Source organism: Odontesthes bonariensis, chromosome 23, assembly GCF_027942865.1.
Source record: "Odontesthes bonariensis isolate fOdoBon6 chromosome 23, fOdoBon6.hap1, whole genome shotgun sequence".
In the NCBI taxonomy this organism is placed as follows: Eukaryota; Metazoa; Chordata; class Actinopteri; order Atheriniformes; family Atherinopsidae; genus Odontesthes; species Odontesthes bonariensis.
The window spans coordinates 8,318,041-8,460,480 of NC_134528.1; the positions used below are offsets into that span (position 1 = coordinate 8,318,041).

Sequence of the window (142,440 nt, forward strand, 5' to 3'; positions counted from 1 at the left end):
AAAGAAGGAAAAGTGCACAGTTGTGCAAAGAAAGACAATCGTTTTACAGCTTTCAATTATGGTAATATCTGAATTAGCACAACTGAGCATAACATTATACATTTTATCGCTTTTATATCTTTGATGGTTCAGGTAAAATTATGTCATGAAAGCTCTATTTTTGAGTATAGTTTTCCTATTCCCAATGGATAACTTCAACATGTGAAACGCCACCGATGTAAACAAGAGCATCACACATAAACAAATGATAATGTTTGAATTGATGTATGAATATAACATAGCTCTCACTGGTGCTGGAGGGTGTTAAACCAACGGATTTTAAATGGAACAACTAACATGTTGTTGCAGTTTGAACCTTTTTAGCATTAGTTGGCATTTTTAAAACATGTTTTAGTGTGCTTTATGTTGTCGCATGGATGTTATCTGTCTGGCTGCAAAACAAATCTCTTTTTGTTTGTATCTCTATGTTAGAGATGTAATATTTGCTATTTTGAAAATTCAACAGATGCTATGTTGAATATTCAAATTTTTATACAATTGCATCAGCTTATATGCTAAATTCTGTACCAACAAACAGAAATTTGCTGGTTCCCTTCCCAGATTTTAAGCTTTTGTAAAGACATTTTAATTTGTGTCTAATGCATGTACCATGACTACTTCTGTCTATATTTTTCTTTTAATTTTTTCTTTTATTACCACTGTTTTAAGGGTTCTTTTTTTTCTTATGTATTTACAGTTGTTTACATTGCAAATAGATTTTATACATGTTGCCTATACACATGTTATTTTATGTAATGTATTAACTAATTTCTTTATGCGCTACTGTTTTTTTTTAATCCTATATTTATGTATATTATTAATTCCGAGTCTGATGCAGTTTGAGCTGGGAAAATAACATACACATCATAAATAAGCTGCAGGGCCAACATCTTATATCTAGAGAGGATCTTGTATGAGCATCAGCAACACTTTCAGGTGTGAGGAGTCTGCGCTTTCAGACCCTGTGGCAGTCAGCTGGCCCGGGTCCCCTCGGTGTTCTGGATCATACCGGCTTTTGACTTTGAAACAAGAAAGCTGTAAATGCGCTGGACCGATGGAACCCTAACCCCACGAGCGACCAGCTGTGTGGGAACGGAGGGCAATTCCGCTGCCGAAGTGTCAAAGGTCTGCTCTGATCCTACCTGGACCAACTCCTCCAGTTTCAGTGCAGGACGCCGCTCTGCGTCAGCAACAGCTGTCCTGCAGCCCAGCGCCGGCTGCCAGAAGGGCAGTATTACGTTCTCGGTGTTGGACTTAACGGAAGACTTTATTTTTTCCCCAAGTTTCGAGGATTCTTTGGAAATATTTTTGCTATTGTGTAAGGTAACGCGCCACCTGCCTGCCCATGTTGTCATCCATGATGGCTCCTGCATGAACTTGAAAGTAGAAAAGTTTCCTGACCGGCTGCAGAATGACTGGTTTCACTTGCAAGTTCGGAATGGCTTTGATGATTATTTGCGTTTTGTTGCTCTGGTGGTGAGTTTTACGTTTCCCTTTCTTGGAATGAAACCGACTAATTGGGCATCTTCCTGATTTTAAGGTGGCAGGCTATTTTCTGTAGCCAAAGGATTTGAGCCCCCCTCCTCATTTAGTGGAGACGTGACAGATTTCTGTCAAGTCACGAAGCTAATATTTGTCATTTCTCTAAAGCTTTAATTTATGTTTGGGGTAATGTTTGCACTCAAAATAATGTGTTGCTCTGCCAAAGTCAAAGTTATCATAAGAATGGACGTGTAATTGAGCTTAAGTCCCAGTTAAAATGGATATTAACAGCAGTGTTTGGACATGTGTGTATGACCAAGCATGCATTTGTTTGTGTTGTGAAGGTGGCAGATCATTGTGTTACTACACTAAAAAGTCTTAACTTATGACAATGACAACTGTGAATGAACATCAATATGATCATATGTCCCCACCTGCTAAGTCAACACTCATCTCCTTGAGGCCCATGGCGGTAATGTCCAGTGTGGACATTTTGCTATCTTCCCACCCCCCATTATGTCTACTCCCACAGGAGCAAAGTTTTATATTTAGCCCATGTCTTCATGGCAGAAGGGCAAGATACTGCGATACTATGATGCTGTGGATGCTCATGCCCAACCATTTCTCTACCGTTAATCCATGTTGCCCCTCTTAACAAGTTAGGACTATGGAGACAGCCTGGCTCTACACAGGCAAAGCAGATCTTTGGACACGGTGGAGGACGTGAAGAACGCTGTTCATTTTAGATCCTGTCAACAGTGCATCTAAAAGTCTTATTTAAAGGATGGGGGGAATACAGTGGGGCTAGTTCAGATTTTAACAGGGATGGGGACCATACGGCTGCGCTTTTAGGGTGTTGATGTGAGTTGGTTTGCATATTCCATAAATTGTTTTGAACATTCTTTATTGACTTTACAAATTTACAGATCAAGCAGGATCCTTTCTTCGCTGCTTGGTCCACTGACATTCTTAACGGTGTCATCCGCCTTTTAGGTCGACGTTTGAAAATGATATTTTTTAGGTTTAGAACATGCGTGTTGCGTAAAGATGTGGGCCTTTCTGTTGTCTGCCTCTTCCCCTGAGTGTGTCTGTGTCTTACATCTCATGTTCTTGGACACAGAAGGTGTCTGTCTTGAGTTTCTTTCACCAAGTGAGCCCGTGTGACTACTTGGCCACGACTCTGTATTTTCCAGAGTATTTAAAAGGTGAAGTAAGGTTAAAGATGAGAACTTCCTTTCCTCAAATTGTATCTCATTGGTTCATTTACCAGTGTGTGTGTGTGTGTGTATGTATATATACTGGAGACAGAATATATATATATATTCACAGATATCTGTGATTTTAAAGACTCCGCTGGTGTTATTTATATGATAATACCTCCCCTGGTCCCTCAAGAGTTGGATGAAATATTCTCCATATCATTTTCACATGTAATGTACTCAGATTTCTGTGCAGTGGGCACGAAAGCCAAATGGGTCAGTTTGAGACAGCAGAAATCTATCTAGAAAGTTGTAGGCTATATTCAGGAGCATTTATTCTTTACACAGATAACATTACAAATGCTGCTTATTCAAAAACGGCTTATTTTACTTTTTTAGTAATCCAGAAGGTTGTATCCAAAAGTCTGTGGATTACTTTGAATGGAAAGTTTTCTTTCATTTTCTGGTAATGTCATCATGGTATTGTGTTGTTATTATCCAGGAGTCTTAGCTTGTTGAGGTCAAACATTTGTATTGGCTTTGATCAGCTTTGCTCACTAATAAAAGTCTAGATTTATTAATCTGTAGATGTATTTCTCTCTGTAAGCGACCTCTGGCTTCACCAAAGATAACACTATCTTCACAGCTCCTTTGTATGCAGTGATAGAGTTATACTGCGAATGACAGCAGCTGCCCTGTTGGCAGCAACATAATGCATGTAGGGATTAAACGCAACTGACTCCACTGTGCAAGTATTTGATGAACACATCAAAAAAAAAAGAAGAGTCAAAGATTCAAAGGGCTTGACTCTGAGAAATGGCTGAGATGATCATTGTTAGACTGACTGAGCGTGCAGCTATGATTCAGTCAGATTGCAGCTTATAATGACATGGTGGGAATTAGCAACAGGTGGAGAGGCCTGTTTTCATGTGGCTCCCTGTGGGGTTTAAAGTACAGGGTTAACTGATGGGTGACAGGGTGTAGAAGCAAGCTGCGAGAGAGCAAACAGTGTTGGGATTTGACCTCGTAAGAAAACAAGGAACAGGATCACAGCAAATGCCAAAGAACATATGGATAAAAACCCTTGTTTGCTGGTCACAACTTAGAAATGAGGCGACGGAGATGTCTGACATGTGGTCTTGTGGTTTAACTGCAAACATCTTCCGGACACTAGAGTTAAGCCAACAAGTCATTATTAAAATAACTTAAATATTTGTTTAAATCCATGTTAACCAAGGAATGGTGTCAATATTTTCTATACCGGTATGCTGGGATCTCTTTAAATTCCATTCATATGATCGCTGTGGGTGGTTTGAAAGCTTGACTCAAGACAAGAGAACTGTCTCTGAGGACGCAGAATGCTCTCTTTCAGTGTGAACTCGTTCTGCCCTTGTGACAAAAGCCAAAAGTTAGTTGGGCCTGTTTCCAGAGGTGAATATTGGCATTCGCATTCCGCGGTTGGCTAGTGTCACGAAGAGGTGTCTACATTACCCCGTCTATATCCTCAGCTGGAATGTCACAGGTCATATGGCCTCCACTGACATGCAAGCTGATATATATATTACTGTCGGGGAAGGCTTCTGAAATCCAACATTCCCTCCCTCTTCCTCAGTTTGCTACCAATCCACAGCGTGACTGCCTGAACTCAGTCATGTCAGTTGTCATCAGTTTGACTCTGAAAATAAAACCTGTGCTGGACAGACACTAAGCAAGTTGGTGAAAGAAACCTTCAAGAACTTTAGTTAAAATTGGGCATATGTCTGTTTGATGTTAAATCATGCTTTCACAAGCAAGGGAATTACAACACAGGTAATTCAGATGGGTGCTGTACGGTGGTGTGGTGGTTGGTGCCGTTGTCCCACAGTAAGAGGGTTCCAGGTTTCAATCCCTGCAGGGGCCTTTCTGTGCGGAGTTTGAATGTTCTCCGGGTACTCCGGCTTCCTCCCACCATCCAAAAACAGCACCATGTCTTGATTGAGGCCCTTTGTTGCATTTCACATGTCAGTAAATTCCATTAGAGACAATTCCCGCTCCAAATTTCATAGATAAATCAATTCAAATGACTTTTTGGGGCCAGAATAGGTAAATTGTTCCATTATTTCAAAAACGGGCAAAGCTGAAAGAAAAGTCTGAAAGAATATAACAAGTTTTTTGTTGCAAATCTTTTGTACATTTCTTTTATTTTCGATGAATAATATCAAGAGCCTTTGTCTTATCTGGTGACCCAGTCCCAATATAAAGCTTGTAATAGGTTTGTCCATATGTCCAACACGTAGTAGACTCATGCGACAAGGTCGCAAATGGTGAGATGTGTTGGACCTAACCGTGTCAATTTCTGTAACTGTGCATAAGTCCCTGGGCTAACTCCTTCTTCCATCCCTTTTTCAACCATACACATGTTTGTGGCTAGATAAACTGTAAAGAGAAGGATGTCAACACGAGGAAACATGTATGGCGGTGTAACATCTTAACATATTAAGAAATCAAACTTAAGCCGTATGTCTTTAGATAACAAAGTAAGGCCGAGTTCACATTTGATCCTAACATGTGTCCTGGGTCATCTGATCACCTGCAGCCAGGCAGGATTAAATGAATGTATCAAGAATGTTTGTATGCAACGTGGAAGACTTGAGAGATTAGGCATTAGAAAGATTTTGGTTGCTCAGCTCACAGCTGTGTGTCATAGACTGTATGTAGAGATGCAGTCTCAAGTGGTCCCTCAGGATGCATGCCTGGATCTATTTTAACGCCAAGTGTTAGCTTATGTACTTACAGATGTCCACTTATGATCATATCAACGAGATGTATAATGATAGCAAAATGCACATGGAACCTGAGAGAAAAGTATTAATTATACAGTTTTTGAGTCTTTATCATGAAGCTGGAACGTTTCGCACTGTGGGCCAGTGTGATCATGAGATCGGGTTGTGTGGCCCTAAGGAGGCACCTGAACCTTATGTTGATTACCACAGAACTAAACCTTCTCTACTTGTCTTAAATGGCTCTTCAATGAAATGCTGCTCTTACTTTTAGTATTTTTGCATTTTGTACAGATATTTTATTCAAGTACGAGATTTGATCTTACTACTTCTGATACTAAATGAAACACTGGCATGTACTTTAACTTGAACTCAGGTTTATTGAAAAGTTTAAGTGTAAAACCCCTTTTTCCAATACTGAATATCGTAGTCTTGCCTGTATTCTTCGGTCTATAATGTGGAGAAACACGGGCTGATAAATGGTGCAAGAAAACTTACGATGGTGCCAAAACATATCATTTACCCAAGTGACGTGCGAGACAAGGCCACGGCCTACTTAAGGGCCTTTTTTGACATTGGCAGGCTTTCAGTTGAGGGACCAAGCTTCTTTAAAAAGGGATATTTGATGGCTACAGCAGGAACAGCGTGATGTAATGCAATCAGGAAATGTTCCCCAGAAGCCATGGAGAAACACATCCATTCTCAGGATGTGTATTTTAAGGTTGGCTCATGGTCGAGAGCAGTGGGGCCCACAGCTCCCAGAACAGGGGTTTTGAAATGGGATGATGAGAGGGGGGCTTGGAAAGGTCTGTGAAGGGAGAAGTAAAGGTGTAGGGCTGCATACGTTACCTTTGTACGCACAACACGCTGTTATAGTTACAGTAGTTTGTTTATTTTTTTTGGCAGAATGAGAGAAATGCAGGCCAGTGTAGTGGTGTTGAACTAAGAGGCAGCGTCTTATGCATGTTTGAGTAATCAGGAACGGTAGCTTTGATGAATGACGGGGTTCAGATGAAAAGATTGTATGAAAGAGAGACTTAGTCCTTAAGTGTCACTAAGCGGGATGGTAGTGAGCCTGTGAAGTGTGGGTGAGGGTGTAGAGCCGGAAGCTTAGTGTGTTTGGGGCCCCATGTAAAATAGAAGTTAGTAGAGAGAGGAGTCAGTTCAGTAAGATAAGTTGGCATGCCGTCCTGTTTATCGGAGGGATGTGAGGCGCAGAGCGAGGACTCAGCCAGGAAGGAATGAGCAGAGTCATCGGGCTTCTGTAACACGACGCCACGTCTTGATTGCCTGTAGCAGCTGTGCAGCCACCATATCTCTGTGAACGTGTGCGTCTCTTCACAGGCGTATGGATGCAGAATTTTATGTCTAAGTGAGGTGGTTTGAGCAAATATGAGCCAACATTAATGTCTGTGAACAGCAGCGATCACTGTGCATCAGTCTGTCTGATCATGTTGGCTGATAGGTCTACTCTTCTCTTTGGGCCATCTGTTAATGGCTTGTCTTTTTCTTTTTGTGTGATTCATACCATGTTTGTTTTTTTTCTTGGATATTATGAAGATTTTAGATCATGAAAAAGTTTTTCTTTTCACCGATTAAGGATCTCAGAGTTTTTTATACTTAACAGGGCTTTCAAACAACTTTCAAAAAGTCTATTTCCTTCTTATTTAAAGGCCCATCGATGCTAATTTTTACTCCTCAAAATACTCTCAAAGGCTACGTAGAAGCAAATTTCTAAAATGTTTCTTTCATTTTTCCTCTCTAGCTTGTTATTTGCCATTCGCCAACAAATAAAGAATGCAGGTATATAATATTCATGTAGGTTGGGTCTCTTTGCTATTAATGTTAAAGTGCTCTTTTATATTAGATGAAAAAAGAAAAACTGACCTCTAAATAATCTGCATCAGCCACTGACAGACCCATATTGGTCGACCATTATTATATGATGTCCATAATTGCAGTAGCCTAACTTTAGCTGCTCCGGACAACATTTATCTCGTCTGTTAGCCAAACACATCAAATGATGTAAGCAAATGCCACTTGGACCTGAGACGAAGGGTCTGCTAAGGTAACAAGTAATCTGATGTACACAAGTAATGTTACAGTCTCTTAAGACTGGTGGGAAAGTCTAAGTGCTCATCTTAAGTATGTCTCATCGTTTTGTTGCCATCTTGTCACTTTTATGTGCTGAAATGAGGGTCGCCATGCAAGAGATGTAGGGCATGGGGTCGAGGGCAGTAATGCAAAGCAAAGCAACGCAGCCAAGACCTATGATCATAACCAACATCCAGGATCCATGTGCACACATAAACTTTTAGCACAGTTTGCGTGCATGTGGCACACATCATCACTCACATCATCACATCAGTAGATGACAAATTTCCCTCAAATTTGAATGTGTAACTTAGATAATTGAGGAGAGGAGGCAAAACCAGTATTTCACAATAAGCAAAAATACCAGCCCGTTTCTAATAAAAAGCAACGCATGAAAAATGGAAATGCTCAGTTTAAATTCAGTTTGAATGTTCAGTTTCAAATATATACGAGTTGTTCTTTTAATGTGCATAAATGCTGTTTATGAGCTGTTTACTTTATGACAAACCAAACATTTTCATCGGCCCCATCAATGGGTAGTTCTTTCTACTTTGTGTCTGTCCCTCTTTAATGAGCTTGTGCCCAAAGAAAGTGTTTCAGAAGAGTTGTTTTTACATGTTTTGCTTACCATGATAGAGTTTTAACTTGTACTTGTGGATGCAGTGATGAATCACATTCACTGATGAGTGTAGTCATTTCCACCACAGAATCTAAAGCAGTGCTGCCTGTAATCTGAAGATCAGGGCCCTTTATGTTGTTTAAAGCATTTACATCTGTCTGGATTCTTCAAACCTCTTAATGACTTTATGCACCCTAGATCACTAAAACCAAAATGTACAGAGAATTTTGCCTCGAGAAACATTACTATATTGTTAAAACAATTGTCTTTCGCAGACAGGTGAATCCCTCCCACTTCCATCCTTCCATTTTCTTTACCCGCTTTATCCAATTTAGGGTCGCGGCGGGGCTGGAGCCTATCCCAGCTGTCATTGGACGAGAGGCAGGGTACACCCTGGACAGGTCGCCAGTCTATCACAGGGCCACATAGAGACAAATGAGACAAACAACCATGCACACTCTCACTCACTCCTTGGATCAATTTAGAGTGTCCTTCCCACTTTCCACCTCTAAATGTTTCTGCCTCTCTGAGATGACCTTCTTATGCCGGTCATGTTGGTGATCCAACTTTTCTGAGGCATGCTGCTGATGTCTAATTTGGAATGTGAAAGTATTTTTCAAAAAGTTTAATTTTCAACCTCTGATATGTTGCGTTTGTAGTATTTTCAACTGAATATTGGGTTTAAATGAAGAGCAAATCACAGCTTTTTGTTGTTCCTTAACATTTTAAAAGGCATCCAAACTTTAAAAGAAACAAGACTGTGAGTTAAAAGTTGGAAGCTGAGAAGCCAAACCCAGTAAATGTTATTAATTTTGTGAAAAATGGCAATTAATTTTTGATCTGAATTAAATGCATCATATCAACATTAGCTCCTGCCATGTGAACTATATGGGTAACATGATGGTCTTGGTTTGCTGCCTTGTTAGAATACTATGCTTTTAAAACAAGGGGGGCTCTTTTGTTCTTTTAGAAAATTTCTAAAACCAGTTTTCTTTATCACCAGTTTCATCATTTTGGACTTTTTTGTATGGGTCCATCGCATAGAACTAGAACAAAAAAAAAAAAAATAGAATGATGTTGTTTTATGATCTTCGTGTTTACTGATCATTCTTTCCTGCAGCTCCTTCTAGGGAAACCCCGGTGTGGCGGTATCCCTTCGCAATGCAAAGATGGCGACCCTGCTCCCTCCCCCAGGCACCGCAGTCTTCCGCCCGTTCACTCGGGAATCACTGGCGGAGATCCAAAGGCTCGAGGTGGAAAGAAAGAAAACAGGAGTGGTAGAATGCAATGAAGAGGGAGAACCAGCTGTCCCACACGCCGACCTGGAGGCTGGCAAGAGTCTACCCTTAATCTTCGGAGACGCCCCACCAGAGCTGCTCAACACGCCACTGGAAGACCTGGATCGCTTCTACAAATCACAGCATGTCAGCCTAAGTTTAATGAGCGTGACTCTGTCCTCACACAACATCAGCATGTCACAGCATAACTGATCTAATGCACATTTCTGCAATCGCGGTATCCCTTTTGTGAAGTGTATGATTTCTCTTTCTGTTGCGTTCAAATTTTATAGCATCATTTCAAGTTTATCACTGAATATTTGTTGAAATGTTGGACAGTTGCCTACATTTTAAAGATAATCTGTTTGTTTTTCAGACATTCGTTGTGATCAGCAAAGGAAACACAATCTACAGGTTTAATGCTGAACCGGCTTGTTACATTCTGAGTCCCTTTAGTGTGGTCAGGAGAGGAGCCATCAAAATTCTTATACATTCATATCCTTTCAACTTATATCGCCCAAGTTTTTTTAATTATTTTAATGTATTTATTTGTATACTAAGAATATTCATGTTTGTTTCCTTAATCCTGGCTCAAATTATTTAGCATGTTCATCATGTTAACGATTCTGTCAAATTGTGTATTCATGACGATGAGCAACCCACCAGCGTGGAGTAAAACCGTCGAGTGAGTAGATATATATTTGTAATTTTTGTCAGAGTCAATTCTATTTTTTCTAAATTTATGTCTGATCATTTATTCCTAGGTATGTTTTTACTGGTATTTATACTTTCGAGGCGACAGTTAAAGTGTTGGCTCGAGGCTTCTGTGTTGGATCGTTTACATTCCTTCGAGATCCATGGAATTGGCTGGATTTCATGGTGATCAGCATGGCGTAAGTATGAGAGTCCAAACTATGTAGCTGCATCTGTTAAAGGATTCAGATGAGTGAATACATTGAAGAGAAGCCATTATGATGGCTCATACAGATTTAACCAGCATTAGATATTAAGTTGAGTGTGATCTGGTATTTGTTTTTGATTTAATGTTTATTGTATTTCCACAGTTACGTCACTGAGTTTGTTGACCTTGGCAACGTTTCAGCCCTCAGAACATTTCGTGTACTTCGAGCCCTGAAAACAATTACTGTGATCCCTGGTACTCTTTCTGCTTTCTATTATTTGCACTTTGTGTGTGGTTGTGCACCAGTTATTTGCCATTCTATGTAATATAATGTGTATATAAGATGGATGTAGCCACATTAATGTCAACCTTCTGAGTTCTGCACTTACACCTGTTGCCATCTGAGTGTTTTTGGAGCCAGAATGTACCATATTTGGACAAAAGGAAGATACTTGAAACCTGACAGGACAAAAATATGTATATCTGAGGCCTCATATCTAATGGTAATGGAATTTTCAGATTGCTGAGTTTACTAAGAAGAAGCGAGCTAATGACAAAAAAAACACTATGCATTAAATTTGATGTTTTGGCATAAAACTCTCAGGCCTTCCTCAAGATCAGTGCAAGGAGGAAGGCTTGATCAGGTGAGCAGGGGCTAGCATATCTACATCTGCTGAAAGTCAGGGGCCTTGTACACGCCAACATAGGTATTTTGATGACCACAGATTTCACTAGTTTGTGCCAATTGAACATTTTTGGAATAACCTTCCAGGGTGAAGATTTTGGAAAACCAGTGTTTCTGGTCCATGACATCAGACGTTTGACGTCAGAAACGTGTACCAATCTTCCCTTTGTTTACATGTCAGTAGCAGACTGAACCCAGTAACACGGGTAATACCCTTACTAACAGGATTTTTTTTACATGAATGCACATAAATATGCTATTACCAGCCTCTGTTCTGACTATACTAAAGAACAGAGTGTCTGAACATGTAATGGAGTATAGTGCCACACAAAATAACCCTCCAATGAAACAAAACCCGACACCCCCTTTGAGACCAGACCCAGTCAAACGTTGAGTTGAAGGGACAACTTGAGTTGAGAACACGGTGGTATTTACTGTAGAATTACGAGAGGCTTTGAGCTGTCCGAGACTGTTGCATTTGAGTATACTGCTTCACCCCTACATTGAAACTGTTATGAAATCACCAGTCAGTCCTGTCAAAAAAGGTACATAGGGGCACCACATAGGTCAACTAGTTGAGCAGGTGTCCCGTGAACAGAGGCTGTAGCTCCTTGACGCAACCGGCCCTGGTTCAAGCTTTGCTTCATGTCTTCCACCACTCTCTTTGCTCCCTTTCCTGTGTATCTGTAGGCTCAAAAAGCCTCTTTTTTATTATTATTATTTATTTTTTAATGGTGTTGTGTGGAAACAGGTGGTGTTTTTTTGGGAAACATAGGAGGAAAACCCTGTTTTTAAAAAATACCTGTGTTTGTGTGTACATAGCCTGTCACTGGATATCTACGTCCATCTTTTATACATAATCTATAGTAAAAGAACACAACAGAACATTGATTAGTCAAATTTTATTTGTTGTTGTAGCGCTGTTTGCCATTCACTGATACCTCAATTGTATTTTGTCAGGTCTGAAAACAATCGTGGGCGCTTTGATCCAGTCCGTGAAGAAAATGGTGGACGTCATGATTCTGACCGTTTTCGCCCTTGCAGTTTTCGCTCTTGTCGGCCTTCAGCTTTTTATGGGACACCTGCGGCAAAAATGTGTGCGATGGCCCATCCTGACCAACGAGACTGCATTTGAATTTTCTAACACAACCTCTCCGTTTAACAATACATTGTACTTCAACGACACTATTGGCGTCAATAACACAATATATTCCAACAGTACCTTCAATTTTATTGAATATATTGAAAACACAGGTATGTTTGCTACATATTTCCTCTGCTACTTCATGATGTTACATCTCCACAGTGAGGTTGATGTCACCATCTATTCTCTTTTCTGGTTATAGACAATCACTATTATTTGGAAGGCAGCCTAGATGCTCTACTTTGTGGCAACAGCTCTGATGCTGGGTATGTATTATCCATAAAAAGCTATTTGTCATTTGTTTTGTCTTCTTAAACAGCTCAATGTAAAAAAATGCAATGTAAATCACAACAGTATTGCTACAGTCTGAGTGTTTGGAGGAATTTAAAGGCTGTAGTTAGTTGTAGTTGGTTGACTCTTCTGCCCTCTTGATAGAAAATGCCCTGACGGCTTCACATGCATGAGAGCAGGGAGGAACCCTAACTATGGCTACACCAGCTTTGACTCTTTTGGCTGGTCCTTCCTTGCTCTCTTCAGACTCATGACCCAGGACTTCTGGGAGAACCTTTTCCAGCTGGTTGGCTCTTCTTTTTATTTGTTTGATTTTGATTTATTGACTCTGAACACTTTCTATTCAAAAATCAAAGTTATGAGGAGAAATTTGTCCTAAGTTCTTGCAGCTTCTTTTTTGCCTCTAAAACAGATTTTACGGACAGCTGGTAAGACATACATGGTGTTCTTTGTGGTGGTTATCTTTCTGGGCTCCTTCTACCTCATCAACCTCATCCTGGCTGTGGTAGCCATGGCGTATTATGAACAGAATCAACAAACTCAGCGAGAGGCCATTGAAAAAGAGGAGGAGTTTCAGATGCTTCTTGAGCAACTCAAGAATCAAGAACAGGTAATAGTCACGAGTAAGATGCACCAGTCTGGATCAGTATATGTGCCGTTACTGACCTTACACTTATTCAGAGAAAAAAACCTTGTAATGGATACTTAGTTTGCATCAACCCCTTGCTTAATGCAAATTTACAGTTTGTTCCATTTAAATGCTTGAAACAGAGATCACTTCTATCAGATCCCTTGTGTCAGGAGGAAACTATGTATTTACTCTACATATAGTTACTTTTACACAACAACTCATAATGTCTCATAAAGCAGCCTTTATAGGAATCATACCCAACCCAAAATCCAAACAAGTAACAACCAATCTCTCAGCCAAAGCTGATGTTGCCTGTCTTATGTTACAACAGTGTTCTCTCAGCAAATTAGTTGTTGCTTTAGCTTCTTCTGAATGAAGATAAATACATACTTTTTACAATGTAAAGTATGTCAGCATTGATATGGACAAGCGCTGCATAATTTTAGTCTAACTGATTGATTTAGGTTGTATTTCCTACTACTTTACAAGCCGTTGTTATATTTTAAGGGTACGAATAAAAGTTTCAGTTGAATGACTTTTTGGAAATGTGGACTAATCTGACCACAGAACATGTGTCAGCTGTCTTTCTGTCCATCTAAGATGAGCTTTTGTTCAGAGCTGTTTGATAGGCTTTCTCTTTGTCTTAGCGCTGGGCAAGTTAACTCGTTATTATCGCGTTAACGCATTAATTATTTAACGCCGATAAATATTTTATCGCGCATTAACGCATATTTTTTTTTAAAATGATTTTTATTTTTATGTTTTTTAAATTAAAAAAAATAAATTTGAGGGCTATTGTGCCATTATTGGATAGGAAAGTTCAGAGAGACAGGAAGCAGGGGGCCGGGAGAGGGGGAACGACACGCAGTACAGGGGCCGTCCGATGCGGGACTCGAACCGGGGCCAGCTGCAGCGAGGACTGTAGCCTCTGTACATGGGGCACCTGCTCAACCCACTACGCCACAAACCACCCCTGTTTTATTATTTATTTTATTATTGTAAAAGTCTGTTGCTGTCTGCTGCGGAACCGGAAAAGAAAGTAATTGGCGGATCCACCAAACATGGAGAAGGGTACGGAACTTTTACTCTGCCATTTTCATTTTAAAGTTCTTCCAGACGGCGGAGTCGACAGAAAGTCATCTGTAAACTCTGCCAAGTTGAATTGTCTTCTCAGCGTAGTAGTTCCAGTTTAAGATATCACTTAAAGGCAAAACACACAATTGATAGCAGCAAGTCATTCAAGGAAACAGACAGTGGAGCGAGGCTTCCACATAAAAACTACATAAAAATGCTGATGTTAAAATTGTGTTTGCACAACAAATGTTATGGCACTTTCATTCATATGGCAGCACATTTAAAATAAAACTAAATGCTAAAAGCGATACACTACTTTTAAATTTTGCGTACAAATGCGATTAATCAATCATGTGATTAATTAGATTAAAAATTTTAATCGTTGCCCAGCCCTACTTTATCTCATACTTTCAGGTAAAATTTCTGTATGTAGCAGAGGACCGTGTTGAGTGAAAATGGTTTTGCAAGGTTCTCCTGAGCCCATGTTACTATATTGATCATGGTGGCATAACGGTGTCTCATGTAGAGCCTGCTGCCTGAGGATCTGAAGATCACTCAAATCCAACTGTAGTTTCCAGCCTTTGCTTTATGCACTGAGATTTCCCCAGATTTCCTGAATCTTTTCATAATATTATCAACTGTAAATGTCAAAAGACTAAAGTTGTTTGCAATTCTGCATTGAGAAATCTTTACACTCAATCCTCACACCTATACCTGTCACCAATTAATCTCCTTTTTTTTTTTTAAATTTTCCAGAACAATGTTAAGATATTACAGATTAAAATTTTTGTTGCATTTTAGAGCTTCACAACTTTTTTTTTTTTTAAAAGAGGGTTTGTACTACTGAAAACTTGATCTCTTACCAAACAGGCTCTAGCCCTTGGAAGTCAAGCCACTCTGACCAGTAAGAAGTCAATCAGTCATCACACAATATCCGAGGTGGGAGATGAAGACCAGAGACTCAAACAAGATGAGATTGTCAAGGACTGTAATGGGAGACTCATTCCCCGTCTGATGATTAGAGCACCCACCATGGACGAGGTTAGATGATCACGGTTACACTTCATCTAATCTGATAAGGAGAGTTTGTAGAAAGTTACTATGTGCAGATGTTTCTTTTTTCTATCTGTCATTATGTGGTTTTATTCAAATGTATTCAAACAATTTCCAAACACATTCCATAGTCTGCTGCAGATTATGAACTCAGACGGCAGTCGTTAGAGTCTGTGCACAGCATGCTTCATCTGGATCAACCGCGCCTGACGCAGAGATCCACTAGTGCCATGACTGTGGTTACAGCTACTGCTTTGGAAGGTACAGTGACGATGGTGATCTCTATGCATGGGACATACGTAAAAAAGATTTGCTGATACAATAACATGAAGCCTTTTTCAGTTTGGTAGAATGGAGGCATCTAGAAGTGCAAAGTGCCTTCAGATGATAAAGAAATACACGACAGTTGACATTGGATGCTCTAATTGGTTAGATTATCAAGCACTTAACATTAAACACGAATTTATCTGAAGGCCAGTGCAGTAGCATTGTCTTGAGCTTGCCACAGTCTGGCTAATCGCATTTTGTGCTGCAGGGATCCCTGTCAACATTCAGTGTCATGCCCTCATGGTGTTAAGCTAGGGCTATTTCAGCCTAGTAAGACGTGAATTTTATTGTCACTCATTAGCCTCTCTATCAAAAGTGTAAAGATAATCCAAATAATCATGTTATAGATATGACAAATAGTCTGCTAAGGTTAAAAATAACCCTTTCATACTGTTTGATATTACCCTTTCTACTCTTGTCTGTGTTTGTCTAGAGTTGGAGGAGGCACAGAGGCCATGCCCACCTTGCTGGTACAAATTTTCAGACGTGTTCTTAAAGTGGAACTGTTGCATACCCTGGGTTGTCTTTAAAAAGTGGGTACTCTTTGTGGTCATGGACCCCTTTGTTGACCTGGCTATTACCATCTGCATCGTGCTCAACACCCTCTTCATGGCCATGGAGCACTACCCCATGACCCCGGAGTTTGACAACATGCTCTCAGTGGGGAATCTGGTGAATATTTACCATGTCTATGATTTTAGATTACAGCAAAGAAATATTCCCACATCAGTTGGAGTTAAATAAAATATTTACTCTTTTAGGTTTTCACTGGGATCTTCACAGCTGAAATGGTTTTCAAGCTTATTGCCATGGATCCTTACTACTACTTTCAAGTTGGATGGAACATTTTCGACAGCATCATTGTGACTCTCAGTCTGGTGGAATTGGGGCTGGCAAATGTCCAGGGCCTGTCAGTCCTACGATCTTTCCGTCTGGTGAGACACGATGATTAGATTTATTTGTACCTACTTAGAATACAGACAATTGCTTTGTTTTAGTCACTGTCTTTGTTCTCTTCTGTTTTGTGTTGGAGATAGCTTCGCGTCTTCAAGCTGGCAAAATCCTGGCCCACACTCAACATGCTAATCAAGATCATCGGTAACTCAGTCGGAGCTTTGGGAAATCTGACTTTGGTGCTGGCCATCATCGTCTTCATTTTTGCCGTTGTGGGTATGCAGCTCTTTGGAAAGAACTACAAGGATTGTGTGTGCAAGATCTCCACAGAGTGCGAGCTGCCACGTTGGCACATGCACGACTTCTTCCATTCGTTCCTGATTGTGTTCCGCATACTGTGCGGGGAATGGATCGAGACCATGTGGGACTGCATGGAGGTGGCTGGGCCTGCGATGTGTTTAGTTGTCTTCATGATGGTCATGGTCATTGGGAATCTTGTGGTGAGTCCACCAATTATCCATTACTGATTCCTATCTTAAATCTGAAACATGCAAATAAATTTAACAAGATTTTAAGTTAAGTTGTTGAGCTGGAGCACAAGTTTTTCGGAGTTCTGGTAACCATCATATTGCCCTTCATCTGGGCACCTTGCACTCATTGAGGGAACTGTGAATAGTAGATTTATCCCAAACACAGCAACAAACCGTCTGATTGAAATGCTGTGGGTGGTACCTTAAGAGAGATGTGCATCAATGAATGCCTGCAAACATCAACGAACTGAAGCAATGTGGTAAGGAAAGCCCACATTCCTCCACAACGATGTGATAACGTCAAACAGAAAATGATTACTGTTATAAGTTATTGCTGCTAAAGATGGTTCTACAAGCTGTTGAATCATTGTGTGTACTTAGTTTTTCACACACTGCTTCTGTATTCTGGCTTAGTTTTTGGGAAATAATGGCTTAGTGTTCATCTGGAGTCGTATTTACATAGTTTCCAAGACATGGCAAGGACCTAAGAACTCTATCCTGATACATAAAACCTTAGAATTAAAATAGTCTGTTTTCTTTATCACATGGGTGTGATTCATACTCTGCTTTTATATTGGATCGGGGTAAACGGACGTTCTTATCCTGTGGCTTTCTCAACATCATGATGCCTCCATTGGTACAGAAAAACTTTCTTCAGAAGTCCTATTGGCTACATTTGCTGCCACTCAAACACACATTCAAAAACTAAAGTCCTAATAACTGTCGAGACTGTGAAGCTGTAAAGCCTTTTTGAAATCTCTCTAAATCTTCCCTTCAGCTTACTGTAATGCCAGGTGGTTTTGTGGGAAGCACATCTCAGCAGTCTATTGTTAATCCCACCGCAGGGGTATGCCAGGGATTGACAGACACAGCTGGAGGAGAAAAGACGGGAGCTAAACACCATCTTGAGCTTCACATTAGACACAAATGTAAACAAAAATGTGTTGTTTAATATGACAGCTTTTCAACTGATTTTTCAGGTACAGACTTTTCCATATAATTTGCGTGGAAAGGCATTGTACGTCATGGTGCCTTGAGAGGAATTGTGAGTGTCTGTACCATGAAAATATTCTCCCTGACCTTTTATCTTGGCCTCGAACAACAAGGCTACACATATAATCGCTCCCAGGCATCATTTCAGGATCATATTTGATTACTAGAGCCACAACAATATCCTGTTGGGTTATTCATAGAAATAAAAAGGAAATGGCTCATCGTCAAGCATCAACTGAAGCATTGTGTTGACCACACCGTGCCAAAATTATTGTGTTGGGTTTTTTTTTTTGTATCTTGCTATCCTCACCCTCCACAGTTATGCAGCACTATGCTCACCTCAAAGATGCACACTATTTGCCCTCAAATAAAGTCAAATAGTAAACTCGAATACATCACAGGAGGGTTTCTATTTAAATCAAATGACTTGAACCACCGAACAGTGGTTTTGACCTTGAGTATGTGCTAAGATCCGGCTCAAGTAAGCATGCTGCAGCTGAGGGAACAAACACAGACAGCTGAGAGAGCAGAGCTCAGGTGGCAGGGGGCTTGACGGGTGTAAAGGAAAAGACATTTGATAGCAGATTGAGTTAGTAATTGATGTAGAGGTAATCATATTGGCCCGTCAGCACCACAGCATATGGAGCAGAGCGCATGTAGGTTCAGGGATATATAAAATGATGATTATGTGCAATATTTTTGCATTCCACTTCTTTTTCCTGGAGACAAGGTCATCGGTAGGGACATGGATGTCTAAGAGTTGTAAATTGTGCAGCATTTTGGGAGAAAAAGGAGTCGCATGAAATTGTAATGTTTTACTGGCTCTTGTCATCTAAATGACATTTTCTAATAATCCTTTTTAGATAAGGACTGAACTTTCCATATCATCAGAGTACTACATCTGCTTCAAAACCAACTTGAAAATCCCATTTAAAATCTCTTTAACCTTTGCTCTTTCTCTCTGATCATAAGTCTTGCACTTTTTCCACTCCTTCCCTGTCAGGTTGGGTTTTGTGGAGCTCATTTTGTCTGTCAGCCCTCTTTACTGTTTCACAGCCCCTGCAATGGAATGAGAGAGATCAGCCAGCCCATGTAACTATGATAACCCGCTAAACCTGATAAACAGGAACTGAGAAATTGGCTAACAGAGTTAAGAACCTAAATATAGGTGTGTCTGAAACAGGAGTAAGACAACGTAATAGTTATTGATGTGCCATCACTGTGTATTTGAGCGAGACCAGAATTTTCTTTTTGATTATTCAATGTTAGCACACTTTTACTCAGTGATGAGTGTCTGTGAGCTTAAACAAAATTGTTTCACTTGCTTTCGGGTAAACTATCATCTGAGGCCAGTGGTACAGAGTAAATATTCATAACAAATAACCGTACTGTGCAAAAGTATTGATCCTTCCCTTATGTCTTTATATTTTGCCTGTAAAATGGGGAAATAGGTGCAGCTATTTATTGGAACATGTGCAAGCAAGAATGTAAATACAGTATAAAGTATCTTTAAGTATTCTTCAGGAATAGTTCTCCAGGCTTCTTGAAGGACATCCCAAAGCTCTTCTTTGGATGTGGGCTGCCTTTTGTTCCGTTCTCTGCCAAGATGATCCCACACTGCTTCAGTAATGTTGAGGTCCGGGCTCTGGGGAGGATTCATCCCTCCATCAGACCTGCTGCCACTGATTTTCAGCCCACTTCTTGTGTCATTTTAGCCTTGGAATTCCCATGCTGCTTTGCGCACAATTTCATTCACACTGCAAAGGCAGCCTGGAAATCACCCTGAGTTAGGGAACCAATCACAGAACGGGGGGGGGGGGGGGCGGCAAGACGATGATGATGACGATGTCTATGCGCGACACCGAAGCTTGTAGAGTGTTAATCCAACATGGCAGCGGACACAACGTTACCGTTCGATGCAGCCTTAGAAAGTGTTTTAAGTAGCTTAGAACGCAAGTTTACTTTTAAAAAAGAGCAACGTTTGGCGTTGAAAGATTTCATTGCCTTCTTCCTCGTCGAATTTCTGTCGCTCTACATACGTCATCTGGTATAAGTGATACAATTGGCTATGAATCGCGCGCAAAGCAGCATGGGAAGAACCAGACGTCATTTGATAGACATTCGTAGCGCCCAATAAACGGCTCTAGGCTTTTGCTGGATTTTTTCCTCTTTCTTAAGGACATCACTTTCAGATCCTGTTCATATGCTGTAGATAGTTCTTTAGGCCTGACACTTCTGCTTTTGTCCTCCACTTGTCCAGTTTGCTCAAATGTTTTAAGGACACACTGCACACCATGCTGAGATGTGCCAGGTTTTCAGCTAATAGCTGTTTAGAATCACCTTGTTGCTGCAAAAATCCTATTTTCTGTCTGTCAGACTGTGTCATCTTTGCTGTTTTTCATAGATGCAGCTAAAGAAATGGGAACAAATGACGTTTCTTTGTGGTAACCAAGTGATACAATTTAAAGTTGGTTCTTTGCCAAGTCATCTGTTATTTGTAGACAAAACACTGGTTCATTCCTTGAGTTAAGTGTTATTTTTGATATATATTGATGATACATGGATAAGTTTTAAGTTACTTAACAAACAAAATAAAGAAAAAAAATGCAAACAAGTCAGGAACAAGGACCGGACTGAAAATGAGAGAAAAAGTCAATGTCCAAATAAAAATCTTTAAAGACCTCCAGAAATCCCGGAGAACTATTGTTTAAGACCATTTAAAAAGATACAAGAAGATCTGGCTCATATGAAACATTTCACTATTTATATGCCTTAAATATCCTAAATTCACTTTAATGTAATATCTATATTTACCGCTCTTTCATCTCAGGTGCTGAACCTCTTCTTAGCCTTGCTGCTCAGCTCGTTCAGTGGAGACAATCTGTCAGCCGGGGACGATGACGGAGAGATGAACAATCTCCAGATTGCCATTGGGAGAATCACGCGGGGCATCGACTGGTTGAAAGCGTTTATTATTCGAATGGTCCTGCAGATCCTTGGCAGAAAGCTCAAGGAGCCCGACGAGGACCCGGTGGATGAGGTCGAATCTAAAACGGAAGTAATTGAAATGAACCATGTGGACACCCCTCATACTTTCAAAGAGGCAGATGGGTTGTCGGACTGTCCATTTGAAAGCCAGTTCACTAGATTTATTGTGGATGGAGAGCTTAGTCTCAATGTGCCAATTGCGAAAGGAGAGTCCGATTTTGAAAATCTGAGCGAAGATGATGACGATGATGACGATGATGACGATGATGACGATGATGAGGATGGCGCAGATGATGCTGACCGCTCAGATGAAGATGAAACATATAATCTACCGAATAAAGTAAGAAAAGTAGACTGAATCTGTCTCTTTCACGCTGAAAATTTTAATTAGTTTTCTAAACACAGGCAGATTTCTCTAATAAGGCTTATTCTTTATCAACAATGAGACATGCAACATATAGCTAAAACACAGTATTTCACTTTATTTCATGACACAAAGACAAGCAGTGTGTTAAACAAAATCCCACAAACTAAACAGCCCAATCTCTGTAGGGTTATGCAAACTATGAATATTGAAATGTATAAATCATAACTAGAAATGTAAGTCATAACCATCATTCTCTGTCTAACGATGTATTTTGTTGCATGTAGTCCTTGCAATGTATATTAATTCAGATTGTAACAATGTACTTTAAATTATTCGAAAACTGAGCGTACTGTGGAAATGTTATCTTTTTAACTGGTAATCTAATGGTAAAACAGTTGCTAAAACACAGTTGTTGGGGAGTAGGATTGTTGTTTCCAGAATGGTGGATGTTTCTCTTGCTGCTTATTGAATTTGATTTTCTATTCCTGTGCTATTTCAGAAAAGTTTGGGAGATGAATCTGACATCCCAAGAAAAATCAAAGTGAGTAACTGTGTTAACCGGAGTATTATTCTTAGCCCAGAATTTCTAAAAAGATCTTAAAAAAAATCTGCAACAATATATTATCTTCATAATGGTAGTCTAACTGAGCTTCAATTATGATTCTTGACAAGCTGATTGGTGCTTTGAATGATGGGGATTCTTCAGTGTGCAGCACAGCAAACTATCAACCATCTGAGCCTGAAGCAGAAAAGGAAGAGGAAGAGCCAGACCCCGTGGAGCCAGAGGCCTGCTTCACTGACGGTATAAATGACAAATACACAAACAAGCCAGACCAGTTATAGAGCGATTTCTTGTATTTCAAAGGTCATTCCTTTGAGTTGTAGGTGATGAAGTTATTGTATACTGTTTCTCTCTCCTCAGAATGTGTGAAGAACTGGCCATGTCTGACTGTGGACATCACTCAAGGCAAAGGCAAGAAATGGTGGAATCTCCGTAAGACGTGCTTCACTATAGTGGAGCATGACTGGTTTGAAACCTTCATCATCTTTATGATCCTTCTCAGCAGTGGAGCTCTGGTGAGGGCAGCCGTCACTACAACAAATTTACACATGTTGACTTCAAAAAGATACTTCAATATTCTTTGGATGTTTAAATAACCTAATGTCGTCTTTTCCCAGGCCTTTGAAGACATCTACATAGAAAAACGCAGAACCATCAAAATCATTCTGGAGTTTGCTGACAAAGTTTTCACCTACGTCTTTGTAATCGAGATGCTCCTTAAATGGGTTGCATACGGTTTCAAGACCTACTTCACCAACGCTTGGTGTTGGTTAGACTTTTTCATTGTGGATGTAAGTTTTTTTTTTTGTTGCGTTTTAATGCTCCCTTTCATGTGTAATTTGTAGCAGAGAATACACATAAACATGCGCCATGTCAGTTCAAGTCTGTGTTAACGTTTAAATAGGAAATGTTTTGATTCTGCCACAGATTTCCCTGATTAGTTTAGTTGCCAACTTGCTGGGCTACTCTGACCTTGGACCAATCAAATCCCTCAGAACCCTCAGAGCACTAAGGCCTCTTCGTGCACTTTCAAGATTTGAAGGAATGAGGGTAAGTTATTGGCTACTGATGCTCATTTGATTTGGAAATTGCATGCATAAGCACGGCATAGTCAAGTTTGAGTCGTTAGCATGACTGACAATGATTTAAAACGCCAAATCAATAAAGCTGGGATGGTATAAAAAATGCAAAAAAAAAAAAAAACTGTGTGAACATCAAAGTATAACTTATTTTGTCTTGTCAACTTAATTACATTTGCTGACATATATTTATTTGTATATTTCAGGCCTGCAACATATTAAAAAAAAAATAATTTGTGACAGTAAAGCTTTTACTTTGTAATGCTGCCGTTCCTTCTCACCACATTTAAAGGGCTTTTAAGCAATGAAGCATTTCAGTTGCTCTATTCTTCCTGCAAACACATCTTAAAGTGTGCAGCAGTACGATGTTACTGTTGTTACATTTTTTATTTCAAGTTTCTCCAACATTCCCTACTTGGGACATTTAAGGCTTCTTTTGGCTTAGTAAAGTTTAAGTGGTATTTGTAAGTAAGCACTTGTCAAAGGTTTCCCACAATAATCTCTTGCCCACGTTGTTACATCAGCTAGTGAAGAATGACGGTTCTTGATACAGTGTCGTCTGAAGGTTGTTTGAAGGTCCGGAGATCACAGGTGGCACACCTTTAGACACTGAAATTTCTCTGTATTTCTTGAGTTGTTTAATGATTTTATGTATTGTTAAGGGAGAAATATGCTAATCCTTTTCAATCTTTTTTTAGGAACATATTTTTTAGTGAATAGGCGATCATCTGTCTTCTTTGCTCCTTAAAGACTTAGCATTTCATGTATTCTGCTTTAGCAACGAAACATGCATCAGTCACCTTATGCAATAATGTAATTTATGTTTTTTTATTTACCTCTTTATGAGCCCTGAATTGCTCTCTAACTTTTATTTTGTCATGTCTCGCTGACTTTAAATGTAAAACTTGTTGACGAGAAAAAAATGTGACATATCTTGGCTTCATAGTGTCTCTTATAACATAAACATCAAAGTGAATTGAAAAATCCCAGTATTTTTAATTGATCTATGTTCGCTTTGCACCATTTTAACTTTTACTGATTTATGGTTGCAGTTTCTTTAAATGGCACCTTGATATATTGTTTTATTTCCGTTTCTACCTCATATTCAGTTCTGACATCTGTTTTTAGACAATATGCATTTTTAATATTTCTAATAACACCATAATAAAACGTAATTTATTATCGCTTTATATTATGTTATATGTTTGTTATAAAGCACCCTTGTACTAATTTGATTGGCTTTCCCGTATCATGTTTGTTGAATGCATGCGTACGTCATGGCTGCCTGCTGTCAGGGAGCCGTCTGAGGTAAGTGCCAATATGATTTGAAGTATGTTTTTATATATTTCTATATGATTCAAACAAAGACCTCTTGTTTTATGCAGGTGGTGGTGAACGCTCTTGTTGGAGCAATTCCCTCCATCTTCAATGTGCTGCTGGTGTGTCTGATTTTCTGGCTCATCTTCAGCATCATGGGAGTTAATTTGTTTGCTGGGAAGTTCTACCGATGCATCAACACCACCACAGGAGAACTTTTCCCCCTTACTGAGGTCAACAATCGGAGTGACTGCATGGCTCTTAAAGAAGCCACAGAGGAAGCCCGCTGGACCAACGTCAAAGTCAACTATGACAATGTTGGACAAGGCTACCTGTCCCTGCTTCAAGTGGTGAGGGGTGCCGTTTCAGCGATTGTATGCTTACACCTCCTTGGTGAAAGATATATTTATTGTATTTAGGTGCAACATTTGAGAAAACTTTTTTTGAATTTTAGGCAACTTTTAAAGGCTGGATGGACATCATGTATGCTGCTGTTGACTCAAGAGAGGTAATTACTCACAGTTTTAGATACACTGATGTGTCACAAACTGACCCTTCGTCATGAGCCCTTTGCATCAGTATCCTTCGCACGGGGAACTGCTCTGTGGCTGCATGTTGTTAGTTCTCCTTCTGCCGCAATAAGTAATGCTGCACCAACAGTAAATGCCGACAGGAAAACATCATTCTACACTGCTGCCTTATCAACACAGATCACAGATGGGAGAAGGAGGAGGATAGACAACTGCCTCCCAAGCATGGAACTCGAACACGAGTCTCGTCTTGTACTCCGCACAGTCTTGTGTTACGCATTAAAAGTTCTTAATTAATGTGGAAAGTTTTGCTGGAATTCTCCCCGTTGCTGTAGCAACCCGTCCCTCACCCATTACATTACCAGCTTGGGTAGCCCAGATCATCCAATAGTAGCTCTTTGGGGGAACCTTAACCTGCTTTTCAAAGTGTCAGTATGTGACGAGTTGGAGCTGATTTATGTTATTAATCTAAAATGTGTAAACTCTTCTACAAAATTGCCTCAGTTTTACTTGAGTATGCATAAATTACTCTCAACTAATTAAGTATGTTTTGTCTACATTAAAAGAAATCTAACATCTTTGCAAAATTGAATCTAGTTTATTTGTCCTCTCTGACTTGCCTGCGCTTTTAGTTAATCTGATATATACGTGTGGTAGTTGTGCTGACTGAGCCCATTTTTATCTCATCTACAGTATCATTGCTGGATAACGTGCAATTACTGTTTTAACTATATTCAGGCTGCCCCAAACTGTCAAACAATCATCTCTTAATGTAAATATGATTTTAAAAGAAATATTGTGTCTTTTCTTGTTTTCATTCAGGTTGAGGACCAACCATCTTATGAGATCAACCTTTACATGTACATATATTTTGTCATCTTCATTATTTTTGGCTCTTTCTTCACCTTAAACCTCTTCATTGGTGTCATTATTGACAATTTCAACCAACAAAAGAAAAAGATGAGTATAACTTATTATAGTGAATAGACTATACAAAAGTAATTTATGTTATATATATATATATATATATATACACTTCACCTTAAAGTACACAAGAGTTGTCACTTAAAAGAACATAAGAATCATTGTGTTGTGTTGTGTCTGCACATTGGAGACAAAGACATCTTCATGACTGACGAACAAAAAAAGTACTTGGAGGCTATGAGGAAACTTGGATCCAAGAAGCCACAGAAGCCAATTCCTCGTCCAACAGTGAGTCACTCATTTACAGTTGTTTGATCTTTTTTGGCCGCAACACAATAGGTCACAGTATGGTGGCTATGTCCATATATTATGTGCAGTCTACATTATACATGGATCAGCCATCACAATATGTCTAGTATTAGCAGGTCCTCCTCATTCAGCCAGAACAGCTCTGATTGATCAGGTCCTGCACAGGACCTCCCAAGGACGTCTTGGAAAGTCTGGTACTGGGACTTTGGCAATAGATCCTTTGGGTGCTGTGGGTTGTGGGATCTTTGTGGAGACGGTTTGCTTCCCAAAGATACCATCAGATCCCACCAGATTGTTATCTGTGGAGTTTGGAGGCCAGGTGAACGCCTTTGAATATTAGGCTTAATACCAATCCTTCCATTGGCCCTACTACTTGGCCCCTTTTAGGTAAGTTGCCCTCTGTATTTTAGGGATCAAGGGGTAGTGGTTGTCTAGCCTTTCAAAGCCCTTTAACCAGAGTATGCCTAGATGACCACAATTCCTCGATACCTAAAAGAAAAGGGGCCGACTACCTCTGTAAAACTAAGGTATAAAGCCATATTGTTGAGCCAAATTGAGGATTGGGATTTGACCCATGTCCTCATTGTTGATCCCTTCCTAAGCAGTTCTGCAGGGTACTCTGCTGGGAGAGGCTGCTACAGGAAGGGAATATTGTTCCCATTGCCAGAGGAGTTTACTGGTCTGCAAAAATACTTGCCATGCTTAGGTGGCAAGTGTGAAAGTAACACCTACATGAATGCCAGGAAGCAGGATTTCCCAGGTAAACATGGTAACAAGATGAGCTGCGTCCCTCACTTTGTCAGTGGTTTTAATGTTATACAATTAGTGACACTTAAACACTTAAAAATCATCATCTGTTGTTGAGAAGTATGATTACGAGTAAGGTGCTTGGCATGTATGGTATGATGATGTCATCAGTGATCCCTTCACTGACACCCTTTCCTCCCTGCTGGTGTGAACAAGCCAACTGACCTTCTTGGATTTGTATTTACCCCCTCCTTTCTCTGTCTCCCTCTGACTTACAGAACCTAATCCAGGGCTTGGTGTTTGACTTCATCAGTCAGCAGTTCTTTGACATCTTTATCATGGTACTCATTTGCCTCAATATGGTGACCATGATGGTGGAAACGGATAACCAAAGCGCTGAAAAGGAGAGTTTCCTCTTCAAACTGAATGTGGCTTTCATTGTCGTCTTCACTGGAGAGTGTGTGTTGAAGCTCTTTGCACTGCGACATTACTACTTCAAAAACGGCTGGAACGTTTTTGATTTCATTGTGGTCATCTTGTCAATAGCCGGTGGGTAACGCATACATAACAAGCACAGTTGTACTACAGCACAGTGTATTAACATATTATTGCTTCTCCTTTTGTTTCAGGTACAATGCTCTCAGACATAATTGAGAAGTACTTTGTGTCACCAACTCTTTTCAGAGTGATCAGACTGGCCAGGATTGGCAGGATTCTGCGTCTTATTAAAGGCGCAAAGGGTATTCGGACGCTTCTATTCGCTCTAATGATGTCACTACCAGCCCTATTCAATATCGGTCTCCTGCTCTTCCTCATTATGTTCATCTTCTCCATATTTGCCATGTCAAACTTTGCCTATGTCAAAAAGGAGGCTGGAATTGACGACATATTTAATTTTGAGACATTTGGCGGTAGCATTATCTGCTTGTTTCAGATTACAACGTCGGCAGGCTGGGATGGGCTTTTGCTTCCAATACTGAACAGGGAGGCTCCCGACTGCGATCCAGACTTTGAGAATCCAGGCACAGATGTAAGGGGTAACTGTGGCAACCCAGGCATGGGTATGATATTCTTCTGCAGCTACATAATCGTTTCATTCTTAGTGGTGGTCAACATGTACATTGCCATCATCTTGGAGAACTTCAATGTGGCGCAGGAGGAGAGCGGCGATGCACTCTGTGAGGATGACTTTGAGATGTTCAATGAGACCTGGGAGAAGTTTGACGTAGATGGAACTATGTTCATTGAATACAGCCGGCTCTCAGATTTTTGTGATACCTTGCAGGAGCCACTGAGGATTGCCAATCCCAACCGGCTTCGCCTGATTGAAATGGATCTACCTCTGGTTATTGGGGACAGGATCCATTGCTTGGATGTTTTGTTGGCTGTGACACAGAATGTATTGGGCGACACTGTGGAGATGGCAGCAATGCGAAAGAGCATTCAGGCTAAGTTCATTCTGAGCAACCCCACCTCAGACTCCTTTGCACCGATTACCACGACGGTACGGCACAAAGAGGAGCAGAGCGCTGCTGTCGTCATTCAGAGAGCTTACCGCAAACGTCTTTTGAAGCGCTGCTTACGTCATGCTGCTTTCATGTGCCGTTCAAAGAGGATGGGCAGAAAGGATGAAGCTGAAGAGCCACCAGAAAAAGAGGGGCTGCTTGCGCGAAGGTTAGGGGTGCTCTATGGGAGCAATGCAGACCTCGCAGAGGAAATGGAGCGAGTGGCTTTAGAAACTCGAGCAAGCCAACAACAACTTAATCCTGAAAGACTGTCACAATATGAAGAGGCCCGGTGTAGTCAAGAGCATCCTGAGTCAAATATGATTGTTGTCCCTGTAGAAATTACTAATGAGGTTTTATTACATTCTGCCCCCAACCATCATCTCTTCACCTTACAAGCAAACTTGAGAGAAACTGCTGTATAACAAACTGCACAAAGTGATTATGTCTTCCCTATGTTTCCACTGAGCAGTGCTAGTTAACACAAAGTGTCACTCGTTAACTTATCAATGATAGGTTTTGAGCCTATCATTGATAGCTACCCTTTACAACCTATTCCTGTTTTTTTCATGGAACGTTTAAGTCTTTTTGGGGTCAAATGTGGAACTGGACTGCATCGTTTTCTCTTATAATAACCACATCAATCAGCAAAGCGGGTTGACATTTCTGAATTAAGTAGACGGTAATGATTCATCAGATTTTTTTGTCTTCTACTGTTAACCAGCAAACAACTCGAGATAATCATTGTAGGATTAAATATCAGTGGAGTCCAGAATCTGTGGTATAACTGATTTCAGAAAATGGTCACAAAAGTACAAAACAGAGCGAGCTTCCTCAACGTATTTTGATAATGGACACCGGTGCATTTTTATGCACTCTGTGGTTAATTAAGTCAGCAATTACTTTGGTTTAGATATGGATAGTACCATAAAGGCTGTTTTCATGCATCCTTTCTGAAACATTACATGACACAGGCTGAATCATCCTCCGCATCTTACAGGTTTTAAACTGTGTACAAGTCTGAAGAGGAAACATGTCAAAAGGTTTGACTTCATTGGAGTCTAAACAACAAGTTGATGATCTCGTCTCACAGCTGCCTCAGTTTGTCATGAGAGCCACATGGAAGTTACAGTAGTTTGTGGTTTAAATGTTTTGATTCACAGTCCATGTTGGTTTTAATTTGAGACTGTGAAGGTTCACAATTTCTTTTTTTTTATATAATTAGACGCTAAACAATTTTCTACAGGGAATTTGTTTTGTACATATGTAAATTAGTGTGTAGAAAAAAGGGTATCTGGTTCTGAATTTTGCCAGCCTGCCAGTGCAACTCTAATCTCTGTTATATCTGTAATTAGTTAACAGTCTTAACATCTGTCCCTGTCTGGCTCTTTCAGAGAGGCCCAGTTTATATTGCACTATTTATATCCCGTCCAGGTCAAAAATTAGAGCAGTTAATGTCTCATGATTTCTTTTTTTTTTTTTTTTTTCAAAATTATCTGCATGTCTTACACATATTTTGGCTGTGTTTTTTGTTGTTTTCTTCCATCTTTAGTTGCTTTAGATGTCAAAGAAGTAGAGAAGCATCTTTTTTTTTTTTTTTCTCATTTTATAAAATTTACCTTGCAGCATCCAGGTTGAAACCCTAACCCTCCAAACTGATTTAAACAAGAACATAAGTATCACGATACTTTGTGTTTTTAAGGTCAGATCGAGTACAGCACATACTGAAAGTCGGTTTAGTCAAATATTTGACTCTATAGTGAGAGGAATACGCAGTTTCCACACTGAAGATTACCACAACTATTCACATAAAAGCCTTTTATTTAAAGTTTTACGAAGAATCTTCATATGTGGTGGATCTTCTCTCAAGTCTGTCCTCATGTACAAAGGTTACTTGTGTAAGTCTTAACTGCATTTCCGATGTCTTACTTTGAACATACTGTGTGATACTGCGTAGAAGTTTTAGCCATTCTGAGTAAAGTGATGATGTTTGGGGAAAAATGTTGTGAATGATTTCTATTCAATATCAAACCAAATCCATATTTGGTGCAAGCACCCTTTGCCTCAGTTCTAATGCGATTTAGGCTGAAAAATGTAATGAAAACTAGTGCAGTGCAGATAAAAACAGGATGCAGTGACAATATAATTACAATAACATGTGAAACATGTAAATCCAAAACTGTCCAAAAAGTTAGGACAGGGTTATTGGCTGCTGAACTATCACCTTCTTTAATTTATTTGGAAACTAAGGAGAACGTTTGCTGTAGTTTTGAAAATGAAAAGTTTTCTTGCTTCAAATAGAATTTCATCTGCTCGACAGTTTTGACACAATAAAGGCTTTTCATTTGTGTGAGGTCTGGACTGCAGGCAGGCCAGTTTTGCCCTCAGAGCCTTGCTGTTGTAATGCAGAATATGGTCTGGCATTATTTTTGCTGAAATAATTCAGGCCGTCCCTGAAAAAGACGTCTGGATGGCATCACGTGTTGCTCCAAAATCTGTGTGTATCATTTAGCAGTGATACACGGATATGTAAGTTACTCGTGTCATGCGTGATACTCAGCTGCTGTCTGAACAACGCACTGTCTACGGCCTCCAAATATAATTTAGACCAGGTTTTTACTTCACCTCAGTCCATCTTATATCACCCAAAAGAAGGTTTCAGCCTCGCCCATGGGAGGGATTTTTACAAATTAATGTCAAATCCACAAAATCTTTGCAATTCTATATCGATAATTAGTTGCCAAGGTCTCTAACAAAATGGCAAACCCTTGATTTAACTTCTGAAATGATTTGGCTTCTTGCTACCCTGCACTAACTTCTTTCTTCTCTTTTTTTCAAAAGAGGAAAAAGCAGTAGAATATGTGCGTTTCAAGATGTGATCTGTTTTCTTCCTCGTATGTTCAGTTAAAAATATCTTGAATGATTTGCAATCATTTGTGATTATGCAATGCCCCCAGTTGTAAACTTTGTTGTATTCTCTAAGATCAGGGAATAAATAGGACAATAAAAACGAATCGAATCATCTGAGATGCCTAAAACCTTCTGCACAGTCCTGTATAAACATGAATAATATAAGCACTTTTACAGTTTAGTTTTTTTTTTTTTTTACAGTACACCACTGTGCAACTCTTCTTCTGTTTGTTTGTGTGTTCAGCTCCGCTTTAACATCAGCCTTGGATGAAAAAACAGAAATTATTAATGTTTTCTCCTTGAGGGGTGTCTGTGCCCGTCCTGCTGCTGCCACATAGTCCTGTCAGAAGTCTGTAATGTGATCTGCAGCGCTCTTATGTGAGATTTAGACCATGCCACAGCACCTACCTACAGCCTCGCCTGATGGCACGCTCATATTTACAGGACAGTGCCTTCCTTTTGTTTACATTTCTACTGAAGGAAAAGCTACACGGGGAGTTTTACAGGTACACCCACTATCGGTATTGGTTGTATATATATATATTTGTTTGTATGTTTTCCTTCTGTATTGTATGTTTATATCTTTTTGTTATTGTAAAACATGTAACTATATTGTTAGAATAAAACATTTCTTTAGGTTAATGTTGGCTGCGTGCTCATGTTGTCACGAACCACAGAAGACTGATGCCCTCTGGTGGTTTAAAGGTTAAAAGGCCAAACTGTTGACATCAGAGCCACGGTTCTGTTGCATGTTTTCTTTTCAAGCCTGGAATTAGACCCTTAAAGTGTAACTTTTTAATCAGTCTATTAACAGAGGTTTAATTCAAACTATCATAAACCATGAAGTAAAACTTGTAGGTTATTTTCAATATTAGTTTGAGTGTTTTCATGTATTGTAGCAGATTGCTTCACTGCACATTATGCCTTGCCCAGCACTGACCTGGGTTACTGAAAGAGATGTGTGTTCAGCTACAGAGCAGTTTTACAAAAGTGTCTGATGCTTTGAGTTTTTTCTGATTTTCACCAGACGGTTATGTCCAGAGAACAGAAAACAAAATTCATGCTGGCAGCCAGAGTATTTACAGGAAAGAGTTAATCTGCACTCCATACAAACATCTTCAGAAACCAGTGATGTCTGCCGAAATGCCCTTGAGTCTTTGGTAACTTCCTGCACCATTTATTGTAAGACAAAGAGTAGCAGCAAACACTCACGTTTGAGAAGCCAAAATCATCTTTTTTAAATATGTATTTATCTTCTTTTTATTAAAAAAGAATGGTTCCTGATTGATATTATGTTTTCAGTCAAGCTCCACAAGTAACAGCTTCCAACTGAGAGTGTGAGACTGTTGCTTATTAAAAGGTCTCAAGAGAAATTAATTCACACCCAATGCTATGGCCACCTCTGATTATTTTTTTTTAGGGACTTACGGTACATCTGTTTGGTGGAGGCAGCTGCTTATCTCTCATTCAAGCATTGTAAAGACCTTTAAAGCATACAAACACTAAGCTGGTGCTGCAGAGCATATCAGCTTTGAAACTTAGGGAAATGTGATCAGCTTGACTGACTCGAGACCTTCACTCTTAACTGCCGGTGAATGTGGCGTAACAAGAGTAAGAGTCTTCAGCCATATGTGAGGCAGTTTTGAGCTGTACCGAAGCACATGCTGATGTATAAGAAAAGTTTTCCATGGTCACTGTTTTGTGTATGTTAGTGTGTCGAAAAGCTTTCCTTTGCTCATTTGCTCAAAAGGGAGATTACAGACAAGCCTGATGAGAGTTTGACTTGTACTTTTCCTTAAAGGGAAGCATTCAATAAAAGGTATAAGGGACCTATAATAGCTCAAGATGTTTGCCCTGATGACCAAATTAATACAATAAAATAGAATTTTGAGCTAATAATTTTAGGAGGAGTCTTTATGTTTCCCTGAAATTAGCATTGCACACCTAAAAGAGTTTTGAATACATTTTAGCCCCATCTAACCCAATTTTGTCCAGGGACTTCTCACTTCTCAACTTTGCTGTCAGCTGTGGTTGATTAGATTAAAACATACAAAACAAGATAGTTTGGCATCACTGCCTTATGCAAAACAGGGAATATAAAACTTTACCTTCTCCCAACTTCTGTGGCAATAATAAGTTTTGTATCTATAGCACGTTTTCTTGTGAGATTGGGGTGTTATGCTTTAATTTATCATAAGATGGAGGGTGTGGCCAGTTGTTGTTGCAGGAAGAATGCTAACAAATCTAATCTCTAGAGTCTCTTCACAGGTTTTTCATTTTTACCTATATCCTGTGTGAAGAATCCATCCTGTGAAGTTTCTCCTCCACATTGTTATAAACCATGATTGAAGAATGTCTTTGGAGATGGAAATGTAAGTGTGTTGCTCTGTTGTTTGGAGACTACTCAATGGATAGTCATTGAAATTTCTCAGAAATTCTTGGTCCCTAGAGAAATAATCCTACCGAACAAATGCCTTAGCTACATGAACACATCCACCATCTTGTGACAAATTAAGGCTTAACACAGTTCCCATTCCAAAGAAATTCAGAAAAATCCACACAATAAGATAGTAATTCAATGAATTTGCCTAATTTCTCAAGTGGTGACTTAATTTTTTCAGTTGGCAAAGGTAGCAAAGACATCATGTTCAGATTCCCCTAGATAAAAAAAAAATATTCAGCTTGAAATCTGAATGAAGGACATATTATTATTTTAGCAGATGCTTTAATCCCAAGCAATTTAGCAGCAAGAAAGATGGTGAGGGCCAGTTTGGTTCTGAGTATCTTTCCTAAAGATGCTTTGACAAGTAGACCGGGGAACTAGGCTGGGGAATCAAACCAGTGACAATTAGTTTGGAAGACGACCACTGTACTCCCTGATACTGTAAGGACTTTTAAATCCAGGTTAAAAACATTTCTCTTTCGGTGTGCTTATGGTTGAGTTTACATCTTTCTTTTTCCCCTCTTCTTTGATTGCTTTTAACTGTGTTTTTCATTTTTATTCTTTTTTTTTCTCTCTTTAAATTGCTGCTTTATGCTGTTCTTTTAAATGCCTTGTCTTTATGTAAAGCACATTGAGTTGCCTGTGGTATGAAATGCGCTATATAAATAAAGATACCTTGCCCTGATATACAGCCGCCCATGACTTTGAGCAACAAGCATATTACAGCCCCAATTCCAAAAGCTGTCTAAACTGAAAATAAGAAAAGAATGCAATAAGTTGCAGATTTCACTAACCAACATCGTTTTCACAATGGAACAAAGAAAACATGTCAAATGTTGAAAGTAAGTCGTTTTATTATTTTTTTAAAAGATAATATTTTTTCAAATCGAATTTGATTTGATGGCAGAAACTCGTGTCAGACGGGGGCAACAAAAGGCTGGAAAACAGCTGGAGGAACATGGCACAACTAACTAGGTTAATTGGAAGCAGGACAGTAAGACGACTGGGAGTAAAAAGAGCACCTTAGGGAGGCAGAGTCTCTCAGAAGTAATGATCAGTCAAAGGTCATATAAAATGTACCGAGGCAAAGTGGGAATCTTTTTTAATTCTTTTTGGAAACCATGGATGCAGCATCCACTAGACTAAAGAGGAGAGGGACCGTTCATCTTGTTATCAGCACAGTTCAAAAGCCTGTATCTCAGATAATATTGGGCTGCATGTGTGTCTATGAAACTGGTAACTTGCACATCTTCAAAGGCTCCAGCAATCCTGAAAGATATATACAGGTTTAGAGCAGCATCTGCTCCCATCCAGATGGTCTTTCATACTGAAGCAAGACAATCCTAAACCTCATACTGTATCTCTTTCAAACTGGAAGAGTCCAGGTGCTTGACTGACCTGCCTGCAGTCCAGACGTTTCTCCAACTGAAATCATTTGGTGCATCACGAAACACAAAGTACAACAAAGAAGATCCAGGATTGTTGGGCAGCTAGATATCCTAAATCAGACAAGAATGGGACATCATTCCTCTCCCAAAGGTCCAACAGCTGCTCTCCTCAGTTCCCAGATGTTTACAGACTGTTGTTAAAAGAAGAGCGGATGATACACAACGGGAAGCATGGCATTAAGTTCAAGATCAGGTTTTTTTTTTTTTAATTGAATACTAAAATATGATTCTTTAAGTTTTCTATGTTCTATTGTGAACTGATTCTTGGTCTATGAGATTTACTTATCCCTGCATTCACATTTTACACAACTTTCTACCTTTTTTTTTAATTGTAAACATAAATGGCACTCCTTTGAAACTGAAACCTTTATGAAGTAAAACTCTTGTATTTAACAGTTTCGCTAACAAAGACTGTCAAATGAAACCAAGCCCTTGAACTGTCAATAATTTCACGTCACGTCAACATTTGTGTTAAGGTAGCCTTCAAAAGTGATTCACTCACAGAATCACATCGTTGTTTCCCTCGTACCTAAAAGATAGATTGTGTTGGTTGAGTTTTTAATGTTGAAAGCGTGGGTTGTTCAAAGTTATTTTGGTTCAACTGGTTCACAGCCCTCTTCCCCTTATTTGCCTGCACTTAAAGCAAGCATTTCCAGACAGACTGCACACCCACTGGTGCTTCTTCTCCGTGTTCACAACATTTTGGAGTCTGCAGAGAGATTTCGACACACTTGTGTTGTCAGCATTTGAAACATTTTTCTTTTGCATGACATCATGCGCTGGATTCTAGCTGGATGCTGCGGGCTTGCATTGATCGGTCTGTCAGGTAAATGTTAACTTTTGCACTGTGATCAATTTCATTTGTGACTGAAAAACAAAAATGATGCCGACACTTACAGCACTGGTTAGGTATGTTAACATTTTTAATACTAGGAAAGCTAGTGCATAGCAAGGCTACAGTTTGGTTCTGGACAGAAAATAGAATCAATAGTGCTGTAAAAGCTTTTAATTATATTTTTTTCTTATTTCTGTTAAACCACAGCAACACTGCATGCAAGTGTTTTGCATGTTATTTTTGACTCCACAGAACCATTACTTCCTGGCCATCTGGGGGAAAAGAGGAAGTTCTCCTCTGACACAAAGACTATCATGCCATTGTCATGTTGATTAACTAATGTCTTCTTTATTTCTAATATTCGCTCAACCAAATTACATTGATTTGATGAGCTCACTTACTTTGTTTACAATCAACAACTTTTCCAAAAAGCATTGCTTAAAAATCATTGATATCAGATGTTAATTTTTAGCCCAGATGTGCCATCAACTCCACAACCACAAATCTAATGTGACTTTATGCAGCTTTAGGTTGAAATAACCAAAATAAATAACTAATCAGTCACACCATCCTCTTATATGTGGATAATTTTACTACATGGATCATTTAAAATGCAAGAAAATACTGAATAAAATCCCCATGGTCTATTGCAATGTCTCCAAATGAATCCAGAGATACTCAAATATCTTTAAAATGAACCTACACATAAATAAGCAGACCTGTTCGGGGTGTACCCTGCCTTTCACCCACTGACAGCTGTTATGGGCTTCAGGCTTTCCGCGACCCTGACTTGCTTTAAGCGGGTATAGAAGATGGATGGATGGATAGACAAATAAGCAGGAAATCTCTACATTTAACCCATTAGTAACTAAGGCTTTGATTAAAAAGCCCTTTTTTAAAAAAAACAACAACAAGGCTTTTCTGCTAAGCTTACAACTGTCCACTTAAACCTTTAACTCCTCAGTCTCTTTAGGTACTAGAAATTAAATGCAAACAACTTCTGAGGTTAAACCTTCAGCTTTTATTGTAAATTATTGACTATGCTCTCATGTTTGTCAATTAAGTTTTTCAAATATACTTCAAACTTCATATCAGCCATCAAAGGCATATATTGCATCCGGTCTGAATGGGGGTAATACCCCTGTAAATGATTACCAAGTACCTTCCTGAGTACAAAAATGATTGTGGTTTCATTCCTTTGCAAATCTAATAAATCTAGCTATTGGCCAAACTGTTTTTTTTGTTTTTTTCTTTATATCTTATAGAGTAAATTATCAGTTGATTGGTGAAAATGTTTGACAAATCAATTAATTGGTAAGGTAATCATTAGCGTAGAACAGTTTTAACACACCATCATAAGTGAACGTATTCTTATTTTGTTAATGTAACAAATCATTTGTAATAGCGCCGTTATTCTGTCATCAGTTCTGTGAGCTGCAGGTGTTTGATTTGTTTAATTGTTTTGAGACTTATAGACTCAATGATTTAGAGAGTCGTTTTAGTCATCAATATGAAGTCAAAGTCAGTATCATGCTGGAGGTCTGCATATATTCTTTGTACCAAAAGCTTCTGTTGTAGCAATCTCTTAATTTCTTTTATCTGCTCAGTCACCCTGCAGATCAGCCAGAAGCCCCGGTTCTATGGTGGGAGAACTAGCCAATCTCTGAGCATTTACTGTCTGTTCTCAAGGCACGACATGCCAAGCGCTGTGCACACTCGGAATTCCACTGCTGTGTGGTACAAGGCCGATAAGTACGATGGGGAAAAGGAAAGGATACATGAGCATGAAGGGGTTTTATTTCGCAAATGGAATGTTATCCAAAATGGCTTCATTCACTTCACCAATGTTCAAATTGAGGACAGTGGAGTGTACTTTTGTCAAGTAAATGGAACATATGGACCTGGAACTGAAGTGCTTGCAGTCAGTAAGTGTAGAAGAGAACTAACGTATTTAAACCAACAGATGAAGTATAATTTCCTAACAGGTCATTTAATTCTCACAGATGTTTCTGTTCTAACAACTTTGAGTGCATTTTCCCCCCTCATAGAACGGCGTGATGTTTCCCAGGCAGCGTACAGGTCCAAGATGAAGGATGGTCTCATTGTCATCCAGGGCCTGCTGTTGGCTGCCTGTATTGCTGCTATACTGCTACGCAAACAAAAACTGGTGAGTCGTAGTATGAACAAACCCCTCAAATGAATCTCTACCAGACTATCCTGGTGCCTATTTTTTAGTATATTAAGCTCTTTTGGAACAGATCAGAAAGAAAATTAAACAAAATACATAAAGATGTGTTGATAGGTTTCAACTAAAGTATAGGTCTTCCAGCATTTTACAAGCAGTTAATGTGAAATGTTTTGTTTTCTGCTTTATCAGTTCATTTTTTAAAAGGTTCGCAAAGCTGAAGGAAACAGCTTTGCTTTTTTTATCTATTCAAACTAGCTGCTCTAAAACCAGAAGCCACTCGATTTGCAGATTTGTGAAGCAAAGAAAGGCAGCAAAGCTTCTAATTTGAAAGGATATTGACTGAATGGTTTTTCTTTATTAATATCGAGCGATTCGTCAAATATCAGTTGTTGTGAATTTAGAGTTTCAGTGGATAAACAAATTGTGTAATCACCGCCAGACACTCAAATGTAGGCCAATAACTCAAAACAAAAAGCATCTCTTTAAGTGAACTTGAGCACTTCTTCTCAAAAGCTCAATGTTGAAAACTACTTGTCTTTTGATTGAACACATTTGAGATATAACCAAGCAAAGGCGTCTTGTGTTGGAGTTTGATTCATTCCAGATTTTGAGACCAAGACTCTGAATTTTATGGTAAATTTAGAGTAGGCCTATACAGTATTAAGTTCCTATGATAAGTTATCACTCTCATCGGTCCCTTTTGGGTGCAGGAGCTTCTTCATAGCTACAGTAAAGAATATGAAGAAACATCACATTATGCTGCATGCTGGGTCAGGAGCGCCATCTTGTTGCCTGTGCCTGCTACAGTGGTAACAATTTGTTCTGTTAAAACATTCAAAAGAAGAAGGAACCTTAGTTTTGAATTAAACCGTATAAAGACAAACCAAGGAGTATAAAGGACACAGATCCATAAACAGGGATGAATTATTGAGCTTAATGCACCTTTTGGAAGGATTAGATACACTTAATGTAGGTTTAAAAACTAAAAATCTTAAATTGGGGTTGTGCCAAAATCTCATCATGTACAGTCTGATGCCTTTTTCTCACCCCTGATTATCAAACCAAGCAAATGAGAAACATTGAGCTGTGTGTTTAAGACATAAGCAAAGAGTTTAACCAGACCTTGATAAAAACAACAAAAACTTTGCTTATTTTGAAAAGATGAATGAAATCTGGTTACGCCAAGTACAAACAGTTGAAGTTAGTCTCGCAGTGAGTGTGGAAAGACAGTTATTGTGCAGGGTCCCTGCACAGAGAACACATCCTAAATCCAAACACGATCCTTTCGTTATGGCATATTAACAAAAAATGATGCCCCAGTTACACAAAAAATCAACATGACATCAACTTCACATTCTTTATAACAGTTGGAACAAGTTCCCCCTATTTTTGTTCCCTCCTCACAGGAACCAGGGGCTAGCATGACTATTTTTCATCCTTAGCTCCTTCCTTGGAGTATGTTATGTTATTTTTTTTAGCCCTTTCCTATATCTATCCTGAATAGCATGGCTTATAAAATGGATATTAAATGTAATAATTATGTAATGATTACACATTGGCAGCTTCACAAGGACAATTTATTAGTTCAAGCTCATTTATATTTCTTTGGCATTTAACTCCAACAGCGTTCAGTAACGTAGCCCAACTTGCTATTTTGCTCGACTTTAAACCTATTTAGACAGATTGAGAAGCTCACATCGTATCTGTATGACATACTAATAGAGTGCCAGTGGTCATTATTCACCATAATAGCTAGTAATGAAAACAATGGCACTTATGAGTAATTTCCTGATACAACAATTAGCCCACAAGGTTTCCCAGAGCATAACTTAACAAACTTTTTTGTTCATTTCATTTCATTTAATTTCAAAGAGTTTCTACCCTTTTCCTCTGACATCTGTTTATCTGTTCGCTAAAGGGATTTACCACTGTAATAAGTGTTTTAATTACCTCAAATCATGCTTTTGTTTTCTATTTTTGAGTTGTTAGTTGATATATCAAACTTGTCGTGACGTTTCCAACAGTTACTTAATATTTCAAGTGTTCATCAATATGACCTGAACTTGTCTTTCTTCCTTTCAATCAGATGGAAAAGAGGGACAGCGAATATGAAGAGCCTGAAACCGACCACATCTATGAGGTTTGTTCATTCTTTTCTACTTCATCCCCAAAGACATGGCCATTACCTTTAATTGCAGAGATCCCGTTTTGGGGTTATGTCACACCTCATCACAGCAGTGTGTTTTTACATAAAAAGTACAAGTGCAAGACAGACAGTCAGACAACAGGACACACCAGTCACCTTGCACCACTGACCTGCTAACCACAACAGTATCTACAACTTCTGTCAGAGCTGCTGTCAGGTTTATCATTGTATGAGCATGAGCTTTGTTTGCTTTTTTTTGCAATGATATTTTATAATAACGCTGGAAAGTAGAGTTTGTGGGTTGAGAATTAGATTTTATCATCATTGTCTTGTAAAAAATCATTTTTAAAGGAAAGAAGAAACAGAGTAAACGCAGAGAAGAATACAGAATATGAAAGATGTGAAAACGCGTATTGTTTGGTGAACTTAAAGTCCAACTTCTGGGAAAATGTAAATAAAATGTGGCAGTTTTTTTTTACATGGAGTACATTGATGTTTTAGTTCAAAACTGCAGCCTAACTTGAACTCCTTTGTTTGTTCACATTAAAACGTTGACAGTGTATCCTATTTAAAATGTTCATAACGCTGCAGAGAATGAGACCTTGCAGTTTTGACTTGTACACACAAAGAGGAGAATACATAGAAACGATAAAGAAAAGATCTCAGCCTCTTCTGACAAAAATATTCATTTCTGGTTAAAACATCAGAGCCAAATTATGCAAATGTTGTGGCGTACAGTTGCTGTAAATATCAACCATTCTGTTGTGGCATTTAACAGTTGCACTTTTTCGTCTTTGAGTCATATCAAATATGCAAATAAAACTGCAGCTAAATCCCCAAACATAGGCAGTATGTTAATGGGTTTTTTTCAGCTCCAATGGAAATTACCCATTTACATTTAAAGAGAATTAAACTGAATTTTGTGCATTTCTCAGGGCTTGGCGATTGAGACATGTGAAGGAGGTTTGTATGAGGACCTCTCTGCGTACGCTCGGACTGAAGGAACCGAGGCCCCATGGGAATAAGACTGACACCATATTCAGCTGAAAAAGTACTGATTACACGCTGTTTATTATAAGTTGTATTGTAAAAATCACAGTTTGGGTCATTAATTTGCCCTCTTAGATGTAGTAATGCACCTTTTTGTCCAGAAATCATGCACAGTTTTCAATTTCCGTGTAAAAGCAAGCTTATTCCTGTAATGCTTTAATATTGACTTCTGTTTGTGCTGATTTTAAGCTATTGAGTGACACTTGTTCCTCAATTCAGACCTGAAAGCTAACGTATCAGGTGTTATTTTTGGTGCTTCATTTGTTTTTGTGTAAATTATGCTGTGTGCGATTTTGTAATTATGTTCCCAGCTTAGCAATTCAACATCTGCTTTATAACCGCAGAAGGTATTAACAATGAAGATTAAACAAAACTTACTGGTTCCTATTGTTTGCTGACATTTCAAATAAAAACATGTTTGTCATTTCTTAATGTAACAATAAACAGAATTCAGTTTGCTTCAGAAAGTCATTTTAATTAAAGAAAAACATGTTGAAAAAAAGTATCTTCTCTCACAGAATGAACATCTCTATGAACTTGTTATCATGATACTTATCTAAAAAAATACATGGTCAATAAATATATAAATAAATAGATAAAAAAAGAAACAAATAAATAAATAGATAAATACAGAAACAAATAAATATATAGATAAATAAATATGCAGGTGCATGTGACTGACAGAGTTTAGTTGGCAGTCAGTAAAGATGCAACCAGCTGGTCTGTTTCCATCAGATGAGCTTTGATTTCCCTCCTGATCAGCTCCCAGGCTTCAGCACTGTGACCCTGCAGACACAACAATGTTATCGTTACCAAAGTAAGAAACAAAGGAAGATAAGTGGTCCTACAGAATGAATAGACAGGCTTACCATTTGCGCAAAGACATGGCGAGGGAGTCTCTTGAAATACATATGCAGCCTCCTGTTGGTCTTGTGTCTTCCAGCCTAAAGAGCAAAAGCTAAGATTAGTTTGTTCTTCAGTTTTTTCACAAGGCAAATGAATCAGCTTTCAATGTGAAGGAGCCACAGGTCCATAAATCATAATTCACACTTACACAGGAGCGAAGTTCATCCGCCTGTTTGATCACAACATTGAGAAAGTGCTCCAACGCGCTCTGCTCCCATGATGAAGAGCTGTCATCCTCCTCAAACAGGGCGCACACCTCCTGCAGAACCTGAACTGCGAAAGCAAGTTTATCCTCAGCCTGCAAAAAAGAAGAGCAGTCCCATATATTACATAGCACTATACTATCAGTAGTGTTAAAGATGTGGCGCGTTGTAGCTGCCACTGATAGGCCTGTGTGGGAACATGTGATTTAGGCTATTTTAATAATAATTATAAAGTCAAAAGTTTGCTTGGTTTTTGTTTCCTTTTGGTTATGTTTATTTTGCTGTGTGAATGGATGTGATTATATTTTGTTCTTGGGTTGTTTTCGTTTATTTTAATCATTTGTTGTATTCTTGGGCCGTGTGTGTCACGTGACCTTAAGGACATTATATGACCCGGAAGCATTGGGGTCAGGTAGAGGAATTTCAGAAATGTTTGGTGTGCACTGCGTTGCAAACGCTCGAGAGAAACCTACCGCTGGTACAAGGCGTACACGGTAATGGCTTGAATTTATATTATATTGTATTTTCTTTACAGATTCTTTTTTGTATGTCTTTTTGTTTAATGTTAATGCGTGGTATGTGTTTGTTTATTGCTTGTCAGTTTTCACGGTGTTCATGACGAACCAAAGGAAATAAAGAAAACCAGTCGTGACATCAGTTTGAAGCGTGGACCGGGTTATTGAGACCAGCAGTAGCTACAGTGAAAACGTGGCCTTCTGACCAAGGATTGCTGTGTTCCTGTGGTGATCGTCGGCGAAACCTTGCGGGTCACTTCTTCACCCTCCTTCCTGGGTGACCGGGTAGCCGTTCTCCATCTTCGGCTCCCACGTCTCCTTCATATCACGTGGTTGTCAGTCTCCTGTGGTCGGCTGGATTGCTAACTCCGGTAGCCACCATCGCAGGTCTTCGGGTGCAGTTGGCTCGCCTCACGCAAAGTGGGAACTGAATTGCGTGGGCGCGCCTTTTCGGTGGATTACGGGACAATCTTCGCGTCTTCAGTGCTGGACTATTGAGGACTTTCTACCCGCTTTGTTCCTGCTGTGGGCCACAGTTACTCGTCGGACTCTGCCGTATCACAGGTCGTATATTACGTTTTTAAGAGATGCTACCTTGGTTGATGTGAAGAAAGAGGCAAGAGACACTTTTCTCGTTATATTTACCTTGCCAATGCCTTTGTTTACAATTGTAAGGGGGATTTGAATTGTATCCTTGTCATCTCAAATGTCATGATTGTGTGAAAAGCGTTTTAATGGAAAATATGGGTTTTGAGCATCTGTGCTGCCATTTAAGCACTGTTGCATTGTAATTTATATCAACTTTTTTAAATATTACAAAATGTCTAATCAAAACGAAAAAGAGGCAGGTGATGGTATGTCAAAAGAAACTGAAGTAGTGTTTGTGGAGCCATCAAAGTGTAATATTTGTGGTCTAAACAAAGAGGTTATTGAAGGTGAAAATGCAGAGAATGCTATTAGACATTTTTCATGTACGTCATGCACAGAAAAGTCAGAGGTCAAAATGAAAGAGCCTAGTGCTGCCGTTGCTCAGACAAGCGGAACTAGAAAGTCTTCCCGTGACAGACGTTTCACGCCAAAAATGCAAGAACTAAAAGAACAAGAACAATCTCAGAAAGAAAAAAGATTTCAGTCTGCCTATGAAAAATGGAAAATCAAAGTCAGAGAAGTAAGATCGGAGTTGAAGACTCTGTGCACTGAGTCAACCATATTTCAGATGATGGATGAAGTCGAGAAACTAGAAAGTGATCTGAGAGACTTGTATGATGGCATACGGCATATAATGGCACCAAGTCAAGAAATTAGGAGGAAAATTGATGCATGCACAGCCGTTACAGCAGATCTGTTGAAGTTAATGGGGGTGCGCTCAACTGAAGAGGACAGAGACTTTGATGCTGAGGCAGAGAAAGCAAGGTTGGGTTTGCTGCTTGACAATGAATATGCACGATCAATATATGGATCCACCGTTTCTAAAGTCACAAACCATAGCCTGCGCTCTGGCCAAGCCTCTGAAACTGGAGGTATTGCCGCTAAAAGAGCAGAAGTCACCGCACAGCTAGCAGCGAAGAAAGCTGAACTGGATTTGGAGGCTGACATAGAGGCAAAGCGTCAGCAATTAAAAAAGCTAGAGCGTCACAGAGACATTGAGGTCATGGAAGCAAAACTCAGAGCATACAAAGAGGAGGAATTAAGAGATCAAAGCAGGCAAGGTAGCCTAGCATATGATATGATCGATCCAAACCCACTTCCCCCCAGTGTTGCTTACCTGACCGGACAAGCTGCAAGGACTGAAGTAAGTCTGGTGCAGGCGCTGCAAGAGTCAATGGCCTTAACTCGACTCCCTGTTCCAGAACCTTCTGTATTTTCGGGGAATCCACTGCAGTTTATAGAGTGGAGTACAAGCTTCAAGGCCCTAATAGAAGGACGATGTTTCAATGCAGCAGACAAGTTATTCTATTTGCAGAAGTACATTAGCGGTGAAGCAAAGTCAGTTTTGGAGGGTAGCTTCTATAGGAAAGATGAGCAGGCCTATCAACAAGCCTGGAAGAAGCTGAATGAGAGATATGGTCACTCCTTTGTGGTACACCGTGCCTTCAGGGAAAAACTCAACAGATGGGCAAGGATTGGTGCAAGGGAGTATATAAAGTTAAGAGAATTCAGTGACTTTTTACAATCCTGCTGCGACGCTATGCCTCATGTTAAGGGCCTTCAGGTTCTGAACGACTGCGAAGAGAACCAGAAGATGTTGGCTAAACTCCCTGATTGGGTGGCAAGTCGGTGGAATCGTTATGTCACAGAACAACTAGACAAAGACAACGACTATCCTGGCTTTAGTGAGTTTGCTGCATTCATTGCAAAAGAGGCACGTATAGCATGTAATCCAGTATCGTCACTTCATGCAATTAAGAATACAGAGGAGAGGACGGTTAGAGAAACAAAACAGTCACGAGCGAATACTTTTGCAACAAATGTAAGATCCACAGAAGCAGCTTGTTCCTCAGCCAAGTCCAATGATGATAGTGACACTGAAGACTCTAATGCACTCCTGACAACAGTGGCGTCTAGTTTTAGATCAGTAAAATGTGCATTTTGTGGAGAAAATCATGCTACCTACAAATGTGAGAAATTAATGTTAAGATCAACAGAGCAGAAAAGGACATTTGTGCTGGATAATAAGTTGTGCTTTGCATGCCTGAGAAAGGGGCACATCTCCAGAGATTGCAGGAATAGAGCAACATGTGCATTATGTAAGAAACGCCACCCTACACCATTGCATGAAGATCGTCCTGCAGCAAATGAGTTTTTACAAGCAGTTCTGCCAGCTGAAGAGAACACCGTGTCACTGTCATGCTCTGTTAGTGGAGAAGCGGGCAGCAGTACATCAATGATTGTTCCAGTCTGGCTCTCATCACCCAATACAGAGTCGGAGGTTCTCGTGTATGCCTTATTGGACACTCAGAGCAGTCATACATTTGTCGACCGGGAAGTGTGTGAAAAGCTAAAGATAGAAATGAAATCAGTAAGGCTAAAGCTCTCCACAATGATGGGAGTAGACTCGGTGGTACAAAGCCAACGTGTTAGTGGACTCAAAGTTAGAGGCTTTACATCAGATTGTTACGTCAACTTACCTCCCACTTACACGAGGGATTTCATCCCTCTGGAACGAGCACACATTCCCACTCCTGAGACAGCCAAGAGGTGGAAACATCTTGCTCCAATAGCGGACAAAATGCATGCCCAGATGGATTGTGAAGTTGGGCTGCTTATAGGCTATGATTGTTCTAGAGCACTGGCACCACGGCAAGTTGTTACAGGCGGTGATTATGAGCCATATGCCATCAAGACAGACTTGGGATGGAGCATTGTAGGAAGCGTGCTGCAGAATACTAATTTTGAGTGTGTGACCGGATTTTGCCATCGCATATCGGTCAGAGAAATGCATCCAGTGACTCCAGTTTCTGTCATAAAAGCACTTGAACTTGACTTTGCTGATACCCGAATAGGAGAGAAGAGTATATCACAGGAGGATGTTCAGTTTCTTCAGCTCTTAAGCAAAGGCGTCAACCAAAATGAATGCGGTCACATTGAGATGCCCTTACCTTTCAAAACACGCCCTCATCTTCCAGATAACAAGAAACTTGCATTAGTTCGACTGAAACACCTGAAACGAAAGTTGGAGAGAGATTCTAAATTCAAGCAGGATTATGTGAGATTTATGGAAGGAGTCTTTGGAGATGGCGATGCAGAGAAGGTAAAAGAGCAAGCAAAAACAGGCAATCTGTGGTATATACCACACCAAGGCATATATCACCCCAGAAAACCAGATAAAATCAGGGTTGTTTTTGACTGCTCTGCTAAGTATGCAGGCACAGCCTTGAATGATCATTTGTTGACCGGGCCTGATCTTACAAACGGGCTTACTGGGGTGCTCTGCCGTTTCCGTAAACACCCAATTGCCATAATGTGTGACGTGGAAAAAATGTTCCACAGGTTTCATGTCCGTAGAGAAGATCGGGACTATCTGCGATTCCTGTGGTGGGAGAATGGTGATACAGATGCAGAACCCACAGAATATCGCATGAAGGTCCACCTTTTCGGAGCATCATCTTCTCCAGGGTGTGCTAATTATGCTATGAAGCAGCTTGCCAGCATGAATGGAAAAGACTACCCATTGGCTGCCAGTTTCATTAGGAACCATTTTTATGTAGATGATGGGCTCATAAGCCTGGAGTCTGTTGATGAGGCCATAAAGTTGGTAAGGGACGCTCAAGCTGTATGTGCTAAAGGAAAATTGCATCTCCACAAATTCCTTTCTAACAACAGAAATGTTCTGGAGACAATTAGTGTGACTGACCGTGCTGCTGAGGTGAAGAATGTAAATCTTAACCATGATCATCTTCCTGTGCAAAATGTGCTAGGGGTAAAGTGGGATGTAGAAAAAGACGTCTTCTCCTTCTCAGTCACCCTTGGGGAGAAAGCTGCTACACGCCGTGGAATCCTCTCAGTTGTGTCCTCCATTTATGATCCTCTAGGCTTCCTGGCCCCCTTTGTCCTTTTGGGGAAGAGAGTGCTGCAGGAAATGTGTCGGAAGGGCATTAGCTGGGATGAACCACTGCCAAGTGAATTAGAGCCAAGGTGGGAGAGTTGGCTGAAGGATTTACCGAACTTGCAAAAAATACAAATCTCAAGATGCTTCATACCTGAAGGCTTTGGAAAGACTTTGAGAACTGAATTACATCATTTTTCTGACGCCAGTAGCCATGGCTATGGTCAGTGTTCATATGTCAGGCTAGTGAATGATGAAAATGTTCATTGTGCCTTCATTATGGGGAAAGCAAGGGTCGCCCCTACCAAAGTTGTCACTATACCTCGACTAGAGTTGACCGCAGCAGTCATTTCTGCAGCAATGAGCAACATGCTGAAGGAAGAACTTGACCTCAAAGTGGACAGAGAATACTTTTGGACTGACTCACAAGTAGTCCTAGGGTATATCAATAATGAGGCTAGAAGGTTTCATGTCTTTGTTGCAAATCGAGTACAGAGAATCCGTGAGACCACAGACCCAAAACAGTGGCACTACATAAGCACAGAGGAGAACCCTGCTGATCATGCCTCTAGAGGCCTTAAGGTAGAAGAACTGATCAACTCCAACTGGTTTACAGGACCCAGATTTCTCTGGGGAAGAGAGATAGTTGCCAGTCAAGAGAAGCCAGAATTGTTGGTGGGAGACCCTGAGGTCAAAGCTGTCCAAGTCTTGAACACTAATGTTGCAGAAGAATCTGATTTTTTGCAATGTCTGTCAGTTTTCTCAAAATGGCCTCTGGCTGTAAATGTTGTGGCTCGAATCCAAAGATTGGCAAAGAGGGTAAAGACGTCAGCGCCCTTGAGTGTGGAGGAAAGAAGGAAGGCTACAGCGACTCTCATCCAGCTTACACAGCGAGCAGCCTTTAGAGAGGAGATGCGAACGCTCAGCCAGGACTGTGGGAAGGTAGCTTGCAGCAACCAACTGTACCAACTGGACCCATTTCTTCAAGATGGGGTAATGAGGGTGGGAGGAAGACTAAGGAGAGCGATGGCACCATTTGAAGTAAGGCACCCAGTAATCCTTCCCAAGGAGAGTAATGTTACGCGGCTTGTTCTTGCACACCACCACGAGAATTTACAGCATCAGGGTAGAGGACAGACCCTTAATGAACTTCGAGCCAACGGCTATTGGATTGTTGGTGGTAGTAAGGCAGTAGCTCAGTACATAAGCAAATGTGTCCAATGTAGAAGAGCTCGTAGGCCGCTAGAGCAGCAACAAATGGCAGACCTCCCTACTGACCGCACAGATCCTTCCCCACCCTTTACCTATTGTGGTATGGACTGCTTTGGTCCTTTTTATACCAAGCAAGGGCGCAAGGTGCAAAAACGGTATGGCCTTCTCTTTACCTGTCTTTGCTCCAGAGCGATTCATATAGAACTGTTGGAGGATATGACCACTGATGCTTTCATTAACGCTTTACGATGTTTTATAGCCATCCGGGGAGCTGTTAGACATCTTAGATCAGACCAAGGAACCAACTTTGTTGGAGCAAAGAGAGAGCTGGAGAAAGCACTAAAGGAAGTCAGCAAGGAAAGAGTGGCTGCTTACCTGGCAACCAAGCAGTGCGATTTTTGTTTGAATGCACCAAGTGCAAGTCATGCTGGTGGCAGCTGGGAACGGCAGATCAGGACAGTGAGGAGTGTGATGAGCTCAGTTCTTGCACAATGTGCTGGGCGACTAAATGATGCCTCTCTGCGAACATTCTTTTACGAAGCAATGTCAATAGTTAACAACCGCCCACTTACAGTGGATGGCCTAAGTGATCCGACTAGCTTAGAGCCACTCACTCCAAACCATCTGCTTACCATGAAGTCCTCTATCCCACTTCCCCCACCCGGCAGATTTGATAAGGAAGATCTCTATACAAAAAAGCGATGGAGGCAGGTTCAGTATCTGTGTGAGCAGTTTTGGTGCAGGTGGAAGAAGGAGTATCTTGCCAGCATCTCTCTAAGGCAACGGTGGCATTATCCTAGGAGGAATGTGCAGGTTGGGGACATTGTAATCGTAAAGGAAGATGAAGTCTCTCGCAATGAATGGAAGCTGGCCAGGGTCCTGGGGGTCTGCGAGAGTGATGATGGACTAGTACGTAAAGTTGTAATACAAATGGGGGAACGAAGGTTGGGGAAAAAAGGTGAACGTGTTACCAAACCCTCCATTATTGAGCGGCCAATACAAAAGTTGGTTGTACTGGTAACCGAATGCTGAAATCCAGTGAGGTACTTAATGAAGAATGCAATGATGAATTAAAGATTTTAATTATGTGCTGGGTTTAATGTACTGGGATGCTGGGAAATTACCATTCGTTGAATGTATTTTAAGGTAATTTGGTGGGAGTGTAGCTGCCACTGATAGGCCTGTGTGGGAACATGTGATTTAGGCTATTTTAATAATAATTATAAAGTCAAAAGTTTGCTTGGTTTTTGTTTCCTTTTGGTTATGTTTATTTTGCTGTGTGAATGGATGTGATTATATTTTGTTCTTGGGTTGTTTTCGTTTATTTTAATCATTTGTTGTATTCTTGGGCCGTGTGTGTCACGTGACCTTAAGGACATTATATGACCCGGAAGCATTGGGGTCAGGTAGAGGAATTTCAGAAATGTTTGGTGTGCACTGCGTTGCAAACGCTCGAGAGAAACCTACCGCTGGTACAAGGCGTACACGGTAATGGCTTGAATTTATATTATATTGTATTTTCTTTACAGATTCTTTTTTGTATGTCTTTTTGTTTAATGTTAATGCGTGGTATGTGTTTGTTTATTGCTTGTCAGTTTTCACGGTGTTCATGACGAACCAAAGGAAATAAAGAAAACCAGTCGTGACATCAGTTTGAAGCGTGGACCGGGTTATTGAGACCAGCAGTAGCTACACGCGTTTTCAAATATTATTGATATTTTTGAGCATTTCAGGCTAAATGTGGATGACTCACTGATGCTCTGGAGGCCTGGCTGTACAGGTGATGAGGGAAGGCCACCTCAGTGTGCTCACCGGGGTAATGGTTCGCCTGCATCCCAAACACACACATATCATTAAGTAAACAGACAGCCAACTGATCAAACATTGAATCTGCTAATCAGCGCACTTACCATCATATCTATAAGAATCAGCGAGTTTTCACTGAACTGTCTGAACTTATGATCCATCCACCTGCAGCTCAGAGAGGAGCCTGAGCTGTACAGACCGAGGAACAGGCAAGCGAAGAAGATCCTGCTGAGCATCTTTGGAAAGTGGAGCACCGGCCGTTGTTGTATGAGGTGAAGTTGGATGTGTCCAGTTGTTCTGTTGGAGCAGACCTGCAGCGGCTCTTTTAAAGCAGAAGGCGCTCTTTTCATTTTCCTCTTCCACCATGGTGGTGAAAACGGAACGTCACCTGCGGGTTTCACCTCAACAGACCGCACAGGTGAAAAAGTCACATAGACCATTTCGAATTTTAATTAAAAGGAAAAACAAACACGTCATTATAAGATATTGATGCATAAAATAAAACATAGGCAGACAACAGCACAGAGGGTTATTGGAGGGGATTCCTCAGAGTTTACTTGGAAGAATGTATTCTTCGGTATTGGAAACAAAGGTGTTCTCTGTTGCGGCAGTCAGAAGAAGGTTGTAGAAAACTGTTAATCAATTTCACTAATTATTAAACAATACGTTTAAAATGAAAATTATTTCATTTAAATGGAACAAAACGTGTGTACACTGATATTTTACAAGCAGCCTTTTAACCCTCCGGCCTTGTTAAATGACAAAAGTATTTTTTTAAACATCTCATTTTTAATATTAGGCCTAAATCAAATCGCAATATTCTGCGTAAATTCATAAAAATCCTTTAAATGAACTTTGTCCTTTGGGTGCTATAAATGGGAAGTTCCTGCAAAGAGAAAATGAAAGTATCTGCGGCCTGCCGTCAGAGACATTTCGATGTTTTACCTGAAGCGCGCGGCCTGCGCGTGAGAACCAGGTAGCCTCCGTGTCTTTGCTTTGGATCTCATTCTTTACATCGTATTTCACTGGTATTGGCAGTCTGTTTTCAACTTGTGATGGGTAGCATTAGCTTATTTGTGTTATATCTCTGAATAACAGTTTCGATGACAGTCGATAAAACCGTAGTTTACCGAGTGAGCATTTCCCCCTGTGCATTAAAAATGGTACAGATGATAATTCTTTCATCAAGCTTTATTGCATTTTAGCCTAATTTATTGTTTTCTTACGATATAAGCCATACGGGCTCATATACAGCGTGACTGTTGTGAGTTCATCTCTAATTGTTTAGGCATTTTTTTAATCTATTCATCCTGTTCGGGGTCCTGTTGCGTGGAGTCATCTCTTTAAAGATTTGTTATATTAATAAAGGAAGGTGGTGTGGGCTTTTTTAACATAAATGTCCCAGACTGCAAAGATACCTGTCCCACGCAATCCAATCACGACACGTTTTCTTTTCCTTTAGCAATAAGAATACAGAAAAGGTGAAGCATATGTCTCCTCTGGGCACGACTCCTTCTTTTTGTGTAGATAGAAAACATCTCAGGGACTTCAGAAAGATTTAATGTGTTGGATGGATAAAAGAAAGAAGTCTCCCTATCTACGTTGCTTCTCTTGTTATTGTTCTTTTTTAAAGTTTAAGGCCCGAGAAGTTGATGCTGGCCTATATTTCAAAAGAAAAACGCAAACATACGCAAAACATATTTAATAAACATCTTTATATTTTGAACTGTAATTAGTTTAAACAAGTGTAGCTTCTAAGGTTTAATGATACAATGGAACTTCTTTGAGGGGTCAACTTTCATCTTTTGGGGTGAAAGAAAGACAGATGGAGTGCCACAAAACATCCATAATGTGAGAAAAAGACAAAAAATCTGCAATGTTACAGAGTATTTCCTCATTAGTATTTATTTTTACATTTTTTTAAACCGCAAAATTACATTTCTAAGGTATCACAGCATGAAAAATTACCTGTAACTGTGAATAAACATAGATTTTGAGTATAGAAGTATCGCAACACTGTTAAATTTAAGTGTAAAGTGTTCATTTGGGATGCAGGTTTGGGTCAGGTTTGAACTTTGTGGGGACTTTCAACATTTGAAAGGACAAGAACAGAGTTTAATTGAATAATCAATTCACAGAAGGAGGCTCCTGTGAGAATCAATGACAGTGAGTCAGTGTGTTACCAGGCCTGGCTAACTCTCTGAATACCTGAAGAAGTCTTTCAGTTGAGAGATGAACGGTCTTCAAGACACTAAAAGAAGTCCAGTTGCCCTCATTCAATCTCTTAGGATTACAATGACATGGGTGGCTGAGAATCTGCATCAACAAAGACTGCATAAAGAAATGATCGCAGTGTCACTGCGGATTGAGAGCTAATGTTTGTTTCTGTAAAATGTATTTCTATTGAAGTAGCGCTCATTCGCCATCAATGGCATGTTAAAAGGAAGTGACATGATTATTACACAATGTTCACCTAATATAACTGCGTTTTACATAATAACACCAGTAAATAGTAAATATGATAAAGAAATTGTAAGCTTGATTTGATATATTGCAGCTTTTTATATAAGTAAGATCCTTATAATAACATGCTTCACTGAACATTAGAGAGACACAAAATACACACAGTCTCGTGTAAAATGAAAGCTAAACCTACATTTTCTTTCTATGAAAAATTTCTGTAACTTTGTGCTGTAAATGTAACCTTTTTTGCCCTTCTTTTAAAGTGCAGATTAAAGGTTTAAGAGACAGGATTTGAGCATCTCTATGAGTCGGAAAAGTCAGACCAAGCTCTGCGGGTGAAGTGACTCTAATAGTGTTTTGTTGAAAACAGAATTAAAGTGTGAATCCATCTAAATCTGTTCTCTCTGTGGTGTTGAACTGCCGTGAGCCCGAAACAAAGACAATGGGACGGAGGTAGTAAAACTGAATAAACTGAGGGCAAAACAATATCAGAGGCAGCAAAGATGAGCGATGTCTGCACATCTTTTGATGCCTGACGAGATCATAAATAGATAACAGTTAAATTATTTGCTTTTAAACTGAAATATACTGTAACAAATTGATGTTTTTAATTCTGATCCTGCAGATTGGTGTGTGCACTTCACTGTTGGTGATATTTTCAGTAAACCAATGAGAAATAATTGAATAGAAATCTGTTCTGCGTGTGTTTGACTTGATCATTACAAAATGTTAATTCCACCCTTCAGTTCAAAAGGAATAAAAACAAAAACCACATTTCTGATGGCTGTAAGAGGTGTCATTTTTATTGGCTGATACAGCGGAGACAGAGGAAAAATATTCCGGTTTTCTTCATACAAATTTAGAAAATAAATAAATAAAACAGACAAATAAATAGTCACTCAATAAATAAATAGATAAAAAATACTGTATATAAATTAGCAGAGCCGTCTAAAAGACTAACTCATCCTTCATGTGACGGACAGATAACAGACAGAGTTTAGTTGGCAGTCAGTAAAGATGCAACCAGCTGGTCTATTTCCATCAGATGGGCTGTGATTTCCTCTCTGATCAGCTCCCAGGCTTCAGCACTGTGACCCTGCAGACACAACAATGTTCAATCATTATTATCACAATATGCTCTTAACCTAAAACACCACATCTATAACAGGAGAATTAGTTAAACTAATGGAGACTTACCATTTTCTTCAGGATGTGGTTTGACAGTCTCTTGAAATGCATGTGCAGCTTTGTGTTCTTCTTCTTGTGGCCGTGGCTCCCAATCTGAATCAATTACAAGATTGGAAGGCATTTAAAAACAATCATTTCTCATGTAATCTGTTTACATTTGCCAGGAGTTATGTTATATTGAATGTGATCGACCTCTCAGCTCAGAGGAGTGACTGAAAGTGAACTTACACAGGAGAGAAGTTCATCCGCCTGTTTGTTCACAACATTGAGAAAGTTCTCCACTGTGCTCTCCTCCCACGAGGAAGAGCTGTAATCCTCATCAAACAGGGCACACACCTCCTTCAGAGCCTGAACTGCCAAAGCAACTTTATCCTCAGCCTGCAAGAAGAAGAAGAAGAGCAGTAACAGATTAGTACAGGAATATGTTCATACTGCTTTGTCATGATTTCTTATGTTTTGCATTTCACAGGAAACAGCAGGTGAGGATGACTCACGGATGCTTTGGAGGCCTGGCTGTAGAGATGAAGAGGGAAGGCCACGGTGTTCTCCTCCTCAGCATCCCCAGTGCTGTTAGTGGAATTATTAACCTGCACACACGCACATCATGTGATTAAGTTAACTAACACAAACAGAAAAAATGGATGAAATAGTCATTGAAACAGCAGATCGGGACACTTACCATCATTTCCATTAGATCCAACGACTGTTCACTGAACTGTCTGAACTTATGATCAATCCATCTGCAGCTCAGAGAGGAGCCTGAGCTGTACAGACCGAGGAACAGGCAAGCGAAGAAGATCCTGCTGAGCATTTTCAAATTCCTTCAAATCGTCTTAGTAGGAAGTCAGCTCGGATGGTGTTGTGTTGGAGCAGACCTGCAGAGGCTCTTTTAAAGCAGAGCGCACATATTTCATTTTCCCTAACCGAACGTCAATGCGGCTCACCGCGCTCAGGTGAAAAGCCACACGTGGCAAGGGGTACTTCTCCACCTGTTTCATTGAGCTGCTGCAGAGTAAATATACCTGTATATATGTTCTTAATGTAAAACACAATATAATACCACACACACACACACACACACACACACACACAAACACATTAACCCCTGCATAAAACTGATGTCTGTTATTTTTCATAAGGAATGAAGATGTGTGTCTGTTAGAGGCTTTCATGTTCCTCTAGTTTATCTCAACGCTGCACGTGATGAATTAATTCAAACTAAAACTATCACGAAACAGTTTGAATTGCATCATTCCCTCTTTTGTGAATGAACAAGATTCTTTCATCATGAACTACAGGTGTGAGAGCACCGAAGTGTCCAATAGGAGCCGCGCAGGGGAAAGTTTCCGCAAAGTGAAAACGAAACTCAGAGACTGTGTCCCGCTGCCAGACTCTCATTCGTAAGAATCCATCGGTGACATTTCACATTGTTTTAACCTGGAACATGCAGCTTTAGCGTGAGAAACGGGCATCCTGAAGAAAATAACATTTCACCTCACCTTTCAATGAGCAGATTAGAACACATAATGCTTTGCAAAAATCTCGATCCACCCCTCTTTTATTTATATTTTACTTCCAAGCATCCAGACTTTCTTGTCATCTTTTTAAATGTTCTTGAACAATAGCTCTCCGTAGGTCTGTAGGTCTTTCGTGTATTTATTTGGACACTGGCTGCTTTTTTTCACCCATTCTTTGTCCAGTCCATGGACTTGACTATTTTACGCTGACCTATAAATCATTCGAGCTTAAGAAAAGCACTTCAAAGGATGAACTTTTTTTTTTGTCCACAAATAACATAAAACTTAGCAAAGAACTACGTTTTCCTGGTAATATGTAAAGAATTGAGATTAAACACTCATCACGCAGTATATGATTTTGTTTTGTGCAACAAATGTTTATGAGTTTATGGTATGTGTTTATTGTTTTATAGTATTTCATTCGGGTTTTTTCTTCTTATCAGGACTACTTTTGTAAACGTCACAAATTCGTGTTGTAATCTTGTACATATACATGCATTTACCCTCTTTCATGAATGGTCTTTTATTAGTTTACGCATTGTTTGAATCCGAAATATGGCTTTTCACCTGAGCGCGGTGAGCCGCATTGACGTTCGGTTAGGGAAAATGAAATATGTGCGCTCTGCTTTAAAAGAGCCTCTGCAGGTCTGCTCCAACACAACACCATCCGAGCTGACTTCCTACTAAGACGATTTGAAGGAATTTGAAAATGCTCAGCAGGATCTTCTTCGCTTGCCTGTTCCTCGGTCTGTACAGCTCAGGCTCCTCTCTGAGCTGCAGATGGATTGATCATAAGTTCAGACAGTTCAGTGATCAGTCGTTGGATCTAATGGAAATGATGGTAAGTGTCCCGATCTGCTGTTTCAATGACTATTTCATCCTTTTTTTCTGTTTGTGTTAGTTAACTTCATCACATGATGTGTGTGTGTGCAGGTTAATAATTCCACTAACAGCACTGGGGATGCTGAGGAGGAGAACACCGTGGCCTTCCCTCTTCATCTCTACAGCCAGGCCTCCAAAGCATCCGTGAGTCATCCTCACCTGCTGTTTCCTGTGACTGCAAATGCAAAACATAAGAAATCATGACAAAGCAGTATGAACATATTCCTGTACTAATCTGTTACTGCTCTTCTTCTTCTTTTTGCAGGCTGAGGATAAAGTTGCTTTGGCAGTTCAGGCTCTGAAGGAGGTGTGTGCCCTGTTTGATGAGGATTACAGCTCTTCCTCGTGGGAGGAGAGCACAGTGGAGAACTTTCTCAATGTTGTGAACAAACAGGCGGATGAACTTCTCTCCTGTGTAAGTTCACTTTCAGTCACTCCTCTGAGCTGAGAGGTCGATCACATTCAATATAACATAACTCCTGGCAAATGTAAACAGATTACATGAGAAATGATTGTTTTTAAATGACTTCCAATCTTGTAATTGATTCAGATTGGGAGCCACGGCCACAAGAAGAAGAACACAAAGCTGCACATGCACTTCAAGAGACTGTCAAACCACATCCTGAAGAAAATGGTAAGTCTCCATTAGTTTAACTAATTCTCCTGTTATAGATGTGGTGTTTTAGGTTAAGAGCATATTGTGATAATAATGATTGAACATTGTTGTGTCTGCAGGGTCACAGTGCTGAAGCCTGGGAGCTGATCAGAGAGGAAATCACAGCCCATCTGATGGAAATAGACCAGCTGGTTGCATCTTTACTGACTGCCAACTAAACTCTGTCTGTTATCTGTCCGTCACATGAAGGATGAGTTAGTTCATGCACCTGCATATTTATTTATCTATATATTTATTTGCTTCTGTATTTATCTATTTATTTATTTGTTTCTTTTTTTATCTATCTCTTTCAGTTATCTGTCCGTCACATGAAGTTAGTCTTTTAGACGGCTCTGCTAATTTATATACAGTATTTTTTATCTATTTATTTATTGAGTGACTATTTATTTGTCTGTTTTATTTATTTATTTTCTAAATTTGTATGAAGAAAACCGGAATATTTTTCCTCTGTCTCCGCTGTATCAGCCAATAAAAATGACACCTCTTACAGCCATCAGAAATTGTTTTTTTTTGTTTTTATTCCATATACATGAACTGAAGGGTGGAATTAACATTTTGTAATGGATCAGGTCAAAAACACGCAGAACAGATTTCTATTCAATTATTTCTCATGGTTTACTGAAAATATCACCAACAGTGAAGTGCACACACCAATCTGCAGGATCAGAATTAAAAACATCAATCTAACTCTCTATATATAACTCTGTCTGTTATCTGTCTATCACATGAAGGATGAGTTAGTCTATTTGTCTATTAATTTATTTCTATTTATATACCTATCTATCTATTTATTTATCTATTTATTTATTTATTTATCATGTTGTTCTTCAATGTGTGAATTTATTCTTAAATCTGCATTATGAAAATATGCTTTTTATTATATTTATCATGTTGATTAAAGATGATATCTCTTATCAGAAATATCTTTCTTGTTTTTATCCGTGTTACATAAACTAAGGCGAAGACTTTCTTTTGATTCGGTAAAATCAAACAACAAACATGTCGACCTTAATTCAGCCCAGGTTTCTGTAATGAACTCAATAATGATAAAACTCTGTAATTAACTCCACATGGCACCTTTCAAACACAAGTGTAACCGAGATAGCTTAACAGAGGAAAAGCAAAGACTCAAACATCAACAGCCAGGGCAAAAGATTAACGTTTTAAAAAGAAAAAGTAAAGAAAAAATTAAAACAATGTAATTTTGGATCAACTAAAAGATCTTCAGGGAATTGATTGGACATGCAGCCACTGTGGTGGTCCAGCTTACATGTAACAAACACGAGCCAGTTTTACAGCATCAGTTTGGGAGACGATTCTCTTGATTTTGGTGGTGTTTCACAGATGAAAGGAAGCCTCTCCAGAGACTTGTTTAATGAGAGAAATAAAAGACAAATCCTGGTCAACAATGACTCCAAGGTTCCTGACAGTAGAACACGAGTACCGATAAAGTTCTAGAGAGAGTGAGTTTCCACGGTTTTTGAGACCAAAAGCAACGGTTTCCGATTTTCTGGATTCAAAGTGGAGAGGTATAGTTCATCGAGTCTTTCTGTGTCAAAGACAAGCCTGTGGCTATAAAACCGCTCAGTTTCAAGGATTTCATTGATAAATAGAGCCGGGTGTGAACATCTGAAATCATTCTTCAGAGTCTACTGAACAGTCAACACTGAAGGAGAATAAAACACATGCATTCACACAAGATTTCCTGGGTTAATTGTTACACCACTAGCTTTTCTGAACATTTTGACCCAAAAAGTTTGGTGGGATTCACTAAATATTTTGAGTGAGTTTCTACCTTTTATGGAAAAGCAACATAGCTTTTATGCTATTATATCATTATACTTTTAAAAAACGTGTGTGTGTGTTTATGTTACAAGATGAGGGTGACTTACCGATGCCTTGGGCCCCTGGATGTGCAGATGAAGAGGGAGACCCACACTTTTCTCCTCTGTAGCATCCCCAGTGCTTTGTGGAATAACTAACCCTACATCACACACTCCATCTAGAAGTCGGAGAGGAGCCTGAACTGTGCTGACTGAGAAAAAAATCAAGCAAAAAAAAAAAAAAAAAAAAGCCTTTGTGTAAAGTAAGGTTGGATGTGTCCTGGTATGCCTTTGGAGCAGGTCTGCAGTGGTTCTTTTGAAGCAAAGCGCACACACATATCATTTTCTTCACACACACCTGGAAGGACACAAAGACCATGAACTGCGGCTTTCATACACCAACAAATATGCAGCCTATAGCCTTAGATGAACTAATGCATTTGAAATAATGCCCTCAATAAGGATTGGTGCCACAGTGGGACAATGTTGCATGTAATGTGATAATAAAGCCCGAAGTGGGTTTGGAAAGGCAACAAAAGAAAACAACGTGGAATACACCTGGCCATGAAATTATGTAATTTATTATTCACTATGTGCTATATAGAAAAGTCTTGGAGTAATATGGAAACGTGAATGCAATACCCTTCAAAGGAATAAAATGTGTTGTCCTCAGTTACAATGTTTTCTAAGGGTTCAGTTTGGGTTATTTTAAGACATTTAAATCTGTTTAGAGCCTCACCTTCCTTTAAGTCTGCCTTCTGTATACAAATACTGTTTTAAAAGAAAGGATCTATTAATTTCTATTTACTGTATACTGTGAGCAGGTATTCAATGATAAATCATCTATCATTAAAATGTCTGCGCCTATGAATGCAGTGTCCACATAACATGCTGGAAGGGAAAATGAAAGAGACAACAGCCTGCGTGAGTGACGTGACAATGGCAGGCACACCCTCGTGCACTTTCAACCTGGAATATGAAAGTAACCGCACGCAGTCTGGAAACAATGAGCAGGTTTGGACGATTGCTTTCCTTGGTTTTTACTTTATCTACTTATATTATTGCAACTTGTATTGTTTGTCTGTATTTGAGGGTGATATGTTTAATGGCACAAAGCTCAGACAGAAATTAAATCAAGCTTCAGGTTTATCTTGGGTTCAAATGTCCTTGGTGGATATCGAGCCAACGTTCTTTGTGATGATGTGTTTGTTTATTCGCTTATCCGTTGATATTATTCTCGTTTTACTCTACCGCTGTGAAGCACACTGCACATCACCTGCAGTTTACATGGGAAGACTTTAATGTCCAAGAAAAAGAGAGTCCAAGTTTCGCAAAAACAAACTTCAGACTTAAAGGCTTACACAAGGTGAGTCATAAAAGTTGGAAAGAAAGAAAGAAAGAAAGGCACTTTGGCGCCCCTGTTTGCACCAAGTGAGTGTGTGTGCAAGACATTATACGTAAATCAGTGTATTCCAAGGCTATGGTTGCATAAAAACGGACAGCCTTCCCCTTCCCCCCCATTTCCCCCAAGTCCTCGACCTTTGAGATGAACAAGCAAACAAGTAAACAAACAAATGAACAATAGGTTATTCTGATTTATAATTAGAAAGAATTAACGGAATTTGTTATTGCTGGGGTAATTTAGAAGTTGGAGAGAGTGTGATTGAATTCTTTTCGCGCTGTGTTGTCAATCTGTCAGTGGAAGACACGAAGTCCTCACGTCAGCAGATGAAGAAACAACAACACGGCTCAATAGAGGTGCTGCATCCACTGTTGCTCGTATATATAACTGTCACTTCCAACTTCCACTACGGCGCCGCTGTTTCTGCTCTGGTAAATGGTGTTAATTCAGGTAGTATCGACACAAATATACTGCTTTCATGTCAAAGTATATGTATGAAAGATGGGGCCAGTGATTGTTCCTCTTTAATCAGATATAAAGCTCAAATAACGCTGCTCACACTAGTATTTTCTGTGTGTTACAAATTGAGAAAAGGTACAGAGCAGCTTGTGCTATGAGAATATAAGTGAAATGGCAGCAAATGAGCAGAGCAAGCATGAAACTGACAAATATGTTTATTGTCCGTAAATTGTCGGGAGATGTCACTTTTACTATATTTAAGTTGGAACTTGAATGCATCATGTGTCTTTATGACTTCCCGTGATGCACCAGTCTTCAGTTGGACTCGCTTGTTGTTGCTAATTTTGTGTTATTTGGATGTTTTGGGGGGTTCTTGATGCAGAAGCAATGGAGAGCGACTGTACGGACTGACTTATATTAACTGAATTTACACAAATTCACTGACAACACTTGCTTTATTTTGGACGTTAAAGACAGGTTAGCTAGCCTGTTTCGGTAAGTATGCTAACTATGTGATAAACTAACAGAGTGCAGGTTAGCTGATAATGCCACATTAAGGCTTTAAGTAATCGCGTGCATCTTGTTCTGATCCTCTAAGATACATGTTATGTAAGTCGTGGGGTTTTCACAGCCTATTTTTGTTTTCTGTGTGTAATATCACCATGAATGTGTTGTCTCTGATCGGGATCAATGCACACACTCGTACCCAAGACAGAAGATGACATCTAAACTGGCAATTTAATAACATGTACATTAGTTGTAGAGACGAGAAATGATTTTAGACAAACTGTGAGTGGTTGTGAATTAAACTTGGAAGATGCAAAGAGTGTGCCACTGTAGGCTAACATTTAGTTAAGCCTATAGTTGGCTATAGTTTGGCGTTAGCGGTATTAAAAGTTGTTCTATCTATGTGTGATGATTAGTGGAAAACCTGTAGTTTAACTCCTGATTTGCTCTGACAGAGCTTGTTTTTTTATGGGGAAGTTGATTCTGAACCATTTGTAGCTACTTCCTCGCAGACACCCTCTTTAATCAGTGCCTCACATGACTCATTTGCTAAGTGGTTACTCACAGAAACCATGAAAAAGCAAATATCTCACAGTGGAGAGTCTCGTGATGAGGAAAGATATAAGGCTTTGTTGGTTACCTGAAGTGAAGAAGCTGCAAATGCCATTTGTGAAGTGGAACAGATGAAACCAGGGCTGTTTATTTCTTTTCCTAACCCAAGAGTAATTCTTTGTGTGTTTGTCAGCGTGCAATGTGGGAGTAAACCTTCCCAAGAGGTGCCATGCTTGCCACACAGAATCCAGACACGCCACCAGAGACTAGAGATTTCAAACAGGTAAGACGCACAATCTTATTAACATCAACTTCACTTCTGCCTTGTTGTTTACGGTCTTATTGCAGATATGATTGCAGAGCAACAGCAGCGAAGTAACAAGCATGAAAGAATATAAGCAGATGTTAGGTTGTTAATAATCCTGTAAATACACTTGTGCAACTTTTTTCCACTACTGGCTCTTTGTAGCTCGATTTCCGTTCAATGCGAAGCCAAACTGAGGCAGTCTTTTGAAAAGCAGCCAAAAAGAATGCTTCCATGAAGCGACCTGAAACGACTAAAGAGTCTGCGTGGTGTCGTAAGAGCGCAGCGGTAAAGGTAACAGTGCAAGTGATGGCATTTCAGTAGTAGAAGTGGTTGTTTCTAACTGCAAACAAACCTCAAAGAGGAAAGAACAAGGACTGTGGTGGATATCTAGAGAAAGAGAGGGATCTTCTCGAGGATGTGCTGTATTTTCTGGGTATATCTGGCCGGTCAGTCATGCGAGTTCCTTGTTTGACGGCTTGGATTGGATTGTGAACAGCAGGCCATACACAATTTGCAAAGTTGTCTGTATTTACCCTCGTGTGGATCTTAGGAGGAAATGGATGTTCCCTCTTCACATGCCTTTTCACAAACCCGGTTTATTTAGCTGTCACATGATCTTGTGAAGCAAGGCTATAAGTAAGACAGGGCAAAATATGTCAGTATAACCACAAACTGTTTTACACACAGGTGAAATCCTGTGCTGGGTGCTTTGCTTTCAAAGCTTTCCTTTTGAGGGTTTATACTCAACCTCTCATTTTCTCTTATTTGAAGGAGTTCCATTCACAACCTTTTGACAGCTGGGGCCATTTACTCTCCACGTTTGTACCCTATTCGCATCTAAGCTCACATTGCCACACGTTTCCCCACAGCCTGGCGTTCCAGAAGCGTTCTTCTGTTGTGTCACGTTGGTTGTTAAGTGGCTTGTTACCTGTTGCGACACGTCCTGGTGATAGTTACACATTGTCACTATAGTTACACGCTATCAGGTGTCATTTAAAATAAGATACACCTAAGCTGTTTGGTTTCTTGTAGTTTAATGACTTTTTAAATGCAAATCAAACCTGGAGTGGATGATATTATGTTTAATTGATATAGCACCTTTAACACTGTTTCAAAGTGCTTTCTAGAGGGAAATTGAAATAAAGTGGTGGTGTAATTAGAAAAATAAACATGATGCAGGTATGCTTATGCATGCCTGTGTGCATTACATAAGTAAGTGCTTACACATAAATGCACACGTATACATACTCATGCACGTACAGAAATAACATCGCAGCTAAATAACAGAACAGGAGAATTGAAACCTAAAAGATACCCGGCAGCGATAGAGTGAAAGCACATTTCAAGTAGTGAAATAGAAGTATGTGACATACTGGTTAAATAATCATTGATGTATAAGTTTAGGTTGACTGGCTGATACATCAGTGTCACCACAAAGGACAGATAAGAGGAATCCATCATCTTTATCCTTATCTTATTTTCAGTGAACTGCACACATACTATAATTTAAGTTACATTCACATAAACAGTGGTCTGAGTTAACAATTCAGAGTTACTCATGAATGTATTGGATGGCAGCAGCTCTTCTTTTGGGCAGTATAGAGTTTTTTCCGCTCCACGCTTGTTTTCTGCCATCAAAATGCTGCAGTTCCATCGGTGCATCAGTCCACGTCTAGTTTGTGCTTTGATAGTGTTTCACGTTTAAAAGCTGCAAACGTAAATTTTGCTCATGACTGTTAAGGGGCGGTATAAGAAAAACATGTTGTTTATTTCTATGCAACATGTCTGTTAGAAACTTGTGACTGTTATGTCATGAATAATGATGGGATCTTTGTGTTAATTCCCCACCGTCTCACACGCGTGTGACATTTAAATCAAGATAACTAATCAGCAGGTTTAATCGTTCGGAAAAAGGCAAAGATGTACTGTTTCTAAAATGGCTCACACAGTTTATGGGGCTGAAATGTTGCATTGAAATAAACAACATGTATAACATGATGATGATTGGTGCTTTTAGTTCTAAGTTTTAGTAACTATTTTTCTTTAAAACATGTGTAAAATGTCGTTAAATGGTTGCAGTTTGGAGCCCTGTAGTTTTGTGTTTGCATGCGTATCACTGGACTTGCACTAAAATTACAATATGAATGAATGCTGCTGACTTGTTGCATGAGTGTGTGATTGGGAGCTGGGAGGACTAACAAGTAGCAGGTTCTTTAGATGTTTTATTTGTTTTTAAGCTGTCTTGCCATGTCAAGCAGAGTTAAAAATGGTTTCTTCAGTGCTCATTATCGAGACCAAAGTCCAAAGTTTTGCAACGTTTTTTTTTTTATTCCTGTAAGCTGTTGCTTAATGTAGCTTTGCTTGTTACTTGTTTATGTTCTCTTTCTTTCCATATCAGCTGACAGTGGGAGGCATGTGACAGTAGCTATGTTTCATAAGAGTGTGGTCCTTTACCCTACCAAATCTATTTCTCATCACACCGGGGACATGAAAATATGTCTTTCTGTTTGCTGACATCCTGTTTGCTGATTTAAAAATATATATATATATAAAATTTTAATTATTTTTTTTGTTGATCTCACTCTAAACCAAAACAATAATAAAGCTGATGTTTCTTTCCCTCTTCCACACATTGTCATGTAGATCAAAGAGAAGTTGGCCCAGTCACTCAAGGGCCTGCAGAAACGATATGTGACGTCCGACGCTGGGGTCACCAGTGAAGATGGGGATGCTAACCTCCTCTGCTGTGCCCTGGAGGCCGTCTTCATCCATGGGATCAAGAGCAAGTACATCCGGTCTGAAGCTGGAGGTCGGAACAGAAAGACGGACCGGGGATCCCTCCCTCAGCCTTTTTTCTGGAGCCTCCTCAAGTCTGTCACCCACCGGTAAGTTGAAACAGACAATAGGTCTTATTTAGAGCTGAGCTGTGCGGTTACAATTTGCTGCACTTTGCTGCCATGTTTTATGGCTAACTGATCATCTCTGGGTAACAACGTTGCAACCCACAGTGACGTGATCACAGAGCTGGAGAAGATCAGCTTCGTGGGCACGGATGTGGGCCGCTGCCGAGCATGGCTGCGACTGGCACTCAACCACGGCCTTCTGGAGTGCTACCTTGCATCGCTGTTCCGTGAAGACTCCAAGCTGCGGGCCTACTATCAGCCCACCGCCTTGCTCCTGAATGGAGAGGAGCGAGAAGTTCTGCTCAGCTACCTCCAGGGCCTGGCCTCGCTCACATTCAGCCTGTCTTACAAGTCGGCTGTCCTCAACGAATGGACCACCACGCCTCTGGCTCTAGCTGGACTCTGCCCCCTCTCCCAGGCAGACGCACTTGACCTGCCACTCAATGGTGGAGACCTTCCCACCTCCAAGTCCACACGTAAGGAATCGTGGGATACCGTGTCCCAGTCGTCGGGCTCGTCGGACGCATTGGATATGCAGAGAGGATGCCCAGTGTTGCTGAGCAGGGGGTCGGGTGTGTTACAAGGAGGAAGGACCGCTCTTCACTCATCTAATTTAAGCCTGGACACCACCGGTTCCTCACAGCTCTCCTCCAGCTTGAGCTCCGACAGCCTCCTGCAGGGGCAGGACCCCCGCAGCCCGGCAGGAGAACAGTGGTCGTCAGGTGACCTGGACACCCCCATCAGCGTTAACACCAGCACCAGGAGGCCGCAGAAAGAGTACGTTTGTGCTTTATCTTTGTTTGGGCTTATGTTGGAGCATGAGATAAAAAGCAATTTGACAGAGAAGGTTGTTGATTTTCTGTGTTTTTTTTGTTTTGTTTGTTTTTTTTGTCAACAAAACACCAAACCAAAAGAGAAGATATTGCACTAAAAACCATAGTTTTGTTTATTCAAAGCTTTGTGTGCACCTTATTCCTCTGGGCTCCGCTTCAGTGAGCCACAGTGTTCCACTGGGGATGCTGATGTGATTACTTTAATGAAAACACACTGTACCTGCAGGAAGAAATTCACAGGAGGGGAGGGGGGGGCAGCGTGTATTAACCATTAACCCATCAAGACATAAATTACTCTTACTATTCGAGATTTAAAGATCTTTGCCTTTTTTTTTTTTTTTAATATGATCGTCTTGGACCGAATGTTAAGCAAGTCTTACAGTGCAGTGATGTCAAGAAAAGAAAAAGTGCTCATTTCACACCAGGAGTAAAAAGAAAGGATGGAAACGTCACACATGGTGTTATTGTTTCATTCAAATTTGTTGAACTTGACAGAAAAAACTTACTGTAACACATTTGTCCTCTCTATAGTGTGCTCGGTGACTTCCGGGAGAGTGGACACTGCAGTCAGGACTCCATGCGTGAAGACTCATTCGTCTCCAGCACGGGAGCAGATCAGTTCTCGGAGAATGCCACTTTTAGTGGCTCAGACAGTGAGACCCAAGGCCCCGCTATGGCATCCCAAGACCCCGTGGACCAAATTCCAAATTCTGATTCGGATCTCCCACCATCATCCCTCGAGCTGCCCTCATGTGATGAGCAACCTGATAACCTGCCCCCCCCTGAAATCTCCAATACTGCCTCTTCTGAATTACAGTCAGAAACAGCCATTCTCTCCCCAGTCCGTGAGCCCGTGGAGCCCGTGGAGCCCGTGGAGCCCGTGGAGCCCGTGGAACCCGTGGGGGGAGCACATGTGACTGCTGTTGAGGAGAGCAGTGAGCCTGAGCAGGACATTAAGCAAACAGACAAGTCAGAAGAAAACAACCTAAAATCACAAGTGCACAAAGTTCCACAGCGTTCTGCTAGCATCCTCAGCAAGAGATCGTCCTCAGATTCACTCTCAGTAAGTACACTGTGTTTGCAGACAAATAGCTCTTGGTTGACAATGATGCAAACTTTACAAGGTCTCTGTTCATGAAGTCGCATGATGTGAATTAAGTCTTTGTCTTACACACTCTGATCGGTTCGTAAAAGCTGTGGCTCCTGATTACAACTTGGGGAGAAATACTGTGGAGTTTATGGATGGGGAAACAGCTTTCTGGGTATTCCCATTGAGGAAATGACAAATAGGATGTTTGACACTAAATCCTTGGAACTAATTTGTCATGGTGGCAAATCAACACAAGCTTCTCTATAATTCTTGGAAAAGTCTTGGCTGTGCATGAGGAGATCATGAGTAGTTAAATCAGTCCAACTGTGTCCCTGCTGCTGTAAGGCTCATGATGGCCTTTCAGAATACCATCGCAGGCAGATCAGAAATGAATCTGCTCATGTGGCTGAATGTTGTGAATGAAATAAAACGGATAAAAGTTGCTCTTCTTCACTGTAACTACCTGCTGTAAGATTCAAGTCCCGCTTCTTGCGTTAACGTGTGATTTTCGAACAGGAACAGCTGCGGGATATGTTGTAACCTTTCCCCCCAACCCGCACTGTTGTTGTCCATTCTGTTAACGTCAGTTCAGATACACAAATATGTGCTTGTGTTTGTCACAGCTTTTTAAGAAACTAACCCAAAGACTCATGATTTCACAGGAACAAATTTCACAAACTGCGGTCTGCTCGCCGAACAATGTCAGCTCTGTTGTGTTTTCTGTTTGGGATCTTTCTGAAGTAAAGGTGATCTTAAAGCAGTGTTTGTTTGTACAGTATATGAATTAAAAGACGGTTCTGTTACGGCGCTTTATGAAACAACTCTCGTCACTTTTTGCAGCACTCGCATTCTTGGATTTCTGAGGACGACATCTACAAGCCTCGTCTGGAAGAACTGCCCGACAATGATGACGTGTGTCCTCTTCCCCCCGCAGCTGAGCTCAGTGTCTCGCAGTCACCTCCCAGTGTGGTCCATCGCAGACAAATAGGTATTCCACACAATCCCTTCATTTTAGACATTAATTTCTCTTACAGCAATCATTTTACATGTTCACACGCCCACATGAACAGGACAGGCATCGTTTTAACTAAGCTAAATAATTAATTATTAAATAACTTTAACTTAACTACATTTCAGTGTCATGTTTACAAAATTGATCACGTTTTGCTGTATTTTTTTTCAGGCTCATTGCATTTGCCAAGCAACAGAAACTAATGAGTAAGGAATAAGAAAAATAAATGAGAAAAGCCAAATGGATAATTTGGAGAATATGTTAAATTTACACTGTATGCGAGGTTCAAAGGGAAGAAACAAACAGAAAAGGTTGGCAAAAGCCAGTTAAAGGTGGGGTAGAGGTTCTTTTTCTGGAGCATTTTTTTTTACATATTGCTTGAAATACTCTTCACACCCCCATTGCAACCAATTAATTAAAAGTTTTGAACAAAAATGAAAAGTTTTAGTGGCCTCTAGAACGAACAATCCAGGAAAAACAGTATCCAATCATACTGAATGGACTGTTAACAATGATTGGATTCTGATGCCGTCTATCAAACTGCAATCTGCCCCCCCCCCCCCCCCCCGTGCGCGTACCCTGCTCCGTGAACGAATTATGCGTCCAGAAGCTTGGCAGGAAGCTAAACTAGAGCCAGCTTGGCTAGCACCTAGCATTATTAAACGTATAGTTAGCATAAACTAAATACTAAATACTAAATACGGCAACGATCGATGCTTGCTGTCAGAACAGCGCTCGTGCACCTTCGTGCTCGTGAACAAGCATTGCACGTTCATGTACTCTAGAGGCGTGGCTTCGGGGGGAAAGTGAAGAAAAGGGTTGGGACTTTTGACCTGTGTATTTTCAAAATGCAGCTTCGCTGGACTCAAAATCCAGGATCTCCTACCCTACCTTTAAGTGACAAGAAAATACTACAACCGTTTCAATCAGTTGTCTCAGTTGTGACTTTGCTGTTTTAACACACAGAAACACAAATAAAGTGATAGGTCGAGGCGGTAATAAGCAAGCAGCTGTGTGATCCTGGAAGGTAAAAATTAGTGTTTTTGTCAGTGGAGTCACCATCTCTGCCGCCATCTCCACTCCTCAGCTGATGGACTCGTCTGTGCTCCTCCAAACTGGAGGGTGCAGAAAACTTTTTCTTCAAGGTATTAAACCTGACTGGATAGGAAGCTCAAACGACCCTACTTAAAAAAAAAACAACCTTGAATTGTATTTGCTCTTGGTCTTCCGTAGAAGGTTTTTGTTAGAAAAAGGCACGAGACGAGGGGGATTATTCACACGAGTCTCTCACATGTTCAGTTGGAAACAGTGAAAGTTTGAAATGAGCTTAAAAGAGAGATTCCATCTATCCATTTTCTACAATTCTGTTTAAAATAACTTTTATTATGTTTTTATGGTAAAGAAACATGGCTATGGGTCCTTTGTTATGATGTTTAAAGAGCCAGCAGAGCCAACAGCAGCTACCGTGTAATTTTTAGTAATCTTGAATTAAACGCGTAGCCGATGTGAATCCTCTTCTGTGGTTTCTTGATTCTCTAAAAATTGGTTCAGTTAATGAGAGATCATGTGAAACGATCTGTGCCTGACTCCTCTGTTGAACCTTTTTGTTATGTTTGTCCGTCTTTGTGTCTGTCAGGGCTGTCCAACCCCTTCCGAGGCTTGCTGAAGCTTGGCCACCTGGAGCGGCGAGGCGCGATGGGATTGTGGCGCGACTACTACTGCGAGCTTTCACCCTTCGAGTTCCGCCTGTACCTGAATGCAGAGGAGAGGACGTGTTCCGACAACTGCTCCCTGTTGCGATGTGAAGATGCCCGCATCAACTCACCGGAGGGCCGCTTCGAGCTGACCTTCCCCGGAAAGAGATTTTACCTCCGAGCAGCCAATCACGATGAAGCCGAGGACTGGGTGGACCGAATTGTTGAGGCCGTCAACAAATGCCGACCGGCGTCGTATGACGATCAGTGGGAGGTGCTGCGGCCACTCGGTGAGAATGGCGTGGATGAGCGCACGGTTTCATCTCCATCCTCTGCCCCTTCCAGCCCTGAGCGACGCTCATCTTCCTCTGATACGGACACCAGCAGAGGACAAGCGGCAACTCCTCCTCTGCAAGAATTCAACTGGACTTGGACTGGTGATTTAGAAACGGATGCTCTCAAAGAAGCCGTTTTGTACTTCTCTAAAGATCCCGAGGCCCGTACGTGGGCACCTCTGGTCTTCTCCCTCTCCTTGGAGGCGTTGAAAGGCTTTCAGGTACAAAAGGGAAGGAAATTATTGCGGCTAACCCACCCCATTGAGGAAATCCGGGACGTGGTTCCTGATGTCGCTCTGGGAGGACCGGACTTTTTCAAACTCCTGACTGTCAAGGAGACGCTAAGACTCAGGGCAGAGAACCAAGAGGAGGCTCGCACTTGGAGGACTTTGATCCGTGGAGCTCTGGACTCGTACCTGGAAAGCGAGGATGGACTTTCGGAGGAGCCGGCTTCAATTTCGAGTTCTGGGCTGACTGGAAATCTGCACCGACTGGTGCAGCACAGACTGAAAGAAGATGGAGCACTTCTAATTCATCTTTGCACAGTTCCATCAGAGAAGGGGCTGGACACTCAGAGCTTCAGATGTGCAGGTCTGTATGTAACTTTGCACGTTTCGCTTGCTGTAATTGTATCTGTTGTCCATTATATGAACTCTTTTCAATACACTGATGGAGACAAAATAGAATTCTGTGTCGGTATATTAAAGTTAACCTGAAGCTGAAATCACAGTCTCCAAAGCTTGTGTCCGTGGGCACATGAGTTTATTCTTAAACAGACAAGGAAGTGGAAGTCAAAAGGAACTTTTATGAATGTACAAAGGGCTCAAAATAGTGCAAGGAGTTTCTGGGTTGCACACACACTACTAAAGATTTGCTTTAAAGGAAACGTTTTTTCTGCCGTCTGAAGCATCGCCCCAAAGTTTAGAAGAACAAAGAAAGCTTGAAATCAAGAATGGCGTTTTGTAAAATATTATCTCTTTGGTCCATGCCAGAAAAAACGTCCAGAAAAAGCAGATTTTGGGGATTATGGCGTTCTAACCGAGCAGAGGAACATAAATGTTCTTTTACCTTTCAAACATGGAGCGACGCACATATCACATCAGTCTTTACAAGACACACAAAATATGAGCATTTTTAAGAAAGATACTGATAAACGAGTGGATAGGCAGTAACTTTCAGTAAAAGTGAAATGTTTGACCTCTCAAATGGTTTTTATTTCATCTTTCCATTTCCTTCGGAGGGTGAGAAATTAAAGGTTTTGATGGACAGCTTGGTAAACCCTCGTGTTTTAGAGGGAATTCTTAAAGTAAAGTCGAAGGTTAATAGTTCTGCGTTGATCTGAATCAGATTGAGATGTGTTAACTGTGTCACTCGCAGACTGTCCTCAGCAGATCGGTCCGTCCCGGGGCAGAGCCAGGTTATGTGAGTTCTCAGGCCAGCACTACTGTGACTCCTGCCACAAGGGTGACACCACCATCATCCCGTCACGCATGGTGCACAACTGGGATCTCACTCAACGAGAGGTACTGATCCCTTTTCACTGCACAACATGCTGCAAGCAGACTGTGGATTGTTTTTTGAGTGAACTAATCTGATGCACCACATTGTTACAGACACATCTGGGATTTCTTCTTGACCAACTGTTCAAAACAATTACTGAGCATGTGATTGGATGCATTTGTCTATCGCAATCTATCGCGAGCAAACTAGTCTGTGAAAAGGGCGTCGTCACACCTAGAACCAGCCATGTTGTATGCTTGGACGTAAACGCCATCTTGTGAGGACTGCTCTCTTATTACCTCAGTTTAAAACCAATGTTGCTCGCTTAGATTTTGTTTTGTTTGGCTAAAACAGTCAAATCTAGTAGAGAAGAAAAGATGGGAGGAGAAAGAAGAAAGAATGTGGACCTTACCGGGAGTTACTAAATCGCGCAAATGGGTTTTTATATTATTGAAACTCATTAAGAATGTGATTCTTCTTCTTTTTGTTTTTATTTACAGTGGAAAGATATGTTGAATATTTGGTTATGAGGATCAGAAATGGACTGAAGTATGATTTTAGAAGCTGATTATACAGTCTTAAAGTTAGAATTGAGGGTCTGTGTTGACAAACGCACCTCAGAGAAAGGGAAAATACAATATGGCGTCCAATCAAACGGACGCGTGACTCTACCGGATGCTGATGATCTGAACGGTTTATGTTTTGGCCACAAACATTTGCAGAATGAATTATCTCATGAATCTGCTCTTGTGAATCTTGCAACAATCTAGCTGCCTGGTGAAGTAAAGAAACCCCCCCCCCAAAAAAAACACACACACACACACACATGTATGTAAAACATCAGATCACCTCACCGTTTAACATGCTTAGGTTAGAAATGGTTCATTTTGTGAGTCAAATATTCGTGACCTTTCCATCTTCTAGAGTAACAGTGTGAAGCTGCCATTTGAGGCCATAAATCAGCTCGAACTCTTCAAGAAGGCCCAATTAGAATCACACTTCCTGAGGCTGTGTGCTGTCCTCATCAGAGTTCTTCTATTTGTGTTTGTTCAGGCGTCAAAGAGAGCCATGCGTCTGCTGGCAAAAGTAGAGCAGGAACCTCTGCTGAACCTGGAGATGTTGAACCCTGAGCTGGTGAAACATGCCGAGTCCATGGCTCAGGCCCACAGCCTGCGGCAGAGGCTGCGTCTGCTGGGTGACTACCTGCTCACCTGCCGCAGCGGAGCGGTCAAGAAACTCCAAGCCAGGTGTGTTCCTGTTTCATACGCTGTATCTGCAGGGACTCTTTTTGGACCGTTCTCCTTTTTTTTTTTTTTTTTTTTTTTTAAATGTTAATGCGTTACATTTCTCCTTATTTCTGTCTAGGATGGGCCAGCGATTGTACCTGCTGGAGTCGAGCCACCTGTACAGCGTCATGGACCTACGACAGGTATATCTCAGGCTTATTTATGCTGCACCAAACATCTGCCACCCTGAAACATCTAAATGTGTTTTGTTTTTATTTTTCATAGATAGCAGAGGGCCAATATGCACTCTTCCTGATCAAGCTGGTGCAGCATGCCTCTGACCACGTGTTGCACTGTGACCTGTGCACTCAGCGTGGCTTCATTTGCCAGATTTGCCATTCTGATGACATCCTTTTCCCCTTCCAGTTTGACAGCACCACCAGGTATGCTCACGAACCATCTCTCCTCTTGCTGCTCTAATGTTGTCTAATGTCTACTTGACGACAATTGTCACACTAACGGCTCTTATACACAAAACTGACGGCAGAACCGCCTGCAGCGTCTCCTCGTGTTTGCTGTATTGGGTAAAAAAAGAATCTTCAACTTCTTCAACTTACAACATGTGTGCACAAGAGGACGCAACTTTTATTGTGCAGAATAATCCAGGAAGGAAAAAAAACTCCGCTTCAAGAAGTCAAACCATGTCAAAATGGCTGAAAAAAAAAGCCCTGGTGAGGTCTGACGGAGCCAATAGTGTGTTACACGCCAAAAAGACGAGAGAGACTAGCGGTCACAGATGCTCCAGACGTTCCCAATGGGCGGTTGTGTGTTCGAATAAGTAGGAGTACCTCTGAGTAACTGCACATTTATGTTCTGTTAACAAGGTGAAAACCAGCATTATCTTGCTGGCATCTCCTGTTTCCATGTCAACAAAAGGGGACTTGGGGCACAAAAACAGTCGAGTCGACACCTAGATGTTACAGTCGGACAGTTTCAGTGCCTAAAACTGTTTATATGTGGTTGACGGATGCAAATGCGTAGACAGGTCTGCAGTTGTTAAAATACAGAGCCTCACCGAACATCTTGCGTCAGGACTTGTAAGTGCATTTTTATTAATTTTTTTAGTCTCTCTGAACCAGGTGTAAAGATTGCAAAGCTGTATTCCACTTGGCCTGCAACTCTGTCGGGGTTTCCTGTCCTCGCTGCCAGCGCATGAAGAAGTACCTGGAGAGGGATCTGCAGGACTGAGCGCTGCAGCCCATCACCAAGGTCGCCTCATTCAGGAAGCTGGACGACTGCTGATGGACAGAAAAGTAAAACAATGTCTTACACGTGAAGTCACCTCAAGTGCAATTAGGATTGCAATTGGCCTGCCCGAACAGACTTTTAGTGCTTCTGAAAGGAAGAGAATGGGCTAACAGCCTCAGTGCTACAGCAGCTAAACCGTCGCACTAATTTAGAGGCAAACACACTGACATAATGCAGCCAAATGTTACTGACGAGTGATCTTAATACCTCTGTGAATTCTCATTCAGCCACACCATCAACACAAGGACGCGATGGGGGTTTACGGCTGCTGCCAAGAATTGCATCCCAACACATTTTTACAGTTTTTTTTTTTTTTTTTTTTTTTTTTTCCGTCTTGTGTCAAATAGAATATTTTTAACCATCAAGTTTACCAGACGACGCTCTGCATTTGTGCGAGTTTGAACATTCAAAACAACGAACGCAGTTCATGAAATGTACTAATTACCAGGATTCATATTGTGCCTTCTCCTTGATTTGAGCTTTACACCATTTTCTCACGATGTATCACCGTTTTAGGGCCAAAATGCATTACATATCTATTTTAAATGATCAGTACCATAAAAATGAATTACACTGATGCTTTAGATGTTTGGATTTAGTGTAAATGTGAAATCTTTGTGGAATGTCTTTGTTTTTGAAGCCGACAAATGGGCTCTGAAATGCTGTACAGCAGTTTCAGAGGAAATTTAAAAGAATATTTGTTATGCTGCTTGTGTGTTGAGACACACTGAAATGATTCATAGATTTACAAATTACGAATAAACGTGTTTGCATTAAGATTTGGGGGTGAATTATTGGATTTCGGTGAATCTGAAATCAAGATATATTTTGCTTATTTGCACTTAGCTATGACTGTTAAATGGATATTTCAGCTAGAATGTAGCTGTTGTATCTCCTCCCACACGAAGTGGTCCCTAATCTAACAAACCATGATATTCTCTTGAAGGAATTTCTCAGTTTTATTTTCAGCTCTTGGATTGTTGATTTTAATGAGTTTGGTGAGCAGAATAATCAGAACATTTATGCTTCCTTGGAGCTGCCACGAACATTGATTGACAAATGTTTACTTGTCGAGATCATTTTGATACATATGCACAACATATCATGCAAGAGAACCATTCTGAATTCTGCAGTACTGTTATTCTGGGTTTGTATTTATTTCATCCTCTGTGTGATGTATAAATGGCCATACTGAAATAAATATCAGTGTGAGTTGGATTTTGTTCTTTTTTTAATTTCTTATTTAAGGGTCCAGGCTTGTTCTCACCATCGAACACGGACATTTTCACATGTGGAGATGAACCTGCCTTTAAAAGCAGCCCGTAGAGTCCGAGCTGCGTGCTGTAATCTGACAGGAGTGAGAGTCCAGCAGAGGGTAGTTCTAAAAGGAAAGTCAATGAAACCTACCGAGTAGAAAGGAAGTGAAACCAGGATTCACTTCTAAACCGTCAGCCGCTTTGATTGTTCACTCGTTCTCTTTCAGCAGCAGTGGATAAGAAAAATGCAGATAATTCAGTATTTCCATTTTATGCTCCATTATGACTTCCCTTGACTACATTTCAGAGGAATATATTGGACTTTCTTGTCTACCTTAACTTATCTGACAGCTTTAGTTACTTTTAAGATGAAGATTTTTTACAACTGATCACAAAAAGTTAGTGGTTAAACCAGAGATTTTCACTTTGGCCTCAGATTTCCTACAGAAATCTCTATACATTTTACCATTTTTATGAAAAACTACATCCACAGATGCAGGTTAAAGGTCCGTCCTGCAGAGAAGAAGCCATATGTGAACGTGATCCAGAAACACTGCCGTCTACTCTGGACCAAAGCTGATTTAAAATGGACTGAGACAAAGATGCAAAGGATGATCCAGCTTGTTATCAGCACTCGGCTCAAAAGCCTGTATATCTGATGGTATGGGGGGGGCTGCATCTGTTCCAACAGCATGGCTTCATAGAAGAGTCTGGGTGCTTTTCACCAATTAAAAGATTCTGAGCATCATGAAACACAAAATATAACGAAAAAAAAAAAGACCCAGGACTGCTGAGCAGCTAGAATCCTCTATCAGACAAGAATGGGACAACATTCCTCTCCCAAAGGTCCAACAGCTGCTCTCCTCAGTTCCAGATGTTTACAGACTGTTGTTAAAAGAAGAGGGGATGCTACACAGTGGGAAACATGGACCTGTCACAACTTTTATTGAGATGCGTTGCTGCCATCAGCTTTTATTTATTTACAGTAAATGGTAAAATATCTCCATTTCAACATTTGATACATTTTTTCTATTAAATTATAAATAAAATACTGATTTATGAGACTTGCAAAATAAATCCGTTTTATCCGGTAACGTGGTTGAGTTGTCCGTAAATTGCAAGTTTAGCCTTTTAGAACATTTTGCCGTCGGAGTAGACAAAATATTTTTTTTAAATGTCTCTCATGAAGCAAAGTTTTCTTTGAACTTATTGTCACTTTGAACTGATTTGTTGCCTTCCAACAGGCTTCATGCACAGTAGAGAGGAGCTTATGGTCCTGATGGATGATTTTCCATCAAAAGGAGCAACAAGAAAAGTCACAGGTGTGGCTGATTATCTCTAATCAGATTTATATATAATGTTAATTGTGTTTTTTCACCTGTGTCACCGGTTGTTAACATGTAGAAATTAAGTGTAATTATTAAGCAGAGAACAAGTAATTATATATATATATATACTTGGCTTCAGAGCAGATAAATATGATTTAAACTCTTAATTCTAAATGAATACAAGGGCTCCCTCCCTCTGTGGCTCGTGGGTTGCACGCAGAGGTGAATTTGCTGATGGGAGGAGTAAGTAGGGACAGCTGCTTGAAAAACACGTTTGACAAACTCTCCAATCCAGTTGGCTCTCCTCTCCCAGTGGGACCGACAGCCCGGTGCGTGCTTTTGAGGCATTTCTGCGTTCCTCCCTGCATCGACCCGCGCCTCAGGTGAAGGTTGTCCGGATTTGAGCGCAGACACTCAGGCAGGCAGGCGGACGGTCAGAGCCCGAGCGGTGGGGATGGATGCGGCTCTGGTGAGCCGGCTGGAGAGGAGCAGCCACTCGGCGTTCATCCACAACAACACGCTGTATGTGTGGGGAGGTTACCAGGTGAGCCGAGTCTGTGCGTGATTACACCAGAGCAGGCAGATCTGCAGGAGCCATGGCACATAAACAAGCCGACCAGATGTGTATTTATTAGAAGATATCCAAGCGAATGCCTGAGATGACTCCACTCCAAACCTACCCAAGCACCTAGGCTTTAAATACGCATGCACGTTTGTATTTAAATATTTATTGTTTAAAAAGGGTAACTAAAGGCGCACTCTTCTAATCTGGAACCTTGGTCTTTATCTTTCTGAGAAAAATCCTCTCCAGTGAGTGCGCCTTGACAGGAAAACATCTCTAAACATTTTTTTTTTAATTTCTTTTTGCAACCACATTTTAGCTGTGGGCACGGTATCTTTACGTACGAGCACAAAAACAAGTCGGATGCTTGCAGAATGTTGAAACTTCTTACAGATTTGTGTTTTCAGCCACCAAAATACCAGCTCTAATCTGAAAGAAAAAAAAAACAAACCAACTTGTTTTTCAAGTTTTTGCTAAAAATGGGCAGTTTTTGTCTCATCTGCTCTTCATTTCCTTGCAGGTAGTTGCCGGACAGGATGTCATCCTACCCAGTGATGAGCTATGGCTCTGTGATTTAGACAGTGGGACCTGGTAAGATACAAGGCTGTTTATCAGCTGAGCTTAACCCCGTGTCAGCCTGACATTGAAGCTATGAATGCGGGGCAGGAGCATGTCTGTTCTGATTTTAAAAAGCTGTGGCCTAGTGGTTAGGGAGGTGGACTTAATATCAGAGGGTTGCAAGTTCAAGTCCCGCCATTACCTCTCCCTACACCTCTACTCATGGCTGAAGTGCCCTTGAGCAAGGCACCTAACCCCACATTGCTCCAGGGCCTGTAACCAATACCCTGTATCTAAATAGATGTAAGTCGCTTTGGATAAAAAGCGTCAGCTAAGTGTAATGTAAAAACTCCTTCTTCAAAAATGTGACAAAGATAAAGTGACTGCACAGGCTTGGTTAAGAATGTGTGGTGAGCTCGTTTGGAGTATTCTGGATCAGAAGGTGTGCAAACAGCTCTGGTGTTTGGCTGAAACTACAACCAGCCCTCGCCAATCATTACTTCACAAATATGTCTTTATGATTTTATAAGTGTTAAACTCACTCTGTTACTCTTTTGGTTTTGGGACTTTTCTTGTAAAACAGGGAGCGGCAGGAGCTCACCGGTGAAGTCCCCCCAGACTTGTCAGGCTTCTGTGGATCTAATATCAAGAGCATGTTCTACATCTTTGGCGGGTGTGACGATTCTGAATACTCAAACCAGGTGAGAATCCATGGACCGACACAAGTTGGACTCAGTCACAGATATTATTAGTTTTTTTTTTTTTTTTTATTTAATTTTCATGCTTTCAAGGGCTAAATTGCTGCTGTGATGGTAAATTTTTCTGTTGTAATTTCCTAAACCTTGAGATGCACTGTTGGCTGTAAATGCACATGGCCGCTTTGAACAAGTTCAAACCCAAAGGTCCAATCCCAGTTCCTCTCCTTTGCCCCACCACTTAACTCTACCCCTCTGTTTCACAGAGATAAGGTCCCATTTTTATTTTGAGGGCCATCAAAATGACCAAGGATGCAGCAAATGATGACATGATCCTCAAAAGAAAAGGGGCAAGGTGGTCCAAAACTTAGGGTGGGGCTGATTAGCAGGGCCAAGGGTGGAACTGGGAGTGGGCCAAAGCAGCATGTTGGAAAAAGAGCTGAATCTTTTTTTTTATGTCCAAATGTATTGTATTATTTTAGCAAGATATGCATAATCCACTTCATGTAAACTGGTGATCAAACTTGTGAAATGGATGAAAAATCTTAAAGGGTTTAAAATAATTTCAGTCATGCTAGCAGACGCTCTTGTTGCTAATTTTTCCACCACTTTGATGCAAACTGGAGTATCTCGACATCTGTCAAAATGCCATAATATTCTCCTAATCTGAATTTTTATTACACACCTGAGATGCTCTGATTTGTGACCAAATGCTTGCTAAACTGACATTCTTGTTGCCATCGGCTGTAGTTTTTGGTTAGTGTTTCGCAGCAAATTTTTAGCACACAAAGACTAAAGCTCGTGATGACGGCAAATATTATACTTTAATTTAGTGTCCATACGCCCTCACACAGCCATAAACATCTGTATAAATGTACTTACTGCCATCCTTCAGCAGAAGTGCGTTAGTCCTCGAGTCGCTTTGGAAGCCTCTCCTTTCACCCACAAACCTTCAACTTTTTCTACATAACAACTTGAGGAGGGGCTTGGTTCTCTTTCTGGTTCTTTATACGCGTCCATGTTTTCGACTGACGTGAGAGGAGAAATTGCACCTTGAATCCATCCCAAGAAGTTGTGTCAGGAATGCTTCTGGAATTTCTAATTCGGCACAAACTTTCAGCCGGACTCGAAGGTTAACCGACTAAATTTTCAACAGTCAAAAGTCAGGGTGATCTCTCAAGGTTTTTAGAATTAAAGCAAATCACTCTGGAAAAAAACAAAACCAATTTCAGGCAATTCAACATCATTAATCAGAATAGGAAGGAGAGGTTGTGACTTAATTTCAGATTTGGCTGAATCGTAAATTTGATGTTTATCTCACCAACTTTGAAACAATTGTAGACACATTTTGTGTTTTTTGTCTTATGGATTGACATGAACTTAAACTGCGATTTGAAAGCGGCGTATAAGAGGGAGGTGGCAGTTCTAGTCTGTCCTAAGTGAAGGACAATGAATACCACTGAAGCATATCAAATGGAAGTGTTTCTCCTTTAATTTAAACGTGCATTTGTACTGTCTGAAAAATGTAATGCAAACCGGCTCTTTTTGAGTATAACTTTGTTTACCTTGCAGCAGAGGGGATGTTTTTCCCTCCTGAGGGTTGGAGACTTCTAAACAGCTGCAAATGGCTTTTTCAAAGATTCACTGATATTTCTGTCAGGAAACAGGCTCACCTCTGTGACTCGAGTATCAGTCACTCAGAGGCACAAAAAGGGACTGCCCAGTGATGAAACGTATACCCCCCTCCCTCTTTTCCTGGCAGCTAGCACAGATGTGAAAGTTTATCTAGAACGGCGACAAAGTAACACGATTATCAGCGAGATGAATCTGACACAAAATGTCACGTCGCACTGTTTGAAAAAGAGCTTTACAAGTCTGATTATGGAGACGGTGTTTCCAAATAAAGTTATTACAAGCACGGTGTTTGTAGTGCAGAGATGTGTGTTTTTAAGCTCATACCAGACTCTGTGGGCACGGGAGATTAACTGTCTTGATCATCTGGACTGATGGCTTTTTAAAATGGGCAACAACCCTTCCCGAGGTGGGCCGGATGTTTGCAAAGAACTGCTTTGAACATTACTCAGATTTTTGGGCTCACGTATTGATAATAAAATGTAGACGTGATAGTTTTTGTTTTATTTTTATTTTTTTTTTAACATTAGGAAAGATTAAACGCCCCCCTCACTGGTCTGAATCTCTGTCTGCAGATGTTCAGCATTGACGTCTCTCAGCCGTGCTACTCCTGGAAGAGGGTGACCGACACCAAGGGAACGACACCCTCGCCACGTAACAAACACTCCTGCTGGGTGCACAGAGACAGGTCCGTGCTGTCTGTGGGAACGTGCACCACATCATGTACACAAGCTGCCCATGAAGAGTGGTTGTATCAGCTTGTACAAACTGCTGGAAATGAGCTCCAGCTGAGCCCTTCAGCAGCTCTCACACTGAAGTTTGGGTCTTTTGTACATTTTTAGAAGGTTCTAAGAACTTTTGTTTTACGCCTCCAGCTGTCTTTAGTTTAATTTGTGACTGGATGGTTTAAAAAAAGAAGAAAAAAAATGGCTACTGTCATTCTTGCAGATTAATCTATTTTGGTGGTTATGGATGTAAGACTCTAGGGGAGGTACGAGACACTTCTTCGTCGAACTTCGTCGTGGCAGAGATGTCTTGGGTAAAAGCTAAGCTCTGCATCAGGTTAAATTACTTTTTAATACTTATGTTTAGTCTTGATATTTGAATTTTGCCTTTTTAGACAACGATTGGAAACACTTTGTTTCGGTGCTGGGGATGGAACAATGAGGTCAATGTTTTTGACACTCGCTCCGCTACGTGGAGCATGCCGGAGACCCAGGTGAGTAAAACATAAGCTATTGTCTTATATTCCTTTTAAACTTTTAGACAGTGACTTAAATTTTATTTGAAACGTATTTACTTGCCGCTATTTCTGCATATAGTTGCCAGGAAATTCATCCGTACAATGGTTTCACTGGCATCAGAGCTGGTAATGCCTTTCGATACACAAATAAACAAACTCCAACTAAACAGAACTATAGTCACTTGCCTCGGGGCCACTGAGGTCTTAAGCTTAATTTAGCTGTTTAGCTTTTCAGGGTGCAGCTTGGGAGTGGAATTATCCAGCCTTCTTGTCTTTATCTCAACCCACAACTTCAAATTATTCTGCATTCACTTTACCTCAAAAGTGGGAAGTTAATCAACTTTACACATGAGCAATGGCTCTAAAAGCGTCAGACAAAGAAATGCATTGATGGTGAAGCCTGGGGGTTTAGAGGGATATGTGAGTTACTTCAGTCCCTCGATTTGTGGCGCAGTGTTTTAACAACACAAAAGATTGTGGCAGACCATAAACATTCATTAGAACAGTATCTCCTATCTGCAGAATTTTTAGGAACATGACAACATTTTTTTGTGCCTTGTCAGGCGTGCAGGAGACACAATATTAGTCAGGTGGTTTTAATGTTTTGGCTGATTATGGTATGTGTTTTTGTTAAGGGCCCTGCTCCTGCTCCCAGAGGCTGCCATGCCAGTGCCCTGCTGGGGAGCAAAGGTTACATCACTGGTGGTGTGGTGAGCAGCTGAACAACTCTAAATGGTTATAAGTGGTCAAATGTATGTGGACGTCACTGTCATTCTATCAAGCCTGAGATGTTTCAGCCAGTCCAGAGAGAAACCATGATATCTGACAATGCTGTGCTTCCTACTTTGTGGTAACAATTTGGGTAAGGCCCTTTCCTGTTTCAACATCCCTTTCCTGTTGTGCCCCCATGGACAGTCAGATCCAGTTCATGTAAGACCTCAGCTGGCCTGTACAGAGCCCTTACCTTAACCTCCACCTCAATCTTTCAGATGAAGTAGTCCTTATCACTAAGCATCAGGTGGGTGAGGACCCTGTTATCACAGCAGATTTGTTGCTCAGCAGTTGCATATGGTTGACAAATTGAGGTATCCCATACTTTTGGCCATTTGTTGTACATTTCTGCACACTGACGACGCACTATATACTTCCACGCTATAGACGAACCCTGTGTTTTGTTTGCAGGAAACGGCAGAGCTGGATATTTTCTGCTTGAACCTGGAGACCTGGACCTGGACTCGATTGTAAAACTTCCTCCTTGCATGCATCACCACCTTTTTTGTATACATATTTTTTTTTTTTTTCCTCCTTGTTTGCAGTGGTTTAAAAAGCACACCTGCATTCTGTTTTCCTCAGCAACGTCTCCCCCTCTGTTGTACCTCCGGGGCGCTCTATGCACACCATGACTTCCATATCTGATCACATGCTCTTCATCTACGGCGGCCTCGGCATGGATGGGAACACTCTAAGTAAGTCTGCGCCCCGCAATGAGCACTGGTCTCCAACGGTGTGAGACAACCAAAGTTATTCAACAAATGTTGATTCTCAACACATTCAGTCAACCCTCCTTCCTCTGTATGATAAATCTTGAAAATATGATGAAAGAAAACACTGTATTTTCTGCATGACTTTCACAACTGTTTATTTTAGATGACGCCTGGCAGTTTAACACAATGAAAAGAGAGTGGAGCAAGGTGACCCACCGGCACAAAGACAAGCCCAGGTAACTAGTCTTACACAGTATCATGCAGTGTGAAATTCTGCATATTTGACCAAACTTGGAGGTGTAACCATAGCCACCTTGGCATTGTGTCATTGCTTATAAATTTCTGATGCCTCATGTCTTGGAGTAAAACGTTCAGCTGTTTCAGGTGAAGTACCTGGTTGTGTTTTGAGTAAAAATGTCTGACTTCCATTAGAGTCTGTCACACAGCATCTCTGGGAAGTGACAGCGACGTCATGGTGTTTGGGGGAAGCAGCAAGCTCTGCATCCTTATGGACTTGGTATGTCATTAACAACTGGCTAATTCCTCCTTTTTTTTTTTTAACTCAACTTTATTTTGTTTGTTGCACAGCAAGGTTGGATGTTGTGCAGTTCTCTCAAAATCTTCCCCCTGCAGACATGAGCAAGAGACTGCAGCGTTACAGTTTATCCTTTTCAAATATACCTTTAAACCTCATTACTTCTGTAAGGTCGTTTGTTGAATGAGCCAATTATAGCTGGTGATTTAAAACTGTTGCATAATTCCTTAGCTTAAGTGGTTTAAAGACTCAGGCTATGAAGTGCGCCTGTACTATGTGGTAATGCCTTCGCACATGAAACCAACAATGGGCTCTGACTCTTTGATTTATCAGGTGTTTTCCATCAGAAACCTAAACTTTAATGTTTAACATGTTGATGGTCGGCTGAGATCTTGAAAATATGCTTCACGAGGGCATTAAGTGTGTAAACAAGACTTGAAACCATCTAACAGGTGTTGAAACATTTCAGTTTTAATTCTCAAATGTCAGTGGCATGAAATTGGGCGCACTAAAAAGGTTTTTAAAACGTTTTGTGATCAGGTGGCTGTCCTGAGAGCTCCATCAGAACATCACTGCAGCGACGTTCTCATCTTTCAGACCCAGCCGTACTCCCTCTTCAGGTATGAACAGCACATATCTGCATCTGTTTGAACACACAACGTGGCTTCTGTGCTTTCCACCGCTTACTGGTCACATGCAGTGCTTGTTGCCATTACATTCAGTCACACACGATTAAACCGTTTTAACGGAGGCCAAAGAGACCCTTTTAGACACTGAAGTTTTTGTTCAGACTGTGTCAAGCTAACTGGCTTTTTATTGTACCTATTAGTGGGGATGGTGGATGAATAATGGTATCAAAGGTTGTCGCTTTGCAAATTATTCTTCACTTTTAATGTCATTTCAGATGATGTTGCTTTGGGTGGAGATATCATGAATCAAACATAATCTATAACATATTTTAATCTAATTCGTTATTAAATGTTCCCATATTTTTTTGCCAGTTCCCAAAAAATGATTTTTAACTTCCCATTTCCTGATGGTTCTCTTGGGGACTAAGATGCTTTGTTGAATAGCTTCCTTTTCAATGATCTGATCTTAAGTCTAAGAGGGAGTTCTTATAAAATTAGTCATACTTCAAATACTTTTCTTTGACTTCATAGTTACATTTCATACTGAATCAAAGTGGGAACTGAAATTTAGGGCCTTGGTAACTTTAACACCTAAGAACCTTTTGTTAATACTGACATGTTGCTATTAAACTAAACGCTTCCATAGTGTACATATCATAAATCTGTTATGGCAAGCTGAGAAACTGTCCGTGCACATGATGGCACAGAACTGCATGTTGGGTATGAAACGTGTCTCGTCGGACAGACGCAGTAACTTGATAATGAATAGAAACGGTGTGTGTGGGGAGTTAAGATCTGCATCTAAAACGAGGTGTGTGTGTTCCTTTTATTTTCCCAGACTGTGTGAGGATTTCATCGGAGGAAACCCAGAACTGTTCAGGCAGCAGCTCAACTGTCTGCCACCAAAGCTACGCAATAAAATTAACAAGAGAGCGGCCTTCTTCTCTGCCATGGAACTGGTTAATACGGCGTGATGGACTGTTTTTACAGCAACCAGACTCTGAGGAACCATTCATTTTAGGTTTTTTGAATGTGTGTTCATACTGTCTTAAAAAAAAAAAACAAGAGTTGGTGCTATAGCTTCATAGTTTTAAACATAATTTGTAAATAAAGTCTGTCATTTTAAATACTCTATAGATTTAAGTTTTACTGTGATTTGCTGTGTTTTTTTTTTTTTTTTTTTTTTTTTTTTTTGAATAAAATTATTTCTAATGCTTTATATTTGTGTTCATTTACTAAGTTCAAACAGTTGTATCGAACATCTGTTTTAAGACTTAAAAAGAAGAGAACACTTGTGAAATCTTTGTTTTATTTGACGATTTATTTATTTTTTTTTTTTTAGCCCAAAGCTGAGGCAACACTTTACAGTTGAAAAACATGCACATAAAAGGTAAAGATAGGGGAGCTGAACAATTGTGTATCTATGAACTATATAAATCTGAAGAGTAAATGTTTTGTTTCCTCTTTCCTCGCTTCTTCTTTTAGCTTATATACATCCCACCATAACCAGTACTTCTAAAATTTAAGCTTAAACTCTTTCTGATCAAAAAAGTAAAGAAACGGGAGGAAAACTTTAAAAAAAAAATTTTTTTTATATATATGTTTCTCCCCTAAATTGCATTTTTAATTTTGTAATAAGGTGATTTAGAAGCTCAACTACAGGTGCTGACAGCAGCTTCACTTGGCAGGAGGAACTTCTAATGTCTGTTCGGCAGGTCTCTTTATTTCACACAGGTCGGACGTAGTTTGCCGGAAGCATTCCCTTCTGTCCTGTGCGCTGGTTACTGCCAAACATCCATCCCTCATCTATGGGCTCCACGTCCAAGATCAGATCCCCCTCCTGCAGAGAGACTTCATCTGCTTCTGCTGCCATGTAGCTGTACAAGGCCTGGTAACGCTTCTGAATGAGTGGACACGCACACAGAGCAAATCACATGTAGGTGCACTGATATACTAATAATTTTTTTTTTTTTTTTTTAAAAACTTCCCAATTAGTGTAACAAGTACACCCACATTCTGTACACAGGAAATATGTTCACACCAAATGGAGGAAGCCACACATCTTTGGACTACTTTTTTTTGGGGAAAAAGACTTTTATGACGTAGACCTAAGTTGTTATTGGGTATCATGAACCGAAAGACACATGAAAGGAAATAAAAGCCTGAAAAACACTAAAATGAGAAATTTTGATTGTGAAAAGCTAAAGAAATCCCTAATGCCACACATGGATGAATGCAAAAAGTATATTCTGTTTTACACTTGCATTGTTTTGGCTTTGGCCTGCTTTGCAAGATTTGGACTAAATAGCTTAGTTTCAGCATAGAATAATAATTTCAAACTATTGACTACTACTACTGCCTACTACTATTCTACTGCCGGCAGGTCCTGAAACCTTTTTGCTCCAGTTTGTGGCAGTTTTTAGTATGATGGAAGAACTGGACCGATCTGCTCAGACCTCAACCCACCATCATCAGTGCTGAACCTCACTGATGCTCTTGTGTTTAAATCTCTTTTCGGCATGCTAACAATGGGAATTAACACATTTAAAATAAGTGTCATTCTATTTAAAGTTATTGCTATGATATTATGTGTGAACTTCATTGCATTCTTATACAATAGCCTTACCCCTCCACCAGGTGGTGCTACAGTAGCAGGGCGAATTTGTCCAGCAGGCTGACTGCATCTTTCAGGGTTTGGCGGTTGCTCATCTTATTTTCCACACACACAAACACACACATGAGACGAACTCGGATATGCAAAGTTAAATAGTTAATTGGATAACGAAGGCGGTACGTAAAGATGTTCCTCACCTTGTCTGTTTTCAGGGGGAGGAGCATCACTTCGAATCTTGCTCTTCTCAAAATCTTCATGGTACTTTACCTGCACACACACAGATACACGCAAGTTAAATCAACGCGAGGCCTATGACCCTCACATTGGACCGTTCTCCCTCCGTGGGAAGCTGCTCACCATTTTAGGAGGTGCTGAAAGATGACGAGAGAATAGCTCAGCCAGAAATGCAAAAACGTCTCAGAAAAGACTTTAAAAGCTGCACAGATGTGTTTCTTTACAAAGTCAAACACATGATCAGCGGGTGATCTTTTAACCAAGACGCTCATGTTCAGTAATTATACTAAAATCATTAAATAAATGTTATTTATGCACTAATAAGAACAAAGGTTATATAAAACAAGGCTATAATGCGACTTAAGAAAGTAAATTTTAAAATCTAGGGAATACATCCAGAAACAAACATTTTACCTTCAGCAGCAAAAGACGGGTGATCATGTTTTTATCCACATCTTAAAGCCAATGGGGCCCACCTAATGACTTTTGAAGTGTTATTGTAAGGATATGTAAGATGGTTATCCGTGAAGGAAGGCCTACTTCCTTCAGCCGCACTAAGTCATTCTTTAAAGATTCGTGAAAAAGATATGTTTTTAAACGCACTCATCGTGAGCATAAATGTCATTTATATGAAATGCCTTTTCTGGAGTAGAATGATTGTACATCGTATATCTAATGGAATAATGAGCTTGTGCACAAGGGCTAACTGAATAAGTTGGAAAGTTAACAGACCTTTGTACATTTTTGAAAGTGGGAGTGTTTACATTCCTGGGCCCATGAATCATGTTCACCCTGTGCCGACTTAAGGAAAAACATCTAAACTTGTGCACCAAATTCCTCCAATTTTCTATTGAATATGCTGCACAATCATTCTGCTTCAGGACGAGAGCAATATCATGTCCACAATTAATGTGGAAACTTTTAACCGATGCACAAAATTGTGCATAGTTTTATGAATAAACTGTGTACACGCATAAAGGCAGAAATGTGCAAACAGGCTATTTTCACCACATTCCTATGCATAAATCATCCTAAAATCTTATGCATGTGCAAGATGTTGATTTTCACTCCCATTTTTAGCCATGAATCGATGTATACACACCCCTAATTGATCATTTGTGTATAAAAACAAAGTTTCCACCTGTGCACGGTTTTGTTTGACACTGTCAAACTATTTTATTCGGCGTCTCGAGTCTGAAATCATGAACATGACTACTTAATGGAAAAAAGGAATAGAAATGACTAACACAGCTTTGCATGAAGATGTTTTCTAAAAAAGTCTTTGAAACTTAAAGTGGATCAGAATCTCAGAATACACATTCTTTTCTTAAAGCTGCAAGATGTTACACATGTTTATGGATGTAGTTATTTAGAGCACGTACTACAAGATAAGATCACTGCAACTATTCTAGTGAAAATGTCTATTTTCGGGCTACAATTGCTGTGCACGTGTCTGAAAAATGCATGAGTTGCACGCATTCTTCCTTTATTGTTATGGTTTGTGTGAAGGAAAAAACACGTTTTCTTTTGTCTTTACAGCATATACTGTCCACCAGGGGACACAAAGACGTCAAGAATGGCTAAACCTCTTTGGAATAAATCGAATGCAGTGGTTCCAGCTAACGGCTGGGGGAAGAGGAAAATATTTGGAGGCAAAGGGGCAGCCCCCTGTGTCCCCAACAAACCTCAGGAGGAGTAAACTGAAACAGGACTGTGTGGGAAAAAGGCCGGGGAGAAGAAAAAAAAATAGGGACTTAAACACAGGAAGGAAGGAAGGAATAAAAGAAAGTAGGATAAAAGTAAAAGAAGGAAAGAAAGGAGTAAAAAGAATTTGTAGTTTGGATATGCAGCTTATCACCCATCATTCCTTTCTGCAACTTGTGCTCTCGTGAGAGAAGGGTAAAAGTTTGTGTGTGTTTCAGCGTGTGTGCGGACAGCAGTTGGGTTTGTGTCCACAGCCGAGAAACTTTGACCATATAGGGCAGCTGCTGCTCGGTGGATGGGAAGAAATGTCAGAAATGTGCCTGTGTGTGTCTGCAGGATCGCACTCTGACATCCTTCTCTGCCATCTGGAGCTCTTGGTTCTCTCTGCTTATGTCTCAGCTTTGTGTTTTTACTAAACCTGTCTGCACATCTACCACCCTGCTGTGAAATGTATTCTGTTATTGTCCTATGAACTGTTTCTGGTATTCATAGAGACTTGTGCGGTATGAGCACACTTGCTGCTTGTGTCTGGCCATGTCACGATGTTGTGGGTCAGAAAAGTGTCGTTAAAGTGAGCAGAAGCAAAAGCTCTTGAAATCTGGACTAGACTTACGTTACTGATCTGGTCTTGCGTCTTCTTCAGTCTCTGCATCTCTGGAGTGTCGGTCACCACGCTGAAACCTTTCCCCTTGTTCTTTTCAAACTCCTCCTTGTAAAGGGCCTGCAAACACCAGTCTCATTTAAGTTTCATCTCAGTTTGACTTATTTTTCCAATTTTACTTCCTTGCTGTGATTTAGATGGAGACTGACACCCCCCTCATGCTGTGTCTCCCCCTCTAACTATTCCCAACTTGGAGCTCTGTATCCGAACAAAACTGCTGCTTTCAAAGTAGATGTAGCATTGTGCTTTATTTGTTGTAGTGTTAATTAAATTAGGCTGCCACTTGCTTCCTAATATTCTCTTATCCACAAATCCGCAGTTTTTTTTTTTTTTTTTCGATCACGCAGTTTTGAATTTGATGCTAACTGAATCTTTGAATCTTTTCTTTGGTGGAAATGGCAAAAACATACAATAAAAACAGTTGAAATATTTCCCTGTGAGATAACCCAGAAGTATCCAGATAAGACTGGATTACCAACTGCAAAATCTGTAATGCAAGTTTCAAGGTAGCTGTGTGCTTCAGCTTTACACGGCTATCGGCTGCTTTTTTTCTTACAATGGCACTACCAGATCTGCAAAGATACTTGTGTGTGTATTGTCATTTGTATGATGTACTACTGATAATGCAACAGTCACGTCATTTTGATAAATTCATGATAATTGTTGGACAGTAGCTGTAATCAGTCTCATTTCCTAAATAAATTCATTAATCTATGACTCACAGGTGATAATTTCCACAAAAATATGATAATTTCAAACCTCTGCTATGGCGAGAGAGTATAATCTATCTACTTATGATTCTTTCAAAGAGATCATGATTAATAATAACTGACTATATAAGATAGTAATATAGCCACTTATTGCTATTAGATTTATTTTAATGACTTTTAAAAAATGAGGTTAAAAAAGCATGACTGTACCCACTTTGTAAAATTGAGTGTAAAATGCTGCAGTTTCAGGCTCCAAAATTGTACAACGACAACATCACCGGCAAATGGTTATGAGTTAAAAACACAAGGGCTTACACATTTCACTGTTAACGGGTTTCTGTTCCCATGAAGACGCATAGATGTTGCCCTACACTGAAAAACACCCTCCCAATTTGAACCACGGATTGTGAAACTACTCAAAATCTTTGCAGATGTGGACCAGCATACCTGTTACACGTTTTCTGGCTTGGCTCAGCTGGAATTTCACGAGTGATTTAAAGAATATACACAGTTTTGAACAAGCAGTCCTTAACTGTGGATCTTATTTTGAAATTCCACTCAAGGTCTCCTTTGTGAAGCAGATTCAACATTACCCGACTGCAGCATTGTCTCAAAAACACAACAGAATCATTTAACAATGCAAATTAGCCATAGCTATAGGACCTATAGAAATTGCAAATGTTGCACTTGCAGTCGGGAAGAGATAAATACAGTTAAAGGTCATATTGCACACTTCCATATTATCCTTAAATAGAAAGAAAATTAAAAAATGACGATTAATTGTTAAAAGAACCAGTTGTATGTAACTGATCAGCTTTTGTCTTCCTCATTCACTGAAACCTTTCCACGAGTTCTTTTCAAATTCCCTCCTCATGGAGCTCATTCAAATTTGTCAGCAGCGTTCAGGACACTCAGTCCATAGAGTTCATTTCAGCTTAGAAAACAGGGGTCTTTAAAACGTCTGAGGTTAGACGTCATTTCAGCCCAGAGAGGACTGCATTCATTAAAGTGTCCATAACGACATTATAGGGTTAAATATTTCATCCTCAGTGTGGGTCAGAAACGCACATAAACCCAGTCACAATCTAATTTAAGCAGCTATGTGTCATAGAGCCGTAGAAGTTTTGGGCTTCAAGGGAACCACGAGCAGCGTTAAATAAAATCTAAATGTTTATTTGAAAGTACAGAAAGCCAGCACACACACACACAGACACACTCATACATATTCGAACACAAGTGAGTCACATTCTTGCTATGAGGAATATGCTGCCCCTGTGAGCGAGCCTGGCTGCCGAGACTTTTATGGTTATAAACAAAGAACTGGGTTGGTTGGATGAGACCAGAGAAGAGGACACTTTCAGAGAGTAGGAAACGGCTCTCGGAGTAGATCTGATTATGACAGTCATGTGGCATGATAAAACAATTATCCAACATGATTATTTGTACTAATTTTAACCAAAGCTTGAGCTAGTTTGTGTTGTTGCAGCTGGCGTTAAAAGAAGTTGATCCTATTTCATTTATTTCCCCCTTTAACCATGGTTTTCTGGATAATGAATGGGAACAGTTATATATTAGTACTTTATAGGAAGGATAAATATAAGGGGACATAAAATATCTTTCTTACTTTTCAGACACTTTGCTATGACACAAGTGAGCTGAACTAGGAAAAGCATAGATTTAGCTGTGTGTGTTGGGAGAAATCTAAGCCCATACGTTCAAAGAATTGTCTCTCAATCATTAAAACAGGATTCAGTCAAAGTGCCAAAAACTGAAGAAGTTCACAGACATCCCTAACTCAGGCTGCCGAGCCAAACTGAGATGTAAGGCCTGAGATGTCAAACTAGTAGCTAATAAGCCAGCAGCCTGATTGGTGCGTTCATCTGTGGAGATGGGAGAACCTCACCAAAGGACAGCTTTCACTTTCATGGCAGAGTGACTAAATGGAATCTTTTCCTCACTTGAATGTAAATAAAAGCCTGCTGGGAGTTTTCCAAAACGTATCTGAATGACTCTCGGAGGACGAGAGCACAAAAAGAGCCACTGAGCATTATCTCATAAATACAGACTCTGCATTCAAACATGGAGATGGCAGCATCATCCTGTTGTTTTTTCTGGCTCATGGTCTGAGAGACGAGTAAGAAAAGAGGAGATAAAATGTGCAAAAACCTCTTCCTAAGTGCTCAGGATCTCAGGCTGAGCTGAAAGTTTACGTTTGAACAAGACAACTAACCGAAGCGTGCCTGTGCAGACTCTGGCTGGATGCTGGAGTGACTCAGCCAGTGTCTGGACCTGAACTTGTAAAACATTTTCATGACTGTGCACTGATGGCATTCAACCTGGTTGAGATGGAACCAGAATGAATCAATGTGTCCCGGTCAGAGAACTGTTCCCTAAATGTTTTACACACAATTACTCACCCAACTGTAATACAAAGAACATTAGCAGGTGTTGCTCACAGCATATAAACATCTGCTTTATGAACTTTTACACTGATCTCTCTGTCCAACCAGCCCTGTATAATCGATAGGAGTCAGTATAAACAGTTTTTATAGGGACTAGTTTTCTTGAGAAAGTTGTTCGAACAAAGACTTAAGAGCAGCAGTTTGTCTTTCTGACAGAGAACAACTAGATGTTGCAGTCGAGAAAATTCATGAAACCAAAACCTAACCTCATCTCCAGAGGTCGGGGCTGATGTCGACTCTGATCATACTTTGCTCTCTGCAGGGGGGCTTAATAAGCTGAACCTGAACTTCAGTCTGTACTGGACATGCAAACCAGCTGCACCAGACCAGCACAACATAGAATGCAGAGGCTCAGATTACAACACACACACAGTGAGTGCTAACTCATTCTCTAGTAAGCATGAATTTTCTGATTGTTTACTGCTGTGTCAGTGTTTAAACTCTCTTGTAAAACCTTTTAAGGTTTGAGAAGACCAAATACCATCTAGTCAAATCAATTCTAGATCAATCTGACAGACTTTAAACACTTTTGTTATGTCAGTGGCATAAACAGGCCCTTATACGATAGGAACATCATGTGGAACACAGTGGGATAAATCAGTCATTGGCACAATTTGTCAACGACTTGCATTATTTATCAAATAGTGATAAACTAGCAAATGTTTGTCCGTCCAGCATTTGTTTTTCTTGCTGCTATTCAAAAGGATGCAAATATATCTTATATTTAGGCTTATTTGTGTTGTTTCTGGGACCTAATGGAAAAGCCTAGCTTAGTATTAATCCCGGGAACAGCTAGACTGGCTTTAACTACTGAAAAAGATCATTTATGGTCATTTATTAGTGAACAGATACAGGATGGTGATCTGATTATCCTGCAAAAATGCAGCCTTTAATAGACAAAAAAGAAAAACTCCTGCAGTGAGTGACAGCACAATCCTTAAAGTTAAACCGTAAAGGAATCTCCTTAATTTTGCGTGACCTGGAGGACTTATCCCTTTGATCAGGTTAAATTTCTGGCAGGAACAGTGTGATTAGATTAGAGTTTAAGAACACTGAAGGCAGGGAGGGGTTTCACTCGAGCCGATGCCATAAGTGAGACTGAAAGTAAACAACTGGGAGTGTCTTTTTAAATCTTACCAAAGACAATATCGCTCATGACACAAGACAGAATCTACACCCATTTCTAAGTATTTTCTCAACTGGTGGATTATCTTTAATTGAAGGAATGCAACTGTCCTAAAGAACGAGCTGAGAGGTACGTCCTCGTCACCTGCCGTGACACCGATGGAGAATCAATGAAGGAGACAGATACAGAGTGACAGATAACACTGAGGCACGATGACAAAGTGAGATTACAAAGAAAAAGAGGCCTGACCTCACCTGGCTATTCAGCATGGTCTGTTGTTTCAGACGTAGATTCTCAGGGGTGTCGGTCACGATGGTGAAGGAGGTTTTTGGGTAATGCCTGAAAGAAAAAAAGAGGAGGGTGGGGTTCACATTAATTTACAATCGTATCAAATTCCTCATCAGTCGGTCCTTTTTAACTGGGCTGGGATGAAATTTGTGCCATACATAGTTAGTGTCCTGTTTCTTCTTCTTCTTCTTCTTCTTCTTCTTCTTCTTCTTCTTCTTCTTCTTCTTCTTCTTCTTCTTCTTCTTTTCTGTTCTTATCATTTCTGTTTTTCTGTGCTTTTACCCCCCCCCCCTCTGTTGTTTTAAATAAATCACCGCTCATCCCACCACCTATCTTTGCCTCCTCATCCTCGTTGTCTTGTGTTTGGGCCCTCCTCCTTCCTCACCATGACAATCAAATCAAATCAAACTTTATTTATAAAGCACTTTGTGCTACATTATTAATGTATGAAAAGTGCTAAACATGTTCAAAAGCATACCCCATCCCCACCCCACCCTTCCCCACCCTAGCACATACACATAGACATATGCACACACACATACATATATATATACATACACATACATACATATATATATATATATATATATATATATATATATATATATATATATATATATATATATATATATATATATATATATATATATATATATATATATATATATATATATATATATACTTAGAAACTTAGAAAATGAATCCTGACAGACAAGATGGCACCATCCCCCCTCTCCTACCTCCTTACAAGCATTTCGGAACATCTAATAGCTGTGCAATATCCCTTTTGTGACAGTTCCCCCGTAATCAAAAGCAAATGAAAATGAAGGCATGCAACATTTCTAGAGCCTTAAGCCAAAAGCACACGAGTATCAAACTGCAGTGGTGCCTCACATGATGCGGACCAGGCAGCACAGACATTGCCGCATGCATCTGACCACACAGCTGTGGTGATTTATATTAAAACTTCCATATCGTAGTTGGCTGTTTTGAATGAATAACATCAGCAACACGTCTTACATTTACTATAATATTCCTATATTTCCTACCTCGCTAATAAAATACAATGCAGGTAGCAATTTGCATCAACATGTGGTAGAGTTGTACCATTTAGTGGGATTAAATGTGAACTTCAACTATAAAACACAATTATTTTTACATTAATACAATTATTTACGTTATATAAAATAATATCCATCAGAAAAATGTTTTTTAGCCTCATTCAGACAAGAGTTTAAACTTCTGGGTGGATCTCAAACCCGGAGAACGATGTGCTTCTAACAAGATTTATTCACCAGGCTGTATAGCTGTAGCTACATACTGTTATTTTTCTCAATAATCTCTCCTCATCCATTATGTAAATATGTTCGATGCGACACAAAATTGTCAAAATAAAAGGAAGAAAAAACTGCCATAAAAGGTGAAGTAATTTTACTATCTAAGATCTCATGTGACAGTTTCACAGAAGACAAAATGTAGGCATGAATAGACTTTTTAAGCCTAAAATAGGTATTCAATAAATAAATCGTTGGTTTTCCTCTTGTTAAATACCTGCTAAATATGAGCTCCTCTTTTATAATTGAATGCAGATCTTACCAATAAATAACTTCACTCAAAAGTGAGAAATTGCTTTTATTTCATGACTTTCATTTCACTATGGCTGCTGTAAATTGATCTTTTAAACTAAATGGAGCTGTCTTTGTATTTGTAGTGTCTTCATACATTTGATGTTTTCCTTTTTACTGGTTTGGCTGATTGAAACAAACGTATCGATTAAATTTCTTATATTATAATTAATTCAGCCTTTGTGTCTGTGAATACGTGGGCAGCAAAAGTCAGCTTACGCTAAACTAATGGGGTCTTCAAAGTAACAAATCTGCAAATATTTGGCAGGACTCAAATCTCCCGATAGACACAAGGATGGCTGCAATCACATGATACATTCTGTCTGGTCACACTTCCTTTTTACCCCCATCCAATCGTTGTAGCTTCTCCTGCTCATCTGTCTGTCTCGGAAGTTAATGTCTACTAGTGTCACAACAGGGTTTTTTAGTCATGAAACAGCCGAACTTCAAAAACTTTTCAATTCTAATGCTTTAAGGCTTTAAATCTGGATGTTTCTCCTACTTGTTAATGATAGCAGAATAATTCAAAGGAGGTTGACACAGAATTGGAAGTTGTGCTGCAGTGTTTATTCATTTTATCCATCAGTAATGACGTCTGGTGTAAATACTCACATAGTGCAGTAAGGTTTCTTCTCAAAGCCTTTGTAGTTTGTCATGCTCAGGGCCATCTTGCATACTTCACAGCTGAAACAACCTTTGTGCCAATTCTGGAAAGAAAAAAAGAGGTTAGAGGACTGTGCAAACGTCTTGATCCACCCCTCATTTCCTTATATTTTGGCAGGAAAAAAGGAAACGTGTGCAAACATAAGTGGAATTACAGTATTTAAGGTAAAAAAAGAGTCTGAACGAGTTTGAAAGTCAACATCTGCTCTGAGCTCCTTTCTCCTCCAACACAGCCTGAACCCTCTCAGACAGCTTTCTGTCCTTTCTTTAAGGAGTCTTCAGGAATAGTTCTCCAGGCTTCTTGAAGGACATCCCAAAGCTCTTCTTTGGATGTGGGCTGCCTTTTGTTGCGTTCTCTGCCAACATGATCCCACACTGCTTCAGTAATGTTGAGGTCCGGGCTCTGGGGAGGATTCATCCCTCCATCAGACCTGCTGCCACTGATTTTCAGCCCACTTCTTGTGTCCTTTGGCACAGCTCAGCCTTTTCTCCCTGTTTCCCTTCCTTAAGAACGGCTTCCTGACAGCCACCCTTCCATGGAGCCCATTTCTGATGAGGCTTAGGCCAACAGCAGATGGATCAGCTGAAGGTCCAGATGCATCTCTCAGCTCCTGTGTCAGGTCTTTGCTGGAGTTTTTCCTCTTTCTTAAGGACATCACTTTCAGATCCTGTTCATCTGCTGTAGATAGTTCTTTAGGCCTGACACTTCTTCTTTTGTCCTCCACTTGTCCAGTTTCCTCAAATGTTTTAAGGACACACTGCACACCATGCTGAGATATGCCAAGTTTTCAGCTAGTAGCTCTTTGGGAATCACCTTGTTGCTGCAAATATACTTTTTTCTATCTGTCAAACTGTGCTTCCTGAGGTTTGCTTGTGACAAAGTACCAAAAGATACAATCTAAAGGAGGTTAAATGGTGCTTGAATGATTCATAGGTCAGTGTGAGGTGGCTCAACAAACAAAAAACACATTCCTCTGAAAAAGCTAGGTACGAGTGCTGAACAGAAAATTAGTGAAAAAGCAGCAAATGTCCAAAGACAAACTTTGAAAGGCCTTTAGAAAACCTGGAGAACTACTGAGAAACACCACTTTAAAAGATTACAAGAAAGTTTGGCTGCTTGGAGGTAAAAATATTTTTAAAAATGCGGGGTGGCTCCAGACCTTTGCAAAGGACTGTAGAGTGTTATATATCAACTTCAGCAGTGGTCTCCTAAGGCCACAGCTGTGCTGCCAGCTGTTTCTAACATCTCTGCACCGAACAAGTGGGATCAAGATGTGAGCATGTTCAGTAAAAATGTTTCAATTTAGACGAATTTTTAAACTTGACCAGTCCTGTCCTTTTGCTTCGCCTGTAGTCTTTTATGTGAATTGTGGGATTGGTTTATCTTCAAATGAATGAATATTCATGTAAAAGTATGTAAATAAGATTAAAAATGAGCTGCTACCTATGATTAGAGAAAACTGTTTAATAGTCATGTTTATTCATTATCTTATTATAAATCATTCTATTCTATACAAGAAGCCACAGAGGTTTGTGGCCATGGTTTAAATACCGGATGTGTTTTTTTTTTATCTCACTCTTAGTGTGTTTTTGTGTGAGACCATCCTGGTTTGTGCACAAATATGGTCAGACTTTAATTTAGTTCTATGTTAAAACATCCAAAAGAGGATTGCAATATTTAGGGATGGAGAAACAACGATTAGTCCTCCAGTTTGCCAACTTCGAGCAGTGATTTTTCATTTTTAAATTTCACATGAATTCAGAGCATCAAGAAAAATCTGCCAAAGTCAACAGTCAGAGTTAAATAATAATAACAATAAAATACAACAAAATGAAACGAATAATAGTCAAAATCTTTATGGTTATTAGAGCAATTTGGAATATGTTTTAGGTTGGTGAAGAGGGTTAGACTTTCATCACCTTACCTTGTCAAGGCAGTTAATTTTTTCTGTTGGGTAAACTGGTTTGCTGCATCTCCCACAGGGCGGGTTCATGATGGCTCAGCTTCTTTTCACGGAACAAAACCCTCACTTGTCCAATAAAAAAATCTTTCAGGGATGAAATATTAACTTTGAGGAGCACAAAGGAGACGAAACGTCCTCCTGCTCGCCTCTGTATGAACTAGTGATGGGTCATGCGCACAAGCATCGGCTCTGAGAGCCGGCAATTTGTAGTGAATCAGAGGAGCCGGCTCGCATCAAGTGAGAGCCGACTCCAAGTGTTTTTTTCCATTCGCTGCTTAGGTTTCACTTTCAGTGCTCAGTCCCAGCTCTGGTTATGACAGAGCTTTGTTATGATTGGCCAGCATGGCGACCAGCATGCGATATTCACGTGAGAATTAGGGAGTTTGGTTCTGGTTTTGGTTCTGTTCTGTGGATTTGTTTGACATTTTTTGGTTCATTTGTCCAATAAAAAAGTTTAATTGAGGACATTATTAACGTTAGCTTGAGTTTGGTTCTGTTCTGTGGATTTGTTTGAAGTTTATTGTTAATTTGTGCAATAAAAAAGTTTAATTGAAATAAACAAATGTAAAAGTGGTTTTGTCACAGAATAAATGCAAAGAATTAGGCAATTATAAGGTCTCTCATAAAAACACTGAAAGCAAAAGGGTTTTCAACACATAAAACATGATTTTTTTTTTTTTTTTTTTTGCAAAGTTAAGGTAAAATATAGGCTACAAAAGATCCTAAAGAAGGAGCCGTTTGGGAGTCAAAAGAGCCGGCTCTCGGAAAAGAGCCGAACTTACCATCACTAAAATGAACGCGCTGCTTCACGCGGAGGAGGAGTTTTCATGTCTTCATCTTGCATTCAATTACCGTCGTATATATTAAACTTTAACTTGTTTAGTTCCGATGACAAATTACCAGAAATATGTCAGAGAAGCAATTAAAAAGCGTGACATTTCACTGTGGTCTCAGATTATTTAATCATCATTCATTTCTGGTCACTTTAATTCAAATTCATGTTCAAATTGTCGTTACAATCTTTATCTACGATAAATGTTTAGAAAAATAATAACACGTGACCAGTAACTCTATATCGTTTTTATCCTTTCGTATTTTCAATCACAATTATAGCAAAAGAAAGGTTTTGTTCATTAATACAATCAAGATATATTTAATACGGTTTATTGGGCAGCACCTGAAAGCAGCAGCATATAACTAACCGTAAAATTATCTTTTCACGCACAAAACTGTGTACGTTTAAGATGCTTGAAATTCATCAAGGACCAACCCCTATTGGCACATATATGACTGCAAAACTGCAATTGTAAAAGGCAAACTGACTGTTGAAATTTGTTCCGTAATTGTAATCACTATTTGTAAGTCAGTAAGGCCAACGTGTTATACACAAACGTTACAGTTTGGGAAATGATAGGTGAATAACATCACAGACAATAACACAAATCGATGAATCTTCTTCTATAAATCCTAGGACACAGTGAGGTGACGTAGTTACCCTTTATATAGACATAACTTCCGCTTCGGTATACAGTGGGGGTATAGCTCAGTGGTAGAGCATTTGACTGCAGATCAAGAGGTCCCCGGTTCAAATCCGGGTGCCCCCTATTTTTGTTCTCCATTGAACAGTTCAGTTTTGTCCACGTTAACCGGGTAAAAATCAAAGTATACCAGTTACGTAACTTATCTGATGTTATTTTGATGAGACAGTTTGAGATCACTGTGGGCTGGGATCTAACGTTTAATGAGCTAAATGTTTTGTAGTCACATAGCTCCATCGTGTGGCCTCTATAATATTAGCCTTTTGGTTGGTACAAAGCCCTTTTAAAGTGAGTAGAGGTACTTATGTTTCACTCGATTATTGTGCTCACGGTAAAATATGCTTGGCGTAGATTGAAATATGCTTGGAATAGTATAAGTATACCAGGGAAGTCATGCAATAAATACCCAATTAGTCATTATCCAATCATCTTTCTCGTCTCAGTGTTTGGCATGGAAGCCATTCCCAGCTACACGTACATTTAGGGTCCATTACAACGCTGTCTAATGCCACTTCTAAGTTAAAAATATCAGACCACAGAAAGACTTTTAAGTATGAAGTCACCATAAAGTCCACGTGGTATCACAGTGTTAGGTGTATATGTCCTAAATATCTCTCTGTGAGACCTTTTTTTTTTTTTTAAAATCACCTCCTCCAGCTGGCGTTTTAACCCAATTAATTCCACAAAAACTACAAAGAGGTAGGTTAACAATTTCTTTTGCAACAGCAGAATCCAAATTGCTTGTACGGATTGCTGTTTAGTGCTCTGATATTGGTTGTTTTCAGGGGTCCTCTTGCTACAATTTCCTATTTAAACACAAACGTACATAATTCCTTTGGACATTTCTCCACTTGAGGTACGTGTCAGTGTCTCTTTTTTTATTGCTTTTATTTGTTAAGAGTTCTGAACAAGAGGTGGTATCTGCATGTTGTACAGCTTTCTGGATAGAATTTGAGGAATACGCTCTGTCTTTGAAGCGATGAGCCATGATGGTTTTCTTAATTTGAAAGTCAACATAGTTTGAACAGTTGCATCTGTAACTCAAAAACTGAGCAACTGGAATATTGTCTTAAGTGTTTGGGATGATTCTCAGCAGCATACAGGTACTGAATACCCCTCTATCTCCCTCCTGTAAATAGAAGTGTAGATAACCCCAGGTGTATCCTTGTGTATGGTTAAATGCTTGTAATTTATTTGTTCATTACTGCATTCAAACTTCAGGATCATGGATAACAGTTTCTCTCCATTTTCCCACAATCAAACCAGCAATAGAAGGATGCTGTTCCATCCTGTTGAAAGTACCACTTGGAGTTATTTTCGGATGTAATCGCATCTCAGCGCATCCATCATCCATTTTCCATTTTCCATGCCCGCTTATAACTATTCAGGGGTGCGACGGCGCAACATTAGTGTTGAGGAAACATTACATTTGAACAAAGTGACTAGTTGTTGCAACACGGACCACTTTGAAAATCTGACATATTCAATTCAATTCAGTTTATTTATATATAGTGACAACAAATGTCATCTCCAGGCACTTCAGTGATACAGGCCAATTCATTGTAATCATGATCCAATCAAATCAAATTCATTAAATTCAAAATTAGTCCAATTCATACATACAGAGCCAATTTAAAAACAATTTCCTTGCTAAATGAAACCAACAGATTGCACCGAAACTTCTCTTCGGTCCAATGCCCCATCCTGAGCGTGCACGAGGCGACTGTGGAGGGAAACAACTCCCTTTTAACAGAAAGAAACCTCTGGCAGAACCAGACTCAGACCTCAGGTAGCCCACCAGTTCGTGCCAGCAGGGGGCATAATTGGGTCATTTGTGAAATTTAGCATGCCCTATATCTATAAAACACATAGTTACTTTTACATTTCTGAAACTATTTGAATTGTACAATTGAGCACAGAGTCACACTGAGATATTAGGTCAAACCTCTGTGTGGATACACACTATTTAAAACTTGTTTGAGGAGCAATATTTCTGACAGGAGTTTTTTCTAAAATGCTGTTAAAGTTCAGGTCTGTCCGTAATAACAACCAGATTTCTGGCTTGGTTTGTGGTTTTTGATACTACAGGCTAAAATTGAGCAATAATTTTCAACCGTTCTTCCTTTGTTCTAAAGACAATTACCTCTTTTGTCTGTGTTTAATTGAGGGAATCATCCAGGTGTGTAATAGCTGAAGGCATCTATCGAGTGTTTGTAAGACATTATAATCCTCTGGTCATATGGTGATGTAGATTTGTGTGTCATCGTAAGAAATCACCAGCCTGTGTTTGGATGCTGTTGTCATACGTTGTGAGACGGATCAAACTACAAGTTCAGATTTTTCTGCACCTTTTGTGGGGAAAAAAAAAAAAAAGCGATCATCCGTTCAAATTCTGTAAAGCTTTGTCTAAATCAGTGAGAGAAAAGTCAAACAATTCAGATGAAATGATAAAAACACACATTTCAGAGATGGATTTTAAAATCTTAATGTACATTAAAAGTCTACATTACATTTGTGGTGAGGCAAATTTTTTCTTTCTGAGATGAAAAATCAACAATTCAATTGGTCGGATTACAGGAAGATGTCAACAAATTTGTTGTTGTAAGTTACCAGTAACTACATATATCTTTTTTTAACATTGTGTTGCATATTTGTAAGCACGTTTAAGGAGTTTCAGATGCGTGTTACTGCATCTCTTTATATTTTTTTTAACGCTTTCTTACAGTAGAAAAATAGATGCTCCACACACCACAGCACGCATCTGATGGCACCATTAGTGACAGCCTGCTGCAGTAGATCTGGAACGGCATCTTTGAGCTTTGCTCAGTGAAAAGATTTTTTATTTTTTTTAACATTTTTCTGTCAGTTTGGATGGTGTTCTGCTGGCATGAGTTCTGCTGGTAATTATAGCACGTTTTGCCATCTCTTTGGAGGAGTTGCCATGCCAACAAGATTATGTTTGCATGCAAACAGCTGACTGAGCTTTCAAAACCCGAATAATGCCTGAAATAAGACCCCAAAATCCAGATGAGTTGAAGAGGAGACGTCAAGGATACAGAGCAGGAACAAAACTGAGAAAAAGGAGGATGAAGTTTAAACTTATGTCAGTTTCAATATGTTGGTGTAGATTCTCAGACACCCAAGTCATGGTAATCCTAAAAGCTTGAATGAGAGTAACTGAACTTAACAACCTGTCAACTGTGAACGGCTTCTCTGCTACTTAGAAGCTAATGCTCCCCAGCAACTAGTTTAGAACTGAAGAAGCCTTTTGGATGAGAGGTGAAACGTCTTCAAGAACCAGGAAGGAGTCCGGTTACTTTGATCCAAGCCCTGAGGATCATCACGGGAAGTGTGAGATCACTGACAGATTTAATGGACAAGCTTAAAGCACCGATGAGGAGGCAGCAGGAATATCAGCAAAGCAATATTATTTGTTTCACTGAGTCGTAACTGTAGGAACAACTCTAATCCAAAGCTCTAAGACTACTTGATCGTGTTGGAGGGTGCTAAGGATGTTCTGTGTGGCTCTAACATGCATGTTAGGTTTATTGGTTTTTCTAAATTTACCCTTTGAATGACATCGTATGGTTGTTTGTCTCTGGTTGTGTGACCCTGTGATGGACCCCAGCTCTTATCCAATGACAGCATCCACCCACTACCCCGCTGTTAGGGTTTGTGGATATTTGGACTTTGGATTCGTTTTTTTCTTTTTTTGGTTTTTCTGTATTTTGTTTCTGAGTTATTGGTTAAATTGGGAATTATTCTGTTAGTACTGGTCGAGTCTTGATTTGTCTTTTCATTCATTGTTACTCCATGCTTTTAAGTTTCTGGTCTTTTCTACGGTTTAATTATTTCTTAGTTCTTTGTTTTGCTCTTCTTTGTTCTTAGCTGGCACTTTGTTTAACCTTGTAGTTTGATTGTGTTCTTGAGTTGCGGGTTTGTTATTAGGTTTGTTTTAGTCTATGCTTTAGCCGCTGTCTCATGGTTTGCCTTTTACTTGGACCAGTAGTCGTGTCTTGCCTTATTTCTGTTTTCCTCCTGTCTGTTCACCAGCTCCACTGCCACACCTGCTTGTTATCCTCAGCTGCAATCACTCACTAATCAGCTCCCCCACAGTAGTTATGCTCTCTAGTTGGTCAGTTTTTGCCATTACCACCTCATGGCCTATTCTAGTTCTTGTCAGTTTTGTCTGCACCTTGGTTTTTGTTTTCTCAAATTTAGTTCCATGGTGTTCTGGCTTGGCTGCACTTTTAGTTTTAGTTTAAAATAAATCAAATCAGTTGCCTTCAACCTCCTTTTCACTCCATTTCTAGCAACCATAACATCTGCAACTTTGACTTGGATTAAGCGGGTGTAGGAATAAAGCTTGAGATTTTAAATGATAATCTCACTGCCAAACAGTGGCAGTTGGAAACTATGAAATAAAAAAATCTGCTGCAGTTTAGTTGTGTTCACAGAGAGGTGGAGGAGCAAGTCCTGTCAAACATTTGAATAGAAACTTTACATAATGGAAATTCAATTCAATGGACAACTCAAAATCTTGCATTAACTTATGATGCGACAGTGAGGGCACCTCATTTACTCTTCATCAGGGATTTTAAATGCTCGATTGTAAAGGATTTCTATGGATTAAATCGCAGAGCGGCTGGCCTGAGACCAGACAGTCCAGCTGAAGGATACATGTGATGATATCATTGAATTTAAAAGCAGCAAAGCACCGTCAAACGGCAGTTTCTTATGATCTTAAAGCAGTAAACGTTAATGTATCAAAACCTTTGTTTATCACTATATGTTCCATCATTTTGTACTATTATTTCACTCTAAGACTTAAATGTGTCCCATTCTCACATCCAAGGTCATTTTGTTTTCACCATCAAGCATAAATGTTCTTTAATTGTGTTGCAATAAAACGGATAAATTGATTTAACCACAGAGCAGAGCTGCACATGAGCTTTTTTTTAAAAAAACAAACCAACCCTGCCATCATGACCTTAATCCTTTATGGGATGTAGAGCATGAGTTGGTTAAAAGCTTTGCTCTTCACGGCATGTCGGTCCCCTGGTGTAACGCCCCCACAGCCAGGAGACGAAAGGGAAGGCAGAGCTTTGTACTCCTTCAACCCGTGACCTCCCAGGCAGGACATGTGCAGCACGGGCCGTGTAAAGAGGGGCAGCTTGTTGCGAGCATGCGGGAGTCTGGTGGCGTTTTATCTGTGTTACAAAGACAAACTCTTGTCGTGTTACTGTAACACAGATTTTACAGGCTGGGATTACCAGATGGGCTGTGGAGTCACTGCTTTGTCCTAAAATCATCATTTGGATATCGTGTTGGAGCTGTGGTTGGTGCTCAAATGCAACTATGAGAAGCTGCAGATTTCTATGGTCAAAAGTATGTTGAGACCAACATTTACATCTGTAGACGATTACTGATCATGAGTATAATTGCGTGGTTTTAGGTAGTAGAATTTGACCTCGTATGGCAGAATTAATGCAGCTACAATATAAGATGGAGGGCCGTAATTCATGTTTTGGGAACCGCAGGATTGTGTCTGTTTTGTGCAGATGATGTGGCTCCGTTGGCTCCTTCAAGCTATAACCTTTGGGGTTTAGCAGTCGAAAGTCGGCTCTTCCAAATCCGAGGCCATGGTTTTCAACCTGGAAAAGGTGGAGTGCTTCCTCCAGGTCGAGGATGAGTCTCTGCTTCGAGGTGCAGGAGTTTAAGTATCTCGGGGGGGTCTTGATCACAGGTGATGGCAAGTTGGAACCAGAGATGGACAGACGGCCGGGAGCTTCATCAGCAGTAATGAGGGAGTCTGACTGTTGACCTCAGAAACAACAAGTTTATTACAAACATCCCACTGCATAATATATCTTTACCCACTGAGGGCTTTAAAGTGATAGTTCGGAGTAGATTCACCCTAGGGTCATTTGAACCGTGACATCCAGCCAAGTAGCCCACCCGAAGTTTTTTCGATCTTGGCTGAACATCAGCTGAGGTACTGAGTTATCCCAAATAGCTTAGTACAAGCGCTAATGGACCCTGGCAGTATCTCCAAAATGACCACACTAAAATCACATGCCATGACACCAAACTTCTACAGTAGTACAAATATGGTCTGTACTCACAAAACGATGCATTTGGAAGGTTGTACATAGTCCAGGAGTTTATTATTATCAACACAAGCCTGATAGCTTTTCTGCTGCTAAAGCTGCATCGACGTCACTTCCTTGATCTCGGAGCTTCAAAGTAAGATGAGGGTTGATCTACTACTGTAGACAACAAAGTATATGCTATATTCTACATGACTTTTTATGTTGTAGAGTTGTGAATTTATTTTATCAATGGAGAAATTGAGCAGCCTTGCTTTGTTGTCTACAGTAGTAGATCAACCCTCATCTTACTTTGAAGCTCCCAGATCAAGGAAGTGACGTCGACGCAGCTTTAGCAGCAGAGAAGCTATTAGGCTTGTGTTGATAATAATAAACTCCTGGACTATGTACAAACTTCCAAATGCATCGTTTTGTGAGTATAGACCATATTTGTACTACTGTAGAAGTTTGGTGTCATGGCATGTGATTTTAGTGTGGTCATTTTGGAGATACTGCCAGGGTCCGTTAGCGCTTGTACTAAGCTATTCGGGATAACTCGGTAACTCAAGCCTGGTTTATAGTCGGTAACGCAAGACGCAAAGCAAGACGCAAGAAGAAACGCAAGCCCTTGCGCGGTTGCAAGCCCCCCATTGCGAGCTTGCGTGTGTCACCTCAATTTTCTAAACTTCACGCAAGAAAAGACGCAAGCCTACTACTTGAAAACGACATACTGATCGATCAGACAGCATGCAGAGCGTTTACACACAGTGCACTTCACTCCTTCCAGAGTCGAAATCAGCCGGCCTGAAAAGCTGATTTCGCTTAAGCTATAAACTCTGTAAATATATAACTTTAGCAACATTTGAAACATTTTCAGGCGAGAAAGTAGTCGTTTAGACCCCCAAGGTGTTGAAAATCTGACAAAATACCGGCTATTTACAAGAAGAAGAAGCATGAATCACTCGAAGAGGTCCTGGCGGTGAATTTCCTTTCATCACAGTAGGCTTGTCATTGAAAAAACCCGCTACTCCACCTACTCTCCTGGCAGTGAATCGCCATGCAGCACACGCAAGCGCCGGCAAAGCTAAATGAAGTATAAACGTCTCGAGCCATTAACATATGCGCAAGAAGAAAGCGCAAGGGCAGTTAAAAGAAGTATAACTCAGCCAGATGTTCAGCCAAGATCGAAAAAACTGCGGGTGGACTACTTGGCTGGATGTCACGGTTCAAATGACCCTAGGGTGAATCTACTCCGAACTATCACTTTAATATCAAGCGAAAAACACTAATGGCATGATGAAATAAGGTTGCAAATGAAAGACGAGCTGTATGCTAATGTAAATGTCCCATTTATGGGGCCAAATGGCCACATGTCACACCATAGTTATTGAAACTAATGCGTTATTTTGAGAGCCCTAATTTTAGTACCAATGGGTCACGTGACATCAACCCTGCCTTATACAAAACAGCCTAGCAATACGTTGCTATCTCACCATTTCTAAACGTTCCATATTTTCTGGTGACTGGGCTGAAAAGATATCTTCAGTCATTCACGCTTGTCTATTTGTAGATTGGCATCATTAAGTGAGACGCTTTACTGTTTACTAGTGTCACGTGCACACTATCACACACATATTTCACCAAACATTTCAAGAAATGGAGACCATTAAAGGCAGGATGGATTTATTGTGACATTATGACACGAGAAGCCCTTGAACTTTTTCTCTTTTTGTTTACAGTTGACAGTAGTTTCCACATGTGACGTGTTCATGTTCTACAGGAGGAGATATAATGCAATGCAAAGACCAAGGAGGGTGCCACATAAACACATGGCAGTTTAAAAACAAACACGAGCATCGTTTGGCACACAAATGATCCATAATAATTGCATCATGTTTTACACGGTAACAGTGTTCTAAACAGTTTTACAGTAAATAAAATGGAAGCTACCGTGTTAGTACATGTTGGTGGTGAAGACATCTCCACCGCAGACACATTCACAGGAACAGGTGGCCGCTGTGAGAGGATGAATGCAAACCTCAAACATGGTGTAAGCTTCCAGCTGCAGAGCCCACTGTTTAAGCCTCCTCAGTGATGATTCATAAACTACAACAGAAATTCTGCTCATTAGATGCACCGACTAATGACCGTCTTTGCAAGCTGGAGAAGCGGCTTCTGCATCGAGCACAAGTGCATTACACACAGGACAAAAATCTGATTAAACCCACAGGAAAATATCTTAAAATGTTAACCGTTGATAGCTTTAAGTGTCTTTATCTTCAAAAGGCAGATAATCGTGTAACGATCAGCAGCAGACGTGTGGAATGTGAAGATTTACAAACAATAACTGGACGGAAAAGAAAGCAAAATGAGAAATGTTAACTTCAAATCAGATAAGTTAATTTTTTCGATGCATCATCATTGAGGAAAAAATCAGCACCTCGCTTTGTGTGAAGCAAATTTGAGCCGTATGATCTTAAATCTTCCTCACGCTGAGCCTGGTTTACACGAATCATTTGAATTACAGTGCACAAGGAAAATAAATGGTCGGATACATGGAGGAAAAAAGGGTAAATGTTGCTTACAAGTCATAAAAGAAATATAATAAAAAGTGCTTTTGTGGAAAATGTGTACAGATTTCAGTTGAAATGCAGTTAAGCTTAATTTTTCCTTCATTTTTTGCCAGTTGAATACAAGAAACTTTCACCTGTTTCTACCACTACAGCTCACAAAAGATTGAGACTCGTGTTAAAGTGGCTCCTTCTCTTTAGTTTCGGGGTGTGAGCTGAATCAATAAAAACATCTTGCACGTCGGAGATTTTAGAATAAGTTGGATTTTCGCAATTTGTATGTTTCTTTACAAGTATCATACACAAAATGATTGATTCACCTTTCTGATGTTTGATGACGTGTCATATTGCTGCTGACTTGACAGTCGCTGTTCATGAAGTGTGAACAGAAAAAGGGAACCAGACTAATGTTCAGCCCCACTTGCTTCTAGACATCTATTTTTCATTCTTGCAGGTCCGGTTGGTGTTTCATTTGAGAATCAAGGAGTTTTGCTTATCTAGCCGACTAAATGGTCCACGGTTGATGGGCTGGATGAACATGACTCCTTTAACCCAAAAAGAAAAGGGATACATTGATTGGTTGAGGCTAAGGGGGGAATTGGGACTGGGTTCAAGTCGGGAGACTAAGAATATTAACTAATATTACTGTGATTGTTTCAAAAGGCACAGAGAACACAGGAAGGAATGTACTGCGCTGCCATTGGTCAATACGTGATGGGAGAGAGGGTAAATAAAATGGGATTGTTCTATACCGTCTCACCCGCTCATCTTTAAGAGATTTTATTGAGGCTGGGTGAAGGTCTGCCTCCTTAGGACTCAAGTGCACGTGTGCAGTAGGCTTTTGATGCACTAAAAGGTCAAAAATGTCAAATTCATTTTGTTCAGTCTGAACCCAAAACAGAATGAACAGCCACAGCTGAGCCGAAAGCATTTAAGTCTGGCATCAGGATGTGTAATTCACAGCTCAGAATGTAGCAGTCTCACAATAAAGGCTGAAAAATAGTCCAATCATCCCACTTTCGTCATTACATGCCGACATTGGTCTTAGAAAACTGTAAAATGCCCAAGTTTTGCATTGGGTTCAACTGTCCCACACGCATAAAAATTCTTACAAGGCTCCAAAAATGTGACATGCCTGCATTTTCCTTTACAAATTGTAAGATGTTTACATTTTGCATTATATGAAACTGTCAGCTATAACATGTTTTAAACGCTTTTAAGGGACCCGAACTCGAACCGTCCGCCTTCTTATAAATAAGAAGGCGGACGGTTCGAGTTCGGGTCCCATCCGACCCAAAACAACTTTCAACTTCGCTGTGTGTCGCAGTTGGTGAGAGTTGAGCATAAAAACAAACAGGGCTAGCTTTAGATGATAAAAATCCGATTAGTATTGGTGATAAAAACCCACAGAGATGGGCTCAATTATCAGTGGATGCATGGTTACAGGTTTACATCACGAATGCCTCCCATCCAAAACGGGTAATGACCATCTTATTGTGCCACAACTACGTCTTTCACATGTAGATAAATGTCTTTTACAGGTTACCTTTCAAGACTGAGCTGCCATGAATAACAACTGCAAAGCAGACTTGTTTGAACTACTACTGCTGCCACTGGTTATTCATTTCCAGAACGATTAACTAAAAAAGTGAAAAGAAAAGCCCAAAAACGGCCCTATTCATACCCCACACAGACAAAAGTGACCGAAGATATTCAAGAAACTACCACAAGAAAAGCAGCAAACTGACACATTCAAAAAGCTGCAAATGATCTATACATTTGCTTGAAAAGTGGAAAAAATGAGCCTCTTTTTGCCGCTACTGTCGTTCACGGGTCAAATCTTGAGAAGCAGGTTTGTGCACCTGCTCCGTGTTTCACACCAACTGGGTTAGGGGAAACTAAACGGGACATTCTCAAACCCGACATCAGCAGTGCAGCATTTCTGTTCGAGCGTGCACAGATGTTCTCACACAGATGTGTGCCCTGCTTTGCTCAGAGCGGACGGTTTATGTAGAATTCTGATCTGTGCGCACATGCATTGGTAATTCGACTGACAACTGATTCCCTTTTAGATTCTATGCTGCGGGTTCATGTTCTGCTAAGGCTCAAAGACGCTGTTTAAAGTGACAGCTCAGTAGTTCAACCCTCTGCTGCGGGTGGTTAGCTCAGATTAGCAAAACAACCCCAAAACTCGACACAAAAGTATGCCAGAATAAGATGCAAGGTTCTTTTGGCGTGTTCTACGAACTCAAAGGGAAAACAGTGCTGTGCAAAAGTCCTGATCCAGTCCTCATTTGTTTATACTTTGCCTCCAAGCAGCCAGAGTTTCTTATCATCTTTTAAAGTGGTCTTGAGCAATAGTTCTTCAGGGATTCTGAAGGCCTTTTTTTGGACATTGGCTGCTTATACATGCATAAAGTAATGAGGAGTGACTCGAGACTTTTGCACAGTACTGTTAATGACTAAGTGGCAAACCTAGAATAACAATAGGCAGCTCAGCTGTTAAAAAGAAAAAGATCTCTAATTTAAATGCAGGTTTAATGCTTCACATTACTGGTTGTATGTTTTAAATTAGTTTCTTGTATTATTGTTGCAGGTAAACACAATGGGGGGAAAACAGGAAGCTCGGGTCAATCCACAGGCTGTATATTGCATTTTTGTGACGGGAATAGAGATATTAAAATGACTATTTTCACTGCACACAGTGGTTTAATGCTGGCCAAATTCAGGAGAATCATTTCTGTAGTAAAATGAATCCCTAAACTGCCCTCAGCTGGAGATACAGCACAAATGTGGCCGATGGACGGATAAAACTGTCAAGAAATACGCTCGTGTTCACATAAAAGTTAAAGGAAGAGGATTCAGGGTTTATATAAGTCAGTGCTTCGGGTTTAAGTAAGTGCTTTTTAACTCCTCCAGCTCATTTAAGTTTCATTAAATTACAGTTTGTTCAGAGCTCTTATAAAAACTTGCAAGACAAACATTTTTTTTAACCACATTTGACCAACTTTTGGCCCTCGTATTGTTATTATAGACACTGGTCAAGAGTCTGAGCAACCAAGGTAATATTCGAAATGAAGTGAATTGTGCGCCTCCTCCCTTCTTTCTCCATTTTTTTACTCCAAACAATTCATGAGATCATATTAAAGCGTGCTGAGTCCTTCCCCTCTTCCTAAAGCACTAAAACCACAGATATATGACTGTTTTAAGCTGCAGATGGCAGTAAAAAGTCAGTAAGTAACAAGAGGAGCACTGAACAACCAGCTGTGACTCACTCATTCACGCCTTCCCTTGCTGTTGATCATTTCTAATTATGGCACACTTTAATACAACCATACCAGCAAGTTAATTTGCCTTGGCTCCTTTGTCCCTGGAGGAGTCTTTGAGGTAGCTGTTGTAGAAGAACCAGGCAAAAAGGACCAAGTAGCTGAGGTACATGAGCGTGCCGCACACGATGTTGCCCATGTGGGAGGGACAGTGCACCTCGTGCCTCCAGTAGTACACCAGAATCAACACGGCCAGGCCCATCGCCATCTGCAGGATCTGTGAGGCTGTGATGATCATGGCGCAGGGGCGGGGCACCCGCCAGCCGGCCGCCCGGGCTGCGTAGTAGGTGTACATGAGAGAGTGGACCACGTAGTTCATGGTCATGAACCAGCCGCCGCCCGCCACCTGGTCCTTGTAGGAGTACCAGGAGTAAATCAGCACGGTGATGTGGTGGTACCAGTGCAGGAAGATGAGGCGCTGCTTCCGCAGGATGATGAACACCGTGTCTCCTGCGAGGGACAGTGGAGAGGTCATCCACGACATTCAGAGCCAAGTGCGGAAGGTCAGTAGTATAGAGATGAAAATATGAAAGACACAATATTTCCTAAAGCTTCCGGATTAACTCACTCAAACTCAAACAGAACTGAGATCAGCAGCGTTTACATCCTGCAGTGGAGTAAAAGTCTGACCAGTGGGAAGGTGAGTATATCCTTTCTCTGAGCGTCTCCATTTCAATCATGCGCTAATGGAATTTTCTTGCCACCTCAGCAGCAATCGGCCCTCTGGGAAATGGAGGCAGATGCTGAGGTCGAACAAAGCAGGAGGAGACAAGGCTGCTGTGCAGAGGCGCTTTCAGCATCCAGAGAGAAAGCTCTCACGTTAATTGTCTCCAGGAAAGTTAAAGGATAACTGCGGTATTTTTATTTGGCACCTCGTTCATGCTCACTCTATTTTCTTAGCGGTGGCGGAGTAATATCAAGGAACATCCAGTACAAAATGTAAAATAAAAACACAACAGAAGCAAATTTTCGCAACAAAATTTGATATGGATTACCAGTGCACACCAGTAACCACTCCGGTGAGTTGATGATTTTGAAAACGGACGTTTATTGTGCTTTTACGGACCTTTTTGGACATGCACATGACTTGCCGTTCTGAAGCAGGTTGAGAAGAATCAAAATTAGGCAAATACCGGAGACAGCAGTAAACATCAAAAAAGCGGTGAGGGGGGTTCTAAAACATTGCAGACGACTCAGAAAAGAGGCTTAATGTTGAAAATACCGCAGTTCTCCTTTAAAGTGTCCAAAGCAACCTATCGACAATGTTCAAATACAAGGATTTAGTCACTGCGGGTTACAGACTACGTCAGGTTTAACACATCAATATCTAGTGTGCTATCCTCTGTGGATTTCAGTTGAAATCGTTTTCAATAAGGGAATCAAAAGACTTGTCTTGTTAAAATTTGTAGGATCTGCAGGTGAAAAAAGGTCCAGAAGTCTAGAGTAAAATCAGACAAATTGGACAGAAATGAGCATTTTTAGGCCATTAAATCTAAAATGATTTAGAGTGATCTATAAGCAGAAACACTTTAAAATGTTTTCATTAGCGTAGAACTGCGTGAACATAAGATTGGTTCTGGTTTTTTGAACCCACAACAGCAAAGATTGCTTTCTACTCCACACTCAATGCTACTACGGTAGCCCGTAAGGGACAAAGGGAACTATGGCTCTGGAGCATAGTTTCACATTTCTAACAGATAGTTTGTTGGTAGATAAATTAATTCATTGTCCATCAATTTTCAAACTGAGCGATTAGATATTAAGGTGTTTGTTTTGCCTGTTTGAAGAGGGGACATAAACTTATTTCTGACATGGCAAACACTCAATTCACATAACTGATCAAATAATTGATCTACTGTTTCTACTTCTATTGAATAGCTACGGCCAATATTCGCTGTAATCAAAGAATAATCGCATTGAACCCAACTTCTTTTTTTTTTTTTTTTTGCCACTTTGCACCTGGATGTTTTTCAGTGAGCTTAAACGGGTCACAGCCAGGTTAATTCAATCTAAATCCACTAATGAACAGTTGCCTCATACACCTGAGGTGTAAGGTGTTAAACTCCTGTTTTAATGGGTAAAACTGAGTTCATTGGTTGGACATTTGGGTTTATATCAGGAGACATGCGAAGAGGTCTTACCCAGCTCGGGGGCCTTGCTGAGAACAAAGGCGTAGGCCCAGAACTTGGTGACGGAGGCGCGGTAGAAGCTGATGTCACACACCGACTCTCTGAAGCCGCCATTTGTGAGGACGTGCAGCATGTACGACCCCGTCCTGACTGCTCCGATGATGCTGCAGAGCGAGCACACCACATGCAAACCGTTTAAGCAAAAGGTTATACGAAGAAGCATGGGATTTGCGATGTGTTAAAGTACAATCATTCTTCTGTTTTTTTTAACAACCCATTGTGTTGCAACTGTCAAGAGGCGTCATCTGGACAGATGAGAACACAAACAAGTGCACGTCTGCGTTAAATCCAGCGAGGAATGTGATGGCATCGGTAGTGTCACCCAACTGGTTTCAACATTTTCCACTTTTTTCTCAGAGCACATTCCCTTCCTCCTGCCTTTTGGCAGAAATAACGTGAGATCAAAATGTCCTGGTGTCCTGTTACAAACCCTTTACAAGGACATTAGGTGACTTTCCTTCTCTTTCGGGTTTCTTTTGAAGAATCGTTAGGATCTTAGGTAGACAGTAGGATCGTTGGCTACACTGAGGCCCGGCTGACTCCTTCAGATAGATAAGAGATAACTTTACCCCTGACAGTTCTAGCTCGTCTGATACCTTATCAAGCAGCCACACACACACACCTACACGTGTGATCTACTGAATCCCACACGGTAAATTCGTTTTCTGCTGGCGTTTGCCTCCTTTTCGCTGCAGTTGGAGTGTGACTCACCTGAAGATCGCCAGGCTGAGAGACCACAGCGCTAACGGGCGCCGCAGGTTCAGTTTCGGCCTTTCCCTCATGAAGTGCTGGCCGGCGAACACGAACGCAGCATACAGGCCACAGAACATGAATGACTTGCTCCTGCAGAGTAGGAACACACAGTGAGCATGAGCATTAAGTCTTTACACTGTAAAACGCTGTATACACCGCATACTTCTACTTAAAGTGGCTGCTTTTATAAAACAATATTGGATGAATTTGATTGATTTGCCTGTTAGTTCTAGTTTTATTAATCAAACCCACCTGACAAGGGCATTTAATTATTCTTCTGCTACCTCAGCACAATCTTATTTGACTTAAAGGCCGAAGCTTTTCATTTTTAAGTGAACTTTTATGTGATTTTCATGCATTTGTGGAGCATCATTGTTCAGATAAATAAGACGACGTTTGTGACATCTCCCGTAATGCGACGGTAACGCCAACTAATGACGAATACCTGCTGAGAACGAAGCAACCAATCACAGCGAAGTAGAGTATCTGTATGGTTGATTCATTCCAACAGCTGATGTGAGAGATTTCATGAGCTTTTAGCCAAAAATATGCAAACCGTTAACTTGCATGACTGAGACGAACAGTTTTCAAGACCAAAAGAAAAAAAAAAGGGCGACTGACTAATTCTACAAGTAAAGAACCTGTGATATAGAGAAAATAGAGAAATGGGGTTTCCGTCAGCTACTGAAGATAAACAGCAGAAATCTACAAGTGCTTTGAGCTTTATCAGGAAACAAAAGAGGAAGATGATGACTTCCTCTAAAGACAGCCTCCCTGAACCCTAAATCACCTCCTCTGCCTCTGAAACATGAGTTGAAACACAGATGTTCTCTTACATAAGGATATTTCACAATCGGGGTGAATGAACCAGACAGCTGCAGTGGAATTAAAATGTGACTAAATCTGACTCCTGGCTCGGTGAGGCTATTCGTCAAATCAATACAGGTATGCCATGTTTCATCAAACCAAGTACATATAAAGAAACGGAAGCTTTACAAATCAACCCATCTCAACTGACGCCACCCTTCATGTGCTGTCGTGGCGAAGGATTACCAGAGATTAGCTGCTGGCTCTCTGACCACTCAGACAGCTGGTGTTGGGTGATGAGGCCATTTTCAGAGGACAAGGCTCCGCCCTGCTTATGATGTAAAGCTGATACCATTTCAATAAAAGCTGGCGGCAAAAAAACGCGACAAAGCAGACTTTGAACTGCCTTGGAGAAAAGAAACGGTGACCCCCGGTGACCCCGGTGTCTGTCTTTACATCAGTAACGAGAGTAAAGAGTTGTTTGGGAGTACAACGGGTCACTAATCCAGATTGGCACAATTCATATTAGGATGCCGGTTGACCCATTTAGAGCCAAAGTGGTTTCTGATCACTATTCCCAGTTAGTTCCGGTGAAATGTACAAGCAATGCTGCTGGGTTGCCAGGTTGAGGGGGCCTAGATCCATCACTGATGAGGAGCATCACGCACATAACTAGATGTATGCATGAACCAGGAAATAAAACTACTTGGTTAAATTAAGGAAAAGACCGCAGCCATGTTGAAGATACACCACTTTGTTCCATTCGGTCAGATAATGATGTTGAACTGCACCACTTCACCGATTACCCAGCGTGTTGAAAACCGATGTTAGAGGATATTCAACTCTGAGTAACATCTAAAATTATAAATTTATGAACATCGATATACTGATATTCTAAGTTTTTACTCCCTAATAATTAGTATTAGCCCCAAACATCTTATCTGTATGACTCTACTTAAATATTATGATGCAATTTTCTATCTAAAAGGTGAAACATTAGCCTGAACCAGGTTGGATTCTCTTTGTCGTTACTAAAACTGAATCAAAACTTATCAACAGATTCACTGATGACCTAAATAAGCTGAAGAAGAATGTGCCATCTGACTCTTAAAGGAACACCTGGCATCAGCACAAGGTCATCTCGGCCCTCCAATCAAGTTTCTCCCATTTCTGAACTTACTCAATGATCCTAACTTTGAAAGCCTCTTCGATATTCATTATAACACTCTTGTGATTTAACTCTATCTTGGCCTTTAGGGAGGAGAATCTAAGGGAAGTGATCCCTGGAAAGGCCTGGGAGGAGACTTTTATGCATGGTAATAAATCTTTTATAACCAAAGCCCGGGGGTCAAGGACCTTTTGTAGGTGTATCACCAGCTTGAGGCGGTGATTCCCTGCAAAACTCATGCATGTGCTCAAGCTCTCCTCATACCTACAAACACCCGGTCAAAGATAACAGGAAAGGATAGCATGCCTTTTGGGGTTATTTCTATCTTAATACCATTATTCTTTAATATTCTGTTATGGTTCTTGTTCGCTGCTCTGCACTGTAAAATATCAGGTATCTTTTCATATAAAGATCTACGTGCCCTTTGTAAACTTTGAAATTGGCCCATAAAACATGTAAATATAAATCAATCGGCTCTGTGATGACAGTGAAAACAAGCAGCAGGTCAAAAGAGGAAGAGTTTAAGGTTTAAATAGCAAACTATACATCATAGAAAGAGGTGCATTGATTAAATGGAGAGCCTTTTATCTGCAAGGCTGCATCAGAAAAGAAGAAGGAGCTCATCGGTGGCGTTGCAGGAGTGTGAGGCGGGTGTTACACTTTCCCATGAGTTTCACCAGCCTTTGTTACCTGAGGTAACAAAAACACAACCATACTGTGTGTCAGTGTTGCTCAGCCACTTCAAAGTTGGACGAAAAAATGTGGTCTTACAAGGTGGAGAAGCTCAGTGAAGATTATCACTCCTATCACAGGAATTTATCTTGATCATTTAAATACTGTGTCTTGTATTTTGCAGCATAAACGGAGGGATGGCAGGTTCTCTTTGTTTGCATAGATATTGATTTAATGATAATCGGCCTTTGGGAGCACAGCTGAGTACACATTGTGCATCCTAAAGGACGTTTGAGTACAAAGCGGTTAAAATAAGATTATCTCTCCTTCTAAATGCAGCTTTTTGTAACTTTTACTGGCTGCAGCGGTGCTTTGGCTCACATTTTAAACGGCTTTAGATGATAAAAATGTGAGACGCCGGTTCCGCATGTAGAGCAGCCTGGACAGGACACGAAGAACAGCCTCTAAACCCTCTCTGGCGGGGAGCAGGGGTTGGAGACCACCCCGGCGTTTTAGCTCAATTTTGCGTTTTTTTTTTTGCGTTCTATCTACTCACCAGTTTTCCTGCATCCATTCCAGAGCCCGTGTTTCATCGAAACGTCGCTCGAAATCATAAGTGCTGAGCTCAGTCTCGTTCATTTTCCTCGGCTCTGGACGTTTCTGGGTGGATTTCGAGGAGATTAAATGAATTCAATCGACCTGAACAGTTTGTAAACGAGCTAAACTGTGACTGCTGCTCGTTTATCTTGCTGTTTAATAGCCAGTGAAGCGCAGGGAAGGAGGATGCGGTCCTGTCAAATGTACTTTTCCGCTGTCACTTTCCTTTGTGCTGCTAAGCTAACAACCGGAAAAGGAGTCTGTTCCGGTTTGGACTTTCAGAATAAAAGAGTGCCAAGGCCTTACAGTGAGCTGTTGTTGATATAAAAAAAAAAGTTATGAAACATCAAAACAGCTGCAAAGTCAAATTTATAAAGCATTTCTAAAAAAAACAACACTGCCAGCTGACTAAAGTGCTGTACATTAAAAAAAAAACATCACAAAAGCAATGAAAGGCCAAGAAATAAAAGTGTGTTTAAGACGAGACTTAGAAACATGAAGTTTTGAAGCCTGGTGAACATGTACAGGCAGGCAATTTCATACTTTTGTGGCTACAAAAGCAAAGACCTGGTTTCCTTTGTGCACCATCCAAAAATCCTTATTTTAGCTTTGTCTTCAATGGTTCAAGGCCATCAAAGTTTCAAAGGAAGGTGAACCTGAGTGCAAAGAAACAAAAAAAATGACCACTATTGGACACAAAACCAGCAAAAAATGTTTAATTTCTAAGAAGAGGCCCAATGCGACCACAATAAGATATGAAAAGTGTTGAAAAGGAGTCTGGAAAACATAATATGCCCCCACATGAGCTGACTGACAGGAAATACGACTCTTCTGAGCATTTCTGCATCATTCTTCAGTTTGGAATTTTTATATGCGACACAGTCCTCATTAGGAGGAAGGGTGGATGGCGTGATTACGTGCAGTGCTTTCCACCAATATAACTGTTCTTTTCAACTGAGTTATGTTCGCCACACCTTTCTAAATCACCTCTGTGACTTCCTGGTTGGGTTTAGGCAATAACATCACTCGCACTCGGGGTTGCGAAATGACATCATGGTTATTATGACTGAAATAACGCTTTTGGCGTCATCAGCGCCACTCTCACACTTCACATGCTGTTGCTTTAAAAGATTACAAATTGCTCGACCGTAATTACAGGTTTTTGGTGACCCTTTGTTGTTTCTCTTTATGTATTAAACATTTTTTTTTAATGTGTTATAGTTTTGAGCTGTAATGATATTTCTCCGCGCCGCCTAACGGCTAATTAAACATTTGAAAATGCTGATTAAAAAATCTGTGAAGTGATCAGCTGCAGTCTTGACTTTTTATATGAAGGTGAATGTGTTTATTTCCGGTGTTCCTCGTGCCGTGTGTTCGGTAGCTTGACGCGGAGAGAGAGCGCACGTTCTTGCCCTCATCAGTAGGGAGACTGGGGGGAGGGGGCGTGGTTTGGCTGTGACGTGTAATCATCCTTTGTGAGGTAAAAATTGGAGAGCTGACCTCAGACAGGAGATAGGACCACTGAGACTTGTCCGTAGTCAAAGCAAATACTTAAAATCGGTTTATATAAGGTATATAGTTCAATTCTTATTTGATAAAAATGAATACATTGTCTTGATTGGTAAATAAAACACGTTACATTGCACAGAACAAGAGCGCACATACAAGTAATGTGCTAAAAAAAAAAAAAAAACGTGTTTTAGCGTTACATAACCTCTATGCTCATACATGCTATACATGTTTCTTTCTGTGTGTATTTTTCATCTCATGTTTATATCCCACGCTGATTTATCATTGTTGTTCCATTTTGTTTATGTCTTAAAGTTGATAATATCATTGTGTAAATGTGTAATGTTGCACGATGTGTTTGGATAGAAGGAAGTCAAAGTCACGAGAAGACCAGAGGGGGGGGGGGTTTAGAGCAAAAAGATTCCTATTTTTGTGAAAATAATTCAAATATTCTGTACTTTTTATGGGTTTGTGGCTTCGTGAAGCAGCTGGAGATCTCATTCGGAAATTTAGGGAGCTGTGAATAACATTTTTTACTGCTTTCTCAAAAATGGTCCTCAAGGCAGCTTATAATGACATTTTTTTTGCTGGTTGCAACCCTGAAACTAAATCTAGAATAGTCATCGATGTGCTCTTTGATCCTGCACTAAAGCACAGTGACTCACTTGGATTACTATCAGAGCAGCTTGGTGTGCGGTTACATAATATGAGTTGGCTTGCCACGTTTTACACATTAAACATTGGACTTTAGCAAAAGTGATCCCACAAGTCTCTGCCCGCTGAGCTGAAAATTGAATCATCACGTAGACAAATCATCGCTGTTATTTGAGTGGGCCTTCGTGCAAGTTCAGCTTTGTCCCCTTAAAGTGTCACAATCCATACGAAAAACCTTTATTTCTTGTGAATTATTATTAAATGGAATAGTTTGTGGGTTCATAAGAATAAGAACCAGTTACTCGTAGTTTCAAGCTATTTTTCTATGCATATTTGTGAGATTGAAAGAGTGAGAGCGGGAAAAAAAAGTCATGAACTGGACAAAGCATGAAGTCATACTGAGCTCGTAAACGTCTTTTCTTCTCTGCCATGAAGAAGTAGGTGTGCTGTGTTTCCCAAATGCAGCAGATTGATTGACACAGTTTTATGAGACCACTTAATTTGCTCTCCAGTTTCGGAGCAGAGCAACCGGAGAAGAATAAAGGAGGTTTTGTGAGTGTTTGGGGGACACAGAGAAAAGAAACAACACAAACACAGAGAGCCTTTCAGCAGCTGCTGCTCTCAGCCTCGCTGCCCTCTGATCCACTTCCCACAGATCTGCTGTCTCCATGTCCGGCAGCAGGTGACAGCAGAGAGCGGGATGCTTGGTGCACAGTGTCCACGATTACAGACAGCCATCCCTCAAACAGTGTCATTTGGAGAGAAAAAACACTTTTTATTTAGGGATTCTTGCCTAATTTGGTTGTTAAGTTAACTCGCTAAAACCTTAAACCTCGATCGCGAGTAAAAGTCCTGCATTCAAAGTGTTGGTGATATAGCAGCATGTAAGTATAATCAGGGAAACCTGGAAATTATTAACAAACCATTCTAAATGTTAACATATCTCAAAAGACAGGCGATTACAAATTGTAATCCGCATCATAGCGTTGGCTTTTTGTTGTTTTAGTTCCGCTTTCATTTAGTTGGATTGCTTCCGGAAGTCATCGTGTTTGCCTTTTGTCTTGTGTAATCGGCAAAATCTCATAAACCAATATTTAGTCAAACATTGAAAACATTTCAAATGTCAAAAGTGAGGCAATATGTCATGAATTTGATTGGACCAGCACACCTTAAAAAAGTTGTGACAAGGAAAAAAAGGCTGTAAAAGGGAGTGGTACTAAACAGAAACAGCTGGGGGAACATGTTGAAACTAGGGCTGGGCAAGGATTACATTTTTTTATCTAATTAATCGCATGATTTCCCTGATTAATCACGATTAATCACATTTGTACGCAAAATCCAAAAATGAACTCAAAAGTAGTGTATAGCTTTTAGCATTTAGTTTTATTTTAAATGTGCTGCCATATGAATGAAAGTGCCATAACATTTGTTGTGCAAACACACTTTTAACATCAGCATCTTTCTGTAGTTTTTATGTAGAAGCCTCGCTCCACTGTCTGTTTCCTTGAATGACTTGCTGCTATCAGTTGTGTGTTTTGCCTTTAAGTGATAGTGACTAGTTGAAACTAATCAGATTAATTGGCAACAGGTCATTAACTCTGTACATAAAAGAACACCTTAGAGAGGCAGAGTCGGTCAGAAGTAAAAATGGGTAGAGGTACAGTAATCTGTGCATTCCTCTCCCAAAGATCCAGCAGCTGGTCTCTTCAGTTCCCAGATGTTTACAGATGTTGTTAAAAGAAGAGGGGGTGCTACGCAGTGGGGAAACATGGCATCAAACTCAAGATGAGCTTATGATTTACATCACATAGTAACATGTCTGACTTTCAACATTTTAAATGCTTTCTATGTTCTATTGTGGTTAATTATTGGTTTATGAGAATTGCAGATCATGAAATCCTGTTTTTATTGACATTTTACACAACATTCCATTTTTTTTAATTGGTAGTATCTCTGTCAGGTGACCAAATGTGCTGTGACAACATGTACATTTACTTTAATTCAGTTCACTATGAGACATTCATGAGTTATGCCTTCAGATGTCAAGTTTTCTGCCAATAATACACTGATTATGATTCCTCCGGAAAGCCTAATTTCTCCTCACTCCTCTGAAACATTTGGCTTTCAATGATTTCCGGGTCACAGGCTGGAGGAAGGAGGAGAAAAGACGATGAGGTGGAAATTAGACGAATGAGATTAACCCCTACCCCATTTCCCGGTTTGTACGTCCTGATTTCCTCTTCTTGACATTTTCTCCTTTCTTCTCAGTCATTTTCGCAGGATATGACAGAGGAAGCAACACGCTTGTAATAAAAAGATACATCTTGACTTTAGAGCTGTCATTTGACTTCATTTGAATATGATGGGAAAAAAAGTGACTACTACACCTTCCTTCAATCACAGTTGGACATGATGTGACATGTCCTCGAACCTTCATAAACCCGCAATATGTATCCTCGCCTCGTCAATCATCGATCCTCTTTCCTCCAGGTTCCCTTCAGGGACTGAGATCATCCTTTGTTTTTTCTGTGCTGAGATTGATTTCTGCATCTCAGGCATCTCAGATTTCTGCATCTTGTCTTTAATCGCGTCTTTAATAGGTTTGGGGCTCCTGTCTGATTGCCTGACTTGGCCTCAGTCTTCTTCTCGGTTTAGTTCTCTGTGTATTCTATAGTCCTGTCTTGTTATCTGTCAGTCCATCTGTAATCCAAACCTGTTTCTCCTGCTCATTCTGTCTTCATGTTCCTTGGATTCTATGGTTATAATTCCACATTTTTGGACTTTGTTTTGACTTTTTTCCTGAACATTACCTTACCTAAAAGCCTCTTGTGTTTCTACCTGTGGGTGTTCATGTAGCACTCCTATTTGAGGAGATAGAATCACTACTGATTAATGATTTAGGGTACTTGTGCAAAGACAAATAACTCTATATGACAGTTTTCCTCAACTCCGCCCCTAAGGGGCCACAGTACCGCCCTCCAATACACCTGATTCAAACGTAATAGCTCTCCTCAACATCAGTGCACAAGCCTGTTATTGACCCATTAAACTTAGCCAGGCTCTGAAGCAGGCATACATCTAAAACATGCAGGACAGTCACCCCTGAACCCCGGGAGTTGAGGAGCTTTGCTACGGGATTGCCTAAACAGTTGGAAATTAATATTCTGTAAATCAGCAAATTAACAAAACCAATTTCATGTATTTTTTACAAACTCAGTTGGCACTTCATGAGAGTTAAAAGCCAAAGTCTTGAGCTGTCAAATAAATGCAGTGGAACAAAAAGTGCAAAACTTCTCTCTGATATCAAGTCACTTATTGATTGTAAGCAATAATTTACATTCATGCTGGTGTCATTCTACTATCTAAGCAGCAGTACTAAGCACAATTTGCAATTCTGTGGATTTTATCCATCTTTATCACCCATTTACTGACATGAACATGACTTCTGTTAAATCGAAACCAAGCACAGAATTTTATATCCTAAATCAAATGACACCTTCGTAAAGCATAAACAGCCAAGTGAGAGAAAAATATGTACAGGAAAGAATGACCGGTGTCAGATCTTACAGAAGTAAAAGTATGGATTAAAAGAATACCAATATGCATAATTAGAACAAGTTTAATACAGGGGTTGTTGCAGCTCTATAGCTTCCAAACAAATGTCAGTAAGGCATCAGTATGACTCGTGTTTGATTACACGGGGTCAAGATTTGAGTCTTCAGAGTTTTAGAAGACACGAGCAGGGAAAAACGCTGCTGAAACAGTTTCCAAATAGCTGATCTCTTAATTATTCATTTTCCCTTTTTGAGCTGAGACTTCATTATTGACAGAAGAAAAATCCTCAGTATTACAGCAGGAATTACAACCATTTTAATGGCTGCCGTCCAGATGCATTTCAGACCTTAAACTGGCATTAATGCTTCTGGCAGGGAATGTGGTTCACAGTTTGGACAGGCGTGAACACTGGCTGCTGTCACAGCATCACAGTGGGCTTAGATTTCAGTGGAAATGTGCCTCCTGCTTTCTGCAGTACAAGTATGCAGATCAAAGTGGTTTAAAGACGAGTTTGTTGAGTTCATATAAAAAAGAAGCCAATTGCAGTCAAGAGGACACGGTGATGAAACTCATGGACATCTCAAGGTCTCTTAGATGTGCTTTAATCATACAAGGAGTGCGTTTATTTCCCATCGCAGATGTGACATTAGATGTTGTGCATGTCAAAGTTTCTGTATATCAGTCTGTTACATTTGAATGTAATTTCAGCTGGATTGATGTGGACCCAAATGCAAAGCTGAGGCGTAAGGATGGTGAACTGGTGACTTTATTAAAACAAACAAAAGGCACAGCCAGACAGGAAAGCCAGAAACCAAACTTATGAAAAAATAAAAAGGGCACATTAGCCAAATGATAACTTGAAGACAGGAAATGGACTACAAACAGTAACAAACAGAGTAGCAACGTTGAGGATCTGACAAAGAATGAGATAAAAACAAAGGAGCATACACGGGAACCGAGGACAACTACTAACCCTGAAACTAGACGAAGACATAATAAACTAGAAACTGAACAGGAAACATAAAGAAAAAATAACTGCACCAATAAGTAATCACCTCACAGAAACAAAACCAAAGCAAAGGTCACAGACTACAATAGAAAAAGTGGGCAAGACATATAAAACAATAAACCACGAAGAGAAAAGAATAAACTAGAATATGAAGACCAATCATTACAAATTATAAGAACAAAAGGTAGAAAATATAAATAAAAACACTGAAAAAAAACAAGACAAGGATATCTAACCCTAACAGAAATACCACAAACCTTAACATAGGACACTAAGAATTGAAAATGTATTGACCTCTCTGCAGGTCCCCCTGCTGTGAGGACTGCATCATCAACAGTTTGTTCACATGTGGAACAAGTTGCTCTTAAACCAAAACTCCAGAGTGTATCATAAAAATTCAGACCTCAAAACTAAACTTGGCAGAGTGGTTGGACTTTAAGTTTGCTTGCTCATTGACACAAAACTACAATGTCAATAAAATGTTACAATAGTATGAAAACATATTGCAAGCACACAATTTGCACGGATGATACAAATATGAATCAATTTAACTCAGATGGAGTCAAGAACCAGGCCACACCCATCACAGTAAAGGTGTAGTCCTAACTAACAAAACCTTCAAAAAACAGACAAGCGTTTACTGTAAATGGGCTTTTGAATGGAGTGTTTTACACTTGTGGATGTGAATTCTTCTTCCAGCACTGCCTCAAGGGTGCTCACGAGGAGGCAGGGACTGGGCATGCCCAACCCGGCGAGGAGGAGGAGGAGGAGGAGGAGGAGGAGGAGGAGGAGGAGGAGGAGGAGGAGGAGGAGGAGGAGGAGGAGGAGGAGGAGGAGGAGGAGGAGGAGAGAAGACCAGAGAAGACCAGAGAGGCAGAGTTGGGATGTCTGACAGTAAAATCCAATCGAACATTTGACTATTTCATGGCATCACGTCTGTTTCCACATGACGGGAGACACACCGACCCTCCCTTCCTTTCCAGCACATACAAGCTGACAAGAGCGGGAGGAAGCGAATATATGTGGACCGCAGTGGTTCTGTGGAAGCGCTCCCTGCAACAGACCGCGATGCAACAGCATCTCATCATCTCTGGCACCGGGTAGCTGCTGCCGCTGAGACACCGGAGGCACCACAACACCTTCTGGTGAGTAGATGCGTGACCGTAGGTCTCACCTTGGTGTTGGTGCGTTTTCAGGTCGAACTCTTGGCGTTCGTTTGCCTCAGAAAGATGCCTCAAATGCACGCAGTGAGTGCATAACTTGAGCTACGTACAGTGCAGTCACTGCATCAGCAACACACCGAGCTCAGCCGGACCTGTGGGAGACAGAACCGCCGCGGAAAAGGTCACATGCCGCACAAATACCCGTGTCATTGACGCATCTGAGCGTGCAGTGAAAGCCTGCAGGCTCCACTCAAGTTTTGTCCTTGCCAGGAAAGTTGGCGCTGGACTGTTTTTAATCTAAGGTGAGAGTGTACGTGAGGAGATTTTCGATAACTTAGTCTGCACCTGAAGACATGTAAGTGAATTCACAACAGTTGCACCGCAGCAAGACTGATACAAATGATTTTGGACGTATGCATCTGTGGAATCTTACATTTCTTACTAGATTTACATGTAGAGTTTTCAAGTTGAATTCAAATGTTATTCAAAGACTTTTTCTGCTGCATTAATTAGTGGATAAACAAAAATGTGATCTCCAGCAACTTCTTATGCAGAACCCAACAGATTTTACCCTCCATTAAAAGGATGCTAAACATTTTTCAGCTCATTTTGGCTTCATTAAACGCTTGAAAATGAATTTTCAAGGATTACTTCTAGGTGAGCGAAATGAAGCCATAGCAACAGATGCATCCTGACCCGATCATGTTTTGGTTGTATGCTGATGATAAATCACTGCAGAAAAAAAGTCTCTTCTCCTCTGCAGCTCAGAGAGGACAGAGCTGAGCGACCGGTCGAAGGCTCTTGTCAAATACAAAACCCATTCTCAGCAGTGGAGGGCAGCTGGAAGCATTTTGTCTTCATTTGGTATAGTTTACGAAGCCCCCATCTGAGACTCAGTCTAGACCCTACCTCTGGGTTTCAGTGAATGGGGGTCGAAAATGACTATTCTTCATCACCTTCACCAGACCCGGAGAGAAGTAAAACAGAGAAACACACAGCCACTCCATCACGTCCGCTTGGCTGCGAGTCACAGCGTCTCCCTGAGGAAGCTGTTGCTGCTGGTGTTTGTTACTCTGCAGATGGAGCATCTCATGTCACCGTTATTCCTTAATTCGGTGACAGTTAAGGTCAAATTCATGGAGCAAATGCTGCTAAAGGTCCTCAGGGAACGAGTGCCTTTTAAAATTCAGTTCTCAGTGCTTCCAGACAGGCAATACAGGTGGAGGAAATTGTTTAACCTGAACACTCACATACATTTTTTGGAACACCGTCACTAATGTTGGCTGTATTTTACCCGATATAATACCCCCCACAAAAAAAATACTTTTCATCAAAATATATTAGAACACAACAATCCATGAGAAATTGAAGTACTCTTCTTTTATTTCAAGCTATACAATGCCTCATAGAACAAAAAAAGGTGTCATGGGGGGACCCGAAAGGCTCTAAGATTCGTGAAAAATCAGGGAATCGTTAACGAGATTCATAAAAAAGATTAATAATAATGATAATGCTGCAGCTGGGAACTTGTCATTTTACTATAATCACATGGGTGAAAATGGCCGAAATTAGTGTTCCAGGGTTAAGCTAAGCTAGAGAGGGAAGGAAAGAGGCCTGGAAGTTATATTTGTCTTAGTTTGTTTTGGACAACCAACACTTCACGACACAAAAATGTTACGCTTATTATCAGATGACGTTTAAAACCAGCGGCAACTTCTCTCATCTGACAAGATGGATGCTGTTAACTGTTGGAATTACTGCTTAGAAAATAACTGGTTGATCGATTTCCTCCGAATAAACACTCACCAAATGACAGTGAGGAGCTGTTATTTACTTGTCTTTCTGGGAATAAATTGGACAAAGGACTAGACAGTCCTAGGCTAAATGTTTGTATTTATGATTGAGTGATGTGCTGCAACAAAATGGCTCACTGAGCGGAGCTCTGCGGCCCATGTGTTGATGCTCGAAGATAAAATGTTGTACTGTAGGAACTAGGATGACTCAAGCCTTGATGACTTGAATGAGAGCTGCAGTAAAAACATGGTTTGCACTAACAACGTTTGGGCTGCCATTAGCTAGAGATGCTCAGCCTTTTTTCTATTCTCTTGTTGTTTCTACTTCTTAGAAACGATCAGTGACCGGCACAGTCTTGAATTGCTGTTATTTCTCCTTACCATGTCTGTTTATAAATTCTTCCTACACTCTCCCACTCTTCGCTCCCTCCTACCCGCCAATGATTTATTTTTTCATCATTTTCTCACAGCTTTTGGTTGCCCTTTTCTCCTGGGGATCTGGCAGATTTTGCCAGCCAACTTTACAGTAACTAATTAAGAGCTGCGTGATGTATTTTTTGCTCGGATTACATTTTGGAAGTGTGACTTTGGAAATATTTAGGAGGTGAGAATTCTGGCACAGAAAAGGGGCCTTTTAGCATTTGAATATGAGACAGCTTGTGTGATGATGGCGAGCATTAGCATGTTACAGTCCTGTTGCGTGTCTCTGTAATAACTGATCATCCAGTTCTATCTGCACCAATCTGAGGCTTTTTCTGTATGTTGGCAATGGTGCAGATCGAGCGCTTTTCAGTGGCCTGGATCCTGTATGATTAATGAAACGCAAATCTGTTTAAGAGGCGCTTTCTCTTTGCTACATGCTGAAACTCCATCTTGTTTTGTCACATCGGTCTCTCAGTTACAGTGCAATGTAAGTATAGGGATCATTCTTGGCTGTTTGGTAACATTTCAGTGCCAGTAATTGATTTTTTTCTGATGCTTGATAGCCCACAGCATCCTGCTAAAGTGTCCAGCATCAAGTGATATCACACTTTGTTTGATTCCTAGGAGCAGAGTTGCATAAATCACAAGCTTTGTAAGACACTACTAAATATTTTGACTGTCTTGATTTGACTCTAAATTGTTTTTTATTACGATAATTGTGGCCATTTATCCTTAACCTTGCACTCAGCACCTTCATTGTAGACATTAAGGAAATAGGAGTCAAGTCACACAAGTATTGATCTGCAATTGATGATGACAAACATGTTACTTAAGCTGCATTTTGACAGCACGGAACTAGGGTCTTTAAAGATCCTTTTCTCAACCCTCTTCCATTTACACTGCAGGAAGCAGGGGCTAAATAGGATACATATCACCCTCCGCCTGGAAAGGAAGTAGTTCTTTTTACATCGCCATAAACCTTCAGGGTAGGGCTTCCAGTGCTGAACATTTCTGATTGGGCAGTATTCCCAGCATTTTATTTCCAACTGTGTCTCTCAGTCGTCTCGTGTTTAATCTACACAGTGGCCAGTAAAATATAATAACTTTAAGTTGTGCTGTATAAATAGTTGTTACAATTTGTAAAAAAAAAAAAGAAAAAAGCATTTAAACTGTCAGACAGGCAGTCACACTGCTAGCTGCAGTGGTCATTAATGAGCTCAGTTAGCTCAGATTGTAACATGAAAAGACTGAATCTGAACAATAAAAGGTTCATTTGTGATTGTGTCTTTGTGGTTACAGTTAAAAGCACAAAAAACCCATAAAAAGTGTAACAGTGATAGATGGTGCAACAGGCCAGACGAGGTATACTTCACACTTTGTTACACCCATACTTCAATGGACCTAATTTGCCTAATCTTCCCTGTACCTCAAGTCAAGCTCACACTGGAAGACTTGAAGTTAGATTTTCAGGTTGCAGGCAAACGTTGGAGGTCACAGACAAATGGCTCAGATCTGAGGCAAAACGGCGGTTTCATTAGTGGTCAGCAGTCGCTATGGGTACATGCCTCAAAGATGGGAAACACTCCCAGTTCTCTACTAAATATCTATCATGTTTCATATTTCCAAGCAGTAAGCAGAGGAGGAGTTGTCGAATGAGCCATCAGCCATGAGCTACAGCCAAGGAGAAAGCAAGAGATGTGGTCAGGGGACACGACGGCGATAAACCTGGAAGAAGAAAATAACAAACATGACGGAGAGCATGGTGAAAAACCTATGGTCTCCTTAGAAAACTGAGGAGATTTTTTATGTTTTTGTAATATCGTGACAAACCGAAAATCCACAGAGGAAACCGTCAGTGATCAGGCTGAACACTGATTCTCCAGGAGCTACTTGTTTCACAACATTAATGACAAGAGAGATTCTCGTCTGTACAGCTGGAACTGCTTGATATAGACCAGTCAGATGAGTCGGGGGATAAATCCGTGTAATGTGTGAGGTCCTGTCGCAGAAGACCTTTGCAGTAGAGCTGCAAAACCTTTGAACAGTGTGAACAATTCGATGATCCGGGGACACTGAAAGTTCTGTAACATGAACTTGGCTTTGGACCTCAGTGGAAAAGGAAAATATTTAGGACTTTTTGCACAAAGGCACACAAACAATATTTCGTAAAATCGCCACAAAATGACAAGTCAAGCGGCCCGGGATGTTAAGTCACACAAGTAAACATTTGAATCCAGGTTTTTACCTCTGCAGTTGCTGAAGGGCAGTGGCTCCATATCTCTGTCATTATAATTGAGAAAAAATAGAGGGCTTCTGTCTTCAGGATGTCAGAAATTCCTTAAAAGATAGCTATAATAGTGTCTTATACGCAAGAGAAGTTTCTGAACCTTGGAACTATGCGCTTCTGATGAGTTTTGAAGTATATTGACATTAGTTATGCTCATTCCTGTGCCTTAAACTGCTCTAGAGCACCAGGAGGCTGAGATACCGCAGTTCACAACTTTGGTTTCCAGCCCAGCACATCGCATTGCTTTACTGTTGCTTTTCATGGGAGCTTTTTGTTCTCTTCAGCATCTAATTCATGTGCACAGCTGTGTATGTGCAGGGCTCACACAGAGAGTTGTTTTTATGATAGTGGTGTTCCACCCCACAACTGTAGGGGGAGCCAAAGGGCAAAAAAAAAAAAAAAAAATGCTTGTGTTACTAAAAGTAACCAAAGTGGCCTGTAAAGTCTCTAAATCTAGTGACAGTAAATCTTGAAATGTTCTATAGACTCGTCACTTCACAGGAGCAGGAAGATGCAGTTGGGAATGAAGGACATCCGATGTCAATCCTCCACTTGTCACACGAAGGAGTTTATTTTTAAAACCCCATCGATCAATGAGCGCCGTTGTTCATCCCCGTAGGACTCTCAAGTTCACCTACAAAGATAGGCATAGGCGATCAACCTGATTTTTTAATTGAATTGCCCTTAACTTTATTTGTCTGAAATAGAACGCCGGTCAGATTGAGAGAGTTGTTGCTTTCTTGCAGGCTGCTGAAAGCCTCGCAGCTTTGGGAAACTCATCCGCATCTGCCTCGGGAGTGCTGACACTGCTGAAAGGCATAAGCTGGCTTGGTGGTGTTTGGTGCAGTCTGCAGAGAGCAAGAGAGATGGGCTGGTGCTGAGAAACTGGCTGTTTTCACCTGTTTCACCTCACACTTTTACACGCACAGAGGAAATCTGTGTGATTAGGCTGCTGCCAGACTCTCAGACTGTTGATCCAGGTGGGGACTTCTCAGAAAATGTAAAAGCGATGATGAATTCTCTTTCCGAGGTATGTCAATATCAAACATGTTCAGCTTCTTTGAGGTGTTAATACGAGCTGTATGTTTATCTGATGGGTTTTCTGTCCTCTTAGTGGACTAAGGATTAGCTGTTATTGTTTCTCAGAGCCAGATGTGATCCTCGTGCTCTACTACTGCAAGTTCACTGTGCTGACGTTTCTCTCAGCCATGGCTTTATTTAGATAAATTAGCTGCCTAAATAGAGGTCAAATGACAAGAAAGAGCCTTCTGTCTGTCTCACTTTTGATCCAACCGAAATCGGCAGAAATGTTATTCAGTCTCAGGATGTTTTGTCTGGTTTTGTTTTTAAATGATCTGTTATTCTTTTGCTATAATGTCCACTTTTGACATCATTTAAATCCAAATCTTTCGGAATCAACAGCTGCCAAACTTTCAAGACATTAGGTGCTTTATTTATAGACTTCAAAGTTGCTTTTGCTCATTCACAAAGCAGTGGGTGTATTTGCAAAAACTGTTTATGCGGTACAGCGTCATCGATCAACCGTTAAAGATCATAACTCATCTAGAGATATATATAAAACCTGCACAGCGTGAGCAAGTACCAAGCAAACAGCCTAAAAGTGTAAGCCAGTACAGCTAGAGTTCTCTACTATAAGACACCCTCCGATTTTCATCAACATCACACCTGATAATTCCTGTTTCGATCCAATCAAAAATTTTTGTTGCATGCTGCAACTATTCCCTGCAATGCTCTGCTGCGATATCATCACGAGCAGTGCGAGGTCTTCAGACACAGACTTGCAGCGATGGTGCATTTGTATGGTGAAAAACTTAGATTATCTGACACATGGGCCTGCCACATCTATTACATACCTACCTGGTTGCAGATTATTGATTAAACCAGGGAAGTTTTGGATTTAACCTGCAACCTTCCCGCAGTTCATCACTTAAATGTCAGTAAAATGTAGATAGAACTATAGATAGCCATAGTTCTAAACAATTACAGCTTTTGGTAAGGCATGTTATCACTATAAACTATAAGATCCCTGTAGAGAGCGTTCAAGAATACCATGAGCTTGTTGTTTCCTGTGTGGTCAGTCATTTCGAATTACTGTTTGAAGTTTCAACTGAAACTTTTCATTCACTATAAAATGCACCACAAAAGTCATCCTGTGGTGCACAACAAATAGTGCACAGAAGCCACAGCAAACATGGTTCAGTCTCAACAGATAACTTGTTAAAGGTAAGTTTTGTTGGAGCTTCTTTTAAAGACTACAGTGATATTACCCACACACAGTTTCAGCAAAGTACAAATCTTATCTGTTATTCTCTTTATTTCATTAAGTACACACAAGCCTTAATGATGTGAGTACAAACAGGATATAATGAAGGGAAAACCTGAGCCACATAGCACGAGCACAGATCTCTGTTTTATATGTGACAGTCTCTGAAATGGTCCCTTAGAGTTGTTAACCCAACACTGTCTATTGTGAACTATCTTACATCTCTACTATAGTGCATATTTTGAAATATGCCATTAACTTCTGAGGTTGCATTCTGGATTTCTGTGTATAATACCATTGCTGTACCTGTTGCTACCACGATGCAGATCTCTTGCATTCATTGAGGGGTTACAACTGCTCCAGCACATTAGTCGTCAGGGACATTTCATGTCAACTGTTTCGTGTTAGCACTGTTTATATTAGTTGCATTCTGCAACTGGCGTCTTCCATGGCTTATTACATGATGTTATTGCCTATATTTAATCTGAAATAGCTTTGTCTTTGCTTTCTGTCTTTTCTTCCATTTTTTTTTTTGCAGTTTTCCACTAACACCAACATTCATTTTCACGCCTCTGTCATTCTGCTCCTTGAGTAGGTAGGTGCTTCTGTTCATGATTAACCTTAACAAGTTCTGGTGGCTCTGGTTAAACTTTATAAATCTGTTGACAAAAGGGGACAGTTTTGCATAGGATGACTTACTTTATTTAAAAAAAATGAATTCATAGTAAGTCAGAATTATGAGTTTTGATGATATAAGTTCACATGGTAACTCTTCTTGTGGCTGAACAGTAGCAGATCCCTCCAACTTGATTCAAGATATTCAGTAAAAATGAATATGGATGTCCATGTACCTTTTCAGACTTTGAGCCCTTTTAGAAACTTTTGATTTGAGGGTCTGTCATGTTTATGAGGTTTGAGTCTCTGAAGGCTGTTTGGGACGACGGGAGACGGAGAAAGTTATATTAGCGAAGGCCACAGTTTATCGCTGGGTGTAAATCTGAGAAGTGTCTGGTATTTATAGGCCAGTCAACATGATATTACATAGACATCACTGGTAAATTAACAGAGCAGACACATGCTGCATGAAAGCAAACCAAACCAATAACAATTCTGGGAGGTGTAATTCACTGTAAAGATTTTTTTTTAATTTATTAACTCCCTCATCCCACACTTGGGCCTAAACTAGCTGTCATTGAGCGAAAGGCGGGTTACACCCCGGACAGGTCCCAGTCCATCACAGGGCCACATGCAGACAAAAAAGACAACCAACCGTGCTCACACTCAGTTATTAGGTCGATTTAGTGTCACAAATTAACCTAACATGCATGTTTTTGGCCAGTGAGAGGAAGCCGGAGTACCCGGAGAGAACCCATGCATAGACGGGGAGAACGTGCACAACTCTAAAATGTGTCATTGTAGATCAATTGCATTGGACTTTGGTGAAGTTGTGACAGGCAATTTTTATTATTTTCCCTTTTTATGCACTTGTGGTTTCTATTCAGTAGTAAGAGACAAACAAAAACATGTGGTGAAGTCTCAATGTGCTTTTTTTTTTTAAGTTTAAGTAATTCCCTATATACCAGGGCACTGCAGTTTTCAGTAAACATTAATCAAACCACAGCAAATATAATTGTTTGGGGACCACTTTTAGCCACAAAGTCATTTCCGAGTATTTCTGGTAGAAAACAAAGTGTATGTGGGACCGTGTCTCTCAGTGCAACCATTTTTAATGTTTACATATACAGCAATAATCCAACTATTGACCTTATTCTAAATAACACAATATTCTGATGATGCCGTTTATGAGTTAATATTCCGTTCATACTTTAATTTACATGTTACGAAGCATAACCGTCAATGACTCACTTTTCAACCCTACATCACTTCAATGTTTGCTCTACAAAGCCTGAGGATAACTCAAAAGTGTGTCTTTGACATTTTTACACGTCCATGCATTCAGTGTTTCACACTGTCTAGCTACATTTTATGTAACCCCACAGAATGGAGTCATAACTTGCAATTCTATCACTTTTTAACCTACAAATTGGGGGGAAAAGCACCTTTTTTCACTTTGCTGTTAAAAACAAATTCTTCCCTGCATTTTGCTTAACTTTAGCAACAAATGACCTAAAATTGTCCATTTTGTTATTGTATTGTTTTTCTGTCTCTTTGTAATTTTTGTGAAGCACTTTACAAAAGTCAAATTCAATTTTTGAAGTAAAGTGTAACGATCACATTTTGAAATGTAATTTGAAAAACAACTTTGACATATTTAAGACAATAAGACAGCACTATAGTATAGTATAGTATAGTATAGTATAGAAGCACTATAGTAGCCAAAGACTAGTTCAAACCAACACTTGAAGCTAGTATTAGCTTAATTAGCTAATTAGCTACAGCTAATCTCATGTCAAGTCTCACTCACTGCTTCACCATTTAGTCTCTAGTCATTAGTTGTACATGATTAGATTAATTTACTTTACAAAGTAAATAATCACAATCAGATTTTACATCGTAACCACATAAAACAGACTGGCAGCTGATGCATCCACCGATAGATGCATCAGTAGGGTTCAGTTGCCCAAGGACACGTCGACATGTGGGGCGCCGGGAGTTGAACCACCGATCTTCCAATTAGCAGACTACTGCTCTTCCTCCTGAGCCCTGATTTGGCATAATGGGCCTCTGGCCCAATGACAGCTGGGATAGGCTGATGTGACTGCTTTTTGTTGCTCTGTTTAAAGATTTTGAGCCAGTATTTAAGTGTAAAAATCCTCGTTAAAAATCAGATTTTGTTTGGATTTGGTCACGCTCGCAGCTTTGTGAGAAACATAGAATAGGGATTTCATTTTCACAGAAGAGCCCCTGCAGCTGCTTTGGGTTCAAATGTGTTTGTTTGAGACAATGAGACCATAAAAGTGCTCATGTGGAGTCATTCCAGGGTTCCCAAAGTAAGAGTAAGAGTCCAGTTCTACATAGAGCACTCTCCAGTCTGTTTGGTTTAGCTACAGAATCACCCAGAATCAGTGTCATTATCTTTTTTATTATCACTTTTAAAAAATTATACTGTCACCACTAGTAGTAAAAAAGAAGTAAAAAATGTTATTTAATCTTTGATAAGGTCAGATTAGATACAAACCCAATTGAAGGATTAATGTGTGTTAACAGAAGTGTTGACTAGGAACACAGATACACTCCCTTTTATTGGTTCTCTTAAATCATCCAGGGGAGCAAACTTTTGCCTCCTTCTTCATCTATATTGTATTCAGACCCAATTAGAAGATCAGTAATTACTGGATCTTTTCCTCCTTCGTGGTCCTTACATACCTATTTTAAAAACAGGACATCTGTCACATTACATCTCCTTCATCTGCGTTTACGGGAACTATCGCAAAACCATTGTGCTGTATATGTTCCACTGAATTATTTAAGTCATTGCTCAAAATAACATGGAGCAACACAAACTCTGGGATGGCTGTATGTTCTAAAGATAGATGTTACACAACATACCGCCAAAGGTGTGAGGACAGGTGAATGATTCTTGTGTATTTTTATAACAGCTTCTGCTGATTTAAGATGTTGGGAGTTCAGACTCTAAGGATCTATTAAAATAAACTGGAAAAACCTTTTTCTAATGGATCTGAGCTTGTGGATGTGGGGATTGTCAATGGTGGAGATCTTTAACTATCTGTTCATGAAATTATTGTTTCCTAAAGCATTTCCCTTATTATTGCACTGGTACCAAGCCCAAAGATTATGGGAGGAAGTTGCTAATCAAGTACAGTTATCAGAGTTTTTACCACTTGCACCTAATTTATGTTTCTTTATGCATCTAATTTACCACATTGGGTTTCGACTTATGATGCTCTCAGATTTAAAAGGTGGAGAAGTGTTTATTTTGAACTTCTTTGTTCACAACAAAGTGGCTAGCATGGAAGTAAAATTCATGATTCCACTGAAGAAAAGCCCTTAAAGGTATATTTATGGATAATTTTGACAAGTTGACAAACTGCTTTGGTAAAATGTAACTAATTAGGTTGACTATGAAGCCACTCCTGTGCTACGGTACCTGTACATTACAGCTACAATTATCTTTACTTCACTAAAATAGCTTACTTTTTAGGCCACATTTATCACGCCACACCATTTATCCGACAGAATCAACTATTTGTCACTTTGCAGATGAAGATTTCATCACTGAAAACGTATGTAGTGCTCCACTATAAATTATACCGTTTATAGAAGCCGAGCTGAAATGCTTTTATCTAATTAAAATACTTTATTGAAAGCTAGCTTTGCTTCCACACCATTTAATTGTATGAATTTTCAATGATTTTTTTCACCCTTTATTAGAAAAGTTATTGACAGGAAATGGGGGCAGTAAAAGTGGATGACATTTAGCAAGCAAACCTGGGGTGGGGGCTGCGTTAAGGGGCTTCGGCTTCTGTACATGGGCGCCCCAATCATCAGATTATTGATATAACTCGACTACACCTACACAAATTACAACTGTAGAAACGCAGTGGGCTGCACGATGGTGTGGTCGTGAGCACCGTTGCCTCACAGTTCCAGGTTCAAGTCCCAGCTGGATCCTTTCTGGGTTTGCATATTCTGCCCGACCCGGAATTAGATTAAGTGGGTATAGAAAATGAATGGATGGATACTTAATGTAAAAATATGAATTTAACACTTTAACTTTTTGCTGTATAAGTCCTGTTTTTCTGCATTGTGCTGTAAGTACTATGAATACAGAATTTCATCATTTGCCCATATATTAGAGTGTTAGTTCAGTGTTGTAACAGTCACACCTCAGTGAAGCCTCTGAATGCTTCTTCTTCCCGTCCGAGTGGCACTGCAGATATTACCTTTCACTGACTGAGTGATCTACTTTAACACGAGGTTGCAGTGATCCGTTGACCACATTAAAGGGTGTAAATGATACTTGAATTTCAGAGTCGATACCACTTTCCAGGAATGTACTCAATACTCTGTACCATCTTAGATACCAAAAAAACTGAGAGGCAGAGTTCATTAGTGATGAGAGAAAGGAAGCGAAGATGGCAGATTAGGCTCCTCCCCAAAACATATCCACATGTCATTTGTTCGTGCGGGCAGAGAGTCATCAACATTCAAAGAATACGACGCTTCCCGTCGTTATGAGAGCAACTGCATATAAAGTGTAAAAACAGCATCCATGATGGGGATAGTCTTACTGTAATGAAAGTTTTTGAATCCTTGCAAAGTTATTTTGGTTTCTAACCCTAACCAAGTGATGGTAATTTCTAAAGCCAATTAAAAAGTGATATTTCATGTTTTTGTTCTGTTTAGTCTCCAGTTACTGTCAGTCCTTGGTTTTAGTTAGTCGATTCTTGTCTTTTCCTCTAGATGTCCTCAGTTGTCTTGGCCTTGTCCTTTGGGCTAACCTCACACCTGTCTCCTGGTAATTACACAACTATTTTCACTCCACTCATTAATCCTCCCAGTACTTATAGCTCTCGGGTCACCTGAGTCATTTGCCAGATCATTGTTGCTGTTGTGCTAATCCTGTCTTTCTCGGTTTCTTGTCGTCAGTCTGTCCGTCCGTGCATCTGTCAGTTTATCAGTCACGCCTTCAGTTGTTTCAATAAATCCATTGTTCGTTTTATGGCCTGGTGATGCCTGCGTATGGGTTCTCTTCCTCCTTTTCGTTCAAGATTCAACCGTGAATATTAACACCAAGGGAACCAGGAAAATGTAGAATGAAGGTGATGCAAAAAGAAAGTAATTTAGACTTAAACATGATTTTCTAACCCAATCTAAGTACCGTTAACCCAAGCAGGAAATAACAAAAGTGTTTTAGAAAGTTTTGTTGTGTTATTGACAGAACATAACAGACCTGTTGTATTGTTTGCTGATGAGCAAGAAGATTTTAAAAATATAAACACAGCAATCTGTTCTATTCCACTGCACAGAAATACTTGATGTACCCACACAATGTCCTGACAGGGACACATACACGTGATTCAAAACAGTTAAGTAGAGCTTCAAAAAAAGCTCAGATCTATGGATCAGTGACATGCATCTTGTAATTTTAACTTTTTTAAAAATATGAGAAACATATCAAATCAAGTCAAATCAAATGTATTTGTATAGCACATTTCATGTACTAAACAGTTCTAAGTGCTTTACATAAAATAAAAGGATTGCAGCAGGGAGTGGAAGAAGCATTAAAAATACATAAAAGAATATAAAGAGAAACAAATAAAATAATTTAAATGAATGTAAAAACAAGTAACAGGCCAGATAAGTTAAAAGATAACGTGCAGATTTCATGCATAGACACATGAGAACAGAAATGTCTTTAACCTGGATTTAAAAATGTCTCCATTTGGTGAAAGTTTAATCTCCACTGGCAGTTTGTTCCACTTGTTTGCAGCATAACAGCTAAATGCTGCTTCTCCATGTTTAGTCTGGACTCTGGACTGGAACATACAGGAATATAGGTGAAATATAGTAAATATTAAATAGTAAAACCCAGAGAGAACCCGCGCACACACAGGGAGAACATGCAAACTCCACAGAAAGAACCCTGGAGCGATTTGAATCAGGAACCCTCTTGCTGTGAGGCCACCACACCACCGTGCAGCCCATAAGAGAAAGACTTCCAAAAACTAATTTAGCCCGTACATCTGAAATAAAAGAGTGTATAACTAACACGTAAAACATTTTCTGAAGTGAAAACAAGAAAAAATGTGACTGCATTTGAATAAATTCAGTGAGGTTTGTGTCACATGTGCTTATATAGCATTGGCATTGCATTTCATGTGATGTCTCAGTATCTACAGAATGCAAATGTCCCTATTTCAAGTGGAAATATCTTGTTATGTAATGTGAAATTGTGTTGAATATGGGAAGCATTTTTTCAGTATTTTGAATATTTTTTAAGTTTGTTTAAAATGTCAGCAGCTCTTCAGTTATTCCAGCTGAAGTGTGTTGGAGGAGCAGATCACACATGCTTGAGAAATCACCTCCCTGCTGATGCGACCACATGCCTCACTTTCATTCACTCACATCTGCTGCTTTCATTTTAAACTGTACCCCATAAGGGGGATGAGAGGGGGGTCCAGCTTGAGCTGGTGCCTTTAAACCCTTCATGCCCGCCTTGTCTTGCACGTTCCCTCCTAACGGCACCTCCCAAGCCCGTGTTAACCACTCCACACTGACTCAGCATGTATGTGAAAGGCAGAGGGAAGGGGAAAGAGGCGGGGCTAGGTGATATGAGTGTGCTAATAGGCTGAGTGTGAGCGTTGCTGTTGGGGAGGGAGGCTGGCTGTGCTGGTCGGACAGGTCTGCACTGACTGCTCTGCTTGGAAGAAAAAGGTGAAGATGAGAGGGAAGGAAGAAGGGAGGACAGAATGGATGAGGCTCGATAAACCATGTGGGAGGTGTAAATGTTGTATGGATGAAGCGGCTGCGAGGGGAGGAGAGGTGAGTGTGAGATTGAGATGGGACATGGAGGGGGGGGGGGGGGGATTTGTCTCTGTAGTACAAATGTTGCTGTGAGTGTCTCTGGTTTCTGCTGACAGCGCAGAGTTGACAAACAACCACTGAGGCAGCTGACAGCTGTGGACGATGACACAGACGATCCAGATGTGGACGTCATGCTGATAGACTTGTAGAGAAGTGACAAATGGAAAGAAAATAGTGGGACCCTTCAGCATTTTGTGTTAGATTGAGTATTAGTGTTGGTGGGTGCCATAGTGAGTGTGAAGGCACGAATGACATGTGTGTACATATTTTTGTATCATCAGTTTGTGCAGGCATGTCACCACATGTGCTGCCGCCCCTGTTAAAGACACATTGTTGTGAAATTAGGCAGGGTGCTAACTCATTTTAATCAGTTATTTACAAGTCATCATGTTGATATTGTCCTGTTATTTTTCCAAATCACTTCATGTTAGGAGCAAAATTTCTGCATTTCTGCACCATGTCTGCAGAAGGATTTCGTATTTGTCTGTTTTCTCAGTTTTTCTGTGCTTACTGAAGATGTGGTGCATTGGGCCATTATACTATAATCTACATGCATGGTTACATTATGCAGGTTTTCATCTGTCATCTTCTATCACAAAGTATTACAGAAACTTCTAAGCTTACAGATCCTGTGTTAACTGGTAATTTGATAATTAGGAATAGGACTTGATGTGATTTTTAACAAAAGAAGTTCATATCTATGAGTACATGCTCAACAATATTCTGACTATGGACCCTAATTTAAAAAAAGCTGTTTTACGTGTGACAGAGCAATGTTCAATTTAAAAACTAACCTTTGCAGTTGCATTTCCCTCAAAACATTGAGCTTGTCTTGTCTGCACTGAACTCCATCAGAGCCTGTGTTGCCAGATCTTGTGATAGAAACAAGCAACCAGATCTATGAAGATGATCCCACAACAACTGGTGAATGGTCCACACTTATATTTCGCCTCTTTAACCCTGTCACTTTACATTGGTTACAGACAGCGCTTCTTATCGTATATATGTGCCCTCTACAATCACACACCAGCAGACATATCAGGGGCATTGTAGGGTTTTGGACTTTGCCCAAAGACACTTTGACATGTGGAGATGCTGGGCCTTGAACTGTGTTCTGGTTGGAAGGCGACTTGCTCTTTTTTTAGTCACTTAGTGTGACAAAAAAACTTAAGTAACAAGCAGGAAGTACCTCCTAATAAGCAGGTCTGGCACCTGTGAACCCTCTAGCCTGCATTTCAAAGCAGCAGTGTGTCACAAGAAGCATTTCCACATATCTTTATCCGAATATGACCCTATTCTGTTTAAGATAATGAGAAAATGCTATTTATATGGCAGCGTCTCATTCAGAATAACATCTCGATCAGGTTAAAATTAGAATATTGGTGTGCATACAGACATAGCTGATTTCCATCCTCTGGAGAAATCTTCCAAACAAACACCCTTCTATCAGTGGTCCTTCAGAAAATATGCTCCCCAAATTCATGGACATGCTTTAAGCTGCCATTTCAGTGAGTTTTGTTACACAGAACCCTCTTGGAAGTCCTCCTTAGAAACCATTTGTGAAAGGACAGGGGCTTTGACAAGTATCTAACAAGTTGAACCAAAGTGTTGTACAGTAAAAGTTCAACTCACCAAGACACGATAAAACACAACAAGTGAAATCAACTAAAATAATGAAAGTATTAAAACAGCATTCCAATTAAAACACAACAGATAAGTAAAAGCATGCCAGTGAGACAGCAGCTGCTACAAAAGCATCATTAAGTCTATTTTTGTGTTTGGATCTTTGAACTTCTGGTTTTGTTAACTTCAGCATCCCAGCTGGAATATAATGATGTAAAAGTTCCTCTGGATAGAGTGGAGCCAGACGCTGTTGTGCCTTAAAAACCAGCAACATCACTTCTGTAAAGAAGAGGAAGCTGATGTAGTGAGGCCAAAGACGGGTTTTATAATAAGATCTTTTTGTTCCCTGTCTGGAAGTGAATTATTTTTCTCCTTCGGGCCTTAACTATTACATGGCGTACCGGTAAAAGAACCCATGAACATGTTTATAAACGGACAGTTTGGATTTACAAGTGGCATCTTTTTTGCTTGGCCGATGGAGGTGAGCTCTGCAGTGCACATTTGTTTTGCTCATATATGTCAAATATGGCAAATATGTCATGTAGTCAGAGCAGCCTCACATAGTGCAATGACCACTCTAACACACAGAGAAGTTATGTGTCCCGTCTCGGTGTCACTGCAGCTTCACGTGGCAGCACAATGACTAACAGCTAATGGAAAAGGGGTCATTAATAGTGACAAACCCAGTAACTCGCTTCTTTGGTTTCAAACTCATCTCTTTGTGTATGATCGCACTTTTTTTTA

At 40.3% G+C, this 142,440-nt stretch overlaps 9 protein-coding genes and 1 non-coding gene across 11 annotated transcripts; 6 read left to right on the plus strand and 4 right to left on the minus strand.

The window, feature by feature from the left end:
• The first annotated feature begins 1,288 nt into the window (after positions 1–1,288).
• On the plus strand, positions 1,289–31,863 carry scn4aa (sodium channel, voltage-gated, type IV, alpha, a). The gene is made up of 27 exons (XM_075458272.1): positions 1,289–1,362; positions 9,313–9,616; positions 9,846–9,964; positions 10,065–10,154; positions 10,234–10,362; positions 10,534–10,625; positions 12,016–12,309; positions 12,402–12,465; positions 12,635–12,776; positions 12,903–13,100; positions 15,066–15,236; positions 15,380–15,509; positions 16,009–16,247; positions 16,337–16,510; positions 16,613–16,969; positions 20,823–21,320; positions 21,847–21,888; positions 22,020–22,149; positions 22,270–22,424; positions 22,527–22,700; positions 22,837–22,959; positions 24,374–24,655; positions 24,760–24,813; positions 25,658–25,795; positions 25,943–26,047; positions 27,094–27,364; positions 27,445–31,863. The coding sequence occupies exons 2-27, from the start codon at positions 9,362–9,364 to the stop codon at positions 28,743–28,745; spliced, it is 5,727 nt and encodes a 1,908-aa protein (XP_075314387.1). The 5' UTR covers positions 1,289–1,362; positions 9,313–9,361; the 3' UTR covers positions 28,746–31,863.
• A 3,929-nt stretch (positions 31,864–35,792) lies between these two features.
• cd79b (CD79b molecule, immunoglobulin-associated beta) lies at positions 35,793–41,734 on the plus strand. The gene is made up of 5 exons (XM_075457461.1): positions 35,793–35,947; positions 37,564–37,881; positions 38,005–38,123; positions 40,231–40,284; positions 41,226–41,734. The coding sequence occupies exons 1-5, from the start codon at positions 35,896–35,898 to the stop codon at positions 41,313–41,315; spliced, it is 633 nt and encodes a 210-aa protein (XP_075313576.1). The 5' UTR covers positions 35,793–35,895; the 3' UTR covers positions 41,316–41,734.
• A 293-nt stretch (positions 41,735–42,027) lies between these two features.
• On the minus strand, positions 42,028–50,764 carry LOC142374044 (interferon a3-like). Its single transcript, XM_075457545.1, has 5 exons — positions 50,633–50,764; positions 50,476–50,550; positions 42,395–42,544; positions 42,210–42,284; positions 42,028–42,126 (listed from the first exon to the last, which is right to left on the minus strand). The coding sequence occupies exons 1-5, from the start codon at positions 50,762–50,764 to the stop codon at positions 42,028–42,030; spliced, it is 531 nt and encodes a 176-aa protein (XP_075313660.1).
• Positions 50,765–53,988: 3,224 nt separating this feature from the next.
• On the minus strand, positions 53,989–54,990 carry LOC142373888 (interferon a3-like). Its single transcript, XM_075457351.1, has 5 exons — positions 54,859–54,990; positions 54,674–54,766; positions 54,408–54,557; positions 54,189–54,272; positions 53,989–54,087 (listed from the first exon to the last, which is right to left on the minus strand). The coding sequence occupies exons 1-5, from the start codon at positions 54,988–54,990 to the stop codon at positions 53,989–53,991; spliced, it is 558 nt and encodes a 185-aa protein (XP_075313466.1).
• Positions 54,991–56,405: 1,415 nt separating this feature from the next.
• On the plus strand, positions 56,406–57,412 carry LOC142373895 (interferon a3-like). Its single transcript, XM_075457360.1, has 5 exons — positions 56,406–56,537; positions 56,630–56,722; positions 56,844–56,993; positions 57,129–57,212; positions 57,314–57,412. Exons 1-5 carry the CDS (start codon positions 56,406–56,408, stop codon positions 57,410–57,412), a joined length of 558 nt encoding a protein of 185 aa, XP_075313475.1.
• A 2,625-nt stretch (positions 57,413–60,037) lies between these two features.
• On the plus strand, positions 60,038–75,423 carry plekhm1 (pleckstrin homology domain containing, family M (with RUN domain) member 1). Of its 2 annotated transcripts, none has more exons than XM_075457478.1 (12): positions 60,038–60,091; positions 62,191–62,280; positions 64,948–65,189; positions 65,313–65,984; positions 66,572–67,103; positions 67,971–68,118; positions 69,779–70,762; positions 71,549–71,694; positions 72,725–72,918; positions 73,037–73,100; positions 73,183–73,340; positions 74,037–75,423. In XM_075457478.1, the coding sequence occupies exons 2-12, from the start codon at positions 62,227–62,229 to the stop codon at positions 74,143–74,145; spliced, it is 3,303 nt and encodes a 1,100-aa protein (XP_075313593.1). In that variant the 5' UTR covers positions 60,038–60,091; positions 62,191–62,226; the 3' UTR covers positions 74,146–75,423. The 2 variants fall into 2 exon arrangements, with proteins under 2 accessions (XP_075313593.1, XP_075313592.1); XM_075457477.1 differs by lacking the exon at positions 60,038–60,091 and adding an exon at positions 61,239–61,433.
• A 1,664-nt stretch (positions 75,424–77,087) lies between these two features.
• On the plus strand, positions 77,088–85,318 carry LOC142374058 (kelch domain-containing protein 1-like). The gene is made up of 13 exons (XM_075457563.1): positions 77,088–77,333; positions 77,872–77,942; positions 78,493–78,610; positions 80,812–80,924; positions 81,185–81,275; positions 81,357–81,455; positions 82,115–82,189; positions 82,662–82,720; positions 82,833–82,945; positions 83,127–83,199; positions 83,396–83,480; positions 84,039–84,118; positions 84,966–85,318. Exons 1-13 carry the CDS (start codon positions 77,244–77,246, stop codon positions 85,099–85,101), a joined length of 1,203 nt encoding a protein of 400 aa, XP_075313678.1. The 5' UTR covers positions 77,088–77,243; the 3' UTR covers positions 85,102–85,318.
• A 101-nt stretch (positions 85,319–85,419) lies between these two features.
• LOC142374059 (LIM and SH3 domain protein 1-like) lies at positions 85,420–98,363 on the minus strand. The gene is made up of 7 exons (XM_075457564.1): positions 98,140–98,363; positions 96,164–96,258; positions 93,893–93,977; positions 89,293–89,400; positions 86,939–87,008; positions 86,754–86,836; positions 85,420–86,027 (listed from the first exon to the last, which is right to left on the minus strand). Exons 1-7 carry the CDS (start codon positions 98,206–98,208, stop codon positions 85,854–85,856), a joined length of 684 nt encoding a protein of 227 aa, XP_075313679.1. The 5' UTR covers positions 98,209–98,363; the 3' UTR covers positions 85,420–85,853.
• A 1,347-nt stretch (positions 98,364–99,710) lies between these two features.
• trnac-gca (transfer RNA cysteine (anticodon GCA)) lies at positions 99,711–99,782 on the plus strand. Its single transcript has one exon. It is a non-coding gene; the product is annotated as a tRNA-Cys (tRNA).
• Positions 99,783–107,471: 7,689 nt separating this feature from the next.
• On the minus strand, positions 107,472–118,118 carry LOC142373524 (very long chain fatty acid elongase 6-like). Its single transcript, XM_075456820.1, has 4 exons — positions 117,847–118,118; positions 114,602–114,733; positions 113,843–113,994; positions 107,472–112,151 (listed from the first exon to the last, which is right to left on the minus strand). Exons 1-4 carry the CDS (start codon positions 117,927–117,929, stop codon positions 111,721–111,723), a joined length of 798 nt encoding a protein of 265 aa, XP_075312935.1. The 5' UTR covers positions 117,930–118,118; the 3' UTR covers positions 107,472–111,720.
• Positions 118,119–142,440: the final 24,322 nt, after the last annotated feature.

Bases quoted from the DNA above. Each gene is read 5' to 3' on its own strand.
- scn4aa (XM_075458272.1), top strand. From the start codon at position 9,362: ATGGCGACCCTGCTCCCTCCCCCAGGCACCGCAGTCTTCCGCCCGTTC. The intron at 12,310-12,401 runs GTATGTTTGCTA...TTCTGGTTATAG, and splicing joins TGAATATATTGAAAACACAG to ACAATCACTATTATTTGGAA. The intron at 15,237-15,379 runs GTTAGATGATCA...CACATTCCATAG, and splicing joins GAGCACCCACCATGGACGAG to TCTGCTGCAGATTATGAACT.
- cd79b (XM_075457461.1), top strand. From the start codon at position 35,896: ATGCGCTGGATTCTAGCTGGATGCTGCGGGCTTGCATTGATCGGTCTG. The intron at 35,948-37,563 runs GTAAATGTTAAC...TTATCTGCTCAG, and splicing joins TGCATTGATCGGTCTGTCAG to TCACCCTGCAGATCAGCCAG. The intron at 40,285-41,225 runs GTTTGTTCATTC...TGCATTTCTCAG, and splicing joins AAACCGACCACATCTATGAG to GGCTTGGCGATTGAGACATG.
- LOC142374044 (XM_075457545.1), bottom strand. From the start codon at position 50,764: ATGCTCAGCAGGATCTTCTTCGCTTGCCTGTTCCTCGGTCTGTACAGC. The intron at 42,545-50,475 runs GTGAGTCATCCA...TCTTTTTTGCAG, and splicing joins GCCAGGCCTCCAGAGCATCA to GCTGAGGATAAACTTGCTTT. The intron at 42,285-42,394 runs GTAAGTGTGAAT...TTTGCTCTTTAG, and splicing joins CGGATGAACTTCGCTCCTGT to GCTGGAAGACACAAGACCAA.
- LOC142373888 (XM_075457351.1), bottom strand. From the start codon at position 54,990: ATGCTCAGCAGGATCTTCTTCGCTTGCCTGTTCCTCGGTCTGTACAGC. The intron at 54,767-54,858 runs GTAAGTGTCCCG...GCGTGTGTGCAG, and splicing joins TGGATCTAATGGAAATGATG to GTTAATAATTCCACTAACAG. The intron at 54,273-54,407 runs GTAAGTTCACTT...TAATTGATTCAG, and splicing joins CGGATGAACTTCTCTCCTGT to ATTGGGAGCCACGGCCACAA.
- LOC142373895 (XM_075457360.1), top strand. From the start codon at position 56,406: ATGCTCAGCAGGATCTTCTTCGCTTGCCTGTTCCTCGGTCTGTACAGC. The intron at 56,538-56,629 runs GTAAGTGTCCCG...GTGTGTGTGCAG, and splicing joins TGGATCTAATGGAAATGATG to GTTAATAATTCCACTAACAG. The intron at 56,994-57,128 runs GTAAGTTCACTT...TAATTGATTCAG, and splicing joins CGGATGAACTTCTCTCCTGT to ATTGGGAGCCACGGCCACAA.
- plekhm1 (XM_075457478.1), top strand. From the start codon at position 62,227: ATGCTTGCCACACAGAATCCAGACACGCCACCAGAGACTAGAGATTTC. The intron at 62,281-64,947 runs GTAAGACGCACA...ATTGTCATGTAG, and splicing joins AGACTAGAGATTTCAAACAG to ATCAAAGAGAAGTTGGCCCA. The intron at 65,985-66,571 runs GTACGTTTGTGC...TCCTCTCTATAG, and splicing joins ACCAGGAGGCCGCAGAAAGA to TGTGCTCGGTGACTTCCGGG.
- LOC142374058 (XM_075457563.1), top strand. From the start codon at position 77,244: ATGGATGCGGCTCTGGTGAGCCGGCTGGAGAGGAGCAGCCACTCGGCG. The intron at 83,200-83,395 runs GTAACTAGTCTT...GACTTCCATTAG, and splicing joins CGGCACAAAGACAAGCCCAG to AGTCTGTCACACAGCATCTC. The intron at 84,119-84,965 runs GTATGAACAGCA...TTATTTTCCCAG, and splicing joins CAGCCGTACTCCCTCTTCAG to ACTGTGTGAGGATTTCATCG.
- LOC142374059 (XM_075457564.1), bottom strand. From the start codon at position 98,208: ATGAACCCGCCCTGTGGGAGATGCAGCAAACCAGTTTACCCAACAGAA. The intron at 93,978-96,163 runs GTGAGTATTTAC...TTTTTCTTTCAG, and splicing joins AAGAAACCTTACTGCACTAT to GCATTACCCAAAAACCTCCT. The intron at 87,009-89,292 runs GTAAGTCTAGTC...GTGTGTGTGCAG, and splicing joins CGCAAGACCAGATCAGTAAC to GTAAAGTACCATGAAGATTT.
- LOC142373524 (XM_075456820.1), bottom strand. From the start codon at position 117,929: ATGAACGAGACTGAGCTCAGCACTTATGATTTCGAGCGACGTTTCGAT. The intron at 113,995-114,601 runs GTGAGTCACACT...CTCGCTCTGCAG, and splicing joins CTCAGCCTGGCGATCTTCAG to CATCATCGGAGCAGTCAGGA. The intron at 112,152-113,842 runs GTAAGACCTCTT...TGTCCCTCGCAG, and splicing joins CAGCAAGGCCCCCGAGCTGG to GAGACACGGTGTTCATCATC.